This window comes from Balaenoptera ricei, chromosome 13 (genome assembly GCF_028023285.1).
Source record: "Balaenoptera ricei isolate mBalRic1 chromosome 13, mBalRic1.hap2, whole genome shotgun sequence".
Taxonomy (NCBI): Eukaryota; Metazoa; Chordata; class Mammalia; order Artiodactyla; family Balaenopteridae; genus Balaenoptera; species Balaenoptera ricei.
This window is the reverse complement of record NC_082651.1, coordinates 102942460-103086638: the sequence shown is the minus strand read 5'-3', so window position 1 is coordinate 103086638 and position 144179 is coordinate 102942460. Positions and strand designations below refer to the sequence as shown.

The window sequence follows — 144179 nt, the reverse complement described above, 5'->3', positions numbered from 1 at the left end:
ATGTATATCCACTCTTTTTTCAGATTCTTTTCCATATAGGCCATTACACATTATTGAGTAGAGTTCCCTGTGCTATACAGTAGGTTCTTATTAGTTATCTATTTTATATATAGTAGTGCCCCACGCATTGTTGATTTATTTTTAGTATGGGACCCCTAGAGATAACAGTGGCATTTTCATGAGATTTTTTTGTAACTAAAATCACACAGTTCATTTTAAATGGTGAGCCAGGATCCAAACCAAGTCCGTCAGATTCTGGAGTGCTTATTTCACACTGTTCAGATAAAGAGTCTTTGCTCCTGACAAGGAAGGAGCCAGGTGCTAATGCAGATGCTGACGGTTTCCACCAAATACAAGTCCTCTGTGTCACACGCACATGTGCGTGTGTAACCCAGAAGTCAGGATGCAGGACTCAGAATGCTTCTGTGATGGGCTTGGGGGCCACAGAGAGCTGCAGACATTTGCAGACTCTGCCCCTGGGGGGCGGGGGGCGGGGGGCAGGCAGGGCGGGTCACACTTCTGCAGCTCCCTCTCCCAGGCAGGGAGACGGTCTCTCTCCTGCAGTCTCAGAGAATGTGGGGCAGATCTCAACAGTGTAAAAATAATCATGCCAGGTTTCATTTTATACCACGGCACTGAAGTGTAACTACTCTTTGTCACACTCTGCCAACAACCTGTTAACAGATGTTTCGTTTAATAGACGTCAGTAGACGCCTAACATCCCATGGTTTGAAATGTTGGTTCCCAAACAGCTATGTTCAATTTTGTATTTGCCTGGTCTCTTCTGGTCCCTCTGGCTTGGTATTTACGTTCCACCTGCTGGAATGAGACTGTTTTCTGGCGTAAGGTTTATGTAACGAGTGAGGGCTACGTTTGCTTAAAAGCTAGAACAACGCCTTGATGAACCTGAAACAATCCTGATGTTTACACTCAGGCAAGGAGAGTTCTCCTCCGCCGTCCAGTTCAGAGGGAATATTTACTGATTGCGGATGGAGTCTCCTTCCCTCCTCACGAAAGACGGTGCCAGTGGCTGAATTCCCAGACAAGAATGATTCACGACTAGGACTTACACAGATTTGTTTCCCATTTCTACAGCTTATGGAACAGGAAGAACTCCTGGTCTCCTTCTGGTGTAACTTTTGAAGTGTTTTTGACTTTCTGTCATTGCAAAGGCATTGGCATATTCATGGGAATGTTGGTGGGATTCACTTTCTGCATTCCTTCATTTTGTGGATGTAAGAAAAATTCTGCCTGCACCCATTAACACGTGCCACCCATTCTTTAGGGCCAGCACTAGAGGGGACACCCTATCCTCTGTGCACCACTTACAGCTTCATAGTACATACCTGTGGAGACTTATCACATTTAGTTCTCATAAGACTTCTTATTCAGTTATGGTGCACAGATATAGGACTTTATAGAAATATGGAATATGTTTAGTAAAAGACTGAAAATGCCAGTGTTCAAAATAGTAGAAAATTATGGTCTCAAGAATGTAACATATGAAAATGATTTGCAGAGAACTCCCCGTCAGGGAGATGCTCATCCTGTCTGTCTCCTGTGCTGTTCCCGGTCCCAGGGCTGACCTGACTGTGCTTGTCCATGAGAGACACACCGCGAAGGTCAGTCCTCATGGTTTCGGGGGCTTATGCTCTGCCAAACATAAAGCCAGCACAGCTGTTAGGCAAACTGCTGAATGAGCCACTGGTCTGAAAGTGAAAACCCGCCCTTGCTGATGGTTGACGTACGTTTGGGGACTGTCATGCCATGGGCCACATTTGAAAGAACAGAGGCCTTCTAACGTCGATGGGAACTAAGGTATCACCTGGAAAGTTGCTGGTTTATCAGAGTCATTGCAGTTTCCTACCTAACAGATTTCTGTAATGCAACCTGGAGAACAAGATGAAATGGCTGGAGGGCATGAATTTGAGAACCAAACCGCACAAAGGGCTAATAAAGTTTGAACTGGGGAAACTGAAGCCCCATTACTTCTGCCCAGGGCCTCCTATTGACAGTTGCAGCAGTGTGCAACCCTCCCAGGACTAGAAAGTTGGAAACTGAGAGGAGCTGCAGACGCCACAGGAAAATGAGGGCGCCCGGTGAAGTTATCCCTAACCTGGCTGTTTTCTGCTCTGGTGGTTTCTTCATGCCAGCAAACTCATTTGAACAAAAGTGTATACTGGAAATCTTGGACTCTTACCACACTTGTAACAGGGTCAATTAATTCAGGAAATGACATAAAGGAGTTCTGTTTGTCAGAAAGATTTTTTATGAAGAACATCTATTCTAAGGCACAGAAGCCCACTGGGGCCATCATGACTTGGGACTTGGTGGAAATGGACTTTCTAGAAATTCTGCCATCAGAAGGTAAGAAAGTGTTCTCAATGGCTAAAACAAACGTTGACATGGTGATCAAGGTCTTACTGAATGATATCATCCCGGTTTTTAATGGATTGTATCATCCTAACCATCTAGAATCCAATAGGGGAAGCCATGTTGTTTCTATGGTAATTTAGGGCTCTCTAAAACCCTATAAATACCTGTAACCTACCATACTCCTTATCATCCCCGGACTTCTGGGCAGTTGGAATGATTAAACCACATGCTAAAGAATTCTTTGGTTAATTTATATCAAGCCAGTGGCTTATAGTGGCCCAGAACATTGCTATTGGTTCTATTAAAATAAGGTCAACTCCTTCTAGCAAGCATGCTACTTTTTCCTCTGAGTCAATGTTCGGAGATCTGTGCATTTATTGAATAGAATTTAAGCCTACTCTTAACCTGAATACACGGTGATCAGAAACCAATGAGTTAGCTTGTTTCCCTAGCTCATGATGCCATCCTGTGGCTGGACGCTGGAAGGTTAACCGAAGAAGACGGTACGGCATCGACTAGGAGAGCAGGGCTACCTACGGTTCCAATGACAGTCACCGTGCTAAGCCAGACCTACCAGGTGGTGCTGACAACTCACAGGACCATCAGAGTGAAGGCGAGACATGGCTTCACAAGTGAGGTCAGCGCCTGTGACTGTAAATACACTTTTATATAATATTATAACAATACAGAGTGACTATAGCTCCCATTAAGGACCTCAAGGTTAAACTCTCCAGACAGTAACCTCCAAGTCAGGTACTTGTAATTAGGAATAATCTATAAACACTATAACACTGGGCAGTATAGTTTTTTAGAAATATAGAACCTATATATTTATAATTAATAAAAATGAGAATAAAATATTTACAAATTATGAATTTTAAAAAATTAGAAAGCAAGATCGTCAGTGCTTTAGTGATGAGCTATACATACAATGGTACTATCTATATGATGAGAAAGGCAGCAGTATACATTCGAACTATTAAAAAGTTTATATTCTTTGCCTTATTAATTCCACTTCACAATATCTATCCAAATTAAATGATCAAATTTGCTTAAACATATTTATCTGGAGATATGCAAGACAAAAAGAAAGTGAAGAAGAAATAAAGTTATTAAAAGCCTCCCAAATAAGGAACTGGTTTAAATAAATTGTATATTTTGGTTAAATGAGATTTGACTTAGCCAATAAATGTCATTAATACTTTTGATATATGAAAAGTGTGTATAGCATAACGTTTAAACAACAAAGCAGAAGACAAAATAGACTAAAAAGCTTATCCTAGAAGAAATCCTGCCAAATACTGATAGTAATTACTTTTCAGTGCGGGGCTCTCACACCCCTTGCTCCTGCCCTGGTCAAGGGTGCTGCTGACTCTGCCCTGGGTGTTCTTGTTAAAGAGAGGTCCCTGCCCTGCCAAGTACGGGTGGCCAGGAAGCAAAGGGGTGAGCCCTCCTCCCTCTGCTTTTCCTTCTGGGTGATGGAAACATCATCAACAGACTGGATGATGCCCACTGTGGAGGGAAGGCCATTGCTTGACTGACTCCACTGACTCAAGTGTTAATCTCAGCCAGAAACACCCTCACAGACACACCCAGAAATCACGTTTAATCTGGGCACCTCTTGGCCTCAAGTTGACACATAAAATTAACCATCACAGTGTTATTGACCAGAGAAGCATTATCCAGATATTATATGAAAGCAAATGTGGAAAGCAAAACAATGCAAGTTCAATTTATATCAGGAAAAGTTACAGAAATTAACCTAACACCTACCAAAATATTCAGTGTTTTATTCTGTGGGCTGGAATTATTTCAGGCGGGTAAACTGAAGGGAAAAAAGTCCATTAGCATGACAATTAAATAACTATAAAAAACACAAACTATCAGCGATAGTGGATATAGAAATGGAAGAACTATTTAGTTAATTTTTCTATTGGCTCTAATACTGGAATGAAGTTTTAATCGAGGACAACATTCAGAATGATACATAGAAGCAAGGCTATCGCTCTAATGGGTCAAGGTCATGCGAAGCCAGAGCAAGGACAAGAGACAGGAAGGCCACCCTGAGACAAAATATAATTCAGAACACGGTTTAAGGAGAAAAGTGCCACCAGCATCGGACCGCTGTGAGGTCCTCTGAGGAGCACCCCTCCCAGGAGACCAGGGGCAGCTGCCCCCCTCCCCTGTCCTGTCCTGTGAAGGACCAGCACTTGGCAGTTATAGCGAAAGGAGCGAGACAATAGCCTGGAGGGGGAGGAATAAGGTGCTACTGGGTTTCCTCAGGTTGCCCAAGGGTCCAGGGCTCTGGTGCAGAAGACAAAACTCTGTGAACAGGAGTTTTCCACGTCCTGATATATGGGAGCTTCTGCTAGATCTAATTTGACTTCTAAAAAGGAAGAAATATGATCCTCTTGCATTTAAACATTGTGGAATAGTTAATGATTGTAAACTGGACGTTCTTGATGTTGAGATCCTGTTAACTGAACCTTCACCACTCACGAATTGATACTTTTCGCCAGAGATCAGAGACCTCACTGCAGCAACTGTAAGGTGTGACCTGACTTCAGAAATATTAAAACATGAAAAAGCATGCCAAGAAGTGGAGGAAACACAGTGGTTAAACCGGAATTTAAATATAAAATTTGTAGTCTATGAAGCTCCTTGGAGTTCCCTCAACGCATTTTGAAAGCTACTGGCTCTGATGACTTCAAAGGTATTCGGCCTCTCAGATCTCACTAATTGAATCAGATAATTTGCCTCCATGTGGGACCCCATTTCTCTGGAGGTGGAGGATTCTGATAGAACAGGACAGGACGGGGCCCTGGAATCTTCCCTTTCCCGGGACGGGGTGGCGCTGCAGGGTGGACCTCGGCCACCACACCAGGCGGCGCCACGAGACTGTCGAGGATACAGCCCAGGACACAGAGGACTAAAGCCGCCGTGCAGACCCACGTGACAACCACCGGGAGGCGGCCGTACAGACTCCTGCCAAGTTTACTTGCACACCGCACCCCAACAGAAGATAAGAGACATAAATGCCTGCTCAGCGTGTGAGGGCTGACGCTCATAGCTAGTCAGCCTTGGCAAAGAAACTCAAAAGGATGGAATACCATGTGGTATAAGAGAACCAACACTCAGTTATAAAATATAAAATCAGGTGCTAGTTTCAATTCCACCTGAAAAATTTCTGAGCCTCAGTTTACGCCTCTGTGAAAGGGTAACAGTGATAGTTACCACCACGTCCTTGTTTTCCTCTAAAAATTTCCCATTCCTCCGGCACCCACAGCTACATGTTCAACAGGAATATGGTATCAGGTCATTTTGTCTTATCCAAAAACTTCAAGAAAACCAATAAAGACATCAGAATTCCCAAATAATATATGTTTTTTTCAAAGTACAATGTCTTTATATGGAGAAAAATTTATATAGAGAAAGGAATCAATTTTGTCTCAAATAAAGATTTGGTGACACTGTTAGTATGGGATTAAAGAGTAGTTAAGTAATTTCTTCCAAGAAAATGTTGAATCAAAATTTGATCTGTACTTTCTGAGGGTGAATAATACCACAAAAACCTGGCATAATATATTTAAGACAAAGCAGAAGCTAAGTAATTAACTATTCTCTTATCACCAGTTTCAGGAAACACAATAAGTTGGTGCCTCAAGATGTTCACATTGCCTCAAGATGTTCACATTGTCCCCAAAGTTGAGTTACTGCTTATTTTCTCAATCTTTGCTATTAGTTAGAGGAGAAAGCCTTCCAGATCAAAGATGGTGGACCAAGTACTCCCTCATAATAGCCTTTCCTTCCAAGAAAGGGTTGTTATCACAGTGTCTCTATCATAGGGGGTGGAGGAGCGATCGGCAGAAGACGAGAACTGACTTGGAGCTCACACAGGGTGAAGGAAACCACAGTCCACACATGTGGGGAGGAGCTCTGGATGCTGAGATTCAAGGCATCCAGAGCAGAACTGAGACAGCTCTCTGAAAAGAGAGGGATTTATTAAAATCTGTACCTGGAATGGTGGACCCTCAGGACCTCACCCCAACCCTCCCTGCACACCCATTCTCCCTGCCACCAGGGAGAAAAACACCAGCAACCGTGCGCCCTCCTTCCGAGAGGAGAGGAGGGGTTTTCCTCTAGAGAAAGGAAAGAGTCTAGACCAAAGACACCCCTTTCTAATATCTGGGAAATTTCAACATAGTGAGCACTCCCTATCAAATTACCCCAAAGAAAGCCGCTTGCTAATGACAAACCTTACCAATGACAACGTAGATTCCGTTCACCTTTTTGAAGTGACACTGTTAAATGTGAACAGAAAATAAAGCATCACCAGACATTTAAGGGAAACGATCTCCAGGTGAAAAAGAGATGAAAATAAACAAGCAGATATGCTTATTCTTGAGAAACTAACCCCCTAGCAAAATGAGACACAAACAGCATTTTTATGTTGTCATCTACTGGCCCTGTTTAGGTTTTAGACAATGCAAATGTATCACTTTGCTATATTTTTAATTAGTAGGATAAACCACGTGAAAGTGACATTCTTAGAGGTGAAAATAGTCTAATATCAGCAATTTCACACATAATAACTTTTTTAAATAGAAAGGATAGAATTAATTCAATATCCAGGTCAGCAATCAAGGAAGAAGCAAGGAGTGGAGCATTTTATAAGTAAATAATGATAGCAAGATCTGAGCTTAAAGTTTACAAAATGACTGACATATACTGTCTTGTTTGTTCTTTAAACAAACCTGTAATTAAATTAATATACCTAAATATGGTTAACTGTTGAGAAATCCAAGACCAAATAAAATGAAGCCTCCTCTGGAACACAGCTTTAATTGGGCAAGTAAGCGGAGATGGGACCAGAAGTCAGGCGGACTGACTCCGTGGCCTCTGCTTCCATTGCCCAAAAGAAGTCGGGCAAGACGAGACCCTGGGAAGAACATGAGACAGAGGCAGAGGGAAAAGAGCGGAGGAAAGAGTGATATGTAAACGGAGGTAAAGGAAGGAAGCCTTAACTGCAGGAACATATGTCCATGGAGTCACAACTCATGTGAACCCATGTGACCAGAGAGCATCATGCTGGCAGCAGACTCTTGAACTGACCCAAGGGGAATACATTTATGACAATGATCCCAAGAAGGATAAACTTGACATATTCCAGATGTGAAGCAATTAAACCTTCACTGGGAAGGAATGATCCAGATAACTGCACAAATGTCCATGTTAAGGAATTAAAATGAATTTATACCCACATAAAAATATAAGAAAGATTGACTCTTGTCAGATGTCTGGAGGCTAAATTAGCAAATGTGCCACACACACATGCATGTGCCACACATGCACAAACATATGCACACAAACACATAGAAATATGTACAAACACACACGGGCACACATATACACGTGGGTACATGCACAAGCATGCACATCAAACACAAGGCATGCATGAGCTCACACACATATACATGCATGTGCACATGCATGCACACATATACAGACATGAATGTTATGCATACATGTGCACTCACACAAGTGCACACATGCATATGAATATACAAGTGTGTGCATGGTCATTTGTACACGATTCACACAGGAGTGCATATCACGTGTTCATGCACACACGTGGTGAGCTGTGCAAGCAAAGGACAAACAGTTACCTGGGCGGCTGGCGCAGGGTGACTGCTGTCTCTACTGGCAATCTCATCTTGTCCAGAATTGAGTCTCATTCACACACTAATGGCCGTGTGCTTGCTGAATCCAACTCAGATCCCTTTAGAACCAAAAGACGCCTCTGCGTTTCATCAGAACTGACTTCCTTTTCATTTTCTCACACAGCCTCTAGGAAAAGAGAACAGCTGCGAGAGAGAGAGAGAGAGAGAGAGAGAGAGAGAGAGGGAATGTACACAGTGTTTGGACGGATACAGTGCCTGGAGAGGAACTTTTAGTACCTCCTAGTCCCAATAAAGTATAAACAGTCAAGGGGTATTAGAGACATCACTGCAAACCAGAAAACACAGCTGAGTCATAGCTTCATGTAGTGAGCATTTTGCTGCAGCCTTAGAGGAGCAGTGAGAGGCTGAGATGTCAGACAAGATCAAAGCCCTGATGTTTCATCAAGACATAAAACATCACCTCCTCTGTCTATGCAGCGCCACTGAAGTTCACAGGAATTCCCCATCCCCTCCCCACTTGCAAACCTCTGCTCAAAGGATGGATCCCTCCACAGAGAAAGATCAGTGACTCTTGTGTAGCACCTCGAATAAACACCCGCCTTGCTTCATTCCCCACGTCCATGGCTGGGGGCATCCACGCTCTTCACATACACGCCCTAGTGCGACCAAAAATGTCAATACTACGTTGTCCTGGCTAACCTTAGCACCTCCTAGAATAAAGGGGCAAGTCACCGCTAAGAGTCAGCTCTGGCTAGCTCAGATTCTCCGAGGTGAAGTGACACTGCTTGTCTTTTTTTTTTTTTTTAACATCTTTATTGGAGTATAATTGCTTTACAATGGTGTGTTATTTTCTGCTTTATAACAAAGTGAATCAGTTATACGTATACATATGTTCCCATATCTCTTCCCTCTTGCGTCTCCTCCCACCCTCCCTATCCCACCCCTCTAGGTGGTCACAAAGCATCGAGCTGATCTCCCTGTGCTATTCGGCTGCTTCCCACTAGCTATCTATTTTACATTTGGTAGTGCATATATGTCCATGCCACTCTTGTCTTTTGTGTGATACAATGAAGCCACATCACACCCTCGGGACGGTAACGAAAGCTGTGCTCTTGCCTACCCTCTTCAGATTTTTCATTCCGCGTGAATACAGACCTCTTTGATCTTTCAAATGATCTGTTTTGGAAATGTGTAAAAATAAAACAAGTTGAAACTGTGTGACTCCCAAGAAAAAAAACATTCAATTTTAGCAAAGAGCCTTTGTAACCTAAGGCGTGTTGGGTTATTAACGAACGACGGTGACTTCAAATGCACTTGACACTCCCATCTTGAATAATAAAAACAATAGGACAAGCTCTTTGCTATTCCTCTTCTAAACTTTGTGAACATCAGCAAGTCACCTAAATCCTCAGGCTGCCTGTTTCTTCTTTTGGAGAAAAAGAGGTGCCATTGCATAGGGTTCTGGACCCTGGCGGAGTGGATCCAAGCAAAGGGCACAGGGCACACTAACTGAATATGCAGTCCTGGGGATTAGTGTCCATTATTTTTAGATACCGTAACCTTGGCTTTATTGACACCTTATATTAAACAAGTCTCACTTGCCAGATGCCACAGGATGCAGGCCGACAAGTGTGCTTTGAAAATTCCTGTGAGCTAAGACTGTCTTGGACACAAAGTGTTGAGACGGTTAAAGAGAGCACGCGTGTCCCCACACAGGGCAGCCTCCCTGGAAGCCTCGGCATGTAATCTGTGTGGCACCAGCCCTTCTTTTAGGAATGTGTTTAGATTTTATGGATTTCTGCTAGATTTTGTTATGTAAGCTTTATGTACTGAAAGGTCTTAATTACAGATTTTTAAATGTTGAGAAAAATGTTCACCAGTCTAGTTTGTAATATATATAATAAACCTGTCATATAATTTATTTTCTTTAAAAACAAGCTTCTTATACAAATTGCCTATGGAACTTTTATTTAGAATTTAAGGTCATTTGGGGGTTAGTGTCATGTAAACAAAATTCTCTAAAATGCCATGGTCTGTTTTCGGGGTGTTGCATGCCTGCAAGCCATGATCAAGGCAGGCTTAGTCAGCTCCTGCAAACACAAATCCTTCTGGGTCTGGGAGCTCAAATGCCTGGGCTATGCCAGATGAAGCCTCGATGCTTGTATTACAGAGAAAAGACCACCTTTAGCTTTGGCACTGTGACCTGGCAAAGGCCTCAGATACCTCTACTGCAGTAAAATTTGCAAAAAGCCTATCTTGCTAGAGGGCTCTGATTCAGAGAAGAAAGTTGTGGAGACTCTGGGTTTATTGCTTATTGAGTCTGGCAACAGAGCGTGTCCATCAGGAAGTAACTGGGCTTTGAGAGGAAAGTGGAAAGGCTCTGGGTTTCAGAGCTTGGACATACTTTTTTTTTTTAACATCTTTATTGGAGTATAATTGCTTCACAGTGGTGTTCACTGCAGCTCTATTTACAATAGCCAGGACATGGAAGCAACCTAAGTGTCCATCGACAGATGAATGGGTAAAGAAGATGTGGACATACTTTTTTAAACTTCAGTTTTCTTCTAGTTAAAGAAAAATAACAATATCTGTGTCTTAGGGCTGACGTGTGGGTGAAATGTGTGGCCTGGTGAAGTGCCTAGAGCAGAGTTTGAACCCGAAAGGGGAGTCGGTGCGCTGGTCTGTTCGGTGCTGGGTGCTGTATAAGGCAGAGGTGGAAGGTGCAAGAACTTCAGAGAGCGGGGCGTAGTCCCAGACGAGGGGCAGGGCGCACGCGGGGGGCAGGAAGCCAGGGCTCACCGGAGCAGGCAGTCACTCCTGACTGACCGCTGAACCTCGCGGGTCTTCACTCCTGTGCCTCTCGATGAAAGGGGACCTTCTGTGCACATTTTCAACCCGCAGCTCAGTTATTCGTAAGCATGCCTCGTTTCCCCTGCTGGCCTTAAGAGCAAGTTAAATACAGGGACTGCATCTTATTCCTTTCGCCCACTGGGCCTAGCTCAAGGTTTCCCTACACGCTTTTAGACTAAGAGGAAAAAAGGGAAGGAATAAGTGGGCACAGCCCCAAACCGAGAGCCATCATCTGTCTCAGGAGCGTGAGTGTGTTTATGGGGGTGAGTCCCGGGCAGGCCCTCGGGGTGCCCGAGTTCAGCGGGAGACACCACTGCCCAGAGCTCCGTGTCCCAGGCCCACTCTTGTTCCCCACACAGCGACATGCTGCTCTTTCAGCCACGCAGCTGGCGTGTTGATCTAGCTGAAGACGGGGTAGAGAGGCAATCAGGCAGCCTGCGTAGCTGAGTTGTATAAAACTTCCTTTGCGTATTTATAGAAAAACAAACAGGACGATATCTCTTTTAAAGAAAATGTGCAAATTATTTAATTATTTCCAAATATTCACTGCTCTTCACTGGGGAAGGGAAACTGTTAGGAGTACGATTTGTATTCCAGTTCCTCCAGGACCATGAATGTGAACTATTCTAAGGGAAATTAATACTCCAGTTAAATAATTCATCAATAGAAATATGTTTCTATTATAAATATGTGAAAGTATTATTAGTTTTTGTTGCTTTTTGTAACATAAATCACACATAATCAAACTGATTTGGGAAGATGTGTTGTGGCATTCAGCCTCAAAATAGTTATTCAACTTTTGGAAGCTCTCTAGAGATGGGTGGTCATAACTGATCAAATCTTTCTTGCGGTAGGCAGCCCTGAGGTGCCCCCGCAATGATCCTGTCTCCTGGTACCCATGCTTTTGTGCAAAGTCCTCCCGTGAGAGTGGGCTGAACTGGTGACCCACTTCTAATAAACAGAATGTGGAGGAAGTGACGGGACATGCTTCCAGCAGAGGCATCTGAAAGACTCTGAGTTCCTCCTTGCTGTTGCTCTCTTGTTCTCGCCTCTGCATGCTCTGATGCAGGCTGGCTGTCACGTTTTGTGCTGCCCTGTGCAGAGTCCCACAAGGCGAAGAGCTGAGGGCAGCCTCGGGCAAACAGCCACAAGGAGCTGAGGTCCCCAGTCCAAAAGTCCATGGAATCAAACCCTGACAACAGCCATAGAACAAGTGCGAAAGCCATGCCCGCCTCAGCCAAGCCTCCAAATGAGAGTGCAGTCCCAGCTGATGATGCGAGAGCAGGAGACCCAGCTATGTCACCCTGGATCCCTAAGGCACGGAAGTGTTCGTTGTTTCAGTCGAGTAAGTTTTGGTGTAATTTGTTTTATAGCATTAGATAAATCTATCCCTCCACCATGAATTCTCACTTTTAAGAAATATCCACCTGAGTATCTAAGGATAAAGTGGTCCACTGTCTCTAACTTACTCTCAGATGGTTCAGAAAAAATAATATGCACATATAAAAACAAATAAAGATCTATAAAATAATAAGCAAATGAAGCAAAATGTAAACAAGTGGAGAAAAAGGGTGAAGTTTTTTATAGTATTCTTACAATTATTTCAACTTATACAAAAATAAAAAATAACCCCTAAGGCCAATATAAAAGATAACTTTAGGAAGAGAATAGTTAAAACTATAAAAGTGGTGATTAACAAAGTTGTGAGAATAAACAGGAATACACAATCGAAGCCCTCATCACAAGGAAAAAAAAAAGAAAAAAAAAATTGTAACTATGCAAGGTGACAGATGGTACTCAGACTTATTGTGGTGATCATTTCACAATGTGTACAAATATTTAAGGTACTCAGAATTATTGTGGTGATCATTTCACAATGTGTACAAATATTCAATCATTACCTTGTACACCTGAAACCAATACAATGTTATATGTCAATTATATCTCAATAATAAAAATTTTTTAAATAAAATAAAAAAGAAATTATGTTTAAAAACAAAAACAAGTGAGCCTATATTTTTGATTAGTTATGAGTGCGTCATCTGCATATGGAATCCTGTAGTCAACATATCATATCATGTCCAGAGTAACAATAGCTATTAAGAAAGAAACCCGACTTGCCTAAATAAAGAAAAATTGTATAAGACAAAAGCATTGGACTGTTTAGTTTTTAAATAGTTATTAGTTTTCATTTGGAAAATCTAAAAAAGCCTTTGGGAAACATGTGGATGTTAGCTATTTCAGCTACTTCTTTGCTTAACATCTCTACTTTTATAAACAAAAATGTATTCATCTTTAAATGCATACCTATATAATTCTATAAGCAGCATGCCTCTGTGATTTTTTGGAAACATGTCATATTGGAAATACTTATTTATATTGATGTTGAACAAATGTGTACAACTTGTTAAAGAAAGAGTTGTTAATATATATCAAAAGTGTTGAAATACAGCCTTTGACTTAGTATTTTAGAAATTTCTCTGGGCAAATGAGTGCTACAAGAAAACTTTACATACAAAGATGTATACGACAGTGAAAAGTTGGAAATAATCCATATGTATAACAACAAGAAATTATTTAGCAAGTGGAGAAAAATGGAATATTATGTAATAATTAAAATTATGTTCAGGGATTTTTTTAAAAATGGAGAAATGCTAAAATCTAAAAAGCAGTTTATAAAAATAGCAATGCAATAATTTTTTAGTTCATTTCAGACTTGGAAGAAACAATCTTCTTTTCTTAATACTATTATATATTGCCAAATTGATCTGTAAAAGTATTATAGTCATGTGCATATATGCTAAAAATATACAGTAATATGTATATGATACTCCATTACCTTGTAGGAAAGAGATGATGACTTACTTGATATTTTCTTTAATAATTAATGCAGTTAAGAAGACATGTCAGCTGTGTTAAACAATTTTTTGTAAACTATAGACTTAATTTGCTGAAGTGGACACCAGGGAAAAATTTAAAGGAGAGTTTTTGTTGTCATTTTTAAAGAATATGTGCGCATGCCAAAATTGAAGAACAATTACATGGAGAGTTTATTTTTTTAGAACTATTTATAAGTGGTCTTGAGAGAGATGTTTTATATTTATATTCTTAGAGTACAGTACACATGTCAAATATAATTGGAATAATACTAACCTAGTTTTCTGAACAAATTGTATCTCCATGTTGGCTTCAAACCATTTGCTGATAAGATTTTTTTAAGTAAAAAGAAAGTATAAATTCCTCTACAATAGCAACATTTTCCCTTGGAGTCATTTGTATCCCAAAAGTTTAACCAATGGAGAACCTTCAAAAGGAGAGTTAGTAGGTATCTTTCTTTTGACCCTCTCACACGTGCTTACAAGGCATACAAAATCATCCTCACTCCAGTGTGAAATATTGCTTGGGTGAGAAAGGAAAACCTTGACAAAACAGGACTTTAGCGTCCTGGGTAACACCCAGAATAAGATTCCAATGAGGCTTCGGTATCACAATGACTCCTGGATCCTCATACAATTAAGCCAGTGATTCTCAACCAGGGGTGTTCAGGTCCCTACCCCCCCAACATGTGCCAATGTCTGATGACATGTTTGTCACAACTGGGGGGGATCAGAGTGATACTAGACACCTATATGCACAGAATATGCATCACAAAGATCATTCAGTTCAAAATGTCAGTAGTGCTGAGGTGGAGAAAGCCTCAACTAAATGAAATCTCAAAATGATACATTTTTCTTTTTTTTTAATACTTGTATTAACCCTAATATCAGGTGACAGATTCTAGGTGCATGTATCACTTGAGGGAAAAAAGTCACCACGTTTCTTTATTAACTGAAGGTAATTGTATGATTTAACAGCATGTACGCTTCAGCAGCAGCAACAGCAACAAAACAAATAATCTTGTTAAAAAATGGGCAAAGGACGTGAACAGACATTTCTCCCAGGAAGATGTACAAATGATCAATAAATACAGGAAAAGATTCTCAGCATCACTAATCGTTACAGAAATGCAAATCGAAACCACAGTGAAATACCACCTCATACCCACCAAGGATGGTTGCACTCAAAAGAGTGGACAATAGCAAGTGTTGACAAGGATGTGGAGAAACTGGAATTGATGTTGTCACCACGGAAACAGTATGGCGTTCCCTCAAATGATTAGAAATAGAACGACCTACATATTTTCCAGCAATCCCACTTCTGGGGTTATCCCCGCAAGAATTCGAACAGGATCTCACGCCCATGTCCGTTCGTTACAGGTTTATCCACAGCAGAACAGAGGTTGAAACAACGTAAGTTTCCATTGGAAGATGAATGAATAAAGAAAATGTGGTATACACACTCAATTGAATCTTATTCAACCTTAAAAAAGAAGGAAATTCTGACACATGCTGCAATATGGATGAACTTTGAGGGTCTTTTGTGACTGGCTTATCTCACTCAGCATAAAGGCAAATGCTGTGTGATTCCACTGGTATGAGGAATCTAACGTAAAAACAAAAAAACAGAAGGAATCAAAGAAACAGAAAGTAGAAAAGTGTTTGCTGAGGGCTGGGAGAGGAGAGTGGGGAGTTAGTGTTTAATGGGCACAGAGTTTCAGTGTTGCAAGACGAAGACGTTCTAGGGATGTGTGGCCCAACAATGCAAATGCTCTTAACACCACTGAACTGGACATTCAGACATGTTTATGATGCCAAATTTAATGTAATGTGATTGTACCCACAATCAGAAATAAAATCTAAAATTTTTAGAAGGCATGTGTGCTTACCCAATCATAGGACACAATTACTCAGACTGGTAGAGCTTTGTGACCCTGGGTCCAAGAACTGCCAGCTAAGCTGAGGAACCTCTGAGGTCTGTCCCACAACCCACGGCTGTGGATTTTCTGTGTTTCTGTTTTCTGTGTTACCACTTGCAATTTTCTATTTGCACCTACTTCTACCAGCCTCCCTGCAAAACCCCCAGCCACAGCCCGCCAGCTCTTCCTCACCTGCCGTAGCTCGCAGAACCACTGTTGTTCACCTGCTACAGGGCAGCGGCCCGCTCGGCAAGGTGCTCCCAGCAGCAGGTGGATGGGCTGCAAGTGGCCAGATTTATGATTGGTGAAAATATAGGAGAATTAAGTTGGAGAGAAAGTAAGTGTTGCTATAATTATGATAGAAGAAAAGTAAAGGAAATATGGCACTATTTTCTCAGTGAGAGAGCTGAGAGGGAGGGAAGAAACACTTACTGAATGCCTAGGACAGCCCAGGAAGAAACCTGGGGCTCAGAGCAGGTGAGGGACTTGCCTGGGGCTCAGAGCAGGTGAGGCACTTGCCTGAGGTCACGTCACTGCTTGTGAAGGTGAGTTCAAGCCTTTCTGAACCCTACACCTGTGCTTTCCCATTTCACCACAGCAAGAGTCTCTGGCTGCTTGAGTACCCTTAGCAATTCCTCCACTGTAACCAAATGGTCGGAAATCCGTTCAGACCAGGGAGGGTGCCCTGAAGTGACCATTTCCCCACATTCTGTTATTATTGATGTCTATTTATTCAAAGGGTCTTGGACTTCCCTCCCTGTGTCTTTTCTTTTTTCTTTGCTACGTGAATCAATGCTTCATTGCTTTTTATTGCTAAACAGCATTCCGTTGAGTGTATGTATTGCAGCTTGTTCGTCAGTGAGAAACTCCGGGTTGCTTCCAGTTTGGGGCGGTTATAGGTACAGCTGACGTTTGCATTCAGACTCTGTGGGGCCCTGAGCTTTCGCCTTTCCTGCGCGGACACGTAGGAGCCGGTCGCCGGGCCGCAGCATCGGTGTGTGTCTGACTTTGTACGCGGCTGCCACACTGTTTACCAAAGTGGCCACACTTGGCTCTCTCACCACCAGGGCATGAGAGTCCCTTTCACACTGGACAACGTCTAGACTTTTCTAGAACACACAGTGGTCTTTCTTCGTGGAGAAAGAGCTTCCTCAGTCCCTGGGACCCCCCCAGGCCTTCACGCTGCTCTACCAGCCCTCACCTGGCCTCTGCTCCCTGCTCCTTGGTAGAGCTTGGGATTGTCTACTTCACTCCTGGAAAATCAGCTGTAAAACCTTACTTGCTTGACCATTATCATAAACCAGGACCCTCTGCCTCTCCCGCCCCGCTTGCGGTCAGCTCCCGCTGTCTGAGAAGCACTGCACCGAAGCCCGCCTTCCGCCTGTGTCTGGACCAGCAGGGCTGCGCACAGAATTGTGACTCTTACCCTCCCCAGGCCTGGAGGACAAGGTCTTGCCAGCTGCCTACGGAAGCTCCTTTCACGACGTTTCCCTTCACCCAAAGCTCAGAGCCGCTATAAATAGGCCACGAGGCAAAGATCTGCTCCTCGGAGTTGCAGAAAGTCCTCCCTGGGACGTTATTTCCCTTCTGAAAACATCTGACTCCTAAAATGTTCTAGCTTTGGGGGAAGTAAAGAAAGAGAGGGTTACTTCAGAGTTGTTTTAACCTTCCAATTTTACATTGTCTTGGCCCTTCTATGGCCTATATAGACATTTTCCCATAACCAATAACTCACCATAGCCTGAAGAGAAGGTTGATTTAAAAAAAACACCAATCCTTAAAATGTATTTTTTATTACTAGCTCACAACCTGTATCTAATAGAGAGCAAACTAAATAGAAGTTAATTCTGAACCGAGACAGGCCCTGGGCACACAGGAGGGGCAGCAGACTCTGTGGGTTCCAGAGACCAGAATCAGGCCAAGCCGGTGTTACCCAGCCGGTGACAGCAGGAGCGCTCCTCCTCGGGGACCAGGACCTGGCACGTCCACGGTGGTCTCACCAGGACCCATCTGCAGACATAGATACACGCACGCCTGTGTGACTATCGCCATCGAGCCTCTGTCTTCACGACATGCACCTGTGGTGAACCAGAGCGGGCATGGGTGGAGCTTCAAAGATCATCTCATGCAGAAACAAGACTGTAAAAACTGAACAAACTCAGACTCCTTTTCTTTTTCGCTGACATTCTCCCTATCCTAACAAGTCACTTGTTAGCATTTTCCCACACACTTTTCCAGTTCTTGTTCATATGTATAATCATGTTTACCTCACTTTAATCATTGCTTAGAAAAAATAGTCTGGTATTTATTTCACTTCTAGTATATTGTGCGTACTATAATGCGCTGCTCCATATTTAGATTTTATTTGGATGCTGTACGATGCCCTATAGAGTGACTATATGTGATTCTCTTACGCTCAGTGCTACTGTTGGACATTTAGATTGCGTTATGATTCATAATACAATGAGTAACTTTTATTATAATTTCATTCTCCCTTTGAATTACTTTATTGAGATACATTTCCATATGTCCATATATTTAAATAAGTAATATTAGAGGTAGTCACAGTGTTTTCTACTGGCCAAGGCATACTTGAAGGACTTGTAATAATCTGAGCTGAGCCACCCCCGCACCTGAGTGTCTCCCTTTGTCTCTCAGGGCGTCCCCCCTCCATGCATCCCTCCCTCTTCCCGACTCTCTTGGGGAAAATACACACACAGTTTGTCTTCAGTACCAGAGTGAAGCCAGGCATCTCTCCTCTCAAAGAGTGTCCTCCCACCCCTTTTTTGGTCTTTTCTCACTGTCTGCTCTTAAACTGGCCTCTAAGCCCCTTCTAAGAAGGAGCTGGCCCCTGAAGGGGAATCTTGCAAATAATACGTAACCAAAGAATCAGCGCCGAATTGAACCAGTCAGGTGACAACTCTGAAAGTAAACCACACCAGCACCTTGTGTCCGTTGTCTAGGACATCCGGGCAGGTGGGCGTCCTTCCCTGGGGTTGCCCTGCGTGTTTGCCTGACCTGCCCTTCGGCCCGGAGCCGTGGACGCCACTCTGGGTCTGCCCCACAGAGCCCAGGGTGACCCCAGGCCTGGAGACGGGCCCCTTTAGCCTCAGACCATGCTTCTCAGTCAGCCCTGCGGGCCACCCAGAAACGACGCCGAGTCCCCACAGTGGCCACTTTATGCTTTTTCTTTTCTCCTGAACCTCCCACGTCTCATGTAGAGACTGAGCTACATGAGATCAGAGGTGGGAAAGCCCTGGTCTTCTGAGCCCAAGCCTACCAGCCCAACAATTTCTGAGCACAGGGTGCCTTTCACCCTGAGACAGTAACTGGATGAGTCTGAACACATCAAAGGCCACCTTCTCGAAGCCCCACCCTTCAGGTGTCCCCTCCGGGCCCTGCAGGCGTCATTCCTGCCCACATGCTCCCACTTCTGCGCTTTTCTCCGCCACCTTCACAGCGGACGCTTCACCTGCCTCCCCGCTGGGCCTCCCTCCACGCAGTTCCCCTCACCCTGCCCTCACCCCACTCCAGGGGGCTCTGGCTTGTACCCGCCCCTGGAAGGACTGTGGTCTAGACTGTCATTAACTTCCACACCAAACCCCCCAGGGGCTCTCCTCTGCCTCCACCTCACTTGCCATCCCAGTAGCTCTGGTCCTCTTGACAAGTACCTCTCATTTTAAGTATTTTTTTTCTCTTGTTTTTTTTTTTTTTTTTTTTTTTTTAAAGAAGGGTTTTTTTTTAATTTTAAGTTATTATTTATTTATTCTTTTGGCTGTGTTGGGTCTTCGTTTCTGTGCAAGGGCCCTCTCCAGTTGCGGCAAGCGGGGGCCACTCTTCATCGCGGTGCGCAGGCCTCTCACCATCGTGGCCTCTCTCGTTGCGGAGCACAGGCTCCAGACGCGCAGGCTCAGTAGTTGTGGCTCACGGGCCCAGCCGCTCCGCGGCATGTGGAATCCTCCCAGACCAGGGCTCGAACCCGTGTGCCCTGCATTGGCAGGCAGACTCTCAACCACTGCGCCACCAGGGAAGCCCTGGTTTTTTTTTTTTAATTTAGTTATTTACTTATTATTTATTTTTGGCTGCGTTGGGTCTTCATTGCTGTGTGCAGGCTTTCTCTAGTTGTGGTGGGCTGCAGCTACTCTTCGTTGCGGTGCGCAGGCTTCTCATTGCGGTGGCTTCTCTTGTTGCAGAGCACGGGCTCTAGGCACACAGGCTTCAGTAGTTGTGGCTCGTGGGCTCTAGAGCACAGGCTCAGTAGTTGTGGCGCACAGGCTTAGCCTCTCCGTGGCATGTGGGATCTTCCCGGACCAGGGCTCGAACCCGTGTCCCCTGCATTGGCAGGCGGATTCTTAACCACTGCACCACCAGGGAAGCCCTCTCTTGGTTTTAAATCTTCTTGCTTTTCCCAACTTCGCTGGCTACTCATAGCCCCAGTCTTTTGCTCTGCCCCTCACAGAGCTCTCCCAGGACCTGGTCTCCCTCCTCCTCTTCTGTATTCTTCTTTAGGTAAATGCATGTTCCACAGGTAGATGTTAGCCTTCTTTGGGCTTTAGGTCTGCAGACACAGGTCTGACTTGAGAGCACCCCCTTGGATGTCTAAGAGGCACATGAGAATTTACGTAGCCAAAGGAGAGCTGCAAGTCCCCCATCGAGCAAATGGACCCCATTCTTCCCTTGCTCTCACCTTCAACATCCAAGCCATTTGGAAGTTCCACAGTAATTCCTCTGTGGCCCCTTTTTGGCCACCACTCCCTGACATTAGAGCACATCTGATTGTCACTCTTCTACCAAAATATCTTGTAAAGGCCTGAAATTTTGGATCTTGGCCTATATGGCCCTAAAACCCAGGCCATCCTTAAAGCCCTTTGTCCCAAAGAGGATGTCTATTTGCTCTATCTAGTCCTGGCCTTTACATTTTAGAATTAGGGTTTGGGAGTCACAGAGGCATGTGGACTGAAGCCCCAAACTGAAGCGTTGTGCTCAGGAAGACTCTGGAGTGACTTTTTTCTCTTTGATCCTGTTTTCCCTCCACCAGGATTCAAAGAGAGCTAAGTATTTCTCCAAGGCTGATTTGCTTTTCAAGCACTCTAGTTGTCCCCTTTCAGAGGACCTGAATTTACAAAGGCCATTTCCACTTCCTGCCACGTGAGCCCTGTGAAATCCCACACTTCTGGCCACCAAGAATTAGCATTGTGCTGAGCCAACCAAGACTTGCCTGTTCTTGCAGATTACACTCCAAGGCTTGCTTTATTTGTCTATGTCGTCAGCTGTAAGTTTTCAAACGTCTCGTTTGTTTTTGTTTTTCCTGGCTCCCTGGTCCATAGGTCGCCACATCACAGACAGTGAGCCCTCTTTGCTATTCTTCGTTGTGGTTAGGAACTTAGTGTAATTCTCAACCAGCGTGGTGTCAGATCAAACAAACCTCGAGGAGGGGACTTTATGACAATGGAGGGGAGGTTCTGACCGTGAGATCTTCAAGCATCTCCAGCCTGGGCAGAAGAGTCTTGGTCTTTCTGGGGAGGAGTCGACAAGGATAAGAAGACGGGTGTGGGCAAGCCTGACGGCAGGAGGTCAGAGGTCAGCTGTTCCGCAGAGATGCAGTGAGAGGGGGCATTCCTCATTTTAATGCTCAAGGGAGGGTCCAAGTTCAGGGGCCACGGGGAGGAGCGAATCTTAGCCAAAGTTTGGTTAACAAGCCGACAGGTGTGTTTCCTGCAGCAGTGGCGACAAAGCAGTTCAGCTAACCGTTTATGGGACAAAGAACGGGAACGTGGACAAGTGGCCTTGTCGCTGGTGAACAAGGGGGTCTCATCTCAGGTGTGGGGAAGGTGTTCTTGGCAGTCGGTCCTTTCTCAGAACACAAAGGGGGGATGCCTAACCTTTGCTCTTTGCCAGGAGCCCAGGGCTGGGCAAAGTGCAGCGTCGTCAGTAGTTAGAAATAATTTTTGTCCAGGATGGATTTCATTCTGTATCCAGTGTTCAGTTTTGTGTGGAGTTCCCTATGCTACAGTGTTGTTGAATTCTTACCTCAGGTCCCTTATTACCACTCACAGCAGTATTCAGCTCACAATACTGAGAACTTCTTCCTGGGAGAAGAATTAAACTGAAAATAGAACTTCCATTCCATAGAATGTGGGAGCCTTAGTGAAATCATTGTAACTGCCTGGGAAACAGAAACTTAAGGACTTTAATCACCTTGTTTCTAGAATTATGTGGTTTGTGCCTGCATGCATATAGTATGAACTCAATCTTTTTCAACTAAATATTTTATAGCATTTTTAAAGTCCTATATTTAAGAAACCCTTCAAATATTGTTGAGAGTTAAAAACCCGGACCAAGTGGACCCAACTTAACTGCTGCAGCCACCCCAGGGCAGACCTGGGCAGTGGGCGGCAGGGAGGCCCAAGCAAGGGCTACCCCTCCGTTGTCACCCAGGCGGGGAGCAGGGGAACAGCTGCTACGTATTCACCGTTACTCCTATTCAGTAAGAGACAATTTACTTCTAGTGACTTAAACAGGAAACGTACTGATGCGGATGGCTGCCGAGGTAACTTTTAGAACCTAAGTGACACATTAATTCATCCACGTTGTAATGCACCGACCTGACTTCTACGGGGTTGACCGCGTAACCTCATGGGAAGTTCTCTCCTCAGGACTGACCCTGAAATTATAATCTCTGCGGAGGTGCTAAGAGAGAAATTCCAGCTTGTCTGGCAAAGGTACACCAGAACAAACAAGAGCAAACTAATATCCTGGTTATGTCTATTTTTACCCTTTGGAAAAAAGTTAATTTCTGCTTGAAATCTTTTTTAGCTGTTATTAAGAAAATAAAACATGATATAAAATGTTAGACAAAGAAAAATTTTACTGCACAACCTCAGCACCCTGACACACAGCCTGTGTTCACCTGTATTTTCCCTTCCAACCTCCAAACATGTATACATTTCACTTGGTCATAACGCATGTAAAATTGTGTATCCTAATTTTCTCTGAACAATATATTGTAAGCACTTTTCTGAGTTGTTATTTAGTTGTCATAATCATAATGGTAACGGCTGTGTCATATTTCAGAATTTCTCAACACTAATAAATATAATGTTCATATGGCTGTAAATAAAATAATATTGAACCACGAAGGGCCTTTGAAAGTTAAATGTTATTACCTGTACGGCCAACAATAGTTGGCTTTTCCCTGGGCTTCACGTACTTTGAAACTCATGAAATATTTAAAAATAAAATTAACTTATCTCATTTCTTGCATCCTTGGTTCCAGTCTCCATGGTGTGGGTCATCTTGCTGGGGTGAGTATATTACAGCAGAGACACTAAGCAACCCTCCCTGTCATTCTCTTTTCTCCAGCTGTGTTGTCTGCATTCCCACAGTTTAAAGTTTATCTTAAACTTTATCCTTTCCCATGTTCTTTGTTTCTTTTAGATAACGTGCATGTAATTATAAAAATAAATTCAGATCAAGGGTGCCTTTTGGAGAGATGGGTGCATCTCAGAAAAACCAAGGTCTGTAAAAGGAGGTATTCCTCCTCTGTTTTGTGCCTATTGTGTGGGAATAAAGCAATGTGACCATTTTAGAATAATTAGGGGGATAAAAGTCCAAAACACTGACTAAAAGTTAGCCTTGCTAGTCTGTTGATTATTTTTGAGTTCCTCAAACTTACACCCATATGTATTTATGGCTTTTTCTGCCTTAATTTTGTTTTCAACCTCTTTGCAAGAGCGCAAGAATGCAAGCTACAGACTTACTTCAGTTGCGTTGGGGCTTTGCCAACCTGACATGTGCTCTGTGATAGACCTGAGGAGAGAAGATGAGCGAGACACAGAGTGCGCCTCAGGAGCTCACAGGCAGGAAAACGACTGTTACCAGCAGGCTTGGGTTTTGGCTGTGGGAAACACCTGGCTTCAAGGTGTCTGGGGCAGGAAGGAGGTGATCTGAGAAGATTTCATGCAACCTGGATGACTTTCAGTTTTATTTCATAGTATGGCATCAGAAAGAGTTGTTTTACCAAACACTGCTTCTAATGCATCCTTGTGCTATTTTTCTAGACCCTGATGAGTGACAAGAGTGCTAGAACCTCCTATTTTGCACCAATACAGTAATAATTCTCACACCACTACAGAGGCACGGGGATATTTGTCTTTTTTATTCTCTGCCTTGAACGGTGTCTGGCACACAGTATTCAATAAACACATGTTGATTGAATGTATAGATGGTCGAATAGGCATTTAACATAATAGACTAGTATAGATTTCATTAGAAAGTTGTCTTATTATATATGTAGGTACAAAATTTTAACATGGGAATTGCAAGACTTACCCAACTTCCATTTATTAACCGGCAGTTAGTGCAGGTCGGTTAGTAGGCTAAGCTCCGAGGGCGCAACAACAAAGACCCGTCCTATCAGGGACATAGGGAGATGGAAACAGGCATAGAGAATACAGTGTGCATTAGAGGTAGGTTCAGTCCTCAGTAAGCATGCCTCAGAAACTGCAGTTAGAACCAGAAGGTACCCACAAAATCCTTGGGTGCAGTGATTCCTGAATTAACAGCCGTGTGTGATGCTCAAGGATCTCCTACTTTCATGTTCCTTGATGATCATGTCTACTGATGATCGTGCCAGAAAGTGGCAAGAGCTAAGTAAAGCACGCCGGCTCTACGGGTGACTGACATCCGAGCGCCCAGTTGGGTTTATGCATATTGATCAACGATGATCGCCAGTTCAAGTTGCAAACTTTACGTGACAATAGTAAAAACACTTCAGTAATGCTTATTGAGCATTTCCTAAATGCCCAGCACTCAATGAAATCACTTACATGCATTATCTCATTTCATACCTGTTTTACAGATGGGAAGCCTGAGGTTCAAAGATGGAAAGTCCTTTACATAAATCATAGAGCTTGTAGGCAGTTGAGTCCAGGTCTGGTATTTACCACTGTGCTCAGCAGTCTAATTCTAGCATATCACATTGACTTAAAATTTATGTGACTCTATATACATTACTTCAGACTCAGGACCCAGACAGGATATGGTAGAAAGGCCCCTACCTGTAGATGGTTGAGAGCCATCGGTGAGACAGCTGGTTTCCCCACAGTCTCAGGGCTGACTGGAGCCTCCATGTAAGTTTGGAACCAGCACACCCACCTGTTTTGGAGCTCTGAGTCTGCCACTTACTAGCGGTGTGATGTTGGGCAGGACACCCAATTTCTTCACCACTGATATTTGCACAATGGTACTATCTTCATTCAGCTGTGAGGATTAAATGAGAGAATGGTTTGGAAAGTACCTGGTACCTGCCAGGACTGAAATACACATGTAATATTTTTATTTGACTTAAGTGAAAGTGTGGACAATTCAACATGCTAAAGAAAAAAACATTGCTCACCTTTGTGAATATAAAATAATGACATGAGATTTTAAAATTTTGTTTTATTGTTTTTAACTAAGTTCTTTAATCACTCTTTTCTTAGTATGACACAAGTCCTATGGATTTACACTGTAACCAGTAAGGATTTGGGGGTACTTGACGGAGGGATCAGTCTATCAGATACTAAACTGGCCCCACAGAGTTTATCTGAGCGTGAACCTTAACCATACGTGGAAACCAGGTGACGTCTGGAAACCACCGGCAGAACAAGCTGGTCCAGGCGCAGTGCGCTCACAGCACGGCTCTGTCCAGGCTGAGAAAGGAAAGAGAAATCACTCAGGACTGATTTCTTTTTGTTTCAAACTAATGTCAAAGTCTGGGAAGCTTTCCCAGAAATCTCACTTCCTACGTGAGCACAGCAGCCCTAGGACCACCAGGTGACCTGCTAAGCTAAGCGAGAAGGACCCCTTGCTTCAGGCAAAGTCTCCTTCCTTGGTTTCCACTTTCCACCCTTTGCTATGCAGTCCCACAAGAGCTATGTCTGAAGACAGACAGCGCTGTTTGCTCTGCTATGATAATAAAAGCACAGTTATGAAATAATGTAAATGTACATATAAAAACATACAGAAAAGCCAAATACAATAACAACCCAGCCAAGCACAGCAATTTAGCCCTAACCCTTAAGAATGCCAAGTAGAGAGGCTCGGGCCTTAAAGGCATACTCAAGCAATGATTAAAAACGTGCAAAACTTTTAAAAAACTCTTCATGCACAAAAGTCAATTGCGATTGGATATTTTTTATTTTAACATAATTTTAGACTTACAGAAAATTTGCAAAAATACTGCATAGATTTTCCACATACATTTCACCCATCTCCTTCCAATGTTAATATCTTATCAGTTATCAAAACGATTAACTGCAGACTTTATCTGGATTTCATGTTTTTCCATCGATGCCCTTTGTTGTTCCAGGAATCTGTCTCCTTGCTCTCCTTCAACATCTAACATTTCTCAGTCTCCCCATCTTTCACACTGAGAAAGTGCTTTTGGAGAGTATGCTCAGGTACTTTGCAGACTGCTTCTCAATGTTATTATTGATGGTGTTAGCCCTGGTCACTTGGCTGAAGTACTATCTACTGGGCTTCTCCGTTGTAAGGTTACTGTTTATCCCTTTTAATCAAAGATCTTGGGGAGACACTTTGAAGATATGTATGAATCCCTTGCCCCTAATTTTGCATCCGTGAGTGGATCTGGCCTGCAAGAATGATTACTGTAGTGTTCTAATGGCTATTTTATATTTTCTTGATTCTTTTCACATTATTGATTAGAATCTTCCCTGAGGAAGAGCTGCCCTTCTTCCCCATTTACTTACTTATTCAATTATTTATATCAGTATCGACTCTGGGTGTTTGTTTACTGGGTTATAATAGAAAGTTTTCATTATTTTTTTGCTCAGATTATTCAAGCTCAGGTCACTGGGAGCTCTCCCCAGTGCATACCTGGCCCTCCCCACATCCGCAGACCCTTTCTGAGCGCTTCCTTACTTTCTGGTCCCACAGACTTCCCAGGCTCATCTTGTATTTCCCCTGCCCCCAACCCAGGAATCAGCCAATTCTTCTATTGATATTTAGATGGTATTTTAATGGTATTTCAAAGCCAGGATCTGGGTGTGGGGGGGGGAGCTGGGTGAGCTCACGACAACCAGGGTGCCATGGCTCCTGGGCTGTCTCAGGGGACAGAGCTGGAAATGCATGGTGTGGACATTCTGTGTCCATTTATCTGTACACATATTAAAAACCATGAGCTCGTGGGGATGCCTCTGATCCTAATCCCAAACCAAGGGCTCATTCTCGCCTTATTCCCTGCTGTACTTGTAACTTTTTTTCCTGAGGATGAGAAACAGGGCTTTCTTGTTTGTTCAGTCCTAGCGCTCACAGAGTTATGATTGCTACCCCACACCACTGAACACATTTACTAACTACAGTGTAGGACTAGTGCATAATTTTAAGTTTGTTTTTTTCAGTCAAAATCCTGTTAAAGTTAGGTTAGCACTTTTCCTTCCTTCCCCTTCCAGTGACTCACCTGCAACACAGTTAGTTTCATTCTGTGGTTTTTCCTCTCATTTTATGTCACTTTCATGTTCTTTGATGCAGTTTAAAATGATGCTTTATTTACATGGTGATCTCCAAAGACTGCTGTTAAATTTACTGGAAACTGCTCCCTGGAGGTGAATGCCAACATCATGGGACCTTAGATGTTCATTTGTGTTCTTGTACATAGAGAGGCATTTCCAAAAATACTATAACAGAGATTGGATTCCAGACAAGCACAAAACCTGTCCAACTCCAGACGATTCCAAGTCAGACATGCCCATCTTCTCCTGGGTGCCCCCCAGAAATGCCCGACGCTCCCACATGCTTTTACCTGTGTGGTTTCCTTCGTCAGCATCCATGCTGACGTTAGTCACTTAATCACACTCTCACATTCTGAAGGACACTGCAGGATCAAACCAGGGAGACAGTGTCAGGCTGGCCCACTTTTCTCAGGTCCCAAGAGGAGAAAACCGTATTTTGAGAAGACAGATTTCCTTCCTTTCCTTTGCCTAAGATAGATATTGGGTTGGCCAAAAGGTTCATTTGGGTTTTTCAATAACATTTTGGCCAACCCAATATCTTGCTGAAGATAGACTGTGAATTAAGAGTATGGAAATTCTTGAATTGCCATGTTTGCTTTTTAAAACTATTCCTTTGCCACCTTTGTTTATTCAACCGGGGGAATGGGCTGTGGGGAGGGGAAGAAGATGCTGACTCGTGTTTATTGTAGTTGGATTATATTAGATTTGCCCTTTTACTCTAGTTCGTAAACACATTTATATACTGAACTGTCATTTTACATATTTGTAATCCCTGCCAAATTTGCTTAATCTAAGAATGTGATAACCAAGACCTTTATAGTGAAATCCAACACGCTAGTGAAAATTTTGAGTAGAAATAGGGTCAGGAAGGGCAATTATTATTCCAATTTTCCATAACATTAACATTAGTCTGTAGTATTGCATTTGTCAGATTGTGTTTATTTTATATCCTCCCCCCAATTTACCTTAAGTGAAATTAAATCAGTAATGTGTTTCATTGACTGTACATTGCATTGTTTGTTTTGTAGACTGGAGATCAAACATGGAACCTGACTTTCACAGTGATCTATGTCATTCGTTTTCACACGTTCTCTCTAAACAATTCTACTGCAGTAACAGCATCTTTCTCGTGAAATTCTAGGTTTAAGAGGAAGCAGATATTTGCCACACTTCTTAAAAGCGGGTGCCTATATCTCCTAAGGTACTGTTTCTCAAACATCAGTGATTATATATAATTTCACAAGATTTTTTACCACATCAGAAAACCATCTTCCCTGTTACTTAACACTTTTCAAAAGGAAATCTTGTATTGGCATCTTAAATGGAAAATTGGTATCATTTGACATAAATAAAAACAGGAAATATTTATATGTAAGCCTGAGTTCAAAAAAAAGATCACTTTTTATAAATAAAAATAATTAAACATATCTTAATATAGCTATTTGGTTTTACAAAATGAAAACTTAGATATTTCCCAAGTGAGAAAAAATGGTGATTTATGAAGAGTTAGTAACATATATATTTTGAGTAGATGTCATTTACTCTAAGAAAAAGGTAAGTTTTTATTTAAGAAAATCAATGTTTTATTTAAGAAAATAAATGTTAAACCATTCTCCAAATACCAACTCATGTGTTTGAAAAAAATCACAATTATTTTACCACTACTTCTCATTAATTTCTCATTAGTTTACAACGAAAATTAAGAAAGTAACTATTTTTAAAAATGCTTTTGTTTCCAAAAGACTTCTAGAGCAATGGATTGTTCTTTTGCTGTGTTAAACTATTTCATAATGTCTTGAAAGAGAGCATAAAAGGTCTATTTTTTCACTTACTACTGCCACCTGGCTTGAGAAAATATCTGTGAAGCTCAAATTTGAAATGTTTTATATGACTTTCTTTAAAATTGAGATTGCAGTATCCTGCTCTTAACCGTAACTGACAATTTTTACCGTCATGTTAAATCTTCAGCATAACTCACATTTGACCCATTAATGAGGGAAGCTGCCAAAGAGCAAAGAAAACCCGCCCACGCTTTTAGCCTTGAGAGTCCTCCCCGCCCTGCAGCTGGAATCAGCCCAAGGGTGGAAAACAGGAGGGGGAGGGGCTCCTTCCAGCAGAGCCAGGTGTGAAGCTGTTTGTGCCGAAGCCTCATTCCTCTGGGGGCTCACCCAGCAGGTGGCAGGAGGAACCGACAGGAGTGAGACCCGTGGAGGACCCGGGCTTAGCAGAATTTTGTTTTGAGGAGCTATTGTGACTATCAAACCTGGAGGAAACATCCCCGTCTGCGTCTAAGGAGCTGGCCCCATCACCAGTATACATACGACAACGCATTCCGGAGCAGAAGAGAATTGTTTCTTCCCTTTTTGATGTAGCTTATCTAAACTGCCAGTACAAGCGATTGCTTGAAAAAGCTGGTTAAGCCAGTGTGTCAGTTAGACATTCTTCTGGTTGCAAAGAAGTGCTAATATTTATTGAGCTTTTCACGTGTTGGGCACTGTTCTAAGTGCTCCATGTGACCGTCAGTGATAAGACAACTAGGGCACAGAAGGATTAAGTAAGTTGTCTGAGGTCCCAGTCATGGAGGCTGGATCCGGAGCCTGCAGTCTTAGCTGCTGGGCTCACCCTCCTGTTACCGAAGAATCTCCTCCAGGACAGATTTTTTGCCAGTATCACTAGGGGAACATGGGCTCTGCCCACTAGATGAGCCCCATCTTCACAGGGATGACCGAAACCACCACTGTGTTTGCGGGTGCATTTCTCCCCCACCGCAAAGTAGTCATCAATTAGCTCCTAGATGACTTCAGTGGGAACTTTCAGTTGAACGTTCTTCGAATACGTGTGAAATTAAAAAATTCATTCATGACCTTTTGCATCTTCCTTATGCTGTGGGAAATAGCATTTTAAAGTGTTCCAAACATTTTTCCCTACCTCGGATCCGACTTATATTTGTCGTAGAGCTCAGGAGTGTTGGCCCTCAGGGGTAGTGTGTGTGGAGGAGGGCCCCCCGCCCCACCCCCCCAGGGAGAAGCCAGTGCTTCCAGCCCTGCCCTGCTGCTGCTCTCCTTGGAGGTTTCCAGAGTTTTCACATCCATTAGCTCATTTAATCCTCCCAAAAGCTTGTTACGTGGCTATGATAAAAATTTACCAAGACTCAGAAATTCTATTATTGATCCAATTTCACATGGAATTGAACATTCTTTCAAAATCCATGCTTTTGTTCATGCGGCCTTCAGGAGCTCTTGCCTATGAGAAAGAAAAAAGTGGTATGTCTTCTCCCAGAATATCCTCAGCCTGTAACTTCTAATTTTCTTGAAAGGTTTAAATTACATGCTATAATTATAGTGATGTTTGAATCTTGAAAACAAGGGCTAATACTGTCATAGAAAAATAGAAATTATATTTTCCTCAGCTGTTAAAATTTACTTATGAGTGGATTAAGTTATAAGATCAAATGGATTGGTTTCATGTTATTTTTAAATTAAGACTTTACTTTTTGAGCAGGTTTTGGGTTTACAGAAGAAAAGGAGCCCCTAGTATGGAGAATTCCCAAGTCCCCCTCACCTCCACCCCCAGTTTTCCCTGTTTTTAACATCTTGCATTAATGTGGTACATTTGTTACAATTTCATTTTATTTTAATGAATGGGCTGGATTTTCTTTGTAGTTCTGTAAAATTTATTTTAATTTTAAAGCCACGAAATAAATTGTTATATCCATAGTAGAAGGCATTGCCCTGTTCATTTTTATCATTACTTTTAGGGCAAATCTGATTGCAGGGGAGGTTCTAGAATGATGGATTACTTTTGTTAAAGAACTACCTTCTGTTGCTAAGTGCAAGGCTTTTTATTATGCAACATAAGGATCACTTACTCAATTTTCAATTTAGCTAAAAAAGAAAAAAATCTGTGCATGACTTTTGCATGGAAAACAGGGTGCACCATAACACAGGTGTTCTGTGAAAACGGCCAGTACTGTCCCGGGAAGGATGAGCTAATACTGAACTCGTATGAGGTGCCAAGCGCTTGGCTCTTTGCTCATGCAGGCCTCCTCGGGGCCCTGCCAAGCCAGTGTCTTCAGGAGTGAATTTCTAAGCTGTTAGAGCAGGTAACTGGCTGAGCCCGATGTCTACCCACAAAACCATGCCAAGCACTGAGGGGTCTGATCTTTACACTTCAAGCTTTTGGGAAGAGGGACCATCTCATAAATTCTCTGTGACAGTCAGATTTAAAATGCGCCCCATTCTGAGGCAGGGAGATCTGCCTTTCGGTGTCCAGCGCTCTGGGCTCAGCGGTCCTAACTGCCCCACAGCGGGCTGTGCTGTCGACGTCTTCCTGCCTGCTGTCTCTCTCTGGTCTGAGTTGGCTACTGTGTCACACGTGTTTTCAGGAAACCCCGTGGCCTCATTTTACCTTTCCTAGAAGCAGTAAGGTAAGACCACATTGGGACACAACTTCAAAAAGAAGAGGCCTGGTGATGTTGGAAACACTTGGGGGGGGGGGGTAGTTGTTCAAATTTACTGCTGTCTTTTGTAAATGCAGCCCTGACTGACAGCACACGATGTTGAGTCTCAAATCCCAGGCCACCCAATGTGACCATAAATTAACGAGGTACTTAAATAGGCAGGAAAATGAGAATACTGAAATTGAAGAGAGAGTGTACAGAAAATACTCTAGATGGCAAAAGACAAAACTCAAAAGGTGTTTAGGCCTCTAGCTTTTTTTTTTTTTAAGTATTTTTAATTCTAATTGAACCTCTTGATAAAATTTCCAAATTGTAGATAATATTGAAGAAATGCTGATGAACATCTTGGATGAGAAAAAAAAATTTATCTTTTTTACAAAAGCTGACTACTAGTGAAGTCTTAAGTGTAAAACAAATATGATATATGAATAATGGTTGGAGGATTTTGTTTAATTCCATTAAATATAGACTGTTTCTGTAGACTCAGAAGAGTGTATTTTAAGTTCCAGTTCTTTTTAACAGTCTGTGACCCTTGGCAAACGGTTTAATTTTCTTGAGTCTTCTCTTCTTTTCCTCAATTGAGAAAGGGAAATTCATTCAGTAACAGAGCATTTTGCTGGGCACTAAATACAAAGTTGAATAAGACTTGGTCTTCTCCTCAAGGACCTTTGGTGAAACGGGAGGCATGTAAACTAATGAGATGATGAGATATTTAAAGTAGGTAGATGCGAAACTAAGATATCCACAAAAATGATGAAGTGCCGAGATGTAACCTTAACAGGAAATATGCAAATATCATGTGAGAACTTTAAAACACTTCTAAAAACAACATTAGACTTGTACAAATAGAAAGACATCCATTATCCTTGCTTTGGACAAATGAACATCATAAGGATGACAATTTTCCTTACGTTATATATATATGTATATATATTATTAATATAATTTAACACAATCCCACTAAAAAAATAGTAAGTCTTTTTTCTGGAGATGGTTAAGTTGATTCTTAAGTTCACACATGAAAATAAACAAAAAAGAACAGCCAGGGAAGCCTGCAAAAAAAAAAAAAAAAATGAGAAGAATTGCTTAACTTGCTACATTTAAAAAATACCATTAAGTCTTGTAATCCAATCAGTGTGGAAAAATGAGCAGACAAGTCTTTCCTGTATTTTCAGTTTTTTCAACTCACTATGCTTTAGACCTACCTTCAGTTCAATGATTCTCTTTTTGCCATGTCTAAATTACTGTTAAATCCACTTATTGTGTTCTTGGTTTATTCTATTTTTCAATTCCAATTTTTTTCATTTCTATCCTGTAGTGTCAATTTTCTGCTGAAATTCTCCACCCTGTCTTTTAATTCCTTGAATGTATACATCATAATTTATGATAATCCCATTGCAAATGAGTGCATTCACTGTATAATTTTTATAAGTTTAAAAGTTTAAATTTTGTAAGCTTACAAGTATGCAAGACAATACCACATAGCGCTTAGGGACACATACATATGTAATAAAAGTATAAAGAAATATATGGAATTAATAAACAGCTAATTCAGGATGATGATTACCTTTGAGTTAGAAAGGGAGGGAGATTGGGAAGAGTGTTTTATTTCTTGCTGGGTGATGATAATGCGAGTCTTCATTCTTTTTCCATGCCTTAAGAATTATGTTATAAAAAAGTCAACACATGTATGTATAAAATGTAAGTCTATAAGAACACAAAGCAGGATAAAAATCTGGAGCATAAGTATCGTTTGGCTGCAGTGTGGAAGCAAGGAATCAAAACTGGAAGCTGTGACAATAGTCTAGGGCTAGAGTTAAATTCAGAATACTCTACTGTTGTAATCGTGGTGGTTAAATCACTTATAAATCTAGTGTGAAGGTTAAATAACAAAGCATTAAAATAACTATAGTTACAAGAACTTGTTGATGGACACACAGGTAAAAGAGATAAATTGTAACATTAAAAGCATAAAATGGGGGGGGGAGAGTAAAAATGCAGAGCTTTAATATGTGTGCTAAGTTGTTATCAAGCTAAAACAAACTGTTACAAATATAAGATGTTTTATGTAATCCCTCACGGTAACCACAAAGCAAAAATCTACAGTAGATACACAAAAGATGAAGAGAAAGGAATCTAAGCATACCACTACAGAAAAGTGTCAAATCACAAAGAATGAGTGCAAGAGGGGAATATAGGAACAAAGGAATCACAAAACAACCAGAAAACAATGAACAAAGTGGCAATAGTAAGTCCGTACCTATCAATTATTACTTTAAGTGTAAATAGACTAAATTCTCTAATCAAAAGATATAGACTGGCTGAATGGATTAAAAAAAAAAAAGACTCAACTATATGCTGCCTACAAGAGACTCACTTCAGCTTTAAGGACACATGCAGACTGAAAGTGAAGGGATGGAAAAAGATATTCCACATAAATGGAAACCAAAAGAAAGCAGAGGTAGCTATACTTATATCAGAAAAAATAGACTTTAAGCCAAATACTGTCATAAGAACAAAGAATGTGATTATATACTGATAAAGTGGTCAATTCAACAAGAGGCAATGACATTTGTAATTATTTATGTGCCCAACATAGGAGCACCTAAATATATAAAGCAAATATTAATAGACTAAAAGGAGAAATAGACAGCAATACAATAATAGTGGGGTACTTTGATACCCCACTTTTACCAATAGATAGATCATCCAGACAGAAAAATCAATAAAGAAACATTGTCTTTAAATAACATGTTAGACCAATAGCAGCAGAATACACGTTCTTCTCAAGTGCACATGGAACATTCTCCAGGATAGAGCCTATGTTAGGCACAAAACAGGTCTTTATAAATTTAATATTGAAATCACATCAAGCATCTTTTCTGACCACAGTGATATGAAACTAGAAATCTACTATAAGAAGAAAACTGGAAAATTCACAAATATGTGGATATTAAACAACATGCTCATATATGGCCAGCACACAGATAACATCATACTCAACGGTGAAAATGTGAAAACTTTCCCTCCAAGATCAGGATGCCCACTGTCACCACTTCTATTCAGCATAGTACTGGAAGCCTTAGCCAGAGCAATTAGGCAAGAAAAAGAAATGAAAAGCACACAAATTGGAAAGGAAGAAGTAAGGTTATCTCTGTTTGCAGATGGCATGCATACTTATATCAGAAAAAATAGACTTTAAGCCAAATACTGTCGTAAGAACAAAGAATGTCATTATATACTGATAAAGTAGAAAACCCTAAGTGTCCATCAACAGATGAATGGACAAAGAAAATGTGGTGTATATAAATAAAAGCAGAAAATCCTGGAATTTGCGACAATATGGATGGAACATGAGAGTATTATGCTAAGTGAAATAAGTCAGTAAGAGAAAGACAAATACTGTATGATCTCATATGGGAATCTAAAAAAGCCAAACTCCTAGAAACAGAGAGTTGATTGGTGGTTACCAGGGGTCAGGAGGTGGGTGAAATTAAGAGATGTTGGTCAAAGAATACAAACTTCCAGTTTCTACGAGGAATATGTTCTGGGGATCTAGTGTACAGCATGGTGACTATGGTTGATGATATTGCATTGTACAATTGAAATTTGCTAAGAGAGTAGAACTTAAGTGTTCTCACACCCACAAAAAAGTAAATATGTGAGATGATGGATGTGTTAATTAACTAAGTGGGGATCCTTTTGCAATGCATATGTATTTCAAAGCATCATGTTGTACCCTTTAAATATTTTACAACTTTGTCAATTATATATTAATAAAGCTGAAAAAAAGAGGTTAGTAGCATAGTCATGGAGGTGGGTTTTAACATCCAGACCAACCACAGACCTCTGGTTACTTTACAAAAAGAAAATAAGAAAAACAAAGTCAAGACATTAACTTAGCATTTTAAAAACATTTATTTAGGGACAATGGAACCATATCAACATAACTTTATTCTACTGCTACCAATGAACAAGCGTAACCTCGTAAAGAAGGAAAGTTAACAGATGTCATCTTTTTTTAATGCATAGCGGTTGAATTTCTTTGTCATAGTGTATTTCTTATAGATAATTTTTAAGGATTAATATTCTAGTTAATACCTACAACTCTAAGTATTACTTAATACACTATTTAAGCTGATTTATTCTTTTCTAGTCACTTTGCAAATATATAAATTAGTATTCATGGCCCTATCCTTAAGATTCTCCAGATAAAATAAAGTCATCATACACCTAGCCAAATCAAATGTTTAGTGATGTTTGAAAATGAACACAAAAGAAATATGACCATATAAATTGGAGGATATTAAACTATTAAATAGTATCTGTGATAAAAATCAGTGGAAAGTATTTAAAGATATGTAACACTCTCTTTCTCTCTCTCTCTCTCTCTCTCTATATATATATATATATATAAACAAAATCTTTTACATACTGGATAAAAGTTTATGGAATAAACAGAAGTGTTTTTAAACTTATACTAAACATTGTTTAACTGAATAGTAAATCCTACCAGTATAGTAATAATATTTTTGTAATTCTCAAAGAAGAAAATAATATAAACTTTAATTCATGGTAACATAGTTGGCTGGAAAAATGCCAGTTTGACCTCGAAGGTTTCCTTCCCACCAATCAAAATGTGAATCTGTTTTTGTTATAACTGTGATTCTGTCTCCAGCTTGAAAATTCAAATCTCCTGGCTGTTGTCCTTCAAAAGAATATAGTGCTGTCACTTCTATAGGTTGGTTCAAATTGCCTAAAACAAGAAAAAAGTATTTATTCACATTTTTATGAGAAAAACTGGAAGTATGTGTAGGTAAGATATAAATTAACAACTCAGGGCTTGGTATTCTGATGTCGGAGGCCAGCAGAACTCACAGCACATGGTCTGTGTGATTTTCATCACTTTATTAAACTTACGCTTTTCTTCTTTGTAAAGAGCAAATATTTGGTAATAACATTTCCTAAATCCACACAAGTCAAACTGCATATTGCTATGTACTTAAATAGGTGTTTGGCAAATATTTGTGGTTATAATTGTTTAAATTTTGACTAAACTATAAGATAATATTATTGTTTTTCCAATTTTAATAGAATAGTCATGGTGGCTTCAATGAATTATAGCTATTAGATAAAAGCTGATATTTATGCTCTTGATTGTATCATAAAAGATCCAATTTAAAAACCGTGCTCTGTGGTCATTGATAATGAGGATTCCAGCTCGGATGCATTTGCTGTTTCATCAGTAGACACTTCTTTTCCCCAGCCTTTTACGGCTGTTTTCATTTCTGTACTTACTTGATCCTTTCTCTCAAAAGAGAGATGAAATTCAAATTAGCACATCAAGAAGCATGTCTACATATATTTAATCAGAACTTCAACCCATATTGGGAAAAAAATACCTTGAGAATTGAGTGGGTAACATGAGTAAATAAAAGACATTAAATATTACAAACTGTATAGCATCATAAGAAATCTAAAGAAACAGATACTTTCTGGGTACTCAGCTACATGGAATTTGGTATTTCCATGTTTCATATAATTTTGTGCAATTAGATGCTTGTTAAATGCATCTCAGTACAGTTGTACTGAAAATATAAATAACCAAATTCTAAATCCAGTTACTTATTTGAGCCTATAATACTATAATAAGAAAAAATAAAGTGACCTTGGCCTATTAGTAAGAAATGAAAATAGTCAACACTCTAGTTAAACTACATTTATTGAAGCACTGAATGTGTATCTCACACAAGATGGTGCTACAGTTCTTTCAATAAAGCATGAGCCATGTAGTTGAGTTCTCCTAAAGAAATAACTTTAATAATAACTAATATAATTAATTATATTAGCGATATTACTGGTACAGTTTTTTTCTATAAAACAGAAAAGTTCTGTATATTTTTATATTTTATACTGTATTTACTTTTAACCTGTTAACTTTAAGAAATGAGATTAAAAGTATGTCATTAAAAGAATAAAATTTTGATATAGTCTGGATAAAATCAAAACCAGCTAAATGACTACTAACACATATGAATGAACAGTCATTACTATGTACTTTGAAAAGTAGCTATAATACTACATTGAGATGGGACGTGCAGAAATGCCATGCCTCATTGTGATTAGATCAGAAGAATGTAAGTTAATGTTAAAGAAAAAAATCATTCTTAAAACTATTTTCCTATATTAATTAATGAAAACCCTTGAGTAACTCCTCCTCCACCTCTTGTCTCCCAGACATTTCGGATAATAGAAAGAAGCACGTAAAAAAAGAGTGCTTGTGAATATCAGGGAATGTTCTGGAAGCCACAGCCATCTTAGCTGCCACACATGTACACATCTGTAGCACTAATTACAAAATCAAAGATGCATAGGAATGGGGATCACCATGATAACAGGTGTCATTCAGTGTGGCTATAATCAGAGCAGCTCCTGTTCCTTGAGCCGGGCACTGTCATGAGCACCCTTGTTGCTCACTCCCTAGGAGGCAGCTCCCGCATCCCCACTTCACAGAATACGAACCTGAGACTTGCAGATGTTAAGTGATTTGCCCAAGGGGGTGAGATTTGAATCTCGGAAGTCTGTCTCCAGGCAATCTTAATCACTATTGAGATTATACCCCAGGGTCCTCAGCAACCATATGAGTCTTAAATTGCATTCAATAGACTGAACTTAGATTCATCAGTGCATTTTGCTTTTGTTAGGCAGACTTTCAAAGAGAACTATTATATTTTCCTGTATCACTGAGTTATCCAGACTGTACAAATAATAAGAATATCCGATGCTGATGACCCCTGGTCATCACTGATAACTGAATTTGTTTTTAGCAGTTTTAGAAATATATTTTATGATGAATAAATTAGAGGAAGAATGATATCATGACCTAAAGAAAAGACAGAGGGGATCACAGACTTGGTTCAATCCCTGCCCCCCGACCAGGGGTTGCCATTGCCTCTGAATTGCGGTTTCCAAATAAGATAATGGGAAAGATGGGTAGAAGGGCAAAGCAGATGGTTCTGAGTTGCAGCAGAGGACAAGGCAGTGCTGCTGGGTTTGAGGAGGCCAATAGTCAGCGTTCCTCTTCCCACCCGAGTTTCGAACAGAGGTGAGGCAGAGAGGGAGGTGTCATGGCTGGTAGAGCTAGTGAAGAATATGGCTAAGACAGGCAGACAGAGGTGTGCCAAGTTCCTCACCCAACTCACCAGTCAGGCAAATCCCTCTACCTCCTGGGAGGAGTGTAGGAGAGTCGGGAGTTGAGGGGTTGTTGGGAAAGTTCATTCACATGAAAACAAAGGAGTGAGCCGGGCCTGAGTAAGGGCAGGTGCTCCCAGGAGGGACCCCCGTTCACAGGCCGCTCAGTGCCATGCCCTGCTGCTAGCTTGTTCTTCAATAAGCTCAAAATGACTTAAAGTTCCTCTTTACTGTAAATATTTGTGATAATTTCCATAAGGAGAAGTTTAATGCCCACAAAAAAATTCATTAGAAAAGGTGAGCCAAGGAGATATGTTCTTCCAGGAAGGGAGACCACCCTGGAAACCATGGACGCAAAGCCCACTGGGTTACTATAGCAGCCAGTGTTCACAGACGCCTTCCTTCTGAGTAATATATGACTTCAAGTTTTATATTCCTGCACTCAAAAAAATCTGGAGGATCTCTGAAGCAATTGACCATTTTCATCAAAATATTCAAGTTTAATTCAAATAGAGGTTATTTTTCTCTCCCAAATCAGGGCTACGCTTAACAGGAAACAGATTACAATCAGCTTTGGTGATTGGCAGCTGCTCTGAGGCTCATAATTAGCAAGTCTGCGTCCACGGGATGCTGCTATTTTACTTCTCAGCGGAGCCTGCGTCATGTAACCCATATGCAGCCGACGCATCTGGCCCAAGACATGACTCAGAAGAAGAATCTCAGCCTTTGGAAGGTCCCCTTCAAGAAGCAACCAGAAATAAGAGAACACAGCTTTGGTTTTGTTTCACATTTACTGCAGTGATGAGCTGGGTGGCTGACTTGATCCTAGCACCCACGACCCTCCAGGCTACGTGTGGCGTCTATAACTTTGGCGACCACGTCCTCTGTAGGAGTGTGAGGGTCAATGGCGAGTGAGCCGGATGAGGCTCCCAGGCAAGGCCACCAGACCAGCGGTTCTCAAAAGGCAAAGTCTGGGGCATTTGTGGTTGTCACACCTGGGGAGGGGGTACTACTGGCATCGAGTGGGCTTAGTCCATGGGGGCTGCTAAAACCCACACAGCACAGGACAGCCGCACAATAGAGAGCTGTCCACTGTGCCCAAAGTGTCACTGACAGTCATAGGGTGGGTGAGAAGCGGATGATGGAGGCTGGCCGAGGAGGTACAGACCTTCAGTTACAAAAAACCCCAGTAAACAGGGCTGTGGACGCTCCAGGCTTGCTTCACCGAGAGGCCAGATGACAAGGTGGTTTGGAGCTTCCAAAGGGTGCAAAGCAAAAGTACGTACAATCTGGAGAATTATCGTTATGCCCGTGCAAAATTGCAGCTCGTCTGTGGGCACGGGACAGGCTGTGGGGAGCCAGATGTCCCGCTCAAATGGGTTTTCAACTTGAGCCTCAGGACTGTGGGTCATGACTTTTCCCTGCAAGGCTGATAGACCAGGTGTAAGGAAGTCCTTGGTAAGAATTTAACTGTTTCACACAGTAATGTAAAGTAAGATTTAATTTTTAAATAGACTTTAAATCTTTCCTTACATTTTCTTCTTCAAAATCTCTTATACTTTCAGAAAGAACTAAAAGAAATTAATATTTATATTAACTTATTACATGCTGTTTATACCACTTAACTTGTCCTACTCTCAAATATAAAAGCAAAACCCAACCAACCACCCAACCATGGGAAGTAACATTGTGTTTGGATCACACAGCCAGTGAATGAGAGTATTGGCTGTAAGTCAGTGCCTGTGTCTCCAGAGCCCAGTTAGGGTTTTGTTTCTTATTATTAGACATTTTCCCTCATTGCTTTTTAAGAGATATTTCTAATATTTATTAGGCATCTAGACTACAGGTACAGACTTTAGAGAAATCTGAGAAAAGGAACCCTACTTCCCAGAGTCACTTTGCCAAGGCCTTCTTGGGGGGGATCCACATTGGTGGGGGCGGGGGGAACCACAGCCTCTGCTCAATTGTAGCCGATGTCCCTTATCCCTCAGGTCCCGATGGGCCCCCTTCCCCAAGCAAGTCCAGCCTGTCTGTTGACCTTATCAAGTTTAATCATTCTAACCGTGCGGAGCGTGTTTTAAATGAAGTGCTTCTCAGGATAACGTGGATAACCCATAAATCAAAGAAGCGGTGCTGAACAACTTCCCAGGTATTTTCACAACCTGCCAGATTAATTAGGAAGTTTGTGATTATAAGATGGTTATGAATCATTTTTAAAACAGAGATATTTTTACTTACCAACTCTCTCACGGTAGCTGGAAATTTCAGGATAGAGATTATATTCATTTCTGTTACCTGAAAAAAAGTAAATAGATAAATAAAAGAGGGGGAACATTTAGAAAACTTATTAGTATATAGTATATAAAATACCCAAGAATGTCAAAGCTTGTTCTGTTAAGCAAATATTTTAAATCACTCTAACTGATAGAAATACCATTATTTTATCATCTTTAAATCAAGAGGAATACCTGAATATTCCTCAGGTATTCCTATTTTCTACCTGAAAATAGACCAAACGTAAGGCAGATGGTAAATGTCTGATATCCGTATGACCAGACGCACATAAACTACAACTCATGGCCTTGCAATTACACATTCATGAAAAACACAGGCACCTCTTTTTCCAGAAAATACCTGAATAAGAAAATTTGTAATCCCCAAGCCAGTGATTTTCAGACATTCTTGCTTGCTTAACATCTAAAATAATTTTTAAACAGCAATTATTCACTTGTATGTTTTTAAATTGATACCTAAAATTGTTAACTGTAAGCTTAAGGGTGTACTTTTTAGCATATTTCAATATCAATTCACATTCATATCACTCCCTTTTTGGATAAAAGGATCTAAATAGGATAGTGATCTGAACCCATCAGCATTCATTAAAGAAAATCAACAAGATGTTTTTAATTTTTAACCTTCAAATCATATTTTCATTTCATTTGTCCCAAAGATTTTTTTAGCAATGTATTAATATTGTACTTTATGTAAGTTTCTACAACAAAAATTTGTACATAAATTTACTTTTAAAATTTTATTTTATGTAACATGATCATCTATTAAATAATTTCTTATAGATTGAGTTATCATGATCATTATTAGCACACACTGATCAAAACTTTAAATATAGTATGAATTTGTTAATTTACTAAACAGGAAAGTAAAACGTTATTTGAAATGAATCTCAATAAGTGGACAAGACTTTTAAAAATTGGTTCATATACACAGGATGACTAGTATTTCTGGAATGACATAGTTTCAACATAAAATTGTATTTCAGTGTTCTTTTTTAAAGATATAGGTGTTAAGAAAGCTGGCTGTTATAAAAACTAGAGAGGGAAAGAAAGAGATATTTTATAGGAATGTAACAGAATTTTTTATGTGCCTTCTAAGATAGAGGTAAAAAAAAACCAAAAAAATCGCATAGTGATCTATCATCAAAACAATAGCAATAATAAAATATTACTTATGAAATAATAAACTATTACTATTATAATTTTTTATTTTGGTGATAAGTAGCTATGTGATTTAAAAAATAATATATAATGATAATATTAATTACTATTCTTATTATAAATTCAGATAACAGTGCCATTAGGTCTCTCTTCAGCTTTGTTGAAAGCAAAAAAAAAAAAAAAAAAAATGTAAATCACCTAATCTACAAAGTATTTACTGCTCATCAGACTTAACTAACTATACCAACATTAACATCCATATTTCAAACTGGATCATTGTTCTTACCTTTTGGGGACAATGTACTGTAGTATGATTAAGATGGTTTGGGGTTTGCTTTTCTTATTCAAGTATGAAAACAAACTACTGTGAAAGGATAGAACACAGAGAGGGTAGCCTGCACGTCATGTTCTCACTTGGACTGGCTTTAAGAAAGAACACATGTGGAAACTGGTCATCTGTAAACTGTATCTCTTAAATTACCTATGCCCAGGTGCACTTCCGCAGTCTCTGTGTTCCCCCTAAGGATAGAGGTACACCACTTTGAAGGCCAGTGGCCTCAGAAGTTTATGAACAGAAAAATATAGAAATAAACATTGGCAAGGTGGGGAAGAGGGTACAAATATCAGAGAATCTATTTTTAACAACTGACTATAAACAAGAGATTTGGGGTTGGTGACCATATATAAGACAAAATATATGCAAATGAAGACTTTCTCAACTATTAAAATAAGCACTCTGAAATATAAATGGGAAAGTACATTCCATTCAACACAGCAAACCAAAATCACGAAGTATTTAGGAATAAATTTAACAAGAAAGGCACAGAAACTATGAAATCTTAGGAAAGACATAAAATAATATCTCAACAAATGGAAAGCATAAAACAGGAAGATTGTCATACAAATGCCAAATTTATTAGCTTATATATGTAATGTTACTGGAATTAATATCAAAAAAATCACAGAATTCATGTAAGTACATAATATTACTTCAACTAGAATTGCATATTGGGGGTCGAGGGGAGTATTGGTAAAATGATCTTAAAGTATATGAAGAGTAAGTATCCAGTAATTGCAAGAATAAAACACTGCAAGAAAATTTAGGATACCATGAATGCAATCTTGTATAGGAGGGAAAACCTTAACCATGACTAAAAAATACAAAACCTATGAAAATAGGTGACAGATATATTTTTACATAAAAATTAAAACTTTCATATAGTAAAATACATGAGAAATAAGATCAACAGACAAATGATACATGTAGAAAAAAAAACTGTCATCCAAATGACAAAGCCCTTAATATACAAAGCACTCCTACAAGTTGAAAATGCAACAAATATTCCAATAGCAAAAAATTAACCAATGAAATAAAGAGACTTTTCAGACAAGAGTAAATTCCAAATACCAGCAATAGTATGAAAAAATATTTAAATCACTAATAGGGACAAAAACAATCCAATTAACACGGAGATATAACCAACCCTCAGACTCGTAAACACTTCAAGACACTCCAACACTAGCAGTGATGAGGAATGAATATGGTGAGGAATGTTACGGTGGGGCGTGTGCATAGTAGGGAGTATAGGTATATGATGGGGGTGCACATGGTGGGGAGTGTATATGGTGGGGAGTGTATATGGTGGGGAGTGTATATGGTGGGAATTGTATATGGTGGGGTGTGTACATAGTAGGGAGTGTAGGTATATGATGGGGGTGCACACGGTGGGGAGTGTATATGGTGGGGAGTGTATATGGTGGGGTGTGTACATAGTAGGGAGTGTAGGTATATGATGGGGGTGCACATGGTGGGGAGTGTATATGGTGGGGAGTGTACATAGTAGGGAGTGTAGGTATATGATGGGGGTGCACACGGTGGGGAGTGTATATGGTGCGGAGTGTATATGGTGGGGAGTGTATATGGTGAGGAGTGTATATGGTGAGGAGTGTATATGGTGGGGAGTGTATATGGTGCGGAGTGTATATGGTGGGGAGTGTATATGGTGCGGAGTGTATATGGTGAGGAGTGTATATGGTGAGGAGTGTATATGGTGTGAAGTGTATATGGTGGGGTGTGTACATAGTAGGGAGTGTAGGTATATGATGGGGGTGCACATGGTGGGGAGTGTATATGGTGGGGAGTGTATATGGTGGGAAGTGTATATGGTGAGGAGTGTATATGGTGAGGAGTGTATATGGTGGGGAGTGTATATGGTGAGGAGTGTATATGGTGGGGAGTGTATATGGTGCGGAGTGTATATGGTGAGGAGTGTATATGGTGAGGAGTGTATATGGTGTGAAGTGTATATGGTGGGGTGTGTACATAGTAGGGAGTGTAGGTATATGATGGGAGTGTATATGGTGGGGAGTGTATATGGTGGGGAGTGTATATGGTGGGAAGTGTATATGGTGAGGAGTGTATATGGTGAGGAGTGTATATGGTGGGGAGTGTATATGGTGAGGAGTGTATATGGTGGGGAGTGTATATGGTGAGGAGTGTATATGGTGGGGAGTGTATATGGTGAGGAGTGTATATGGTGGGGAGTGTAGGTATATGATGGGGGTGCACATGGTGGGGAGTATATATGGTGGGGAGTGTATATGGTGGGGAGTGTATATGGTGGGGTGTGTACATAGTAGGGAGTGTAGGTATATGATGGGAGTGTATATGGTGGGGAGTGTATACGGTGGGGAATGGCTAATGAGACTCTGCAGTAGTAAAAACTTTTAAAAAGCAATCTACCAAATCTGTTAAAAATTTAAAAATATACCCTTTGACCTGTCATGTCCTTTCCTGGTAATTATCTTTTAAAAAGTGTCAATGTTGTAGACAACTTAACTTTAAAAGATATTAATTGTGGCATTGCTCGGCATGGGAAAAAAACTGAAAGTTAATATCTATCAGTAGGAGAGTGGCTGAATAAAATATGTACATCTACACGATGGAATATTAAATAGCCTTTAAAAAGAATTAATTAGAGTTGTATCAGTTGATTCAGGGATTTCCATGAGGTGCTGTGGAGCAAAAGGAACAAATAAAACCCACAAACAAACAAGCTACAGTAAAGCATAAATAATACGACAGCATTTTTGTGAGACAACAGCAAAATATTCTGCCCATGCGTATCTACGTGTTTGCACACGTGCCCACGTGTAGGAGTATAGAAACACGGAGAAAAATATCACTCCTGTTGTTCACATGGGTGTGCTGGGATGAGTATGGAAGAGGGTGCCGTGCAAGTTAAGACAGAGGAGAAATGGGAAAAAGAGAATGACTCCTAAAAGAAAAAGAAAAAAAATGCTTTCAAAAACCATATTTATGAACCACGTATGTACTTATATAAAATTACATATGTGAGGATATATAAAAAATTAAAAATTAAGATTTTGTTTTTTAATAAAGAACTTAGGAATAGGTCAGGTTTAAAATAAAAGGTTGAGGGCTTCCCTGGTGGCGCAGTGGCTGAGAATCCGCCTGCCAATGCAGGGGACACGGGTTCGAGCCCTGGTCTGGGAGGATCCCACATGCCGCGGAGCAACTAGGCCCGTGAGCCACAATTACTGAGCCTGCGCGTCTGGAGCCTGTGCTCCGCAACAAGAGAGGCCGCGATAGTGAGAGGCCTGCGCACCGCAATGAAGAGTGGCCCCTGCTTGCCGTAACTAGAGAAAGCCCTCGCACAGAAACGAAGACCCAACACAGCCATAAATAAATAAATAAATACATAAATTTATAAAAAAATAAAAAATAAATAAAAAAATAAAAGGTTGGAAATAGATACCAGTTTAAAATTTTCCTTTTATTGAATAAAAAATGGGTGTTCGCAACTGGGGATGATCCGCTGCGTGAGAAAAGGTGATGCGCATGTGAACAAAATAGGAATCGAGCAACAAACAAGGAAGCTGAAAACGTCAAGGGAGAGGAGAGTGTTCACAAGGACATATGGTGAATAGAGTTGAGTTTGCAGAAATGTGCACAGGCAAGAAGGTGGGCTGGCAAGGACACTGCAAAAAGTAGGGAGAGCAGCCCCTGCCGACACAGATCGACAGATCAGAAGACACGAGATCACTGTGGGAAACAGACAAGCCAAGGCTGGCTAGGGTAGGGGATCCAGTGACCAAAGATGATGGTGAGATTTTAAAATACATGCTCAGGAAGAATATGCAAGAGAAACGAATCTTCCAAGATTTTTCCATTGTTAGGTGAGAGGAGTTTCTTGAGATAAGGTAAGTAGCTTCTTAATCTACACTGACAAGGAATTGATATTGAGGACTAACAGGATTTTTATGTAAGCATGATACAGATACCTATTCTCTTAGCAAGGAAATTTTAGAAACACTATGTATTTTAAAGTATACACATGGGTCAAATTTTATGTAATCACTCAGATCTAAAATATCAATAAAAATAGATTCAGTGCTCACATCTTGCTACTGAAAATAAGAGCGTAAACAAATTAATCAGCACAACATGAAAGAAAAATAGACTATCCCATTTGGAAGAAGACAGCAGCATCCCAAGAGAATGGGATACAGAGTAAGTTGTTAGGGGGGGATGGTGGGTAATAAAGAAGAATAGGTCTAGTTCCTGAGGATCTTCCTGGAAGGGGTGAATTTAAGCTAAAGGCACAGCCAGGAATCAATATAAGGGCCATGAGTCATGTTTCAGGCCCAGTTCTCACCTGGGCATGAAAACTGGGCAAATGGATACAGAACACGGAGGGGGAGGGGCAGAACAGGCTTCGCGCCCTCGGCAGCACTTTGACACTTCCGGTCCTCCTCCCAGAACTTATCATGTACTGTTGACCCTTGAATAATATGGGCTTGGACTGCGTGGGTCCTCTTATGCGTGGGTTTTTTCCGATAAATACACTGGAAAATTTGTCTGAGATTTGCCACAATTTGAAAAAACTCACAGATGAAATGCACAACCCAGAAATATCAAAAGAATTAAGAAAATGTTAGGTGTGTCATGAATGCATGGAATTTATGTAGATACTAGTCTATTTTATCATGTGCCACCATAAAATATACCCAAATCTTTTACTAAAAGTTAAAATTTATCAAAACGTATGCACACACACACTTATAGACCCTATATGGCACTATTAGCAGTGGAGAGACATGTAAACAAATGTAAAGCTGCAGTATTAAATCGTAAGTGCACAAATGTACGTACTGCACTACTGCAATAGTTTTGTAGCCACCTCCTGTTGCTGTAGCGCCAAGGTGAGCCGAGGGTCGCACGTAATCATCCCCACACGAGGAGCAATCTCTCCAGTAAACTGTGTGTCACTGTAATAAGTCCGCTTTCATGGTTCTGGTGTATTTTTCATTGTATTTAGTATGATACCGTAAACCTTGAATAACACCATGGGACCCATACAAAGTGCCACTAGTGGTCCTGGAAGTGCTTCCAAGAAGCAGAGAAAAGTCATTACAAGCAAAAGCTGAACTGCTTGATGTACACTGTAAATCGAGGTCTGCAGCTACAGCTCCCCACTATTCCAACATAAATAAATTCAGTGTAAGAACCGTTGTAAAATTTGAAAAGGAGGGACTTCCCTGGCAATCCAGTGGTTAAGACTTCACCTTCCAATGCAGGGGTTGCAGGTTGGATCCCTGGTTGGGGAGTTAAGATCCCACATGCCTCGTGGCCAAAAAACCAAAACATAAAGCAGAAGCAATATTGTAACAAATTCAATAAAGACTTTAAAAATGGTCCACATCAAAAAAAAAAATTAAAAAGAAAGAAAAGGAAATTCCTGAAGCTGTTGCTGCAGCTACACGGACAGGCGCATAAATCTTGCATCTTTTGTGAAATACCTATTTATCTTGTATTAAAAATACAGTTTTTAATGTGGGTGCAGGATTGCTATCGACTCTAATATGATTCGAGAAAAAGCAAAGTCATTATATGACAGCTTAAAGCAAAAAGAAGGTGAAGGATCTAAAGCTGGAGAATTAAATACCAGCAAAGGCTGGCTTGATAATTTTAGTAAATTATCTGCTTAAATACTGTCAAGACAACAGGAGAAGCATCTTCTGCTGACCAAGAGGCAGCAGACAAGTTCCCAGATGCCATTAAGAAAATCACTGAGGAGGTAGGACATCTGCCTGAACAGGTTTTTAATGCAGATGAAACTACCCTATTCTGAGAAAGAAAAATGCAACCAAGGACATTTATTAGTAAGGAAGAGAAGTGAGCATCACGATTTAAGGCAGGAAGGGATACAGCAACTCTGCTCTTTTGTGCAGAGGCAGTGGAGTTTATGATCAGGACTGCCCTCATCTATAGAACTGCTAAACTCCAAGCCTAGAAGGGAAAAGATAAACGCAAGCTGCCCATCTTCTGGTTGTACAAAAAGAAGGCCTGGATCATGAGAACCCTTTTTCTGGATTGGTCCCTGAAATCAGGAAGTACCTTGCCAGTAAGGGACTGCCTTTTAAAGTTCTTTTGATATTGGACAATGCCCCTGGCCCCCCAGAACCCCGTGAGTTCAACTCCATGAGTAGACCACCAAGTTGTGTACTTGGCCTCAAACACAACGTCTCTATTTCCAGCCTCTAGATCAGGGGATCATCAAGACCTTTAAAGGCTCTCATCACACATGGTACTCTACGGAAAGAACTGTTGATGCTACGGAAGAAAACGCCTATAGAGAGAACATTAGGAAAGTCTGGAAGGCTTACGCCACTGAAGATGCTATTTCTTATAGGAAAAGTCATGACAGCCATCAAGCCTGAAACAACAAACTCCTGCTGGAGAAAACTGTTCCAGATGTCGTGCATGACTTCAGAGGATTTACAGCAGAGCCAATCGAGGAAATCATGAAATAGATTGTAGATATGGCAAAATAGATGGGGGCGGGGGGTTGCTGTGAAGGGTTTCAAGATACGAGTCTTGGAGAATTTCAAAAGCTAATAGACACCACACCGGAGGAATTAACAAAAGATACTAGATGGAGATGAGAGCTTCTGAACCAGTGCCAGATGATGAGGAAGAAGATGTAGAAGCAGTGCCACAAACAAACTGACATCAGACAATCCGGAAGAGGGTTCTGATTATTCAAGACTGCTTTTAACTTGTACGATACGGGCACTGAAACTAAAGCAAACAGTGGAAGGAGGACTGGGATCCTATAGACACATTTTTAGAGAAATGAAAAAGCAAAAATGTCAGACGGAAATTATGATGCATTTCCATCGAGTTACACTGAGTGTGCCTGCCTCCCCTGCTTCCCCCTCCCCCGCCCCTCCCCCACCTCTGCCACCCCTGAGGCCAACCTCCTCCTCCTCCTCCTCAGCCTGCTCAACGTGAGGACGAGGAGGATGAAGACCTTTACGATGATCCACCTCCACTTCATGAATAGTAAATAATCATCATGCTGTTCAGTTAATAAACTTTTCTGTGGTGTATGTGTGAATGTCCTCATGTGAAAATCTAATCATTGTATGGGACGTCTTTGTGTTATCACCATCATCGCCTAAGTGTTCATCGTGTGCAGCATCATGGGCAAGACTTGTATAGAAGCGGATAGCCCATCCTCACATAGGCATAAGGGGAGTCATATTTAATACAAAGTTAATAATGTGTTAGTTTTCTTACTGTTTTATAACTTGGCTTTCAAAGAATTACATTGCTGTACCGTATGCCCCTCTCTCCCTCTCTCTCTCTCTCATAATTGGAGAAACTATCAGACTTCATCGCATGTAAGTGGTTTTTAAAAAATGTAACAATGTTTCTAATACTGTATTATCACTATGGCTGTAATACTGTGTGCCATAAAAATTTCATAACTTTTCATTCATGAGTGTATAGGCTAGGCTACTGTGAAGCAGTCACATTGCTGCTTCTTTTTCATCAATGCATGAGTGACTATACCTGCAAATACGAATTTCTTCTTCCATTATCTTTTCATTTTTATGTCTAGTGTTAGTAATACATAAAACAGTTACAGTTTTTTGTATCATATAAGACAATATTGATGTACATACTGACAGACAATTCATCTTGGAAACAATGTAAACTTATGGTATAAATATATACAGTACAGTACAATGTATTTTCTTTTCCTTATGATTTTCTTAATAATATTTTGTCTAGCTTACTCTATATAAGAATATAGTATGTAACACATATAACATACAAAATACGTGTTAATAAACTGTTTATGTTATCAGTAAGACTTCCAGTCAGCAATGGGCTATCTGGGGGAGTCAAAAGTTATATATGGATTTTTGACTGCATGAGGGCTTGGTGTCCCTAACCTGTGCATTATTCAAGGGTCAACGGTACTTCCTTCCAGTAACTGCAGTTACTTTTCCACCTGTAATATCTCTGCTCCTAGAAGGAAAGTTCCTTAAAGGCAGGAGATAAGTTAGATTCATCACTGTGCTCTCAAAAGCCACAGCCCAAAGCCACTTGCAGAACAGTTAATTATTACATGAAACATTGCCTACTTTAATATATTGCTATTTACTGGTAACCTCTATACATGAAAAGCAGAATTCCAAGAGTGACTGTCATAAAAATGAGTGATGGAAAGAGGTGTAAAGGCCAAAAACCTGGTGCTTTACGAATTTATCCTATTTTTAAAACCACCTTATGAAACCCTGAGCTCCCAAGAATGTATGGTCAAATTAATATTCAGAAATATAAATCTATGTGTATATGAGAAAAATAGGCTTATTTTGTTTCCATTTCAAATTAGCAGGATAATAGTCTTTGGAAGAAATGACAAAAAAAGAAAAACTTTAAAGATAAATCACTTTGTCAATTGGAAAAAGCATTTTCTGAATGAGAATAGACGTTTTCACAAATTACAGGAATGAGAATTTGCCTTGTATGTTTAGAAGAGGCCGAGCATTTGTTTTTCTCTCTTTAATACTCATTAGTTCTTCTATTTGATGCAAAGTAATGACTTTAGATCTATCATTAAATGTAGCTTGATTTCTTAATAATATTTCACGATTACTTAATTATAAATATATTTGAATTGCAACACAAATATTTACTTTGAGAGCCAGAATTCAGCTGTACTTGTGCAGACGATTGCTGTGGTCTTGACAATGGTTTTGAAGGCAATTCTTTAGCCTGGGAGGAACAACAACAACAAAAAATGCACGTGATTTTAAAACTCTGTGTTTACTTAGGACCACATAAGGCTTTCCCCCCGCTCCCCCCAGTGGGTGTACACGCAAACGTTATCCTGTGCACTCGTTAACAGAGCACATGTACTGCTCTGGGCCACATCTGGTTGAACTGGACAACATGCGGGTGACGGCAGGGGGCGCGCTTCTATAACCGGAAGCTTCCCTCATCCCGGCACCTCTGACACCGCGCAGGCGGAGCAAAGCGAGGCGCTGAGCGATGGACCCGGATGGAAAGGGCCACGCGGCTCCGAAAGGTGCGGAACTCGAAGAACGAGGCGCACAAAACCCTCTGCACGTCAAGGCCCCGGGCTAGTGGCAGTTATTAGTATTATTAATTAATATTATAAAGTTCTATCCTTGCAGAAATGCAATCATGGAAAACCATGTTTCTTCCTGAAATTTGCATAGATGACTGTCAAGGTTTTATGACATTTTCACAAGAACTTTATGTTAATGAAATGACAAGGGAAGCGTAGTAGGTTATTAGAAACCTGGTATCAAGGATAGAATGTTCTATATAAAGACATTTTCTGTGGCTACTAAGAAAAATATAAAAACCAAGCATTACAGAAACCTTCTTCTGCTCCCGTGCTGCTTTTCTTGCATTGATTCGTTGTCCGTCATTTTCATACTTTTCAGTAAAAGAATCAAGAATTTCATAAAGATCTTCTGCTTCAGCAGGCCGTGGTATATCTCCAAATAAAATGTCATAAGCTCGAATGTCTTGACAATAAAATCTAATAAGAAATATATTAAGAACATTTCTTTTGCAGACAGAGATCTTTTCTAGAGTTAAATGTAGGACACACGCCTGTGTATGTGTGTATGATTTACTCACATATAGCACTTCATATATACTACTTTTCAAACACTAACTACAAGCCATAACCCATGTTAAAGCCTCTAAATTCACCTCTCCAAGCTCACCTCTAGAGGCAATCACCATAAATGGTCTGATATTTATATCCTTTTCCCAATAATATAAAAGCACATCATATATACATACAAACACTTATACATAAAAACATATATAGAACATTTATATACAAATGCATATAATAAACACATAAATATTCATATAAACACTTATACACATATAATTACAATCACATACGTATACATCTTTATAGGTTTTTACTTTTTAAGTTTCTTATAAAAATGGTGCGAACATATAGTTTCCTTAAAATGTTTATTTGTATCAAAATTATGTAAGGATTTGCCTGACACGTTTAGAAGCCCTGCAACTGATTAAGAAGTATACGTGTTTTAGTTTATCCAGGATTTAGGTGAACTTTAGTTGGAAAATCTTCCAAAGGCCTAGAATCACAAATTTCTAAAAGCATTCTTAACTTAAATTTCTCAAATTTAAAAAACATTTCTCTTGACTTTACAAGATGGAGAGTTCTGCGAACCTTACTTTCCCCCCATTCCTCCTATCTTCTGGTTGTTGAGGTCTGCACTGAACGTTTCTGCATGTGCTCTGGGATTCTGGGTAAACGGGCACCGCAGACTTGGTACCCAACTTCTCTCAAGTCTGCTGTAAGCGGCAGACGTGTGTCCACCACCAGCTGGGGCAGCCCTGTCAGGGTCACTATTAGTGGGATTCCTGCCAGGTTCTAAAATTAGTCCTCTCAGTCTTAGCTTTTTATCTTTTTCTGGGCAATTAGACATATTTTAGTGGAAATACAGAAGAGCAGTTTTGGGAAAAATCAGCCAGATGCCAGTTTAAAGTGGAAGCTCCTCGATGCCTGTTAGGGTACTTCCAAATCTTGTGTTTTTTAAATCAAAATTGGTCTCTATCTTATGGAAGAAAGATAAAGGCTGAGCCTAACAATAGGAAACCTCTCATGAGGAACCCTGCACTTCGACGTTATGGCTGCTTCCCTTCAGCCTCACGAACCAACCTCGGCTGGCTTCACGCTTTTCTTCTGCAGCTTCCTCAGCTCTCTCAGCCAGAACAGAATTAAAAAGAATTAGGGCTTTGCTCTGGATGAGGCTTTGGCTGAAGGCAATGTTGTGGCTGGTTTGATCTTCAGTCCAAACCACTAAAACGTTCTCCGTATCAGTAGTAAGGCTGTTTCGCCTTCTTATCATTTGTGTGTTCACTGGAGGAGCACTTGTAATGTCCTTCAAGAGCTTTTCCTTTGCAATCACAGCTTGGCTAACTGTTTGGCACAAGAGACCTAGCTTTCGGCCCATCTTGGCTTTGACATGCCTTCCTCACTAAGCTCAGTCATTTCTAGCTCTTGATTTAAAGTAAGAGACGTGCAACTCTTCTTTTCACTTGAACACTTGGAGGTCTTTGTAGGGTTATTAATTTCAATATTGTTGTGTCTAAGGGAATAGGGAAGCCTGAGGAGAGGGACAGAAACTTGGGGGCAGGGGGTGGTGGTGAGTGGAAACAGCCAGTCTGAGGAGCCATCAGAATATACACACAGTTACTGATTAAGTTCTCCATCCTATAGGGGTGCAGTTTCTGGTGCCCCAAACAATAACCATAGTAACATCAAAGGTCACTGATCACAGATCACCATAGCCAATGTAGTAATAATGAAAAAGTTTGCAATATTGCAGGAATTACCGAAATGTGATGCAGAGACACAAAGTGAGCAAATGTTGTTGGAAAAATGGTGCCGACACAACACTTGCCTGTACAGAGGTACTCTGTACACTCTTAAGAACGACATGAATCTACAAAGTATTATTTTCCCATCGCACGTTTTTCAAATCAATTAAAATTATTTGCCTTGCACTTACTTTCGGTTAGTTTCTTTCCTCTCAATCAAACAGCTACCTTCTAAAGATATGCCAGCGAAGAGGCCTCTTGACTTGCAGTAAGTAAAGACAGCAGCTGAGCTTCTTAGGGAGACGTCTCCTTCTAAATTCCTGCGAAACGGAAGGCTTTGCATCACAGAACTGTAAGCACCTTCACTTAAGGATGACTGTTTGGCACTGTACTTCTAACCCGAAAGAAGGATCTTGCTCTGCACTTACTTCAATCATTTTTTTTGGGGGGGGGGTAAGAAATATTGTTTATTGAATATTTAATGAGGTCACGTCCATAGGGCTTTCTTTTTTTTTTTAATTTAATTTTATTTATTTATTTTTTATATAGCAGGTTCTTATTAGTTATCTATTTTATACATATTAGTATATATATGTCAATCCCAATCTCCCAATTCATCCCACCACCAACCCCATCCCCAACTTCAATCATTTTCACATATTTTACTTCCTGCTGGCCTAAGCTAGGTGTGTTCACAGTGGTCTAGAGGACGGACAGTTCGTGGCAAGTACATAGAAGGTAAGACGGCTGTAGAACAGTGTGATGCACGTGGAGAACACACGCACAGCTGATATTTTCCCATATTGTCTTCCTTCCCTAAAACGGAAACACACCTCAAGAGTAAAAGACTGTGGTTCTTTCTGCAGTGAGTATTTGCATGGAACTTAGAAACCTTTTTAAATGATTTTACTGAGTAACTTCTATAAACAGTCTGGGTTTAAAATATTTAATTGCTCAATTAACTCAAGAATAGTTATTGATTAATAGAGAAGGAAAATACACTTTAAGTATTGTAAACATCACTCAAGGAGAACACTTCCATTTCAATGTTTCACAATTTAGTTTGAAAAAAAAACCCCTTTTTTTCCCTGATCAACGCTGCCCTTTCTCAGTTAATTAAAATTGACTCGACCTGGCTCCTTCAAAGCTTAAAGGTAAATTTTATGTTGATTCCGGTAGATACAACAGCCTGCATTTCTGAAATATTTAATTTCTTTTTGTGTGTTTTAGTTTCAGATTTTCTCATTTTATCACAATGGCTGTGTTTTGTTTATTATTTGTAAGCAGCCTCAAACCCTCTGGGACATGTGTAAATCATAAATTTCTGTCACTTTAATTCGTTTCTCTTAATGAAAAACAATATAGTTTTAAAGCCTTTACTATCCAAGAGCTGTTCAAAAGGGATTTCAGAGTACTCACCTTCCCAAGGGCCCAACTGCCACAGTCAAATTCCCTCCAAGTGTTAGGTTACCACCTTTTGCAAAAGCTTCTACTGCTCTGTCATAATTCAAAATTATTACCAAATCCGATACCTGAAATGTAGACAGCCATTTATTTTAAAATAATCATGCCTAAATATCATTTAAAATATATGTTTACTAAAACTCAACATACGATATGTAATGTAGCAAGAAAGAGCGTATGAAAGCAGAGTGGTGCTGTATTTTGAGCTGAGGGTGCAAGCAGCTAACCTTCCCGCAGGCAATCGGCGCGCAGGCCTCCGGGCCGCCACTGTGCATCGAGCACGTGGTGGGAGGTCTCCGGGCATCGATTTCTTCTCAGCAGCCTCACGGGTTAGTGAGGCTGAGTGACGTGTCCTAGTGACACCTGAACAGGTCACACACAGGTAGGTGGGAAAGGTCAAAAGGCTTCCTCAAACTAAACACTTCACCAAAGCCAAGCCGGAGAACGAGAACGAGGAGCAGGTCGGAATGTCCGGGGGCCCGAGTCTAGTCCCCACCAGCGCCCCTGCAGGTCAAGCGACCCCCAAGCAGGAGCCGCCCCAAAAGTGCAGCACACCAGGAGGAAGATTAGTTAACCAGCAGTTATGCCTATTACCAGGGTTAACCCTCCAAGTAAAAGCAAAGCTGGAGCGAGTCTCCACGCTCTGGGCGGGTCGCTGGGGACAAGGCGTGTTCTTCAGACTCGCCTCCGCTGGGGCGGGACCCCCGGTGAGGCCGGGCAGGGTGCCCAGGCCACGGCCCCTCACCCCACGAGCCCAGGGGAGAGGCGCCGGCTGGGGAGGCCAGACTTTCAAGCCCAGCTCCCCTTTGCAGTACCGGGCCATCTGGGGCATTTTGGCTCCATTTGGCCTTTTCATGGTTAAAGGCCAGGGCAGGACCTGCTCCCTGAACCACGGGGAGGTCAAGCACGTGTGTCAAGTGCCGGAGAACAGAAGGCCTGAGGGCCTGGCGCTGGGAATCTGGGCTCAGAATGGAAACCATTTGGGTGTTAATTCCACTGCTGCCCCTGGCATATTGCATGACCTTGGGCAAATGATTGAGCGGCTCAAAGCCCCAATCTCCTCTGTAAAATGGGTATAATAGTAATCATTTATAAGTATATATAATCGTATAGGTATATGTATATACATGTATGTATGCATATACACAAATCTAGGGTTGTTTGAAAGATGAGTTGAAATCATTTGTAAACCCTGGCATATTTACCACATCTCAATAAAATATGCAAAGGCCAAGCAGATGTTTAAAAGATGACTTCATTTATATCGTTCTTTAAATGTTTTGAATCTTTGTTTTCAGCTGACAGAAGAATCCGATTATTACCAAACGTGATTGCACTTGGAAGGGCCTAGTGGAATTCCTGATACAGTTTAATTTGAATTCCTTCATGAAAAAACACACTCAAGTTCCGTAGGACAGACCAAACACGCCAGCTAATTGATGCATGCCAGACATATCACTGTGACTCATGTCAACTGTTAATTCCATTTTATACATGGACAATTTCTGAGGATCATAGTGTTGAATGATACAGAATTATTTAGCGTTTCTCATGCAAAGCTAAGCAATTTTGCCAGATTATATAACCAAATCTTATATACTTTTTAAGATAACATATATGAAATTACTTTGCGTAATGCTTAGTGTATACACACTCAGATAGTATAAGTCTCTAGCCATGACCTTGTGGATACTCTAGTTGTTATGTCTCCTTCTACTTGGTACGTCTTAGGATAGTTAAGTAAGGCACAACTATATGAGTCAATAAAGAAAATAAATTAATCCTTTAACTTTATGTCTAGTCTCAATTCAGTTCTCCTGAAATAAGAGTAAGATAATCCTGTGTTCTTTTGTGACATGACTAATCAGAGAACCAGGTCCAAAGCACCACAGTTTGAAGAGCAGCAGTACGGCCAATGGCTCTTGATTTATTTCCACAGCTTAGAATAAAAAGCAAAACAGATTTCCTGAAAGAAAACTGGAGCAATGGAGCCATAAACAGTTAAGACAGACATTTAAGAATTTGATAGAGGCTTCTTAATAAGTTTGCATTAAGATACAATTAACTGTAAATAAAATGCGAGTTTTACAATTAAACTCAATTCTTTAAAAAGAATTTTAAAAAATACAACTATCATGCAGGAAAAGCTGGGGGGGGGAAATGTTCTCAGGAACCAGAGGGCTTCTCGTCCCCTGACACCCTGTCCCCAACACGGCACTGCCCCATCTCCCTCTCAAGTGTTTACCCACCTAGAACCCAAGCCACCGAGTCCCCGATGCTGTGGTCCTGTAATGAAGCGATAGCTTTCAAGCCCCAAATCCAGACAACCTGGCGAGAAAGCCCAGGGCTCCCTCCGGTGGTTCTAGTGAGACCGTCCCCCAGCCCCATCCCTACCCTCCATAGAAGGGTCTTCTTTCCCATCTCTCAAGCCATTCTGCTCGGGAGTCTGTCTCACTCCCCAGAAAGCCTCATCGTGTGGGCAGTAAGCTTTCACACTCTCGGTACGTGGCGTCATCAGCCTCAACGTCCAACCCACATCTGAGGGGTTCCCATCGCCTTCCACTCCTCACACCAACAGATCCTCCCCTTGCACAGCAATCTTAGGGGACTTGGAAACTGAACTCTGATCTCTAACAGTAGTCTCTCAACTTAAGCCTAGATGCCTTCCTCATCATTAAAGTAAAAGAGTTCATCCAAATTCTCCTGGAAAAAGCGGAGTCATTTTTCTCACATTACAATCTTGGGTGAAAGCGAGGTTGATCTGACTTGATGGCCCAGTGTGGATTCTGGATTTTGGTAAACAACGAACAATTGGATAATCCAAGGTATCAGGGTTTTCAGACCTTTGGGCTCTGCTATAATTGTCCTGGAAAGAAAATATTAATGGTGTTTAAACCAAGTCTTAGCATTATCTTTCCTTACTCCACTGACTTTTAAATCTTTCATTTGTTGTTGTTGTGTTTGGTGGGTGTGTGTGAGTTACACAACCTTGGGAATTCTCAGCAGTTCTCATGAGTGGACCAGTGCCATAATCTATATTTAACTAATGCCCAAGCTCCTGAAGGCCAACAGATTCTGTCAAAAAACGACACGTCCCTAACTTCACATACCTTCAGAACCTTAACCTGGTCGAGATTCCAAAGCGGAGCTAAATCTAGACTTCCTGATAGTCAAGTCCGCTTTCCACGTGTAATGAAGGGGTCACCACCTGGGGGAGGCAGCACGGGGGCGGAAGCTCGCAGGGGGTCCTGGGCTCAGGAGAGGGGTCTGGTCCCACCATGGGGGGCGCTGCAGTCTCCTCCAGCCCTGCTACCACACGCCACACCCACGTGCTGCCAGGTGGCGAGAGCAGCCGACCCCAAACGCCAGCCCCCTTGCCTCTCTCGTAAGACCTGCCTTCTCTTCCCGTCATCAGACCAGGGCGACTCTACCTGGAACCATGGCCTTGCTTGGACCCTTCCCCTTCTCTGTCCTGCTTCCCTCAGCCCCTTAGAGTTTCCCCCCCCAACCCAGAACATTTGCTCAGTAAGTCACGTGCACCATGAGCCCCGTCTCAGGCTCTGTGTCCAGTGAAACCAGTTAGAGACAACCACACACCACCTCTGCAAGCTGCTTAGCACCTCTGTGCGTTGAAAATAATCACATGCGCCCTGCCTACCTCATCCGTGCCCTGAAATCCACGGCGTGTCACACGGGTGGACGTTACAGTTCGGACCAGACGGGGCACTAGAAGCGAGGAGACTCACGCAAGCAGCCACGGAAGCCAGAGGCCCCCCGAATGGCCAGCCTGTCACCCTCCGGCTGGAGGCGTCACGTAACGCAGTTACCTGACGGCAATGACGGCAGCGACGGCCACTCAGCGTGGCTACGGCACGGAAGGGATTCCACGAGAGTACATGTGAGGGTTTTATGTGAATGTTAGCCATTATTGCTAATTATTCCATTCCAAAACAGAATGGCAGATAATTAAAGTATTCAACAAACATCTAATAGTTTGAACCGATGATACAGTGCTTTAAAGAAACAGATTTATTTTGGGTGTCTACTTGTGCTTGATACTTGGCCAGTCTGAGGACACAGGTTTGAAGGACTCAAAATCTAGGTAAGGGCCAGGCAAGAAAGTCTCCAGACTGGCGCATGTGCCGAGCGCTCCATCCCGCTAGGAGCAAGCGGGCGGCGGAAGAAGAACGCCAGAGAGGAGCCCAGGCAGCCTGGGGGGCTGCAGACTCGAGGGCGTGGGTCCCCCTGCCTGCGTCGGTCACGGCCTGCTGCACTTCATTGGAACTGGAGCTGGGGCGACAAGAGCATCCAGCCGTGGGAGCTCCGCGGGCGCATGGCCGCTGACCCCCAAGCTCCCTCGCTCATCCTGGGCCAGAGCTGCACCCAGAAGGTAACTGCGTGTTTCTGGCCAGGTCTGAGATGCTTCCTGGGGAACCAGCACGGCCTCTCATTAGCACTGAAAAGTGACTGACAGCTCTAACCTTACGGCTACACTCAGGGAAGCAAAGCCAGGTCATGTTCAAGAGGCACAAACTCCTAGGACAGTCTTCTAATCTCTACTTGAAGTGGATATTTTTAAAAGTTAACACTTACCTTCCATGTACAGTATTTAAATGGAATTCCAGAATTAATTTCTATACAGCCACGAGGGTAAGTTGCATTCAAAGTTTCCACAAATGGCAAATATAAGTAAATGCTCTTTGAGATGGAGCCCCAAAGCCTGGGGTCAGAGGGCAGTGATGAGGGACACCTGGGTACAGTGCCAGGAGGTGTGAGCAGGGGTGCACAACAGATGCTGAAATACGCTTTCCACACGAGTGCAATGTTTCTGAAGGCTATGATTTGGTTGAATATACAACCAAAAGGCAGTCATGATAGCAAAACTAAAACATGTTCCTCTTTTTATATCACAGATTTATGCAGCAGCAAGTAAAGGTCAAATAAAAATGAAAATCAGTAGTGGAAATACTTCCTCCTAATAAGGCCAAGGGCATTTAAAACTATGGCAACAGAGCAAATTCATAAAAGGATAGTTCAGGAAGAAACTGACTGAAATTTGAGAAGAAAATGATTTGGGAATATTAGGAGATTTGATTTACCAATCACTTAGCAATAAAGCAGCAGCTGAAAGACTGATATCATGCAGATGCTCCCTGTGGGAGTGACCTCTGTGTGCTGGTATGATTTCGAGTCCATTTGATTAGAAATGGGCTAGAAACCATAATCATTAGCAGCAAAGTTGTAAAATGAAACAATACAAAGTCAATCTTTACTTAAAAAATTGGAAGTAGTTTGAACATTAGGGGTACCAGACTGGATTTTGCCACAAATGTTGATACATGGCATTGAGCTGTTTGCACCCATGACTCTGCAATCAGAAGCCATAAACTGCCAATTGTAGTTTGTCAGATCTGAGAATATGTGTTCTACTGATGTGCTGAAGACGGAAGCAGATGAGATGGTGAATGAAAGAAACTCTACCCTCAATGAAGGAAAAGGAGAAAAATGATAAACATTATATAGCTTCAGGTAGAGATTCAAGAAAATAAAAGGGAACAATTTCCATAGGTGGTCAAACAAGAACAGTAGGAGATCACTCAACTTTCACGTATCAGTTGCTTTTAGAGAATAGGGCAATTGTACGTACACACATCACCCACTCACCTCTATTCCTAGTTCAAATCCTCCACCAAGCCCAGCTATCCCGATGGCCGAAGGTGCAGACCATTCTAATAAAAACAAACAAACATTACTCTAAAACTCCTTGGCACATAAATATGGGGAGGAAAAATGCTAAAATGTGAATTAATAGTGTTTCTTCTTAAAATAAGGAGATTTTGGCATTTTTGCTTATGTTTTTAAATGTTCTTTAATAAATATATATAATTTTTTAAGTTAAAAAGGTTTGAAAGGTGTTAGGTATTCATTATGAGCCGCACAGACTCACAAGTCTATGTTTTCTAATCTTTCCCTACAAACATGCATAATACCAAACTATTGAATTCTCACCAATTAAATATACAGAGCATTTGATAATTTCAACCATCAGTATTCATAATGTTTTACAAAATATTTGAGCTGGAATTCTAGTCTTTTGTTAGTATTTTATCATAGATATAAGAGAGCAAATGGATTCAAAAGAGTTCATTATAATCACTTCTAAGGGTAACATAATACTAAACTGTTTCTATTGTAAATTCTGGAGGGCAAAAACTGTTTTGACACCCTCTGTGCCTAGTAGAAGCACAAGAAATAGGTTATAAATTCAAGATTATTAAAATTCTATCAAGATACATATCCTTACATTTGGAAACTAAGTACAATAATTCCATTTGCCATGATATGGTACATTTCAGGATTATTGTGTGCCTATTTTTCCTGATCTAGACACAATTGTGTTAAACAAGTCTAGAAAAAAATAATTGGGGGGTGTGGGTGGGATAGTCTAGATGAAGTACTTTCTGAAAATGCTCAGTAGCTCCCTAAGCCTAATTTTTCTTGCTATCATGTATTCTAGATGACAGGCTAGTGCTTGAATATACCCAGAACTAATCTATCTGGGCTTAGAGGGGTTTTGATTACAGAAATTAATGTCTCATAATCTCGAAGTTATTTTCCACTTCCTATGTTAGGGACTGGCCCTGATTAAAAACTGCCCACCTGGCCAGGGTCTGGGGATTTGCTGTGCCCCACTGGGTGGCTTTTATATTACCCTCTGCAGAGCGACCAGCAGCTACTTGGGAAGATGGGAGAGAGAAACTTAGGTATCTAACCCAGTAGGAAGGTCCACCTGAGGTTCTGATAGGAGCCCCAGGTGTCGACGGCTCCTCCCCCTTTTCTGACAGTCACCGGTCCATGACCATTTGGGGCCTGCAGGGCTGGGGGCTCCTTGCAGACTCGGAGCCCATCTCACGGTGGACTCGATTTGAGTGTGCCTACTTGTCTGGTTGTACTGCTGGGAATCTGCCCATGAAAATTTGGGTAATGCTTCTTTTCTTGAGAAGAAGAGAATGATGTCATTTTTTGTTCCGTAGCCAAGCCCAGAGCTATGAAATCTGAACCACAACCTCAGGGGCGAACGAACTCTCATTTGCTGTGGGGACGCCTCACAGGGGACAACAAATCCCACTGACTCAAGTTCTGGGGCTGTGCACCCCCCAAATGCCAGGTGTCTCTCCTGTCAGTGGATGGCCCACGTTCTCCCTCAAAATAAAATTAAATTATCTACACTAAAAAGAGCTATTAACAGAAAAATGTGCTCAATTATATAACTGAACAGCAAATGTTAAATTCATATAAAAGCCTTTTAGTTGGTTATGACACACCTACACACATTTTAAATATTATGTATGTTGGTTCTTGGGATTCAAGCAAACATATTTTGATGTCATGTCTGAAAAATCAAGTATTAGATTTCGCCTCAGAAAGTAAAACCAAATTATACTGATCTTGATATGATTCTGCCCTGGGGATGTTCTTTAAAATGTTTCGATTTTTAAGATACCGCACAGGAACAATGGGGTAAAAAAGCTTCCATGAAACAAAAGAAAGCAAGTGTAAGGTGAAGCCGAGGAATAAGAATGCATATTTAACAACAGAAATACAATGTCAGTGTTTACTATACGCTCCATGGAAGGACAACGAAGTGTGTAAAGACGGGGGCCCCATCTTCTGATATTCTGAGTCTCACGGGTGGGTCGGTTGACCACAGAGAAAACCGAGGGAGCGGCCCGAGGAAGGTGGTCCAGGCGGCACCGGAAAACCTGTCTCTCTCCCTACAAAACCTGTTCACAGTGGAAACAGAACAAAAAAGGGACGAGGATTCTCTGCCCCTCCCAGTGAAGGGATGCTAGCTTACTTCCATCTGGAAGGCGCGCCAGCACGATCCCACTGCCCCCTCTCGCGGTGACCAGAAACCCAGCTTTTATCGCAGACAGGACCGCCAGGCCCTTGGCTTTGGCAATGACGTGTGCTGCAAAAGATGAAGACAGGTGAGCACCAGGCAGGTGACAGCTCAGCAGGCCCGTGCGTGCAGGTTTGCTTCCCGGGACCAGGGCCTCTGTGGCCTCAGCAGCGCAGGGAACTGCGAGGAAACAGCCCCAGGACAGAGGAGCCTGAAGCCTTTGGTGGCCCTAAGCCGACAGGGCGGGTGCTCAGAATCCTGCAGTGGACACAAGAAATGAGACACTGGGAAGAGACTGTACTGATATCTAGTAGCAGGACAAATAATTTGGAGATTTCAATTAATTTACAACATAATTTATAATTTTACAAGTTATAAAAGTATTTTCAAAGAAATTAAGATCTACACAGTATTAAGGAGAAACTTCAAAAGGGACTGACATGCAGTGTGCAGCAGAAGGTCTGAACTTAGAGCCACATTGTTGAGTTCAGCTTCTATTAATATGAAAATCTGGATTCAAAACCAGGAAAATTAAATGATTTTGCCACTTTAAAAAGTTTTTTGACTTTATAAAGTGATCTGATCAGTATTCGAATAACACATAACTACCAGGGCACTGAAAATATAATTCAATTTACAAAATATTGGTTTATTCACATTTCAGGGAAGTTCGTTACATAAAAGGAAGGTTATTAACATAGGTACCCACTAAACTCAGTGCCTTACTAGTCTGTGGATTTATTTACATAATAGTACATCTTTCAAATAACAAAGGAAGCCTAAACATTGGAAATTATTCTTGGATCCCAATGTTACTTTTAAGGTAGTTTAATTTATCATCATTTTAGTCAAATATTCTGTCAAGGAAGTCAAACCAGACAGTGTACTCACATACACAAAAAAGGCTTTGTAGGTGTCCCTAGGAAACACTAAATTTCTAATACACTTATGCACACCATTTCAAAATTTAAATTAATAAACAGACTCTCAGAGACGATTCAACCGAGAGCACGAGTAGGGTAACACACACACCATTCCTGGAGCTCTTGGTACTTAAGGCTTAGAAGTAAGGCTCTCTTCTCTCCGATGGTCATCAACTAAGTGTGCCTTAGTTCGTGTTCTAAAGGGTGTGACACATGGTAATGATGTTGACAGCTTCATTATACATCAGGTAGGTTTGTTTATACAACACTTGTTGGCAGAATATCCTCACATGCCATTCTCAGTGCTTTTACAGTGAGTAGTGCCTCTATTCAGGAACATTAGGTATAACAGAAGTATATTTTTAAAATGAACATAGTTCAAATGTCAGGTGTGTTTTTATATCTTATCCACCCAGATTCAGGGACATTAAAATACCAATAATCCCTAAATAATTGTCCAATTAGCTCTTCATTTGTAATGTAGATGCACTGATTGCAGATTTACTCTCTAAATTGAGTTTCACTTACGTCTCAGAGCCCCTCACACCAGAGGACTGTGAACTCACAGCCTAAGAAAGGCTAAGGGTCTGGGCATTTTGTTTTAAAATATTTTTTAGATTTTATCTCTTATCACATAGTACACCTCCTTAGCTTTAATGTACGCGTAATGGGCCCTCCCTCCTCATCCCAAGGAAAGATGAGGCTTGGTCATCTGGCAGCTGCGGCCTCTCTGGCTTCCATCAGACACACAGCCCGCAGCCCTGCGGGACTTCGCTCTTCTTCAGGCTGCTGTGTAAACGGGTTTTCATTTTCTGAGCTACACCCAGTGAAAGGGAGTCGGGTGGCCTTTGACTGGAAGCAGAATAAAGGCAAGGCAGAATTTTGCTGGACAAAATCCACGAGAAATAATCCGTACCCAAATGTTTTTATGGTAGGAAACACAGCTTATCTAGCCTGACACGTATGTAGATGCTGCTGTATATTGAGAAATGTCTTCTGCCTCCTGCTTCAGAATAGAGCTATAGAAAATCGAGTTCTTCTGGTTGAATTTTCTTCAAGTGTTACACAGTGCTTCTCTAACTTGTACGTGCATGTAACTCACTGGAGATCTTGTGATAAATGCAGATTCTGATTCATCAGGCCGAAGAGGAGCCTGAGGTCCTGCATTTCTAACAAGCTCCCAGGTGATGCCCAGATGTGCTCATCTGCCTTCGAGTAGCAAGGCTCTATGAAGTGCTGTTTTCTTAAGATGGGAGGAGTGGCTGGGCCAAAATAACAGCACTTAATATTATTACTATAACAACAACAAATTAGAAATTCTTACAACCCTTAAAGGTCTGTTAAATAACTTCAGAAAATCTGGCTTAAGAAATTAAACTGGTTTCTCTAATGCAGGATGAGAGTTATGCACTAAGAGGGAAATTAGCCCGCAGCTGCCTACGCTCGTCTGCATATGAGTGTCTTTGCATCAGACAGATATTCTCTGAAACACCTTTTAGAAATAACTGGTAGTAGTAATGAACAGACAGTGGTTCCCAAAAGCTTGCCTCTGGACCAGGTCTTGTGTGGTCAGCCTGACTACAGGAGAATCACATTAGAGATGTGATAAAGTCTGCACTCCTGGCCACGCTGCTCCCAGGGTCTGATTCAGCAGGTCGGCGGGGGGAGTTTAGGAACTGCACTTTAATGACCCAGGGAATACAGATGTGTAGCTGTGTTGGGAATCATTGATTAGTCTTCTTAAACCACTATAAAGTATAACTATCTTACCTAGAAAGAAAAAACACAAAATTAAAATTTATTTATGAGATTAGCTAGTGAGTTTGCAAGATGAGTTTGCGAAAGTCCTCAGAAATTGAGGACAAGGACCTGTGAGTTTGAGGAAAGTGGAAGTGGAAAAGGACACAGGGTACTTAGGGCCATGGGCCCTGCAAAGGCGAGGAGGAGAGGGAGTCTTACAAGGCGGGTGGGAGAGGGAGGCCACCCAGGACCCCAGCCGGGAAGACGGGCTCAGAGGAGAAAGGTGCTCTGAGGACCTGTGTGAAGTCAAGGGTTGAGAAGGTAATTTAAGAAACAGAGCAGGTGTAGAAGTGACAAGTATGTATTTTATTTACCTACCAGGAATGATCTTATCAGGTCCATTTCTGGAAGTTATTTCTGTGAATTCTCTTAGAATTTTAGCAGCCTTTTTTGCTTCAGATTTCAAATTGGAAGGTATAGGGTTATTCACTGAAAGATTAAAAAAATGATTTTAATGAAGAGATCTACTAAATAGAAGTTAGAAATTTGTTGTAATTTCACTTTTCTCATACAAAATTAAGCATTATCAAATTGTATCCTACCAAAGGAAATAAACTGAAAATCCTTATTTATTGATCATTTCATCTCTATTTTCCTAGTAAATGAAATTCACTGGGATTGGGAAACCCTAAACTCTCAAAATCTCAGAACTTATAAAATCATGGAATTCTAAAGGATCTTAAAATCTGGTCCAGTCTCCCAATTATATATCTTTTCCCTGTAATTCTTAACTCACCACAATATTAACAAAAAATATTAAAATGTTAAGAATGAACAAAAGATGTATTTTACTACTGTCTATAACAGATAATATAAAATTTAATATATTTGACTATTGTGTTGAAAATGTTTGACCTGTCTGCACAGATTTTCCTTATCAGTGAAATTCTAGTAGACTCAGGAATTGAGTGATTACTTCCATTAATGGACATTTGCATTTGTATAGCATTCTATGTTTTCAGCATTGGTTGGGTATTCATAAACTCAGAGGAAGGTTTATGCATCCTAGCAATGCTCACATAATCTTTCCAGCTCTGAAGTATGTGGGATGGATCATTCCTTTATCACAGGACAAGGAACCAGAAGAGTCAAAGAAATCAAGAGGCTTCCATATAAATCCTGCTGTTCCGACCATCAGATGAATTTTTCATTTCAAAGATTGTATTTTCAGCCCTGAAAGTCCCATTGGTTGTTTTTCATTCTTTCCATTTCTATCCTCATTGTGTTTTTGTTGTTCTTTCAATCCTTGAGCATATTTTAAAAAGTGTTTTTATATCCTTGTCTGATGATTGCGTCATCTCTGCCCTTTCTGGGTCTGTTTCTTGACTGACTTTTCTCCTAGTTATGGGTTATGTTTCACTGTTTCTGCCCATCCTAGTGAACTTTGGTGGCTGCCAGAACTGTGGGCGCTGCCATGTCGTGGATCTAGATCTTGTCGTCGTCTCTAAACAGCGCTGCTGCGTTTGTGCTGGCGCCCGGGAGTCACTTGCAGATCAGCTCAGTCATTCCAAGGCTTGCTTTTATGTTCGGCTTGGAGTGTGTAGTCTTCGGTGCCAGGCCTGCAGTTACCATGTGACTCTGGGCTCTCTCCTGAACGTCCTCGGGTGTGACACTCTCTCCACTCGGCTGGTTGGAACTACTGCTCCCAACGCTGCATAAGCTCTGAGGACTGTTTGCCTCACAGCTTCCTGAGAGTCGTTCTTGGCCCTGCCTTGAAAGCGTCCCCTTCACACAATGCTTCCTACTCAGCCAAGGACTCAAGGGTCCCTCTGCAGATTTCTTGAGCCCCTTCCATCTCTGATTCACTCTCCTCTGGGAATCTGCTCTGTAAACTCCAGTTGCTCAGCCTCTCCAAACTCAATGTGTCTCTCCCATTCAGAAGGAACCCATGCCACGGTGGGCTTCCCTCCCTGTGCTGCAGCTTGGAAAGTACTCCAGGCAGAAACACGGGCAATTGTGGACTCTGCCTCAATTTCCCCTCTCCTCTGGGATCCTAGACCCACTCGCCTGTTGTCCAACATGAAAACAGATGCCCCATATATTGTCCCGTTTCTGGTTGTTTACGGCAAGTGGCAATTCCAGTACCAGTTTCTTTGTCATGAAGCTCTCAGTGTACTTTTGCTTTTTATGATGAGTAATATTGAGCATCTTTCCATTTCTGTCAAATCTTTTCTTATTTCTTGTCCATTTATGGAGAGTATTTCTCTGTTCCTTATTGATTTGTACATTAAGGGAATTAACCTTTTTTTCTAGAATATGAGTTACAAACATTGATTTCCTCTTTGCCATTTGTCTTTTCAATTTTCTTATGATGGTTTTTCTACTTTTTAAAAAATGAAATCAAATTCATATTCTCTTTTACATCAGAAAGGATGACAAGTTTTTATTTGAATTTAATCTGAATACTAGAGAATTTTCTTGGTTTACATCTTGTTTTGCATATTTTCTCTTCATGTTCTTTGCCTATTTTTCTGGTGCCATACTCTTTTTTTTTTTTTTTTTTCTTTCTTTTTTAAAAGACTATCTGGAGCATCTACTAGAGTACTTGCCCCAGAGAAAGTATCTTTTTTTTTTTTTTTTCTTTTTTAATTCACGTTCTTTTATTTATTTATTTATGACTGTGTTGAGTCTTCGTTTCTGTGCGAGGGCTTTCTCTAGTTGCGGCAAGTGGGGACCACTCTTCATCGCGGTGCGCGGGCCTCTCACCATCGCGGCCTCTCTTGTTGCGGAGCACAGGCTCCAGACGCGCAGGCTCAGTAATTGTGGCTCACGGGCCCAGTTGCTCCGTGGCATGTGGGATCTTCCCAGACCAGGGCTCGAACCCGTGTCCCCTGCATTGGCAGGCAGATTCTCAACCACTGCGCCACCAGGGAAGCCCGCCATACTCTTTTTGTCTATAATTTTAATCATGTCGCAAGTTTGTATCTCAGCTTCTTGTTTTTATACTTTTATGTATAGTTTTTCAGTATTTGTTTTTATTTATATGGCAATATCTCTCTGGGCTTTCTACCATTATCATCTTTCTATTATTGTGACTAAAGGCCTTTAAGAAAAAAATTATACAAGTATTATTCTAAATTTTCTTCCAGAGCTTTTATTTTACACTAAATACTTGACCCTCCTCAAACTTGCATTGGTATAGGATATGAAGTAAGAACCCAATATTTTAAAAATATACAACACAATTTATTGAATAATCCACAGCACTTAATTAAAAATGCTACCTTCATGACAAAAGCAAGAAAGGAATATTCATATATATATATACTCATATATTTAAAAATAAATGACAGGAGGGAGGGAGACGCAAGAGTGAAGAGATATGGGAACATATGTATATGTATAACTGATTCACTTTGTTATAAAGCAGAAACTAACACACCATTGTAAAGCAATTATACTCCAATAAAGATGTTAAAAAAAAAATATATATATATATATATGACAGAGATGACATGGTAGAGTAATAAATTATTCTGGGACTTTAGGTCATTCAAAGGAAAACAAAATAAAATTAGATTACAATATCACATCATACACACACACAAAAATTCAATGTAATTGAATGCCTAAATATTAAAAGCAAAACTTAGTACTTTTAGAATAAAAAGAATAGGGAATATCTTTATGATGTGAGGATGGAGGAATGCTACAAACAAGGCACAATAACGGGAAACTACAGATACATTCAACTACATTAAAGTTTAAAAAGTTGTATCAACATACATTTAAAAAATAAAAATATAAGCCACAGATTGGAAGATATTTGTCATAAACATAAGTGACAAGAGATTTAGAATCCAGAATATATAAAGATCTTTTATTTTTTAATATAGAAATTTTAAATTTATTTACATTTATTATGATTGATATGATTTATGGTTAATTGATTTATTATAGTTATGAATAAATTGGAATTTTTCAATTTGTATTTCTATCATATCTTTAGTATCTTCTACTTTTCTTTTGTTATTTAAAATTTAGAATTCATCAAGTTGAATTCTTAAATCCTTCTTTAGTTCTGGACATTTTGCTTCTTCCATTTCTTTTTTTTTTAAATTTTTATTGGAGTATAGTTGATTTACAATGTTGTGTTAGTTTCCGGTGTACAGCAAAGTGAATCAGCTATACATATACATATATCTACTCTTTTTTAGAGTCTTTTCCCATATAGGCCATTATAGAGTATTGAGTAGAGTTCCCTGTACTATACAGTAGATGCTTATTAGTTATCTATCTTATATACAGTAGTGTGTATATGTCAATCCCAATCTCCCAGTTTATCCCTCCCCCCAACCCCTGGTAACCATAAATTTGTTTTCTATATCTGTAACTTTTTCTGTTTTATAGATAAGTTCATTTGTACCCTTTTCTTAGATTCCACATATAAGTGATATCATATATTTGTCTTTCTTTGTCTGACTTACTTCACTCAGTATGACAATCTCTAAGTCCATCCATGTTGCTGCAAATGGCATGATTTCATTCTTTTTTATGGCTGAGTAATAGTCCATTGTATATATGTACCACACCCAGAATATCAATAAAAATATGAAATCACTATAGAAAATGGGGCAAAGTGTTCAATTAGTTAATCCACAGAAGAGGAAACCTCCATGGCCAATAAATATATGAAAAGTTGATCAAACTCCCTAGAAGCCAGGGACACGCAAAGCCAGACCATAATGCATTACCGTTTCTTGTCCTTTAGGTTGACGGAAATTAAAAAAGCCTGCCAATGAGCATGGGTAGGTTGTGCGGGGCACATAGGGAAGCCTCTGTCCCATTGGTGGGGACGTGAGTAAGTGCAGCTGCTGTGGGAGCTGTTCTGAGGACAGCTGGAGATGACCCACCAATACTACTCCTGGACGTGCTCAGAGGCACTGGCTTCCCGGCTGAATGGCGGCCCCCAAATTCACATCTACCTGGACCCTGTGAAACGGACCTTATTTGGAAACAGGGTCTTTGCAGACGTAATTAAGTTAATCATTCTCGACCACCCAGGTGGCCCCTAAGTCCTTAATTAGACAGAAAGGGGAAGATGCAGAGAGGAGGGGAAGGCAACGTGGCCACAGAGGCAGAGGCTGGACCGTGCGGCCACAAGCCCGGGAGCACTGGGGCCCCAGGAGTTGGGAGGGAGAAGGCAGGACTCTTGGAGGGGTGCGTCCCTCCAAGCGCGTGACAGCCCACGGGCCGCCTCCACGCGGGACAGGGCGTGTCTGTTGTAAGCCGACCGTCTGCGGTAACTTGTTGCGGCAGCCCAGCCACCGAGGCAGGGCCTTTAACAGCACAAAGAAATAAATACATTCAAACAGGAGACAAACGACCCTCAAAAGGAGGACGGATATATCTAGTTTGGTGTAGTATTAAAATTGTATTCTATACAGAACTTCAGATAAACTAGATCTACTGTATCAACATGGCAAAATGTGAATAATATTGACAGCAAAAACAAGTTGCATAAAGATATATAGGGTATCACACATTTACGTAAACATTTACATAAATGTTATACAAATATTTATATATAAAAATAAAGTAAAATGATATTTGATTTGGGGGGTGGGGTGGCCCTGGGGAAGGCTTATATAGGAAGCTTATTGGAAACTGTACTTTTTTCCCTTAGGCTGTGTATAGTAAGTCATGGATGTAAAAATTGCTATTCTCAATAGTCTTTTGTATGTCTGAAATATTACAGAACAAAGATTGTTCAGCATAAATTGAATCCTGTACTATTAAATATTTAATATATTAGTGGAAACGTATGACTCCAGCTGTAAAAAAATATGTACATTATGAATAATTACTCCATAAGTTGTCTTTTGTTTAAAATCTGACCTCTCACAGCCAACAACATGTCTTGCGTGAAGAGGTGTAGAAAAGTGAAAAATGTACCCTTATGTTTTACACAAACAAGAGAGCACACACAGCCTCCCCTCCCCCACGCATGTGCGAGCGTGTGGGCACACACACACACACACGCACACACATAATTCAAAGGACAGGGACTTGGTGAGTGGCTATACGGTAAATATTCAGTTGTTATTATATGCATTTGTATATCATTGACAATTCTGAAATTTGAATTTTTGGGAACTAACATAAAGTTGCTCTTCATCTTCTCCATCATGTATTTGTTTAAAATCACACTGTCCCATTTTGATGATGGTACTGAGATACTGAAAGGTTGATACTCTTGGTTCTCTACTTTCACTTGCAATGGTGAATATGAAACACAAAGATGAACACAGAAAAATTCTCAGAAGCACATAATTTTTAAATAGGGAAGGAATCTTAAGACATCCATTTAAAATTACGTCAATTTACTAGTGGTCTTTAAACTTTTCCTATTATCAATGCTTTGGTTATACAGCCTGGATTTAGAAGGTCTTAGAAAAAAATACAACCTAGAAAAATTCCAAGTGAGCATATTTATGTAGATATTTGGGCCTTTAAAGTACATTTTATGGAAGTAGCTGTTAGTCATGACTTGACTAATATCAGTAGCAGGCTAATGACATACATTTGTTTTTGGTATTCCACAGTGATCAAGAAAAAGTGTACATGGTAGGGGGCATTTCCAAGTTTCCGATATGGTATTGACACAATTGACAGCTTCTGAAAACCACAACCGGTGTGAACAGACTCGATGGGAGCCCGCCTCTTCTCTGCTGGGTCGCTACAAAGGAGGCACCGAGCTGGCGATCAGCAAGGCAACCGGAGCGCGACTAGAAAACCGACTAACGTGCACCGTCCATTTGTAACGCACGTGCTTTGATTCCTGGCGTAGGACTAGATGAGGCCTTTGTTTTCTTAATTTTTGTTGGGATCTAAGATGATGTAACCTTACTCTTTATGGAATGAACAAGTCGCATGCAGGGGGTCTGCTGTGTTAGCTAGTTTCCCACACACCGTGTGCTTCCCGCGTCAGCACAGCGCTGGCCCCGGGAGCGGCTGCCCAGAGACAGTAATGGGTGTCGCTTCGACGCCAAGATAGTGGGAAGGAGCGTTTTCTGCACCCCCCTTCCTGTCACTGGCTGCCTGAAGGGGTCTCCAGGGTACAGCCGCAGTGGGAGGGGTGGAGACCCCTGGATCAGAACACGGGGGAAGGTGCCCACCACAGCTCTTCCCGTGCTAAGAAATCGAGATGTGGGGGCTCGTTGCTGCAGCTGACATAACCCTACTTACTATGTTTAAAAATTACTTCTCATCTCTCCATGGTATTTGCTGCAGAAGAAAGATGGAGACATATCTGTAATTTTTATTTTCTAACTTAGGACTAGACTTGTTTTATATACATCCTAATCACTTAATTAGTTTGGGGGGGTAGATAAATGGGTAAAAACACATAAAATATAACATACCATATGTTAATATCTTTCTCTTTGATTACATAGCATTCCTAATAGACTACTTGCAGGTCCTTCTAAAAAAGCAAGGCAGTAGTTTTACCTTTTTATTAAATGTTAAAATGGATAAAAAGATAGATCTTTGCTGTACCAAGTGCTCCTATTAGCACGTGCCTGAAAACAGCTTCATGTTACAGGGCCCTTCCTGTGCCTTCCTCACTGCGCCCGAGTTACGCCTCTGGCCGTAACCCCCTGGTCACCTGGAGAAGGTGTAGCAGGCAGAGCCCAACGGCAGGTGGGATGCACACGGCGGGTCAAAGAGGGGATATTAACTGTGGTAGTTATTCACTCTGTGTGGCGCCCTCGGCTGAGGGACAGTCCTGGGGGGAAATGTGAGGAGGTGCAGCCCTCCCTGGAGAAGCTGTCGCTCAGCCCGAGGACGGCGGGCAGCTGGGCTCCCCGTGGGTGCGGCAGGGGCCCGAGTCCTCAGAGCAGTGGGGCCTCTGGCTTCCGAGCGCAGGGGGCTGTGGAGAGGACTCTGAGAGGCCTTCCCGGGCCTCTGGCCAAACGGGCTCGCCAGATGGCCTCTTGCCGCTCGCTGAGCCCTGCCTGCCCCATCCCGAGGGAGCTCGGCGTCAGCCCCTGACAGCAGCCCCACCGCTCCGCCCAGAGCGCGGACCGAAGGGGCGTCGGAGCTCAGAGGCCCCGAGGACTCGGCACAACCAGCCACTACCTGTTCTCCCATGGGAACGGCTGGTTGAAAAAAAGGAATCAAAGGAAGAATAGTTTGTGTGAGAACACACTTTCAAAGATGAAATAGGTAACATCCCATCATAGATCAGCATTGATTGCTGAACATTGGTGATCTATCGTGATAAGGGGCGCTAAATAGTGAACGCAAGTTGAAAACGTTCTCCCATAAAGAGAATCACATTCTACCCATCAGTAGACTTGGATTACAAAAGAAGTTCTCAAATATTATTATAATTCAGTTTTCATCAATAAAAATTTGTGGAAGATTGTTTTCTCTCTTGTGTAAGTGTCAATACACAGCCTCAGTTTTCCTCGTGGCCCCCAAAGCCTGATATACGGGCTGTCTGGCCCTAGAGGAAAAAAAATGCCAACCTCTGACCTCTTAAAATTCCACTCATTCTTCAAAATCAACTTTAAACACCGCTTCTACTTGAAACCATGAGTAACTTGAATCTTAGACCAGACCTGAGATTTGGCAAGAGCCCCCCACCCCGGGGCCAGCCCTTCCTGGGGCAGCTGAGCAGAGCTTTACCACCTGGGCCGCACAAAACAACGGATGACCCGAGGAGCAAGGAAGACACCTGCCCCCATGTCTTGTGGCAGAGGTCCCAGAGGACCCAGCAGTGCCAAGGTTGCTAACACTGCCTTTGTCTGTCTTGCCAACTGAAAATTGTCACTTGCCATCTGACTCTACAAAGATTAGGTCACTGCAGTCGCTGACCTTTAACACACCCTGAAAGGAGCTCAGGGCGGAGTTCAGGAATGAGGCCCTCTGTGCTCTGGAAAGAACTGGCAGAACAGGCCTTCAGATACTTAGATATTTTCAGGAGAAGATTTTAAGAGCACAGTTTCTCGCATTTTCTCATATCTAGAAAAGCACTAAAATCATCGATAGAGACGTGCTCCTTGTGACTGGCAGCAAACTTCTGCCAAAATGTGTGCTTGATTACATGTACCCCCTTCACCGAAATCACGTGTATACGGGCCTCTCCACCCCATCTCTTCAGAGCAGTTCCTCAGCACTATCTGAGAGGCTATCTCCGGGGCTACAGTCCTCATTTTGCCCCAAATAAAACTTAACTCACAACTCTCACATTGTGCATTTTTTTTCCCATCGACAGCCTCCAAGAAGGAGCCAAGAAGTGGAGGCCAGCCCTTTCAGGGTCCTCTCAGCTTCCCCAAGGCTCCACCTTTCCTATTCACACTCACACCTCAGGTCCTGTGACTTGAAGCACCATTTATATCTGATAATCCTCCAAGCTTGATCTATTCTTTAACCTTTCCCTAAATGCCAGACTCACCGTATCAATTACTGATTGGACCTTGAAATCAAGTATCCAAGTAAGCATCTCAAATTAATCACAGTTAGACTTAACTGTGATGCCCTAACCTCCTCTCCAACCTGCTCCCCGAGTTTCCTCTCCAGGTAGGTTTCATCCATCAGGGAGCTCACACTCAGCACCTGGGCCAACTGTGACTTCCGTATCTCTCTCATTCCCAGTGCCAATCCACCAGCACACCCTACTGGACCTTCACACCCTACAGACCTTCAACATGCTCCGAATCTGATTACATCTCCCCCCCTCCCCTGCCACCAGTCCCGCCCAGGGAATATCCGTTCCGGTGGTGTCTGTTCAGCAGCTTCCTCTGTGGTTTCTGTTTCCAGTCCTGAACACCTACGGTCATTTCTCCAAAGAAATGCGCTAAGTAATATCTCATTGATAACACGCCTCAAAGTTTTTCCACCATATTTAGTCTACACCATGGCTTTTATCTACCCTGTCTGTCTGTCTATCTGTCTATCTATCTATCTAATCTAATCGTTCTAACCTAATCTCCCTCTCTAGAATGTAAGTGCCATGAGGTTAAGCACATTGACTATTTTATTAACTGTAATGTCTCCAACACACACCAAAATAACATACAGTAAGTGCCCAATAAATATTTGTTAAATGAATAAAGCATTTGTTGCTTTTAGGAATTAAAGATCAAAACCCTGTGAGGAAAGGCTCATTTACATAGAAAATCCAGTGGGTTTAGAAGAATGTGTGCTGAGTAAGAGCAAAGGTTCCCTGACTCTCAGACTCTGCAACATTTCCTAGATCTTAAGAGAGAGGAGGGTGAGAGGGAAGTGTGGTACAAGTTGATGGCATAGTACCTTAAAATAGTCCTTTCTAGGTTGTCACAGGAAAGGGAGGACAAAACTAAACCAAACCAAACCAAACCACAAGCTAAGGAGATCTGAGTGTAAGGAGACCAACAAGCACACTGGTCTAAAAAGCCTCACGCAGCCCCACTGCCGAGTGGCGCTCACCCCACTAGGAGCCCTTCAGCCCAGAAGGCATGGGAGAGCCAGCTCTCTGCTTGCAGGAAACTCTGCTGTTGTTCCATCAGAGCCGGGATGTCAGGGCCTTGTGAGTGCAGCAGGGGCCAGCTTCAGAACTAATGATAACTGAAGACCCAGAAGCAAATCTGAGTGGGCAGAGACGGCACACACCTGATGCTTCTTCTTAACACCCGCTCTGAGACGTGACTGAAAACGAGGACTCAACAGAATGCTTACATTTCCGGCACTCGAGTTTGCGATTTGATACTCATACCCACACAGCTGTCCAGCACTCAGCTGCAATCCTCACAGGCCAGAACCAGTGCTTTTTACAAAGCTTTGTGCCCCTGCAGAGCCCTCTTCGTATATCCAGATGCTCAGTACATCTCACTGACTTGAATTAATAAACTTCAGTGGAAACTGGTTCCTTTTCCTACTGAACATCTATGCCTCTGGTTTCGGAACCAGCACAGTGTGTCTGTTTCCACTGATGCCGCACCTGAAGGGGACCCATTTGCAGAACTAGACCAAGTGTCCTCCTTGTGCTACAGCAGAGCTTTGTAACCAAGGCTGATCCACATCAGCATCTGACCAAGGGCTTGTGTGGGAGCTGCCGGAACTGCCTCTTTCACAGGCACTTCTGTTTGGACTTGCTGCAAGGTTTTGTCACCACTGGGGAGAGCCTGAGAGCAAAGCCAGGCAGAGGAGCGCTTGACTACAGTTGGAGAAAGAACCTGGGCTCTGCCGGCACTGCTTGAGCCCAGGGCTGGGCCACAGCTGGTGCCACAAGCAGCTCTGGACTCTTCAGTCACATGGACCAGTAAAATACTTTTCTGCTAAAGCCAATTTGGATCAGATTTTCTGGCACGTGCAACTAAAGCTTAGTAAATGATACATAAACCTTACCCCCAAAAGACTTTCTACTTTGAACTCCATCAACCAAGCAGAATTAAACCAGTTAAATAAGCAAATTCCACAGTTGAGAGTTGCTATTGCAAACATCCTGTGTAGGGAAGGTCAGAGCCTCTTTTATAAACATGGGAAGGAAAGCTACTGGACTGGGGAATTCACATGCAGCCCGGATGCCTGCAGACCACAAAGCTCAATCACTAAGCCTGAGTGCTAGACACAGCCCTGTGTCACTGCGAGCCGGGTGTCACAAGGCTGGTCATGGTGAGGACACCTTCACGTTCAGCTGAATTCCAGAAGAACCTGGCTAATTTGTTTGAATAGTACAGATCCTATTACATTTCTAATAAGAGCATATTGCCAGGTAATAGTTGTATAATGGTGAATTTTTCTGTCAGAGCCAACAAATAATAACAACGATTTAGAGACAAGCCTCAATTCCTGTCCTCAGCATCAAGTGATGGCTCATCCACTTTTCCTCTGCTGTGCCATTAGGCAGAGGGGCACGGTCTGGTCAGAATGTTGATATCATTATATTGCTGAAGTTGTGAAGATAAGGTCACTATTAAGTCATGGTTTGCATCTCAACATTCATAAAATTCTTAAGTCTCTTGAATTCCAAGGCAAAGGAAATCATCTATAAATATTTGAGTTTCCTCTTAAGAGAAGGATGGATGCCAAACCTCAAGCCAAGAAAACAGATGTAAAATTTTCTTTAAAAAGTAACTGAAATATTTGAAAATTTCCATACTAAGACTTTGTTTTTTAATTAAGAGGATTTTTTTTTTTAATACTGAGGAGAAAATTTTTACTTTGGAAACCTCAAAAGCTTGAAATGAGCTTAAGATGTAGAAATAATTCCCATATTGGTCATAGGGCAATAAACTCAGGGCTGGGGTGACCGGGCGCCACAGTGACATTAGAATACTATTTGGAGTAAACTGGCACCTGGGGTGAGAAAACTGACTAGCTTCCAGTCTAGCCCTCCAGTCTAGAATGAAAGCAGGGAGAGGAAAGGCCCCCTCCCAATACCTCATCATTTTAAGACTTCAAGGGCTTCCCAAACTTTCCCTCTGTCAACAAGCATCTAATATACTATTTTCCTTAATGGAGTCTCAATTATGAGAGGGCTACCTATAGGAAATTCTTTAATTAATTTTTATTGTGGCTATAAACCTTAGCTAAAATAAAAGAAACTTTATGTACCTATGTAATCTTTTGAAAGCCTTTGAAATATTGAGTTTAGCTTTACTAGGACGTTATCATCTCGGACACTACCACCTGATAACTATGGCCATTGTTTCTTTTTTTTTTTTTTAACATCTTTATTGGAGTATAATTGCTTTACAATGGTGTGTTAGTTTCTGCTGTATAACAAAGTGAATCAGCTATACGTATAGATACATCCCCATATCCCCTCCCTCTGTCTCCCTCCCACCCTCCCTATCCCACCCCTCTAGGCAGACACCACTGTTTCTTAAACTAATTCTTATCTCTCTGTGGCCTGGGTTTAACTGCTTCCTTTGTCTTAAGGAGACAAAGTCTGTCAGTTCTAGAAATCAAAACTGGTCTCTCTGGTCAGGTCATTAACCTTTTAATCCAAACTTCATACTAAACTGATGATTTGAGCCCCAAACATTACCGTGGCCTGTGCCTCTTTTCTTGTTCCCCTGACCACAGGATTCAGACAGGGGACAGAGAGTATGGAGTGACAAGAACCGTAACTTCCAGCATAAGGAGACCCTTGACTTACACCACTTCACCTTTTCTCAAACTGAAGAGTGAGCCTGGCTCAGAGCAGAACTACACATGCCACTTTAGTCTGATCAGTGACTGTGAAAAATGAACTCCCCCCGAAGAAAATAAAAATTCAGTGTGTTTAGGTCTTAAACTGCACAGGATGATGTCTTATCATGACACACTTGCACATAAGGCAACTTGTAGAAAGACGTCTGTGACCACCGGTCACTCAGCGACACGGCAGCAACATCCCCTTGACTTGTCAGCGTTCTCTTTCCAAACACCATATCCTTCTTTCTAAACAGTGAGAAAGCCCCTGAGAAAATTTCCTAAATGGAATAAAAGCATCAAATCACTCTTGATGAGCACAGATTTCTTTTAAATATTTTTTTTAATCTTACAAAAGATGAGGGATAGTATTAACTCATTTTAAAGAAACTTTGTTTAAATAGAACACTTGTAAACCAGATAACCAGTTCTCCTTAGTTTATGCATGATAAACAGGATGGAAGTAACAACTGATTTTAACCTCCAGCTGGCCACTGCGCAGGTATTCCAATAGCAGGTGACACAAAGAACTAAACAGCACCATGGAGACTTGTTATTTCTCTGAAGTGCGTGTGTGCAGAGTTTCTGACTAACGCATTATTAATTCAGGCATCTCCCACACCTCAATAAAGACTCTCCCAAGGACAGAAATGCAGTACACGCCTGTTCCGTATACAAAAGAAAACCTGAAAACCTCCACCCCTTTGGTAGAACATTCTGGGGCCATCAGATTCCTACTCTCTGTGGGCAGGGGTCCCCTGTCTGTGTCATTCTCTGCAACTCAGCCTCAGCAGCAGCAGTGGTGACACAGAACTATTTGTTGAGATGAAGTGAAAATGACACACTTCCAGCTAGCAGGGTAAATCTCATTACCTTATGGTCATCTACCTGTTCAGAGCAGTTTCCTATTTCATTACACAAGGAAAAACCACCACAGTAAAGTAAAGAGGTCCAAGGTCCAGCGCTCACAGCACCAGGGAGGCGGCCACTCTGCCCCAAGAGGTTCCCCGGAACTGCGGGTGATCACAGGCAGGGCCAGGTGAGGTGTGGAGGGCCTGGCACTTACACCTGGGGAGCCCGGAAACAACGGCAGCCTTCTGACTCGTGCTGCGCGAACCAGGCGCAGACTGAGCCCAAACCGTCCAACAAAGGTCCAGAATGTCCCCCACTAAAACAGTCGGGAACGAAAAAAGATAGTGACTAATAACTTGGCTTTTCAAATATTAGATATTTACAAACGAAGTGAATGATAATCGCTAAAATGAAAAACGAGAAGAGCCATTCTATGAACTGAATCAACTGGGGCTAAACCTGAATCACTTTATGGAGTGATCCAACTGGATATGGATCCAATCATTTGTGGAGAGTCCAGGGAGCCGGTTCCTCTTAACTTCTGACAGTTGTGGGATAACTGAGTGTTAATAGATGCGCAACAGCAAAAAAAATCCCAAAGACATCGTTTCTACCTCTTTCACCGAACATTTACCCTCCCCAGCAAAACTTTTTTAAAGCGTAAGGGGTGGTCCCGATTCCAGGTGAGGTTCAGCGGCGTCACCGACACCCGTACTCACTTGCGACCCCGAGCCTGGTCCGTTCCGGCGCCCCTGGAGCTGCGGACACCTACCCAGGAAGAGGAGGGGCCCTGCCCGCTCGGCTCCGCCTCCCAGGGCAGGGACCGGTCTAGCGAGGTGCACACCTGAGACAGGTGAGGGAGCAGGTAAACACCCGCGTTTCCAGGGCAAAGCACCTAGTTTACACATATTCGCAGGACAAAAACAGCAGCTAAGGGAGGTGTGCGCTCGCCCTCACCGGTCCCAGGGCGGCTGCTGAAGCAGCCCATCTTCGACGACTGGGCAGCCCAGCGGCCGTCCTGCCGCAGAGCGGACCTTGCGCAGCGGTTCCGACCCGGGCACCGGGGGCGGGGGTCTCGGGGGTACCAGGAGGTGCCCGTGCGGACCCCGCCCAGCCCCTGATCGCGGGCCTCACCTTCGGCCGCGCGGCCCAGGTGACGGGCGCTCACCTGAACCCCAGGACTGACTCCCTACTCTCCGAGGACACTCGGGGACCCATCAGGCCCCGTCTCTCTGGCTGCAGTCTGTGGCCCCCAAGACCCCGGGGCTCGGGGCTACGCCCTCTCCCGCCCTCGGGTGGTCACTCCGCAGAGCCGCGTGACCCCAGCTCTCCCCCATTGGGCCCCTCCCCTTCCAGGTGGCTCTTGGTCCCGCCCCATCCCTCCCCTCCCCGCGCCCCACCCCCTGCCCTCGGGGTGGCTCTCGGCTCCGCCTCCCGCGGGCGGCTCTGGGGCCAGACTGCGCAAGCGCGAGACTGCACTCTCGCTCCGGGTGGGGCCGGGGCAGGACTAAGTGGGCGCGCGCAGCGGGCCCCTCGCGGTGCGCATGCGCCGCGCCAGAAAAGTTCCGACGTGATTAGTGGGCGCCTCTATGAGCGCGGGAAGATGGCCGAACAGGTGACCAAGTCAGTGCTGTTCGTGTGTCTGGGTGAGACAGCGCCGATCTAGCCCCACTTTGACTTTCCTGGAGGGCTGGGGAGGGCTTCGTGCGCTCTGGGCCGCGCCGCTGGACCAGGAACGGTGATGCGGAGGAGGCCGGAGAGGGGAGACCCGAGGGTGGCATGGGGCGCCGCGCTCTCCGTCAGCGTGGCGCAGTTGCCCGGGCAGCCCTGCAGGCGGGGTGTCCTTGACGGGCCCGGTTCTCTCTCCAGGCGGGGTCCCCTGTTCAGTCCTGTCTCCGAGTCGGATCCCCTGTCACCTGCCGAAGTCCTCTATGCATGCCTGGACCTCTAGCTTCTGTACAGTCCTTTCTCCAAGCCCGGTTCCCTTCTCACCTGCAGCACCTGTACTCCAAGCCAGGGTTCCTGGCATTGCACTTGCCTAGAATCCCTTTTTCCCCTTCATCAGGTAGACTCGAGGCCACTGGACTGATCTGTCCTTTAAGGGCCTCCTGATGCGCCGAATCCCATGACAACACTGGTTTGCTGGCTTGTTTCCTTGGCCCGTGCTCACAAATGGATCTGACCTAAAGGCAGGGGAAGTGCAAAGGTTTAGGATTTCTTGATTGTAAAAGCCAAACCAGGGAGACCTGATTCCCGAGTTCGCTATGTAACAGCCCCATGTGCCAGTATTCCTCTACATGAAAATGAAGGTATTTTTTATTTTTAATTCTTTAGGTACCTTCCAGCTCAGAATTATTTTCATTTTTAGGATTTCAACAGTTAGCCTCCCTTACTTAAAATAGAGCTCACTTTCCCTTTAGCTTTCAGGATTTTTCCTTTGATAGGGCACCTCAGTGCTTCCACCCCATCTCCTTAATTCCCCAGAGAGGAAGGCTTACATGGTCAATAGCCCAGTGACTTAAAACCTTCCGATGAGTCTGCATTTCCTGCATTTCCTTCCTCTCCTCTTTAGGTGCACCCTTAAAGAAGACCACAGAAGTGTGCTCAGCGTTTCCCACTTTATCCCCTTTACCGTTTCCTACCCACACACCCTCTGGACTGCCTGTTCCCCAGTACTTCAGATGCTCAGTGTGCCTTCCATTGTGTGCTTCTTTCTGGGAACCCATTTTGCATTTTGCCTGGAAAGCCTTTCTAAAATGTCAGACCCAAGTATTCCCTTCGTTACTTTTTCCAGACCCTCTAGGTAGAGGTAGTTGTTCCCATGACCCTTTATAGACACCTTTCCTCACACAAATTTTATTATAATTACTTGATAGCCTCCTGAGATTATAGCTAGACTTAGCCCTCTTGAAGGCAATAACTGTGGCTTATTTCTCTTTGTATTTCCAGCTTTAGGACAAAATATGATGCACACTAGGTATTTGCAGAATTGAATTTCTATTAGGGGAAAAGTAAAAGGCCTCCTTGTTTCACTTTGACAGTAGGCATCATTTGATTTTTAAGCTCTCCACTGAAGGCTGACTGATGGCTTCAGCACATTTATTTAAAGGGCAGTTCAGCCCAGGTTGGGCATCTAACAGGATTCCATTGCCTTGTTTATTTCACTTAGTATTGTTGATTAGGCTGACATAATGCAGTATGGTGGTTCTTAATGGGAGATGTCTGCTTGTAAGTATTTATCTTCAGCACTTTTTTTTTTTTTTTTTTTTCAAAGCAACTGCCATGGTACCAGGCACTGTTCTGAGTGCTAGGGATATAGTGGTGAGGAAAACAGACAAAAATCCCTGCCTCTCTAGAGCTCACATTCCGTCATCAACAATCAAGTATTTGGTTAGGACAGTAAGGCAGGAAGAAAGGGGGAGAGGAAGGCGAGTGCAGCTGTAAGTAGGCTGTTCCGGGGAGGCCTTACCGAGAAGGTGACATTTGAGCAAAGACGTGAAGGAGGTGAGGAAGCAAGCGTAGGGTATTTTGGAAAAGCACCCTGGACCCAGAGGAAGGCAGGTGAAAGGTTTTGAAGTGAGGGTGCTGGCCACGTTCAAGAAACGGCCGGGAAGCTGAAGTTCTGGGCCTGGTGACCTAGTACCTTCTCAGTCAGACACTCGTCTGTACCTGAGGACTCAGAGATAATGGGAGTGTCTTCTCAGTTCCCAGTGGATACATAAGTAGTACTGTTCTTGGTGCACAGGGGAGAAGTTACTTCCTCACATACAGTGAGTGTTCTGGGGCAGGAGTCTGCAAACTCTTTGTGTAAAGAGCCAGAGAAATATTTTGTGCTTTGTAGGTCATACCAGAGCTGTAGTGCAAAAGCAGCCCTAGCCAGTACATAAATGATTATGCTTGGCTGTAATTGTGTATGGACACTGGGATTTGAATTCTATGTAATATTCTCAAGGTATTCTACTTCTGAGTTTTTTTCAACGGTTGAAAAATGTAAAAAATTATTTTTAGCATTGAGAACTATATACAAAGCTGGTGGGTCCTGAGCCCTAGTTTTCAGACCCACATTTAGGTTCTGTGGTGGACAGATCTGGTAAGGCCGTGTGAGGACTTGGGCTCACTGAGCAAGTTAAGCCATTGGAGGATTTTGAGCAGAGGTGGGAGGTTTAAAAAGAAGCCTTCAGCTGTTGTGTCGAGATTGGACTGAGAAGGGGTGAGGGCCACAGGAGGGAGACCCACAGTCAGAGAGAGTTTGTGTGTTGGACCAGAGCTTTGCTGGTGGAGGGGGTGAGACGTGGAGTTCTGGGGGGATTTGAGGTTGCTGTTTGCCATTTCACTTGGCAGCCTGTATGCAGGACACTAACAACAGTGCACTTCTGAAAGATACAAGTTTTATTCCTTCAAAGCGTTTATTTGGACCTTTTTCAGACTGAAGTGCAAGGAAGTGTCAGATGTATACCATTGGTAAGGGTAATAGCAGAAAAGAACGGAACTCCTTATTTTGGCAAGATTATTAAGTGTTTAATGTTTTAAAGGTCTAAAGAATGTGTGCTGTTAATTGTGTCCCAGCCAGCACAGTGGGAGATGAGAGAGAACATAGTGGTGTCAGATTACCTTTTTCCTACAGTTAACCAGTATTTAAATACTCTTCATCCTTTAAAGACCAGCCCTAATTGTTCTTTCTTTTTTTCTCATAAGAAACTTTCTTATTCTTTATGCTTTTTAGAATCTTTTCCTGTGCTCCTGTAGTATATTGCTTGCCTATCAGCATTTGTTTTCTTGTTTTTATTATAGCTAATTCCGTATCTCCCATAAATACATTGCTTGGCACGTGGTAGAAATATTTTAAGGGAAGATTTTCTGTCCTTTATCTTTCTTCCCCTGTGTAGTAAGGAATTTGACCCCATTTCATGAGAGGTCTTGCCTCTATCCTGGCTGCTGGGAGGTAACCTTCAAACCCCTTGGAATTCCCTTGGAGTGATAGGAGAGTTTTGTGATTCAGGGATGGCCCTACACAGCTTTTGCTGAGGAGGTAACTCGGGGCGGAGGCTGCTAGCCACATGTGGGAGGGGAAGGGGCTGGACACTGAGTTCAGCCACAGGCCAGTAATTCAATCAGTTAGGCTTATGTATGAAACGCCAATAAATCCTTGGCACCGGAGCTCTGGGAGGCGTCCTGGATTGGCAGTACTCTGAGTACTGTCACACATGGGTGACGGGAATGTGACACGTCCCCGAGGACCAGAAAGTTTCCTATTTGGAACTCTTCCAGAATCTTTGCTGTGCTCTCTGACTTCGGCTGGTTCTGCTCTGTATCTTTTTGTGATAATAAAACTATAATCATAAGTATAGCATTTTCCTGAATTCTGCAATCCTTCTGGAGAAATATTGAACCTGTAAGGTTCAGCTGGTTTGAAGTGGCCAGCTGGTTTGAAGTGAGGGTGGCTCTGGGGATCTGTGAACTTGCAGCTGATGTAAGTTCTGGGCAGACTGGACAGCCTGGAGGACCATCCCTGCCCCAGCTGGCTGACTTCTGGGTCCACAGCACTCAAGCAAGGGCTCCGCACGGGTCCTGCGGTAGAAGTCTGTGTGGAACTACTCTTAGGCCTGAACACATTTGCTTGTGTATTTTATGAAACAATATTCGTCTGTATTATGTGCAGTATGCTTGAAAATACATATTTTAAACTCTATTCTGTTGTATTTCATTCTAAAATAGACTGGTTGCCACCCACTTCGTTGATTTCCCGACTCGCTTCTGGGTCAGTGATAGCAACCTGAAAAACGATGGTTTTGGTCATAACTGTTCTGATTTCTGAGGTCTTTGTCATTTGTACTTTGAGTACTTGGACAGTTGGTGTGAAATCATTGAGCGAGGTTGGCTCAGCTGTTCCCCTTCCCCCAGGTTCTGCCAGGGGTTGGCAGGACGGTCACCTCAGAGAAGAGTACCTTGCTTCCCTCAAACCAGACGCTCACTCTGCCCCCTCCTTTTTTTTAAGGTAACATCTGTCGATCACCCATCGCAGAAGCAGTTTTCAGGAAACTTGTAACTGATCAAAACATTTCAGATACTGTAAGTACTGTTCACTACCTTAAAGAGGCCAACCTGAATGGCTTTGGGGCAGAAAATTGTGAAAAAAATTCTTTTTTTCTCCTGCAGTGGAGGATAGACAGTGCAGCAACGTCCACGTATGAACTAGGAAACCCTCCTGATTATCGGGGGCAGGCTTGCATGAAGAAGCATGGTATCCCCATGAGTCACGTTGCCCGGCAGGTACCGTACTTGACCTTGAAGGTGCACTTGTGTGTTTTGTGTTGCAGTGGGTCATTGACAGTGGCGCTGTTTCTGACTGGAACGTGGGCCGGTCACCAGATCCAAGAGCTGTGAGCTGCCTAAGAGATCATGGCATTAACACAGCCCATAAAGCAAGACAGGTAGAAGAGACCTTGTTTAATTTCTAATACGTTGATCCCGTAACCTGAGAGGTTGTGAGAGGCTTAACCAGACTTATGTACAATGAGTGTGTTTATTTGAGTGTGTTTATTTAGGGTCGGCCTAACCAGCCAGAATACACCCATTCTGGTTCCACGGTTCTGAAAGGTTTGCATGGTCTTGGAATTGACTTATTAAAATGCATGGTCGAGAGAGCCCTGGCTAAGAGCTGGAAGACCTGAGCTGTCATCTCTTTTTTTTTCTATCTGTGAGGTCTTTAAACATTTAAGCCATAGTGACTTAGTCTGCTTCCATTACTAGGTTGTTGCTAGAATAAATTTCTGTTATAAATACAGAAACGTATTGCCAGCTGTGAAGCGCCTTAGAAGTACAGGGTAATGCTGATATTATTATGGAGGCATGTCCTGTGCACCAGCAGTAGTCCTTCTGGGTTTTGGTTCTGGAATGCGGCCCAGCAGAACGTCCTGCGAGGAGGATGGTGTGCCTTATCTGCTCTCCAGGGTGGAAGCCACCAGCTGCATGTGGCTCTTGCACTTTTGAGATATGGCCAGTGTGATGGAGGCTGAATTTTAAATTGTAACTCATTTAAATAGCCACTTGGTCTGGTGGGCACGTTATTGGGCTACAGGGTTCTAGACTCCCGTGGAACCGCGGGAGGTGGGGTGCTGAGGTTTTCGTGGCAGCATTCGTGGCGAGACGTCGGGGTCCGTAGGTGGCCTGTCCAGTCCCTCCCAGTCTAGGAGCTGCTGTGGGTGCTGGTGCTGCACCTTCTATAACCCCAGGGACCAGCTGCCACAGAAACACGCTTCATTTCTGACTAGCGTGTTGTCCTAAAGGGACTGCTGTTTTTATCAATATGATTATTTTGTGGCGATTCAGTTGGATTTTTTAAAAACCTCGCTAAAATCTGCTAACTTCCTTTTGTATCCATCCTAACAGAACGTAGGCTCTACAGGCCAAGAAAGGTCATGGCTTGGTGTCAGATGAGCTTTTGAGGCCTTTAAAGTGAGAAGCCAAATATTTTGAAAGTCAGTTGTCAAATATATTGCATGTTTGTAAGTATGGATGGCAGTGTGAGAACTATAATTTAGTATTAGTGCTTGGATCAGAACTTTTTGTAAGACTGGATAAAGATTCCTTAGTCATTGGTATACTAAATTTTGTCTCTATTTAAAACTTTGCAGATTGCTTTGTCATATAACATCGTATTTTAAATTTTGGCCGTTCTCAATTTTTATCAATTACAGAGAGGAATGGTTGGTAAACACATTTTGCAGATCAAGAAACAGTTCTGGAGAGAAAATAAATGACTTACTGAAGGTTACGCAGCTGCAAAGTGGTAGAACTTGGATTTAATTACAGGTTTATTTGTTGAGGTGTGAGCCAGAAAATTCACAAAACAAAATTTCTATAGAAACACTTTTAATATGTTAATAATGTCTCAGAAATTAGTAATACACACATTATTTTTGACTTAGATAACTGAGACCTGTGAACTAGTTTCTGGCTACACCAGTTGACTCTGCATGTTAACAATTTACTATTTAAGTTAACTATTTTAAGGACCCTTTCTTAAGTGGAATTTTCATTGGAGATTAAACATTTTTTATATCATTTGTCCATTCTAATCTCTTCAGGGTTTTGCATACCTTGCCAATTTCTACTTTCTGTTTTTTAAATAATGTAGATTTATTTTGAGTAGACCTTCAGAATTATGAGCAAGCATACTTCCATGTTTTCTATTTTTAAGATCAGATTATTTTTCATACGCTAAGTTTATAATAAAAGTGGGTACAAATGAAATATTTTAAATACACATGCCTTAAAAAAACAAAGCTAGAAAGTTACTGCTTATGAAATTATTACCAGTTTTAGAAGTAGTATTTCCACATGATATATTTTCTTTTTCTTTTTCCTGTTGCTTTTAAGAAAATTTTCTCAACAATGATTTTTTTAAAAATTTGAAAGTCCTAGTAGGATATGTCAGTATCACGTCAGATCTTTGTTATTTTTTAGCATTTTCTAATGTCTACAGATTTCATCTTTAGTGAGTATCACAATTTGTATGAGAACTATTCTAACATTTCTATTAAACCTGGGTTTTATAGACAAAATACATTTAGGTTACTTTTTTCTTTTTAGTGTGTGTAATCATTTCCCTGGGGTATGTGAACTCTCACATCCGGTTAGTTCTGTGGGGATGTTTACTTTATCATACATTCTTTCCCTTTTCAGTAAACTTTATTTGACACATACACAGATGTCAGGGAGCTCAGTGCATCTTACGGCACGACCAGCTCTACTCCCTCTACTCCAGAGGTCACCACTCAAAATGCCGTCTACCTTTTTAACTTTATGGCAGTGGAATCCTATAGTGTGTATACTTCTGTCAGCATTTTCCTTTGTGAGATTCTCCATATTGTTGCTCATAGCAAAGCTTCAGTCATCTTCATTTGTGGACTCAGTATCATTTTACAGTTAGGCTACAGTTTATTTATCAGTTCCACTCTTGATGAACACTCGGGTTGTTTCTAGTTCGGGGCTGAGTTCCACTGAATATTTTTGTATGTGTGCAGTTCTGTTGGATACACACCCCGCATCACACACTGTGTCGGGTGGATACACACCTGGCATCACACACTGTGTCAGGGTCGAGCAGCCTCATAAAACAAGTTAGCTAATGTTTTTTTTCTCTTCTGTTAAAAAACTTTTGTCAAACAATGATGGTGTTTCTACTTTAACTGTTTGGAAGGATTCATCTAATCCATTGTCTTTTTGTTGTTTCCTGCAGTTGCTGTCATTTTCTTCTGCTGTCTTTAGTTTTTCTTCGGTGTGTAGTTACCAGCAGTTTTATGTGGTCAAATTCACTTCCTGAATTTGTGTCTTGATGGTTTTCATCAGTGCTGGAAGATTCTGGGCTGTTATCTTTGTATATTTTTCTTGCCCTCATTCTTCTGAAATTCAGCCTAAATGTATTTTGAACATAAATTTCTTGTGCTTTTTCTACTTTCTCCATCATTTTCACTCTGTTTTTCAGTCTGAGATTTTCCTACTGACCTGTTTTGTGATGTACAAATCTTTCTATGTTTTCAAACAGTCCATAAGCCTCTGTTTATTGAATATTTAGTGTCTGTTACTTTCTTTAATTCTTTAAGTGTTATTTGATTTTTTAAATTGATTCCAGCTCTCTGGTGAAATTCTGCATCTTGCCCTATATTTTCTTGAACAATTCCGATCACAGTTATTTTAAATAAAGTCTAGTAGCTAATACCTGGCTCATCTGTGAATCTGCTTTTCTTTTCTTTTCCTCTTTGTTGTATTGCTTGGTAGGCTTGCTAGTTTGGATTAAATGCTGAGCATGATGTATAAACAATGTAGAAGCTTTGGGTGAAGGTCCTTTGCCCCCAGATGGCTCCGCTTGGGTAGGGCAGGGATTGGTTTGGAGCTGACTGGTTGCTGGACCTGCCTCGCGGGGCTCGGGCTGTGCTGGACGGGCCCCTCTCGGGTGAACTTCCGGGAGCCCCGCCTGCTGGGGAGGTGTTCGGCACACAGGGCTGCTCCTGTTTGGCAGCTTCTGAGGTAGTTCTTCTTCCTTCCTCGCTGAGTCTGCTGCGTGCGGCCTTCCACTTGTTCTCTTGGCTTCTTTCTCTGAATGGTTTAGGAACTTGGCAGATGCTCTGAGGAGAACACGTGTGGGCGCCAGCTTCACCTCCAGCATCTCCAGCCGGTGAGGTTGCCCACTGGCCCTTTGGTGCTTCTGCCTCCCATCAGCGGCCTTCTGCCCAGGCTTCTCGTGACCTGGGAGGCCGGATGGTTCGACCCACGCGATGCTGAGCACCCCTTTCGTCCCCCATCGTGACAATCACGATGTCCTCAGACATTGCTAACAGCCCCTCCTGCGAGAGTCTAAAGCACAGTCCCCAAAGTGGGTTGCAGGGACCCCTAGGCCCCTGAGGTCAAAATGTGTGAGTCAGGGATCCATTCAAAGGGTCAGACTAACCATAACCAGTGAGCTTGGACAGAGTAGGAAGAGTTTGCTCGTATGTTTTCATGTTCTGCATTGCAAATAACCTGTAAGAAACCACTGCTAATGAGCTTTGGTGTTGCATCAGAGAATATCCACAGTTACACGATGGCTGGTAAAATACTGCTTTTAAGCTACGTACTTGTGTGCGGCTGGGTTTGCATATTTCAGCAGATCAAATGGAGAAGCGCACAGGAGAAGCGTCTGCCTTGAGTAAGCAGACATTAAAGAGATTTGCAAAACTGTAAAGCAGCGCCACTCTCCTCCCCAAGTTTCCGTGTGGAGAGTAGAGCTGCTTTTCATTTATAAAAATGTTATAGTAACAGGTAATGCATTTTTATTATTTTTAAGTGAATAATAAGTGTTATAAAAATTTCCCTTTTAATAGCTTTGGTGAATATTGGTACAATAGATATAACCCTAAGTAACAAGTTGTTTAGAGGGAAGGCCTAAATAATTTTTAAGAGTTAAAAATTTCTGCATCCAGGAAGTTTGAGATCTCTCTTCTGAGCTCTAGCCAGGGCCCAGAGTCAGCAAGTCCTCTTGAGGGCGGGAGCAAGATGCCAGCTGCCCTTTGTGGCCGGTCAGCCCTCTCAGGCAGCCAGGCTTATCTGTAGCAGCAGAGGGCCCGCCAATTTGCATACCTGGTCCTGTGCACGCGGTTGAGATTTTGGCCTTTCTGAGCCTGGCTGTCATGGGAGCACGTTAATGATTGTGCAGAAGTGTTTAGTTTTGATGGGCGTTTTCTACTTTTTTTCTGGCAATAAGGTTGTTTTGCCACAAGCTATTTCATTTATAGCTGCAAGCGGAAATCCTTTACCATGCATTCTTTATAAGATGTTAATTATAGCTGTTCCTCTTCTTCCACAGTCATTTTAACATCTAAACATCATGTAGCTACATGTAGCTGTCAGTTACTAAGTCTTTCTTAGGATCTGCAATTGCAGTCATTCCAAAATTAAAAACAATGTTTAATATTTAATCCCAGGACATTTCTCAGACAACTAATTTGGGGAAATAACTTGTAATGTTTGCTCTAATAGATTTAAAAATAAGCTAGTACCTTGGGAATGTTAGCAAAATTTGGTCCCGGTACTTTATTAATGTGCTACACTAAAAAATAATGCAAGTGCATACTAAGAGCCAAAATTTATTATTTTTAACAGAATAGTGAGTATATTTATGGTTCTTTCGCAACACTGATTATAGTAGAGTGTCACTACTCTGTTTAACCAGGAATTCAAAATCTTTGTAGTTTCATTGTACCACTATATTTTAGAGGATTTTTTTAGTGATGAAGATGAGTATTGAAAGCATTCTTAGAAATTATTTCCATCCTTGATTACGGCATGTTTCCCTTCCTTCCTTCCTTCCTTCCTTCCTACCTGCCTACCATTTTTTTAATTGAAGTATAGTTAATTTACAATGCTGTGTTAGTTTCAGGTGTACAGCAGAGTGATTCAGTTATATATATATATATATATATTCTTTTTCCGATTCTTTTCCCTTATAGGTTATTAAAATTGAATATAGTTGTTCCTTTCTTATTCTGTCATTATTTATACTACTAAAAAATCATGAGTTTTTTGTTTATATTTTAGTGAGCTTATGTTTATGAATTATGTCAGAAAACAGTACAAAGTTTAGGTTAGAATTAGTAAAAATACTGAGTGGCACTCTCTTCTGTGTCATGTCCAAGTTATGGATATTTAGTCAGAATAGAGAAGATCCAGAGATTCAGTTACTCATGTGTTTCTTTCTAGTGAGCCTGACCACCCTACTTAAAATGTTGTCTTCCTCTCTGCCCTCTTTTCTGCTTTATTTTTCTGTGAGGCATTGTCACTCCTGAGAGCTGCCCACCCTGCATAGGAGGGAAGCCCCACGAGGACAGCCGTCAGTGCTGCAGTTGATACATGTCACTGGGGCTGAGGATGAGTACTTGTAGAATGAAAACTAGGGCTCAGATACAGAACATTTTAATAAGTTAACTGAATTATACTTTGTTTCTAAGAAGTTGAAGATGAAGTATAAACTTTGCATCCACATATTATACTACTTAATGATTATTCTAGGGAACTGTATAAAATAAAATTTATTTGCAATACAATTTTAGGAAATCAGGTTAACTGTTTTAACTTTAAAGTACCTTAATTGATTTATAACTTAATTAGTGAGTAGCAGATTCAAGTATAGCCTTTTTTTTTTTTTTTTTTAAGGTTCTGTTTTGGATCCTCTAGGCTTGATTGGTCTAAACGTAAACATTATGTTTTCACTTCTCATTTACTTTTAGGTTACCAAAGAAGATTTTGCCACTTTTGATTATATGCTATGTATGGATGAAAGCAACCTGAGGTAATCGTATTTATTTATTTATTTATTTATTTATTTATTTATTTATGGCTGTGTTGGGTCTTCGTTTCTGTGCGAGGGCTTTCTCTAGTTGCGGCAAGCGGGGGCCACTCTTCATCGCGGTGCGTGGGCCTCTCACTATCGCGGCCTCTCTTGTTGCGGAGCACAGGCTCCAGACGCGCAGGCTCAGTAATTGTGGCTCACGGGCCTAGGTGCTCCGTGGCATGTGGGATCTTCCCAGACCAGGGCTCGAACCCGTGTCCCCTGCATTGGCAGGCAGATTCTCAACCACTGCGCCACCAGGGAAGCCCGGTAATCGTATTTTTAAAGGGTATTTCTCTTCAACTCAGTTTAGTAATAGGCTAAGCAGTTTGTTGTCCAAAATGACTTTTCTAGTACCTTAAACTTTTAATATATAGTGATGGTCACAACATGTAGAAGTACTTATTTAGAATAGTAAGAAATCCAGAGAATAATTTAGAATTGAAGTCTCATACATCTGTTTATACTGAGACACACCCTTTGATAAGGAAAAGTCTGATATATAAGGTGATGCTTTGTTTTGCAGGAGAATGAGTTTGTTATTGCTATAATGATTCAGGGCCAGCATGGTGTTTTATTGTGTTTCTCATCTTATTCCCCCTTACAGCTGCCCCACACCAACCCCCAATAAAAGACTAACAAAAAAGAAGACTTTTTAGTTCATTTAAATTGTTGATTGCCTTAATCAATTTAAAAAACAAAAACTGTCAGATTAAGGTATTAGATAAAAATGGCTACGCATGGTGCGTATCATGTGCTGTGCACGCCAAAGCGCGTCCTCTGAAGGTTTGCACTGTTGCTCCGTCTTATCAGAGAGGAATTCGAGGCACAGAGAGGTTACGTTACTTGCCCAAGTTCACAGATTCAGCGGTGGGTGTGTTGGAATTTTAGCCTAGGCTCTGTGAGGCACGAGTCACACTCACCACCGTGCCCTATCGCCTCACATGTGCGTTTGACCTCAGGGGACATGGATCTGGGCAACAAGGAACTTGGTGTGGCATTTCTTCAGCCAGGCATTGGTAACCAATGATGAGAGCATTTTCCTGGGCCTCTCCTCGTGAAGTCTGAGGTGGGCTTACATGTATTACGGGCGTCATGTATTAAAATTAAACCTAACAAACAGTATGATACAATGTGACCATGCAAAGATAAATGAATACGATATATTTTACAAATACAGAGGCAGACTCGGGCTAAGTGACCAAAGGGAACATATGAGCAGACCGTGCGCCAGTTGCAAGACGGGCACCGTGCTGCCTGGCACACAGTAGGTCTTGCCGAGTGAGATGCCTCAGCAGTCCGCCTGCAGGGCCCTTGGTGTCTGCCCTCACCGGGAGGACCGAGCTGAGCCCTCGGTGTGAGCACAGAACCACACTGCCTTGCTTCACTGCTAACCCGTAAAGGTTGCACGTGTTTGATTAACAGAAACTCTTTCCTTTAGTCACTGTTGTAGGTGGACAGGTACGATGCAACAGGCTTACCTAGGTTTTCATTAATCACGAACTGTGTTAAAATGCATAGATTTTCTGTTTTTGTTTTTCGCTTGTGAGTTTTGTTTTGTCCTCATTTTTCTCACAGAATAGCTCATGAGTAGCCTCAGCAGTGTCCTGTTAGAGAACTCCGTGTGGCACCCTGTCTGTTAATGAAATGTCCAGACGTGGTTGGCACTTGGTGGTGCAGCCCGAGCCACCCCTGCGCCCACCTGCCCTTCACATTTCAGCCGCAGTGGCTTCCTGGGGAGGGTCTGTGCTCCGAGGCGTCGCGGGTTTCCCGTTAGACTCTGTTGTCCCCCATAGAGATTTGGTAACCTAATGCGGGAACAGTGCACACGAAGCTCAGTGAGAAAGCGGAGGTGGGAGCGGAGCCCCCCTAGGCAGTGGAGTGGGTGCAAGGACCACCGTCAGGACACCTTAGCGTGGAACCTCCCGCCCTCTGGGACTTGGTTCTCAAGGCTTTTTGCGTTCCATTCTGTCACCTTCTCAGGAGAATGCTGATTACTGTCTGACTCGAAGCTGTACGTTTAGTGTAAATCCCCTGCTGTTGCGAGCTCCCTTGCCTGAGAGACAGAGCCCCATGACCGCAGCCCCACGGAGGGCCGTACAGAGCTGCCGAGTGTTTGATTTCCCCTTTAAATCAGGTCACTTTTGCTGGATTTTGACATGGAGGCTTCATAAAACCCTAGCAGATGTCCCAGTTTACCTTGAAACCATAGATCTGAAAACGAAGTTCATGTTTCAACTTTACAGAGATTTGAATAGGAAAAGTAATCAAGTTAGAAACTGCAGAGCGAAAATCGAACTGCTTGGGAGCTACGACCCACAGAAACAGTTCATCATTGAAGACCCTTATTATGTAAGTACGGCTTACAGGCTTCCATCCTGCGGTTCAGGGCAGGGGTAACGCAAGGATCAGCCTGTCTGTGGGCCCTAACGTCCGGAGTCGGAGGCAGCCTCCCGAAGGGCCTCTTCCTTACGCAGGCTTCGTTCCTCTTCCTTTTCCCTGTCTTTTCAGGGAAATGACGCTGACTTTGAGGCCGTCTACCAGCAGTGTGTGCGGTGCTGCAGAGCCTTCCTGGAGAAGGTTCGCTGACCCGGGCCCAGTCCTGCTGCGGCCCAGGCTCCTCCCCGCGGGCCCGCGTTCTCAGGTGTCACAGTGTCGCCATTCCCTAGCCAGGGCCGCAGCCCTTTCTTCAGTTGACTCACTGTTTCTTACCTTAAAAAATAATTGTAGATGGAAATCAGTTGTTGCGTTTGGTGGAAGAACAAATAAAAAATTTTGATTCAGACAGTTTATGGGGTAAATGTTCTTAGACTAGTTGAACCTCCCACTTTGCCCCAGTTACAAAAATAGTGGAACAAACAAAATAGTAGAGCAGCAAAATAGAACATAATGAAGTAAAACATTACTGTAGGGCCCGTCAGCATCTGAGCCCATCGGCGCTTCCAAGATCTGCACTACCTCTTCCCTCTGTGTGGACGGGGCCCCTGCCCTGCACTACCTCTTGATGCCAGGGCCCGGTGTCCCGTGATGCTGGCGAGAAGCGTTCACACTTGTGCATTTACAGGACAGGAAGGCGGCAGATTTGTGTGACTCATCTTCAGCACCTTCACTCCTTAGTTTGTGTCTGTCTAGTTGATTTCATTAGGAAGTTAGCTTACGTGTTCCCCTTTGAACCACTTTGCCTCTGGACACGTAATTATGTCTGGGAAGAAGGACACTTGTGTGCTGGTTTACCTTAGGGTCAGTTTGGGGACCACGTCTGCTTTTACATGCATGTGATTAACCTGAATGTCAAATATAGGTCAGCTTAGGTGGGAAAAAAATAGTAGGTGGGAAAAAAATAGTAAGTGGGAAAAAGTCCTTTTTTGTTGGAATGCTTAAGTATTGATAAGTATTCTTTTATCAGTGCTTAGTTTATAGGCAAATATAGGTAATTTCTGTGCACTTGGAGATAACTGATCTAAAATTCATATGAATATATGTCAGAAAAGATTGTTTTCAAATAAACTGGGGAAATTACAAAACTACAACTAAGTACAAGTGTGGTGTCTGCCTGTTTTTTTACTGACAGGTGGAGAAGAATCAGAAAGCATTGCCTCCACTGTCCCTTTTGGATGATGTGTGATGTGTGCCTGTCTGCTCAGTGCCGGGCAATACCCTGAGGAGCCTAAGTGCCTAAGTAAGCACGTTGCTTCCACTTGAGTAATCGGTTCATGGCAGAAGCTGGCAGCCCTGCAGCCACAGTGGCCTTGCCTCTGCCCCCGTCTTCAGTGGAGCGTGGGTTCTCCTCCCTGGGGCCAGCACCCCAAAGCAGACCCCTGTGGATGGCTAGATGAGGGACAGCTTTTCTCCACTCCCGATCTTCACCCCAGGTCATCGTCGATGACCCGAAATCCTGGGAGGACTCTGAGGCCCAGATCAGTGCGAGTGACGGTCGCTCAGAAGCAGGGAGAGTTCAGAGGAACGGCCTCTAGTATCACAGGCGTCCCAGATGGGGGACCTTCAGTCCTGAACTCACTCGGGCCTGAGGGATGAGCAAGGCAGCTTTCCCACCAGGCCACCGCGGGCGGCAGACTCAGGGACACTGGGGAGGCCACGGCAAGAAGACTGGCCAGGCGTGTGTGTGGCGGCCTGCGGGATTGCTCCAGGAGGGCTTATCCTGAAACGTGGGAGGTTGGGTGGATTGAGAATTTGATAATGGTAGCTCTAAAAAGTAAAGAATTGAGGGAAAAAGTCTACCTGCAACTAGCAAACAGGAAAGTAAAGCACTTCAAAAATTACACCCTAGTGCCCTAATCGTTCCGTAATTGCTTAATGCTCTCAAAGTAAGGAAATTTCTTACTCTTTTCTGTTCCTTTATGTTGATCAATAAATCTCTATAGTTTGTTTTCTTTAATATTTACATATATGTCTTAAATACAGATCCTCAGACAAATCCTAGGATTCCTAAGTTGACTTTGTCTTTAGGCTGTATCCACACTAGGGGTCGTATGAACAGAAAACCTCACTGCTGAATTCACTTGTCTTAAAAAATTAGATCCAGTCAGATTTGTTCAAAATATATCTACCTGTAAAAATCTGGAGCTTCTTGGAAGTCTTAAGGTCCCTCTTAGTTTAGCGTTTCCATTACAAAGTCATACAGGAAATACAGAGTTTAGTGTTTCCATACAAAGTCATACAGGAAATACGGATGCAACCTTATTTGAAATATTCGCTACCAAATCACATACGTTAAGAAATATATCGCCAATATATAGTGCCACTCTCTTTAAAAAATGCTGATGTCCTTTACAAGAATTCATAGCTTTCTCGTTTTATTTATTCATGCCTTTTATATTCTGTGATATCCTGCCAGGATTTCAGTCTTTTCAAAAGATCTGTAAATCATGAATTCCCAACGATGAACTTGTTCAGAAGTAAAGAGTCGCTTTGAAGACTTCATTATAACAAACACTTCATTTATTACTTGCGTTTTATTTACAGTATTTACATATTGCACAGTATCTGGATACTATTTTACATTTATTATACAAAGGACAAATGAAATTAGCCTGAACATGTACACAGATTTACACTCCAATGTCTCCACAACTGAAGTTCTTTTCTCTCTCTCTCTCTCTTTTTTTTTTTTTAAATTTTTCATGCAATTCCAAATGATACTCTGGGAATTTAATTGTAAAAGTAATAAAATATTAAATAATACCATATGCTATATGAAAATATAGTTTTAGATTCTGCTGATTCTGCTTATGCTTCTAAAGAAATATTTGTGATGTCACCTAATCAGGAAAATGAGATATCTCTCTGCCATTTCACAGCATGACACATCAAATGTGGAGCATTCTCCGGTTTTCTAAAATGACCAGTGGCAAGCGTTACTGTCAGGCACACCCATTTACTGACTCTGTGTCCACAGACGGTGTCAGCACACAAAACTCAAGGTAAAGGAATTATGGAAGAGTCTGTCTGCAAAAATAAAGCTCTGTTCACGGGGTGTGTCCAGAAGGCAGTGGGTTCTGTCCTTTGGTCTCCAAGGCACTTCTCGTGGTTCCTGGGCCGTTGCTCCTGCACGGTGCTCTCTGCTCACTGCGAAACAAACACGTTTGGTTTCAAAGAATGATTCACAGTTGCTTAGTGATTCTGGAAGACCTATACATTAAACTACGTGCAACGTAATGTGTGCCTAGATATGAGGAATTACAGTGTGCGTGTTGCCCTGTGTTCCAAAATGTGTGTCTGCTTTATTCTGGAAAGTAACTCAGTCCTCAGTCATCACGGGCCTGCGGTGCTAAAGGGATGAAAATCATCACAGATGAAGAGAACGCTCGTTAGGATCTGAAGAACAGCGCTCAGTGTCGACGCGTCTGCCGTCAAGTCCTCAGTAGTTCCGTCCACGCTGATTTGGGGCAATCCTGGGCTGCTCAGGTGAGGCTGCATTTTGTAGAATGAGCTGGATACTTGTTACTCAAAACTCCGTTTCTCTGAAAATATTCCAGGGCTCAGACTTCTAACTTACTCGAGCGGCAAGTCCAGGTAATGAAGGGGTGTGTTTGGGAGGCTGTCTTGCTGTGTGGGAGGATGGCTGGGAAGCTACAGCTTCTCTTTGGCTCAGAGGAGATCAGGTCATGAGTTTCAGCAAGAAGGAGCGAAGGGCTCGGGCTCGGGCTCTGCTCTGAGACCACAAGTGTGGCGGGTCCCTGTGCTCGGACCCCTCTAAAGACTTACTTCTTTCACACTTAGCCTTTAAGAAGTTGAGGTTATGGTCTGGAGTAGGAAGAGGAATCTTACTCTGCAGCTTTGTCCTGACATCTTCACGTGTTAGGGCAGCAGAAGAAAGGTATGTGGACACAGCTTAAGCCACGTAAGGAAAACCTACTGCTAACGCAGGGTGTGTGCTCTGCCCTCTGGGATGGCAGGGTACCCAGAAACCCTTGACTGCATCGTCACCAACCAGTGAAGAGTTTGCTACTGCGGTTTAGAACTTCTGGACTTGGAAGAAGTTAATCTTTCAAAATGTTATAAAATTATTTTAGCAGAAATATCTGTATTTTAAACTACCCATTTCTTGGCCAAAGTGAACACGGTTACTGACAGTGGTGACCAGTGTGATGTGGGTCTCCGTGTTGTGTTGGGAAAGCCCTGGTGTGCCCGTCCTGAGACGGTGCAGAGGTAGGCCCATGCTCGGGAGCAGTTCCACGCAGGCGTAGGCTCCTGGGTACCATTACTCTCGACTTTTCGCTCCGGGGAGCTGTCTCTGCAGGAGAGCAGTCTTTGGGGACCCGCTGTGGGGAAGCACGGGGTTAGCGCGCGGGCACAGAGACAGGAAGCCTGTGGCCTGAGCGGTTCTTCTGGTGGATGTGGACGCTGGGCATCTGGTCTCCCCACTTGTAAGTAGATGGCAGTTGTTTTCCAAGGATGTGCCTGGTTCATCTTTGGAAATAGTGATGCTTTAACTATAAAGAAATGCTTAATAAAGACAACATTCTCATCTCCCCGGGCAGGTACTTTGGGAGACTTGCAAGAATCCATTCCTTGCTTTAAAAATAAGAAGTTTTCTGTTGGCCACGTGGGCAGTGGAAGAGAAACTGGACAGCATTCAGATGAGAAGTGAAGGTGGAGGAATTTCTCAGCTTTGGCATTAAAAACTGTGCTTTCACTTCCCCCACATAGAAAGTGTTATACAAGTTTCAGTGAGCTTGTGGAAAATGTGGGATGATACCCTCCACTAGCCACTTGTTTCACTGAACCCCCATTTGCTAGTGGGACTTCTGATGGGAAGAAGCCGCGCTAAGGACGCAGCTCAGGGCAGCACCCACTGCCCGGCTGACCCCGAGCATCTGTGCAGACGTTGTTCAGCACAGCCTTCACCATGGTGGGCACCCCTCCTCCACTTACAGGAGACGAAGGGACAGCCATCTGAGTGCGAGGTAGACCCAGCATCTGGCCGTGCCTCGCACCCAAGACACACAGCTAGTGTCCAGCTGTGAAGTTATGGTTTGTGGCTGAAATCGATGGCGTTTGTCTCAGGAAAATAAAACCTTTCAGCCCATCCCTTGACTCTTGCTGACAGTTAGGGTTTATGTGTTACATGTCAGCCCTCAAGAGGCCAAGGTAAAAAGTTTAGCTCATAAACTCAATGTGTATTTATATTTTTACCATCAGAGGCTTTGAAAAAATAACTTTTTGATAGAAACATTTAAAGAGGATACCTATTCTTAGCTATTCTTTATAAGCGTATTGGTATAATGGTAGAATTCAATGCAAACATTTGCCAGATACGTCGCTAAAATTTACATGGATACGGTTGGTCATATACTTATTTATGAATGTTTGAGTGAAAGCCTAGAAGTGGGTGGGCAGATACACACCATGTCACGCACTGAAGTCAGTAGCCAGTGGGCTGTGTGCAGGTTAATGTGAGCTCGGCCAGCGTGTCCTCCTGTGACAGGTCTCAGTGGCTTCCTGGGGTGTTGTGTGCTTACCGCTGGCCAGTATCTAGAGCTATTTTGAGTGTTCTGTCAGCCTTACTCAGAGTAAGCCTACTTTACCTAAGGAATGACTGTCTCTGAATTCCCATGAAGTTTTCATGTCCCAAATGCATCCAGTCTTTGGTGTGTGGGCCACAGCGACAGGGCTGTCAGCTTACCTTATCCCTCCATGCACGTCGGACTGACAGCCAGCCGGGTAAGAAGCCGGGCGCATCTCTTATAGTCTACAAGGGAAATAAATCACACACCCTCGTCAGCTACCTCAACAACTTAAATGAATAGCATTCATTTTAAACAAGCATAGCAACTGCTAAAGCCATTCATTCCTTTAAATATTCTGAATTCCTTGAAAACAATACATAGACTGTCATCTGCAATCGTGGCTCGAAGTTGTTGACTTAATAATCTATGGTGCCTCGGGGCCTTTAGCATCACGTGACAGAAGTTAAATGGTGTAACTGGGAGGCTGTGGGAAGTGGGGACGCAGAGTCTCCCACGCGGCTGCTCTCTGCCTGTTTTCTTCTCGCAGTAGCTGCTGGGCTCATTAAAACAGCTTTCGTTTTGCTTCCTAGAGTACGGTCTTCCCGTGCCCTGCGTTACTTAACTTTTAGGTCACGTGCAGGCCGAGTCCCCTCTTGAGTTAATCATAACACAAAGCCTTCCGCACAGAAATTCTAAAGGCAGTGGGTCAACAGCCAAGTACCAGAGCAAAAAAAACCTGGCTGGACGATGGAGGGAAGCGAGAGCTGACTTCTGAGCGCAGACTGGTTTTCCTAGGCGTCTCATATGGTTTCCTGTTTCATTAGTCTCACAGGTGCTGCCTCACAGGAGACAGCAATCACGCCCATAAAGGGATTCCTCAATATGAAGTTCACTTCTCAAGAGTCACAAAATCCTCCTTAAAGATGGAAGAATTCATACTCTTAGCTGAAATTCTGAGTGAATGAGTAGATTGACAGCAATAAATATGCACAGCATGTTAGGCAAGCACCTAAAAGTCTTCTAAAAACGCACCCGCTAAATATCTAGAGGACATAATAATTTGGGCTCAAAGGAAAACATCAGCCGACAGCTGGAAGCAAGGTCATCAGGATTCCTGGCTCTTCTGCTCTTCTTCAGATGCGCCATGTTTTTTAGGATGTGGTTTTCCTAAAGAGACCACATTTGGAAGCAGCGGACTGTAGGAGCTCAAAGGAGATACTGGCGTTTGCCATACACCCTGAGATCCTGAGGGCGACCGCGACCCCGCTGGGCCACATGTTCTCCACCCTGATGTCCACCTGGGGTCCCCTTAAGGCGCAGACTTTGCTCAGCAGGTGCGGTGGACTCAGAAGTCCTGCTCTTCCCAGGAGCTCACCCCAGGACCACACCTTGAGTGAGAAGGTCTGTGGCTCCTTCTGTCTAACCGGCCAGGATTCCGGGAACTGGCATATGCAGCCTTGAGCAGCACAGAAGGGGCCAGGTTGTCTCTGCAGCTCTTTATGGGCTGAGAGAGGTGGGACCCAACGAGCAGCCACTTGTTCAGGGCACAGATCTGCTTCCAGGCCCAGGGGCATTTCTGACCGGTCCTGGTCCCACCGCCTCACCTTATGGGTGACTAGGAGCTTGGTGGCGGCCCACTCAGCAAAGGAGGCGGCAATGTGGGTGGCACCTGTGGCGTCTGCGATGGGGCACACGCAGCCTAAGTGCCTTGTCTGTCTCCTTGCCCGTGAATGAAAGGAGTCAAGCAATGACCCTAAGGGTCACTTTCAAATTTAGAATCTATGATCCTGTTATTGTAAAACAAGATTTAATATAAAAATATATACACGTTGAAACAAAATGAGAAGGTTCTCTGACCCCTAGAAGCAGGTTAGTAATTCTCAAACAGAAGGTGATTCCATTTCAGAGGAAGGAAAGAGGGAGGTGAGGTGTCCCAGGTCCACGTGGCCTCGATGAGAGGGTGAGACTGGAGCATGGGGCTGCTGGGACACGGGTGCCGCCCGTTGACTTGTGCCACTGTCCCTGTGACAGCTTCGACCGGGGCCACCTCAGCTCCCTCCTGAAGGCGCTGCCCGTCTTCCTGCCATGTCTGGGGACGTGCGAGACGAGGAGCCCCATGACGTGATGCTGCGGCCTGCACAGAGCGGCTTCCCCTTCATGGAAAGGAGCTTGTTGTTTTGAGCAGGACGGGCAGGTCTGGTCCGCTGCCCCTTGGGACAGTCCTGAAAGCAGCTCCTAAGATACCTGGCTTATTTGTACAACTGCCCTCCTGTGAGCCTTCAATGGAAGGAAAGTTGTGGTCCCTACACACACAAAAAATTGGTGTAGGGCTCTAGCAGATGTCACTCTAGCGAATAAGTTACTTGTCATCATTGTATGTTTTGTGAGGAGCACAGGGAACCACTTTTGGGGGAATGAAGTACATTTGGTTGTGGACAAACCAGGAAGTTACAGCAGAGAGCCAGACAGAAGAGGGCACCTGCATTAGTGATGAAGCCAAGCAGAAGAGCAGGATTTTGAAATAGCAGCAAAATTCCTGGGTGATGGGGTTACAACTACTGGTGGAAACAAAAAGTCTCTGGCCAGGGTGGTGGGGACGGCCCAGGGCCAACCATAGTTACCTTACACCCCTGCAGTAGTCATTTTAGCAACTCATTTGAAACATTTGTTCCACTGTCAGAGTTGAGTGGATACAAGGACAGGCATCAGACCAGAATTCGAGAACGTGCATGGAAGAGTCCAGCCCCTTCCAAGAGCCGATTCATTCCAGTGACTGTAAACCATGTTCCGTTTGGCACTAGCTGCTGCTGCCTGTACTTATCTTCTTAAGTGGTCTACTCACCCCAGCCCCTGACTGCATAGTCAACAGGGAGTAAATATTAGCAAACCCGGGTTACAGAAGGCAGGGGCCTGTTCACCTAGGTGGAGGGGCCTGAAGTCGCGTCTACCCTGTACTGGCATTTCTAAAGCGAGTTGGATGCGGTCACTTACAGGCGGGGATGGTGCAGTCTCGGGTGTTGTGGTAAAGTCTGTGGAAGTGTTTGCTGCACTTTGGGCTGAAATAAAGAGGACCTGGAACGTGGAAGAAGAAACAGATTGTGAGGGCTGCGGGATGCCAGGAGCTGGGGAGCAGCGAAGTAATGCGTGGAAAGCTTACCTGTAAGATGTTTCAGAAACTTGTCTTTCATCCTTAGATCTCGAGGAACAATTTCTGTTTGAGGGAAAGTAAATTAATTATTAAATTGCCGGAAAGAAGCATGTTTTCATGTGATCCGAAGTGAATGTTTAAAGTTACTGGAAATTCTGCCCTGAACACAGCAGCCCCGTGATTGCAGTACGTGACAATGTGAAGACGGGTGATAGGGCACATTTTCCTCAAATCGTATTAACTGCTCTCCAAGCTCCGGTATTAATGCCCAGTCTCCACCACTAGGATAGAGGCAGGGACTGTAAAGTTATAGGAAGAGAAAGGGGTGTGTATGTGTGACAGTTATCTTCCAGTGAATAAACCACTCGTAGACACTTTCATCTTGAAGAGCTTGGGAATCATATTCCACAACCTCTCAGAGTTTAGGAAGAAAACCTGATCTCATACTTCAAACAAAATATTTGCTATAGGTATATATTCTTGTAGGTATATATTTAGAAAAAGGGTTAGTTGCTGTCAAAACCACTTCTTATGAAGGCTGGTGTGAATGCGTGGAAACAGACATTAACCTGGTTGGATGAGATAAAGGTACAGTTCCCAGGGGAAGACTGTACCGGCCCAGCGCCTAGGTAGTGCTGGTAACTAACCTGACTGACGTTCTTTCTGATTTCAGACTTGTTTCTGCTTTTTTTTTTTTTTTACAGTCATCTGGATTCATTTTCACTCACCTGTTCTGCACTAGTAATGCGATGGCACGTGGTCACACTACCACCAATTCTCCTCATCTGAAGAGGGAACATTTCCATAAGAATCTTACTTGCAAGGTTCAGACATCTCCTAAATGTCAGTCTTCATTTACAACTAACTTTAGTCAGTCTATATAAAACTGACCTTATCATATTTGACCTAATTGTGTCATGAAAGCATTAAAAGCTTGCATGCTTTCCTTGGTAATTTCCCAAGGGGCAGCCGCTCTGGGAAGGCTCTGCCATGGGGAGGGGGGGGCGGGGAATGGGAATTTGTGTCTCAGTTGAAACTGCTTTGCTGAAAATATTTCCATTTCCAAAATAACAGACGACAGTTCTATGCTGAAATTACTGACCTAGGTGGCCACTCACACGTCTGAGAAGTGGAGGCGGGATAGTTATGCTATCTGCCAGGCATCATTCATGGAATTCCTACTTCCTTCTCTAAAAAGAATATTTCCCAGTTTTTTTAACAGTCAAAATGTATTTATATTTTAAAAATACGTATGTGTTCTCAAAGACAATTCTATTTGCAAGCAAGTACTAGCTCTTCCAGCGTCTCCCGAGACAGGACAGGCGGACGCGCCGCCAACGCCGCACACACCCGAGAGGCCCTGGGCAGCGGCCCGCTCCGTCTGCACAGCCACGCGGGCGGGGACACTCACCCACTCTCTGCTCCTCCGGGTAAGCCCCGTAGTCCGAGACCGCCCTGCGGCCCAGGCTGTAGTCCTGCCGGCCCGAGAGCTGCAGCCTCTTGGACTCTCCCGAGTGGTACTTCCTGAGCTCCTGGACGATCTCCACGATGAGCTGCAGCAGCGTCTGCCTGTCTGCCGCCTCCCGCGTCTCCGCGAGCCCCCGGCCGGGCCCCGCCGCCCCCAGCACGAGCAGCAGCCCCAGGAGGAGGGGGCGCCCGGGTCCGCGCATCCTGCGCTCGGCCAGGCGGGGCGGATCCGACGCGCGCCCGGAGCTCGGCTCGCTGCAGGGACAGGGGTGCGGGGAGACCCGGACAGCCAGTCGGCGGGGCGAGCGGGGAGGCCGGCAGAGGCCACTCCCCTCGGGCCGCGCGCCCCGGCCCTGCGGACCCAGAGGCCGCCCGCCCGCCCACCCAGGGGAGGGCCGCCCCGCGCCGCCCCGGGCCTCGAGGGCGGGCAGGGGCCCGGCGGCGGGAGGCCGGGCCGCGGTCTCCACGAGGACGCGCCCTCCCCGAGGTGCCACGCGCTGATGCTGAGAGCAGCCTTGGGTGCGCCCGCCCTCCGCGCGCGGGCGACACGGGCCCTGGCCGCCCTGCGCCCGCGTCCCGCCCCCGCCGCCGGCCTCCGAACTTTCCGGGAAATGGCGCATCGGCCGGCGCCCCGCGGCTCAGCGCGGCGCCACAACTTTCCGTCCCCTTTAGACGCCGAGCGGGGCGGCGGCGGCCGCTCGGAGGGTCGGGCCCACACCCATCTCCCTCGGGGAGCGGCCGCGCTCAAGTTTCCAGCAGCGCCTTTGTGTGGCGGTCGCCCCCTCCTCCCGCTGTCCCCGATCCCCCCCGAGGAGCTCCCGCGCCGGGACCCTCGCCCCGGCCGCCCGCTGGGCCAGGCTCTGGAAAACCCTTGGCCCCCGGGGACGGGGCCCGGCCCACACCTGCCCGGCGCCGCCCTCGGGGCCACCTGCGCGCAGGAGCCCGGCCGCGTTACCTGTCCCCGCGCCCCGCAGCCGCGGGCGTCCTCTGGCGTCTGCCCCGGCGTCCGTCCGCGCGCCCCGCTCGCTACTCCATGCCCGGCGGCGCCCGGGCCGGCGGAGCGCACTGGACGCGCGGGGAAGCGGACGCCGTGCCTCGGCAGCTCCGAGCTGGGAGCCCGCGGTTGCCTGCAGTGCGCGCCGGCAGAGTCCGGCCTCGGACCTCGGGGCGCTTCTTATCCCCGCGGCCGCCGACGTCAGGCGGGTCCCCGAGGGCCCGGCGCGGGGCTTTAATTAGAAGCCGCTGAAGTGTTCGTATCCCCGCGCGGATCTTCGTCAGACACCCCCCCGCCCCCCCGCCAACAACTCCTCCCATGTCTCCCTATCCCGTCTGTCTCCCCCTCTCCCCACCCCCTCCATCGCCCCCTCCGCGTCTCCCCCGTCTCCTCCTCCATCTCCCCCATTTCCCCCCTCTCCCCATCCCCCTCCAGCTCCCCTCCTCCCGCCTCCTCGCCTCTCCCATCCCCCCTCCTGCATCCCCGCATCTCCCCCATTTCCTCTCTCCTCCATCTCTACCCGCCCTGTCGGTCTCCCTTACCCTCTTCGCCCTCCCCTTCCCCACCTCCCCCATTTCCCCCTCTCCTGCCTCTTCCCCCTTCATGCCACCTCCCTCCTCCTCCCCTTTGTCCCTCCCCTTCACCCCCCCTTCTCTCCTTCAGTCTATTTCCCTCCGTTCCTGTCACTTGTGACAGGATGAGAAGAAACGCCTTTACCAGGAACTCGGATCTGTTTTTGTCTAAATGTAGATCTTGGGCTATTAAAAAAGGAGCTGCCTGATTGCCTCGACATTTAATAAGTCAACTGGAGTCTGTGCGTTTTGGGGGGATCTGCCGGCGAGGCTGGGGACCACTCTGGGGCCGAGGTCCCAGGCGGGCAGCCCGGAGGGCAGGGGCTGGGTTAGGGCTGGGCACCTCGGGGCACAGCTGCCGGGCAGGACACCGGCAGCACCCCTCCCCCGCCACCACCCCCCCCCCGCCAGCCCGCGGACCCACGCACGAGGACAGCGCTCTGGACCGTCAGCGCCCACCCGCTCCCCGGTTCCTCTCGCTCCCTTTCCCCGGAAACGCCCGCGGGAGCGCTCCCGGGTCACCTCCCTCCAGGCCCGACTCTTTCAGAAAGTTTTGGTTCTTTGGATGTAGGCAGGCACATTTGTGAGAGTTCAGCAATTTATCTCCTTTAATTTTTTTTTTTCTTGTAAAATGTATTATCAATCAATTGCGCACTTTCCCATTTTATTGGCGCTTTCTGGGCAGGAGCTGGACATCCTCCAAGTCGGCGATCTGGCTGAGAAAGGTGTTCTCAGTTCAATACCCGAAAGGGAGCGTGGGGACCAGAATTAAAAGCCTCAGCCATTAGCCGGGCAGCGCACAGCGGGTGGATGGGATGGCCGGCGAGGATGCTGCGGGCGCGGCCCGGGCGGCCTCGACGCCCCCGGCAGGGCCCGCGCCGCGCCTCTGCTTCTCCCTCCCTTCCCTCGGTCTGTTTCCTCAGGAAGACGAGAGAGTTTGGCAGAGTCAGGTGGGGTAAACAGAACAGAGAGGAAAGATACTGAGCTGTGAGCATCTAAGTCCAGCCCCTTCCGCACACGCACCTTTTAAGGGTATGTGTTTAACAGAGATGGTTTGATTTCTCAGTGAGGTCCCCCCCCCCTCCCCAAGCAATATGAGTAAAATGTGAATGTTTCTGTCAAGATATACTCTAGAAACAGTAAAAATTCATATCAAACTGCTCTGAAGCAGATAAAATGAGGTATTTTTCCTTTTTCCCTTTCCCCTTTCTGTGTGTAAATGGAAGTTTAAGCTCCTCTTGGGAGAGCACCGCCTAGCGACGTCTTTCTCCGCCAGCACTCACCAGCATCCCGCAGGCAGCCCGGGTACTGTCTGCGCCGGACTCCTTTCCGGCATAATGGAAGCATGTGACGCTGCTATTGTCAAATATTTCGGTGTGAATCTGTTTTTGGAAAAACATCTTGCTGCAGTGAAAAAAGAAAAGAAATTAGCCCAATCACATATTATTTTAAATTTACAAATAATCTTTCTTTCTAAATAGTATCTTACCATATCAAAAGCTAGATACTTTTTCTAAAAAATACCAGTAAGAACTATCTTCCACTGCCCCACCAACCAAAGAAGTCTTGTTAGTAATCACTATTATCCTTTTTCTTATTTTGCAGTTTTTAACGGGACAGACAAATGGATTCCTTGAAAGACTCCTTCTACCACCCAATTATAGATATGCCAACGCTTCAGCCCAGCTTATTAGATATTTAGATGTATAAACAACAGCGACAAAACTGGTACTTGGTCAGTCTTTAGATTCATGAGATCTGGCATTTGAGGATCAGACAGTTCATGTGTTAGTTCATCCGTTTTTGCAAAGCTCTGTGCTGAAATGACTGTAGGTGCCCTCAGTTTGAGACTTTTTTACAGACTTTTTCAACTTAATAAAAGAGTGCACTGATTTAGAATCTCTACTGAGCTTTTCCATTTGTGGTATTGTCAGAATGAACTTTTTGGAGCTCTCCGATAACCAGAAATATGTGCATCGTGCAGATTGCTAACACACCTGATTGGCTAAGTTAAGTTGTGCTGGTGAAGGCAGAGCGGACTGTAAACCGGTTCACATGGAAATGTGAAGTCGTAGCTGCAAATCGCTTAGACTCTCCGCTATCTTTTGTGCAAAATGGTGGTTGGACTGGATGATTTCTGAAGTCTAAAGCTATATAATTCTATGATTGTTACCAACAAAGTTTAAAAACAGCATAATGCACGTTTCCTACAAAAAGCTGAAGGTAATTCACTGAAATAATCACTGAGTTTCACATCTGTTTTCAGGCAAGAGGAAGTGATATATTCATATTAAGTAATTTAATTCCCTCCTTTAGAAAGTGAACAACTTTCTACTATGAAGTGCCCAAAAAAGATAAATGAGAAAATTACACAACAAACTATATTCTAGCATTACTGGTAAAAAATAACTAATGTTTTATTTTTCTAGATTTGATTTAGTATTTTGAGAAAACTGTGTTGCATCATAGAAAGAAAACTAACCAAAGAGGGAAGAGCTGTGTTTAACTTAGTTTTACTGTAGATCTATGTTGTCAGATGAAAAAGTGTTTGTTTTTTTTTAATTTATAAACACTGTAAAATTCCAATGTTTCAACTACAATCAGTTTTCTCTTTCCCCCCCCAAAAGGAATATATTTTATTTGAGATGACTATTAACTGACTTTAAAGACTTCTAAAGTAGATATATATTAATGAACTATAAGTTTTAAAATGGTAAAGCAATTATACTCCAATAAAGATGTTTAAAAAAATTAAAAAAATAAAACGAATTGTTACATTTGTTCAACCATTATGTTGATCATTTAATAATCTAACTAAACTCTTACTAGAGAGAAAACAATTACCTTTCATAAAGGATAACGTTATGTGCTATAAAGAAATATTGCTTAATGTTTAACTTTTATCAGCTCTGTTATTTTCACTATTAATATGAGGTTAGTACGCTAGGAATGTCCCAGAAACTGTATAAAGCATTTAGGAAGACAAGCTTTCTAACAGGACTGACCTTCTCAGTATAAATGTATCAATAACACATGTAACCCTTTATAAGTAACAACGCTAGCTAGTAGTGTATTCTGGATTAGTGAAATACAGCTTTTACCTAGTTCTTTCCCTCAGATATGAGAGGGAGTATGCTATTCTAAGGATATGTAGCTCATCCACCCCCTTTTCACTCCTCGATACACGCTTTTGGATTTGCAGAACCACGTTGCACGCTGGTCCAGAAACGATAGAGGCCGAAGGCTGTGCACAGGCTGGGGACACGCTGAGCATGACCTGACTCTCGCTCAGATTTTTGCCCCAGGGCCAAGCTGAAGAGGACTCCGCAGAGGCAAAAGGCTTAAAGGGAGCGTGGATCTTACCTTGTTCCTTGGAACTGGTTCAGTTATAAAATCCAACTGGGGAAGATGTCTTGAGGCTTGGTGACACTTATCTGTCCTTTGAGGCTCCAGTCTGGCACCTTTGATGGCAACAGTGAGAGTAAATTGAAATGTACACACCCCGCATCAACACATAAAAAAAAGACCCTCCTATTTGGTAAAAAGCCCATCTCAAATTTATAAACAGTCAGATTTGCCCATGGGAATATCATACTAAGTGTAGTCATGCTGAGGAGCAATACGACATACCCACATCAATATATTTTCTGGATTTTTTTTTTTTTTTTCTGCAGGAGATCAAATATCCTGATCAAAGGAGACACATGTACTGATTGGGGTCATGTAGGCTCTTCCAAATGTGCCAAAAAGGTGCCATATTCCAAAGATATTCCCAAACCAAGTAGTGCTTTTTAGGGTAAGATAACCCCTCTAACAAACAGTCCATACATTTTAGAGGCTTAATGCAATAAAACTTTATTGCTCTCAAGTCCTGCTCTAATATGTGGCGGGGAGTGGTCTCTTCCTGCTGTCACTCAGGCTCTGTCTTTCCTGGGATCCGAAGTCCCCACTGGGTTCTCTGCATCTGGCCCGGGAGAAGTGGTGGAGCACACCGGGAGCCGGGACACGGCACCCCTGCCCAGTTCCCGTGGTCAGCACCCCGCCAAACACCCAGCTTGTCCTCTTGCAAGGGGTGGGTTCAGATCAGTGTGAGGAGGAAGGGCAGGCTCTCTTCAGAAAACTAATACATGTTATGCTTTCTTTCCCTTAAGCAATTCAGGAAGAAACAACTCCTAACCCCTGGCCAAGGGTCTGGGGCCCTGGCCCCCCTTGTGGACGGCGGGACGGGGGGAGTGTGTGCCGGCAACCAGCTCTGTGCAGCCAAGTGCCAGGCTCGGGGCAGACAGGCAGGACTGCGACGCCCGCTGGCCTCCCTGAAGGGAGCCCCAGTCTCAAGATCTGTGCTTCGGCCATGCGGAGCTGTTCACAAATTCTTGCCCCCTGGACCTTCACCCAAACTGCTCTTTTTGTCCAGAACCACATCCTTCTACTCCTTGCTTTCACTGAATAACTCATCCTTACTCCCAACTCAGACACCAGATCCTCTGGGAACACCCTGCCCCCACCTCCCTGAGGCTTGCATCCTTGCTTCTTCCTATCACGGCACCAACCTCACTCGCTCCATTTAGTTTCCGAGATATCCTGCATTACTTTTCTGTATCTTCCATTAGACGATCATATTTTTGCAGCCAGGAGCTATTTTATATCGCCAGTGCTTAGTATCATGCAGGGAACATTGTGCACGCAAAGTAAAATTTTTGAAAAGACAAATAAAGATATTATTTTATGTATTTTTTCTGACAGATGCTCATAAAACATCACTTAAATACTTAGGCACCTATTCTATGAAAACCAGTGTTGTAGAATTACAAAGACGACTTGAACATGGACCATCTCTTTAGAAAGTATCTGATCATACGGTAAAGTCATGACCAACATACTGTTAATAAGAAAAGATGATATCCAGTTGAAGCTGTCTCATAAGACTTTGTAGGCAAAGTGATATTTGAAACGCTCTTGAATGATGGGGGGTGGTCTTGTTGGGGTGAGAGATGTGCATATGCAAGTCCAAGGTGGGAGCACAGAGCCATGGGAGTCTGGACCGTAAGAAAGTAGGTGAGAGCAGCTCTGCTGACCAAAGAGCCAAGGAGGGTGGAGGAGAACATGGGCTCAGGTCTGATTTCCACTCCCCAGTGTGTGAACCTGGGTGAGATTCCCCTTTGAACCCCATTTCTTCATGTCTAAAAGGGACATGACAAGAATCTGTTACTGCAGGAGTTTTGTGAGGATTAAAACAAGATAATGTATGTTAACCTTTTAGTACAGTGTCTAAAATTTTTTTTAAAAACTGATAAAAAATGTCTAAGTCTTTCCTAGCGTGTACTGTCCTAAAAGTCTTTTTTTCTATATTTCATCATTTCTTACAATATGCCGTGAAAGAGAGCATCATCGAAATCCTACAGAGTGTCTGGGGCAGCAGCATTTTGTGACTTGTTCACAGCTGCATGGAAAATCTATAGTTAGAAAGTGGACTGAAATATCCTGAAGTATTAACTGTCCATGTGACCAGCCAGCACTCAGACCACTGGGTGAGGGCTACTGCTGAATCCGAGGCAGCACACAATCCGCTCCTAAGTGAAGGTGATAGACATGTACGTTTGGCTAAGGATACGAATTGTTAAGAATGATCTATTTTTTGCTCACCTGACCCTTACTTATAATCATGGGGACATTTGAACATGGCAGTACTGCTTTCTCTAATATTTTTACCACTTTTATAATGCAATCCATTAGACAAAGAGGATTTGGTATACTCAGTACCCATCACATACAGGCTGATTCCTGGTCCTGATAGAACTCAGTTTCAGTGACATCAAACAGAAACAGTTCTATACTTCTGCCAGGGAAGGGTGAGTTCATGCAGAGAAACTTGAACTCACACATTCAGCTGCGGCTGTTGTGAGTCGGTAGATGCGCAGGACGCACAGGTGAGGATTTCTGCCTCTAAGACTCGGTGTTTGTTGGGGCGACGAGCATGTCAGTTAGTGAGACCAGGGCGGATGGAGTGCATGTGTCGGGCTGGAGCCAGGTGGTCTATGGAGGGAGGGGGATAAGGAGGGAGAGGGTATCTCAGTGTAAAAGATCATCACGTATATGGAACATCTGAGGAGTTCCTCTCTGGAGCAGAGCGTAAGGGAGAAACGAGAAGAGAAGAGGCCATTCTGAGTTCTGTGGACTCTCTCCTGTGATCTGTAATAAGTGACCATGGGTGCTCAGATTTGTATTTTACGTAGATAGCTCTGGAGGTGGATGTGGAGAATGGGCCCAGAGGGTTTGCCAGCGGCAGATGGACCAGTGAGGGGGCCTAAAATTCACTGCCTCACTCCCCCCTCCCTCCAGGCAGCTGCCGTCCTTCCACGGAGCCGTGGACCTTCTGTGTGCGTCAAGCGCTGCACCAGGTCCCTGCCCAGTGACGTTCTCACGCCAGCTAATAGAGGACTGAATAAAAACTAGCAAGTTACAAAGAATGCAGAAGAAGGGAAGAAAGAATTGCTGAGAGAGTGATGGGATGACAAGGGGTAGAGGGGAACCTACATTTCACTAGGTGGCTGGAGAAGTCTTCTCCGAAGAGGTGTCATTTGAACTGAAATCTAAAGAACGGAAGCAGCCATTTTGCAGTAATAGTGAAAAAACGAAGAAGCCCAGAGAGAGGGCATGGAGATGAGGTTGGAGAGGAGAGAAAGTTGCCACTGCCTGAGAGAACTGTCTCTTTTTCTTGAATGTTTCACCCTGAGATCAGCATTCCCAGTGAGGCAAGGTTCCATGTGTGCATTTAAAAATACAGTGAAAAGAGCAAACGTAAACTTTAACTTCCATAAGGTAATTCATCCGTCCATTCAGCAAATACTGGTCTTGCGCCCACCACGTGCCGACATAGTTCTCGGCAGATTTAGGAATACCGACCACAGCGTGCAAAGTAAGTTCTCATTACTTGGCTTAAGAGGTAATGTTAGGTGGGAGGGAGGGAGACGCAGAGGGAAGAGATATGGGAACATATGTATATGTATAGCTGATTCACTTTGTTATACAGCAGAAACTAACACACCATTGTAAAGCAATTATACTCCAATAAAGATGTTAAAAAAAAAAAAGAGGTAATGTTAGATTACTTAGAAAAAATAGGCAAAATAAAACAAATGCAAAACAAAAGTTTAAATCAAAGCCTTCTCCTGCCTTTACCCTCCTCTGTGTGGGGCAGAGGATACGGCCGCACACCTGACCACTTTGTGCTGCTGGGCCTGTGGACGCAGCTCACCTCCGAGGCGAGCCTGTGGCCGAGGACCTGTGCGCAGGTGGACGGCACTGGGTGTGGCCCGGTCCACCTGTGCGCCAGGTGCAGAGCTTTGCACCGAGAGCACAAAACTGGAACCCCTGAGAAGGACTCCAGATCCTTCCGGCTCCGCGTTCTGGGGAACCGTTGGGAAGGCTCGGAGATGCCAAACTCAGGTTGTCCTCTGACATCCTGATTTTGCTGTGTCATCCCTGAGGTTGTTTATAAATGTTGGAGTGATTCCTCACAGATGCCTTTGGACACGTTTATGTCTGTAGTTTATGCCGCATTTTGTGGCAGTGAGTTCCATAAGTTTGCTTTTCATTAAAATACTTTCTTTAGTTTGACATAAGCGTGATTCCGAGACGCCCAAACGTGCCTGTCTTTGTCCTCTTCTGCTGGAATCTAGCGCGAGGCACCGCGGGGCGGCTTTGGAGTCACAGGACATCAGGCAGGCAGCGGAGCTGCTCTCACTCTGGCACAGTCGCTGAGGCCAAGGCTAGTCCCTTAAATTCTTGGCTCTTAATCCGTCATCTGCAAATCTTTTTAGACAAAGGATACGGACGTGTCTGTAACTAAGCAGGAGGCCGTATTGGGTTTTCACACGATTCGTGATTCGGTTGCCTTTGACCAAATACTCACCTGGCCTCTGTCCTTTCTGAATCCTACTTTTGTCCTTATATGACAATGTTTTTTGTTGTCTGTCTGAGAACCTGTCATAGTGGAGTGGCCACGACAACTTTGTCAAAGCATCGTCACTGCACCTGCCACCCTCCTGCTGACTATGGTGTCGGACCGAGTTTAGCTGTCACCTCTGCCCCCTAAGTGCGCGGGTCCCCCTCTCTCAGGACCCAGGCTCTGCTGCTGAGTAGCTAAAATTGATGATTTGCATCAGGCACACTTCGGCTTACTTTCCCTCTGTATCTGTTCAAATAGAAATTCACTATTTTTTCTTCACAGTTTTGAGTGGATATTGGTGGATATTTCTTGAACGGCTTAGTACTTTACAATCCATCGTACTCATGTCACTGGCGGACTTCACGTTTACTCTTCCATTGCTGGCAGCACATGGATTCAGAATTTTTGTAACCCGTGTGCTGGTCCCACTTAGCCTACACTCGCATATCCAGAAAAGATCCATTTTATTCCTATCTTTTTTCCTCTATCTATAAACGAATGACCACAGTCATGTAATTATTATGCCCTATTATGGATCCTTTTCAGAGGCTTTAAAGACCTGAAGAGGCTGAGATCTCCTGGTTTCGTTCTCACCTCCTCGACGCCGAGTCCTTACCTGGCGTGATACCCCTTCCCCGTTGTCCTGCCTCTTCTTTACTCCTGGGCATTACTGAAAAGCTGCATGTTTCAGGTATGAGTCCTGCTAATGTATCATATGGTTTTATTTCATAGGTAACCATTCTGCATATTTACAAAAACACACATTAAAAATGAGCAAAGTAGGAACAATGAGCCTATTCTAACAGTGTTACGGCAGAAATGTGAACAATATCTTGTACAATGGGGTTTAAGTCAATGGCAATGGGGGATTGTTTTCTCCCCACACGGTGGGAGCATTTGAGTCTGAGAAAAGACAGCACCTTTAAATGTGGCACTTCGTTTTAATATCGTATTGCATTTATTTTATAAAGTAGTAGCTGGACATAAATAGCAGAAAGTAAATCCAGTTTGCATTATTCAGAATCTTGGTTACCAGACTTTCTTCAGGCAGGCCCTGACTAAATGTCATCAATAACCGTGGCATTAATGAGGATGTAACCAGTCTCATGGAGATCTGTGTCGGAACAACCTGGAATTGATTGGTGTAATTTTAAAAGCAATCCTAGTTGAAGTGATAGCAATAAACAGTTTTCAAGGGACTTTTTTTGCTGAAATTAATTGAGGTCCTATTTAAAGTGGTTGATGGTGCTTCTTACTTCCTGACTGTGCTCTTAGTCAAATCTTTTTTTTTTTTTTTTTTTTTTTTAAGGAACCATTTTGAGGTATGTCAGAGCACACGGTTCTTTTTTTTTTTTTTAATTTTATTTATTTATGGCTGTGTCGGGTCTTCGTTTCTGTGCTAGGGCTTTCTCTAGTTGTGGCAAGCGGGGGCCACTCTTCATCGCGGTGCGCGGGCCTCTCACTATCGCGGCCTCTCTTGTTTCGGAGCACAGGCTCCAGACGCGCAGGCTCAGTAGTTGTGGCTCACGGGCCTAGTTGCTCCGCGGCACGTGGGATCTTCCCAGACCAGGGCTCGAACCCGTATTCCCTGCATTGGCAGGCAGATTCTCAACCACTGCGCCACCAGGGAAGCCCTCTTAGTCAAATCTTGATGAAATTTCTAATGATGAAGTTCACGTACATACCACAGTAGGAAGAAATTCCATTTTCGTTGTCAGCACGTTGAAATTAGAGTGGTAGAAAATGGTAGAAACAAATTTATATCAATTCCAAAGTTGTAGCTTTCATTGGGCCCAGCTTCGTTTCTGATATAATTTGTATGTACAAGAAGTAAAAGAGCTCTTTACATTTTTGACTTTTATTTGAACCCTTATGATTAGCAGGTTTGTGAAAGAATAGTCCCATATGCAGGGGTTTGGTAATTATAATTCCCTCCGTCTTTTAAAATGCACTCAATTTTGAGAAACTGACATATAGTATGGCAATATCCACTCTACAAAAAGCAAGAACATTCAGATGAAAAATGAAAAATGGAATCAATCATTCAGATGCTTTCAAATGTTTGGCATCTGTAGAAATTCCATCTGAGTAACTAGCTAATTTTTTTAGGAAGTATTTTTGCAGAGCTGACCCTGAGAATATGCTTGTAATTGCTTATGTATATCCCTGAGAACATGGGTGAAACTTAAGTTGAACTGAATCCTAAACGTGCTAAGGGTGTTTGTTATTTAAAGAATCTGGTTAATTTATTTTTAAAGAAATATGTACTTCATAAGGAAAATTGCTATTCATTATTATTTTTTGTAAATTTAAATTTATGTCACTATGTAGAAATAGATTTTTAAAACAATCTTGGATGCTTTAGGATTATTTTGATTATTTCTTTATATTTTTACAATAGTTATTTTAATCCTAATATTTAAATAATGATAAGCTACGGAAGAACATTGTGATATTTGCAGATATACAAAGACGTCATGTGTACTGCTGTGGAATTCTGCATTTCTAAGCCTCACTACCTCCAAGCGGACTCTGGCTAAACTTGAGTTTGGGGAGCGAGGGCTAGGGGCTTTGGAAGAATACGTAGAAGTGCAATGCGGCTCCTTTGTGTTACTCAAGAAAGATTCATCTTTATTATTGTCATTCTTCTTATATTCATCATCACGTCCTAGAAAATCTTCTTCGAAGGTCAAGGAGAGACCACTTGCACATTATGCCACTTTCTCTACGTATACACTGTCCTTTCCAAAAATTGTTGACTTATCATGGTCAGATCAAGTAAACAACCTCAAACAGAATAAAACAACCCGCGCCCTGAGGCCCTGAGTCCTTTCCTCTCCACAGGAGATGTTCAGTTCCTGAAGCCGTTCCTGCAGCTGGTGGTGGCCCCCAGGTGCAGGTGGTACCAGTCCCCGGCCAGCCCGGCATCCTCTCGATGCAGACGCCCCACCCCCACTGGAGAATCTGAGTCTGCATTTCAGTGAGACCCCAGGGGATTCCACACACCTTAAAAGTTAGAAGCATTAATTTACATTATTTTAAACACGTTAGACGATTTAAAATTATGTCCTTTGACGTCTGAGTGTGGTCTGCATCCTCCCAGCTCTCTCCCTGGTGTCCAAGACAAACGGAATTATTTCTCTGTGTTTTGCTTTTCCACTTGTTCCACTGGAAATTTCCAAATACATACGCTTTAACCTTACACTTATTATCTATAATACACCTGACCTTCTACTCTACAAGCATTTTCTTTCTTTCAATCACCTCAGCATCTGGGACTATGATTTTTACTTTCAAGGTTGATAAGTCACACGTTCTGTTCAAACCACCATTAAGTCTGTCATGCTTTGGCTGCAGTTGACCTAAAAGTTGAGAATGAATGATTTAGCAATGATTTTTGTAACAATAACGGGAAACTCAAAGGTGGCTTAAAATATACATGTACAATGCATATACACATATACATGCATATGTATGTACATTACACACGTACACGAAGTCAGGGTGGGAGCTTCGGGGGTTGGTCAGTGGCTCTAGGATGTCAGGTCCAGCGCCTCTGTCATCTGTTTGGACATTTCGCTGTGGTCTCACGTTAGCTGCCTCGGACTGAGGGTTTCGCCTCCCCGTCCTCGGGTGGAGAGCCTTCCCGAGCCAGTGTCCACAGCGTGTTGATGACCGAGGGTTTATCGTGTGATTCAGTTTTGTTCCTGCTTCCTCAGCACCAGAGCACGTGGGGTATGTCGGCAGGGCAGCTAGTTTTATCTTTTAGGTTAATGGGTTGTTGGACTGGAGGAGCCACATCTTGTCCTCACATCATCTGCGATCCTGGATTTTGAACTGAAGGCAGCATGCAGGTGAGAAATGTGTAGGGTCCTGCAGAAGACTGTGTCCAGGGGCTGGTTGGCCAAAGGGGGCACTCTGCTAGGGCATGGTTCACAGATGCGCTCATCTGTCATTAGAATTAGTAGGGGAAATTTAATGATATGATGATTTACAAGGTTAGGGACAGGCCAAGGGGAAACCACAAAGGCTACTGCAGTACTTCGGGGCTTCCCGCCTCCCAGACCCAGAAGGATGAGGGTCAGAACAATGCGGAGGATCTGGTTTCAGGAGAGAGACAAATGACCTTGGGGCGACTTTACAGGGTGGGAGCAAGGGGATGACAGCCCAAGCACATTCTCTCCCTCCCTCAGATGGGCTTCCTGCCGGCCGAGCCTTGCTGGGAGCTGGAAGGAAGGGACCACAAGGGTGGTTTAAGTCAGCCACGTTGGAGCAGACACGGAGGAAAACGCAGAGAGCCCACGGGAAGGTCAGAGGAAGACACAGCTGCCCGATGCGTGTTTTCCTTGGTCCCCTTGCTAATTGAAGCCCCTTGTGAGGGGGTGGCGGCTCCTTGGTTTGCTACACATGTTGTTTCTTATCCCCCAAGCCAGGGCCAAGCGGAAGCCATTAAGACAAGAGCCAAGCCCAGGACGCACGAGGCAGAAAGCCGGTGGGACGCTGGTGATATTGCAGGTTTGCTGTTTGCGAGCTAGATCGTCTACCTACGTCTGCTTGTTTTCTGCAAAAAATAATTCTCTGTGTGGTCAAGCCACTGCAGATTGGGTGTGCTGGTCCATGTAACCAGACTCGACCTAATGCATGCTACTTTGTCAGTGAAACAACCTATCCCCCAATCAATTGCTGTGATTCAAGGTTGCTACTGTAAATGTTAACCTGGGTCATTCCCTTTACAAATTACAACTTCCCCATATCTCCTCTTTCATCAAGAACTGAGGCGTCCCCATTTTAGAGACAGTACCATTTTGTGCTTACCATGTCTTTGTGTGAAAATCTCCATTTGTTTTCCTTGTTGTTGAGTTACTTCATATTCTCGTGTCATATTGCATTGGAACTAGCACCAGTATTTCAAGAGCTCCAGGGAGCCCCACGAGAGGCCAGGAAGTCTGAGCTTCTGGTAGTAGGACCCTTAATCTAGAACAACTCTCCTTCATTTTTAAATTGAGCTTCTGCTTAATATTACACTTTTGAAAAACTTAAAGAATTTCACTGCTTATTAAAAATTGAAAATTACTAATCTATTCCCATGCTCTCACCTTTGTAGGAGAGTATTCAGAAAAGTTAAGTGTCTTAAGATCACACAGCTTATTAAGTGGCAGATTCAAGGCCAGAATCAAGGCTTTGGATGTTTGCTCCAGTTTGCTCCCACTAGGCCTCCTAGTTTCTTACGCTAACCTTTTTAAGGTAACTATGTAAACAAGATGAAAATACGGGCTTATTTTGTAAAAAGAACAAGAGTCGGGTATCTGAGTGGATATCCGTGTCCGTGGGGACCAACTGGGTAAAAGGTGGATGGGGGCGGGGCTGTGCCTCTCACAGAAGCAGGCAGGAGGAGGAGATAAAGCTGCTGTCTGTGAGCTGGGGCTTCGGCGTCTGAGCGTCTCTGAGGTTAGGAGGCCGACGTGGAACAAATCCCCCATGGTCTCCAGGGCCTGCTTGGACCCCTGGACACTGACATTAGGTGAAGTGAAAGAGTTTTCAAGCCAAGGTTGTCTGGGAAATCTCAGTGGCAATTGATGGTCAACAAAATTCATCTGTCTTACATGTATTTAGTATTTTCTGTTAGTTTATTTCTTAATGTAATTTATGTAAATACATTGGTCCTGTATGGCCCAGTTTTTCTGAGACAGGGTGATATGCATCAGTGAGAGTGAGTGCAGTGAATTATCAAGATCAATTTATTCCACAAGTGTATCGACTATGATGTTACCTGTTTTAATGCAGGTACCCCAATACCCTTAGACTCCCTTTGTTGCTATGGTAACCACTGTGTTAATTTATCCTCCATGCTAAATGGAGCTTTAATTAGCATTCCATTTCAGTTTTTCTGCTGACCAAGGGACTTCAACCTGGAGGTTTTATAGCCAGCTATTCCTTTTCTTACTAACATTTTTTCTCACCTGAATCTTTTTTTTAACAGTATAAACAGTTATTTATTGTGCTGTGTCAATTGTTAACCTTCACTAATATATATCTAAAAGTACAGTATGATACTGTATTTCTCTTTGAATTTTGTTAAATAACACCAGTAACATGAAAATACATTTTCATTGTAAAAGAAATAAACAATTTATATTAATGTAGAATAAATCAGGTCTCTCCCCCTCACCCCACTCATCTCCTAAGTAGTTTGGAGAGTCCCTGAGAGTCTGTTTCTACACATCTCATATAAATGGAGAGACAAATCAGCACCTACTCTCTTTCTCTCTCTCTCCTGCCCTCTCTCTGTCTCTGAATCTTTTATACATTTAAAAATAAAACACAAATCATTTATTTTGCCCAAGGGTTTCTCGTGAACATTTCTTGCTTATCCAGCGATCAGTATTTTTCCTTGGCAGGTAGTGACTGGAATCTGATTGGAAATCCCTGTTGAAGAACATTGACCATTTAATTCAAGAGCACGTCTTCAATGCACAAGATTTCCTCCACCAGAGGCTAAAACATCTCCTTAAATGACTCCATAAAAATTTCAGAATAATAAAGTGGAAACACATCAATTGCTTTCACTAATAATTGATGATATAATTTTGTGGGTTCAACACAGTAAATTGAATGCCTTGGAATCAACATTGCATTGAAACATGACAATGTTGAATGATCCAAGAATGAGGCATTGTTTTATTCCCCAATTTTATTTCAGATAGCCAATTGTTACAGAAAGCACTTTATTTTTGGCAGAAATGTTGCCTTCCTCCCCCAAATAATGAGAGAATGGAAAGATTTCTTTAAAGTGGATTAGCGGCAGCCCTAGTCCAGCGTGAAAATCTTGAGCCTGTAATTTAAATTCTCAACCTAGACAATGAGTTGAATGACTATGTAAGGGTTACATATTTTAGATGATGACTCCCACGTTCTGACATATTTTAGATGACGACTCCCACGTTCTGAAGTGACTTGCCTTCCAGCATTCAAAGCACTTTGTTTAGTCTCTGTGCTATGCAACTTTGCATACTTTAACACCATTCTCATAGTTATTAATGACCTGATGTTATTACAACTATGAAAGAAAATATGCCTCCTAAAACTTATTTTTAAAATTTCTTTACATTTTTATCTATGTTCTAGCCACTCCAAAGTGTTCAGCTGTGTTTCCTTCAATACCATGAAGAGAATAACCTGTGATGTTGGTAAACAGACACCTTTTGCCATAATTTAGCAACAAGTGGTTACTGTGATTTATTGGGCTGATTGTTTTCTTAGATTGGCCCAATGCACATGTAAGACCGTGGCTGGTGGCTGTATTTGGGCTGATGCATGTCAGACCATGAATTTGCATGACCACACCTCTTTTAAGAAAGCAGTGATTGCCGTGGCCGCTTTGAGTGCATTTCAGTTGTAGGCAGTGCTTCATGGCCTCTGGGAAGTGAGGAGAATTTCAGCGGGTGTTTCAGCTCTTGGGGACCTTTGCTACTTGAGGTTGTGAGGCATCTTGAATACCTTATTAAGTGGCAGATTCAAGGCCAGAATCAAGGCTTTTGATGTTTGCTCCCATTTGCTCCACATGTTTGCTCTGTCTCAGGTGTCCCAGGTGCAGCCTGCAGGTGTGTGACCTCAGCTCTCAGTGAGACCCAGTGACCCACCTGGGAGGGGCGGGGGAGAAGTCCCTGGCACCTGGCCGGCCCCCCACGTGGCCAGTGGCAGGAGCACCTTTCAGAGGAGCCCCTGCGATGGCTCCATCTGAAGCTGGAAGCCTGGCTCTGGCTCTTGGAGATATTTCTACCATCTTACACCGTTTTAAAATTTACTTTGCTGCTTAAACTATCTATATCCGGCTCTCTTGCTTGTAAATAGGAACAAAGAATTTTTTTTTTTTTTTAGGTTAAACAGTTAACAAGCATTTATAGAGTAGCTTCTGCACAGAACACTGGAGCATATTTTGCAGAATGTGGTCTGTAGCCACCAGCATCAGATGAAATAGGAGAGCTTTAAAGACCAGGTTTTTGGGGGTGCCCAGAACTGCTGACCAAGCGTCTGGGTGAAGCCCAGAGCCCTGTATTCCTTGAACAAGATGCCAGGTGATTCCTATGTAAACTAAGAATGCCACGAAAGAGAGTAAGATATTGTTCCCATCAACAGTGAATTCAGATTCAGTAAGGAGGACCCATCCATATCCGCCTCCACATGCATACCACATTACATCTATTTATATGCGTCTCTCCCCGCCCCCTATATAAACACATATAGACATAGTCTGTTTTAAAGATCCCCCAACTTATCTGATGTTGGTGGTTTACAGAGTACATTTTGCAAAATATGCTCTAATGTTCTGTGTAGAAGCTACTCTATAAATACATGTTGACTGTTTCATGCAAATAAAGTACTTTTCTTTGTTCTGGGTTGTTAAACAAGAGAGCAGACCCTCTGCAGGTGACCTTCTAGGGCCAGCACCATAGCTGCTGACACTTGATGGGTGCATCCTACGTGCCAGTAGCTGCATGAGCTGGAAACACACATTCATTCATTCAACAAACATCTGCGCCCTTTACGTGTCAAGCACTGTTGTGGATGCTGGAAATGCAGCAGTGAGTAAATGGAGAAAATTCTGTTCTCGTGGAACTTCATTCTGGTGAGGGGGTTGACGATCAGCAGACAAATAGAATAAAGCATACGGTGTGTCAGATGATGGAACAAAGCCGGCAGAGAAGAAGGGGAAGTGCGGGGTGTGTGCATTTTGAAGCACGGTCGGGGGTTCCCTTCTGGCTTCATGAGGTCAGCATTACGATCGATCGATCGTCCCTGCTTACAGACCCAGAAACCCAGTCCTAGAGCCTTAATGATGCTCCCCCATGTCTCATTAAGGGGTAAGTGGCAGAACTGGAATTTAATACTGTAAGTCTAACAAGAAAGTGAGAATTTAAAAATATTGAATAGAAAAGATATAAGATGAATTTGTCAAGGAAGAGAATGAAGGTGACATCATAAATGTTGACGCTTGTATTCACAACGGCATCTTAAAATGAGCCCAGTTTTTATACAAAGCAGATTCCCCTGGGAGCCCATGTTCTGCTGTTGGGTGTAAATGCTTCACAGGTGCTATTTGGACTCAAGGGAGGGGCTGCATCACTCTTGTGCCCAGAGGACAATACAGATCTTTTGTGCTTGTGAAGCATCTGGAATTTGGTTCAGATGGAGAAAAGGGACCGTGGGGCTGGGTGGGCTGCAGCAAACATTTAGGCTGTGTTCAGTCTAAGCCCTTGGCCCCTAGTTGGCTTTTTAGCATTTGTTCATCTTAGGAGAGTTTGAAAGTAGCATTCAGTGCAGTTCAAAAATGCATGACAATCCTCCACTCAAGCTAGTCCAAAGAAAACAGAAAGATTGCAAAGTATAGCCAGAGGCCCGGATCAGGAAGACAACAGACATGTTTTGTTCTTTTGCTCTCCCCTCACCTCCTCTGTCACCTGGTTCAGGACACCAAGCCTCTGGCGGTTATTTCACCGGGTTGAACCTGTTTCTCTCTGGAATTCTCTTGAAACAACTGCCGTCTTCCGGGAAGGGTGTCCAGAGACATGGTTGCCATATGGGAAGGGCAAGCTGTATATATTTACAGCTTTTATGGTATGTTTCTGTTCCCCAAACTGGAAACACACTGGGGGCTCACCTGCAGCCCACGGCCCAGCCCTGCCCGGAGCAGACCACCCACTGCTGAGGGCCTGGCCCTGGGCCACCCTTGTCCTCCCACTGGCCTGGCTGCGCCTCCCAGCCCCGGACACCTGAGGCTGCTACCCGCCAGGACTGCTTACCTGAGTCGTGCCCGAGATGTTGCTTTGGTTTCAGTTTTTAGCTTTTATTCCTAAGTGCATTTGTTTAACATTTACTTGAATTTTCCCCTTGGGCTTTATGAAAAGAATGTCTTTGAATTGAAAACAGGAGAAAGAAGGAAAATAATTATTTTTTGCATGTAAAACTGAGGTCACCCAATGCCTTCAAAAGTGAACCTTATAAGTTTCTGCACTAAGTAGCTACTGAAAGTATGGTCCATACGTGGCAGAATGCGGTGGCCGGTGCCACTGCAGTTCTACATCCTAAGAAGGTAAAGACCTGGCTTCCTTACGTCGGTATCATCCCTCTGGGATGTGCGGTGTGGGTTAGAACCCTCAGAGCATCTTTTGTTTATCCGTCCTTTAGTTCAGCAGTGCACGTGGATCTCTAAGTGTCCATGGGCTGGGGCTGCAGGTGAAAGCATGCATCAGAAAAGCCTCCAGTTCTCCTAGATCGTAACTGTGTTAAGAGGAACAATGTATCTGTTTTGCTTCCTTTAGACTCTACTAAACATTTAGCTGAATATTTGAAACCTAGTAGACACTCCTTAAATGTTTCTGAATGATTATGGATCAATGGAACAGAATAGAGAGCCCAGAATTAAACCCACACGCCTACAGTCACCTAATCTTCAACAAAGGAGGCAAGAATATACAATGGGAAAAAAGACAGTCTCTTCAGCAAGTGGTGCTGGGAAAGTTGGCCAGCCACATGTAAATCAATAAAGTTAGAACACACCCTCACACCATACACAAAAATAAACTCAAAATGGCTTAAAGAATTAAACATAAGTCATGACACCATAAAACTCCTAGAAGAGAACATAGGCAAAACATTCTCTGACATAAATCGTACCAAAGTTTCCTTAGATCACTCTCCAAGGCAATAGAAATAAAAGCAAAAATAAACAAGTGGGACCTAATCAAACTTACAAGCTTTTTTTTTAAACATCTTTATTGGAGTATAATTGCTTTACAATGTTGTGTTAGTTTCTGCTGTATAACAATGTGAATCAGCTATATGTATACATATACCCCCATATCCCCTCCCTCTTGAGCCTCCCTCCCACCCCTCTAGGGGGACACAAAGCACCAAGCTGATCTCCCCATGCGATATAGCTGCTATCCACTAGCTATCTATTTTACATTTGGTAGTGTATATATGTCCATGCCACTCTCACTTTGTCCCAGCTTACCCTCCCCCCCACCATGTCCTAAAGTCCATTCTCTATGTCTGAATCTTTATTCCTGTCCTGCCCCTAGGTTTATCAGAACCTTTTTTTTTTTTTTAGATTCCATGTATGTATGTTAGCATGTCGTATTTGTTTTTCTCTTTCTGACTTACTTCACTCTGTATAACAGACTCTATATGTCCATTCACCTCACTACAGGTAACTCAATTTTGTCTATTTTCATGGCTGAGTAATATTCCATTGTATATATGTGCCACATCTTCTTTATCCATCCATCTGTCAATGGACATTTAGGTTGCTTCCATGTCCTGGCTATTTTAAATAGTGCTGCAATGAACATTGTGATACATGACTCTTTCTGAATTATGGTTTTCTCAGGGTGTATGTCCAGTAGTGGGATTGCTGGGTCATATGGTAGTTCTATTTTCAGTTTTTTAAGGACCCTCCATACTGTTCTCCATAGTGACTATATCAATTTACATTCCCACCAACAGTGCAAGAGGGTTCCCTTTTCTCCACACCCTCTCCAGGATTTATTTTTTATAGATTTTTTGATCATGGCCATTCTGACCGGTGTGAGGTGATACCTCACTGTAGTTTTGATTTGCATTTCTCTAATGATTAGTGATGTTGAGCATCCTTTCATGTGTTTGTTGGCAACCTGTATATCTTCTTTGGAGAAATGTCTATTTAGATCTGATGCCCATTTTTGGATTGGGTTGTTTGTTTTTTTTGATATTGAGCTGCATGAGCTGCTTGTATATTTTGGAGGTTAATCCTTCGTCAGTTGCTTCATTTGCAAATATTTTCTCCCATTCTGAGGGTTGTCTTTTCATCTTGTTTATGGTTTCCTTTGCTGTGCAAAAACTTTTAAGTTTCATTAGGTCCCACTTGTTTATTTTTGTTTTTATTTCCATTTCTCTAGGAGGTGGGTCAAAAAAGATCTTGCTGTGATTTATGTCAAAGAGTATTCTTCCTATGTTTTCCTCTAAGAGTTTTAGTGTCTGGCCTTACATTTAGGTCTTTAACCCATTTTGAGTTTATTTTTGTGTATGGTGTTAGGAAGTGCTCTAATTTCATTCTTTTACATGTAGCTGTCCAGTTTTCCCAGCACCACTTATTGAAGAGGCTGCCTTTTCTCCATTGTATATTCTTGCCTCCTTTATCAAAGATAAGGTGACCATATGTGCATTGGTTTAATCTCTGGGCTTTCTATCCTGTTCCATTGATCTATATTTCTGTTTTTGTGCCAGTACCATACTGTCTTGATTACTGTAGCTGTGTAGTATATTCTGAAGTCAGGGAGCCTGATTCCTCCAGCTCGGTTTTTCTTTCTCCAGATTGCTTTGGCTATTCGGGGTCTTTTGTGTTTCCATACAAATTGTGAATTTTTTTGTTCTGGTTCTGTGAAAAATGCCATTGGTAGTTTGGAAGGGATTGCATTGAATCTGTAGATTGCTTTGGGTAGTATAGTCATTTTCACAATGTTGATTCTTCCAATCCAAGAACATGGTATATCTCTCCATCTGTTGGTACCATCTTTAATTTCTTTCATCAGTGTCTTATAGTTTTCTGCATACAGGTCTTTTGTCTCCTTAAATAGGTTTATTCCTAGGTATTTTATTCTTTTTGTTGCAATGGTAAATGGGAGTGTTTCCATAATTTCTCTTTGAGATTTTTCATCATTAGTGTATAGGAATGCAAGAGATTTCTGTGAATTACTTTTGTATCCTGCTACTTTACCAAATTCATTGATTAGCTCTAGTAGTTTTCTGGTAGCATCTTTAGGATTCTCTATGTATAGTATCATGTCATCTGCAAACAGTGATGGCTTTACTTCTTCTTTTCTGATTTGGATTCCTTTTATTTCTTTTTCTTCTCTGATTGTTGTGGCTAAAACTACCAAAACTATGTTTAATAATAGTGGTGAGAGTGGACAACATTGTCTTGTTCCTGATCTTAGAGGAAATGGTTTCAGTTTGTCACCATTGAGAATGATGTTGGCTGTGGGTTTGTCATATATGGCCTTTATTATGTTGAGGTAGGTTCCCTCTATGCCTACTATCTGGAGAGTTTTTAGCATAAATGGGTGTTGAATTTTGTCAAAAGCTTTTTCTGCATCTATTGAGATGATCATATGGTTTTTATTCTTCAATTTGTTAATATGGTGTATCACATTGATTGATTTGCATATATTGAAGACCCCTTGCATTCCTGGGATAAACCCCACTTGATCCTGGTGTATGATCCTTTTAATGTGCTGTTGGATTCTGTTTGCTAGTATTTTGTTGAGGATTTTTGCATCTATGTTCATCAGTGATATTGGCCTGTAGTTTTCTTTTTTGGGGACATCTTTTTCTGGTTTTGGTATCAGGGTGATGGTGGCCTCGTAGAATGAGTTTGGGAGTGTTCCTCCCTCTGCTATATTTTGGAAGAGTTTGAGAAGCATAGGTGTTAGCTCTTCTCTAAATGTTTGATAGAATTCACCTGTGAGGCCATCTGGTCCTGGGCTTTTGTTTGTTGGAAGATTTTTAATCACAGTTTAAATTTCAGTGCTTGTGATTGGTCTGTTTATATTTTGTATTTCTTCCTGGTTCAGTCTCAGAAGGTTGTTCTTTTCTAAGAATTTGTCCATATTTTCCAGGTTGTCCATTTTATTGGCATGTAGTTCTTGTAGTAATCTCTCATGATTCTTTGTATTTCTGCAGTGTCAGTTGTTACTTCTCCTTTTTCGTTTCTAATTCTGTTGGTTTGTGTCTTCTCCCTTTTTTTCTTGATGAGACTGGCTAGTGGTTTATCAATTTTGTTTATCTTCTCAAAGAACCAACTTTTAGTTTTATTGATCTTTGCTATTGTTTCCTTCATTTCTTTTTCATTTATTTCTGATCTGATCTTTATGATTTCTTTCCTTCTGCTAACTTTGGGGTTTTTTTGTTCTTCTTTCTCTAATTGCTTTAGGAGTAAGGTTAGGTTGTTTATTTGAGATTTTTCTTGTTTCTTCAGGTAGGATTGTATTGCTATAAACCCTCCTCTTAGAACTGCTTTTGCTGCATCCCATAGGTTTTGGGTCATTGTGTTTTCATTGTCATTTGTTTCTAGGTACTTTTTAATTTCCTCTTTGATTTCTTCAGTGATCTCTTGGTTATTTAGTAGCATATTGTTTAGCCTCCATGTGTTTGTATTTTTTACAGTTTTTTTCCTCTAAGTGATATCTAGTCTCATAGTGTTGTGGTCGGAAAAGATACTTGATATGATTTCAATTTTCTTAAATTTACCAAGGCTTGATTTGTGACCCAAGATATGATGTATCCTGAAGAATGTTCAATGAGCACTTGAGAAGAAAGTGTATTTTGTTGTTTTTGTATGGAACGTCCTATAAATATCAATTAAGTCCATCTTGTTTAATGTGTCATATAAAGCTTGTGTTTCCTTATTTATTTTCATTTTGGATGATCTTTCCATTGGTGAAAGTGAGGTGTTAAAGTACCCTACTATGATTGTGTTACTGTCAATTTCCCCTTTTATGGCTGTTAGCATTTGCCTTATGTATTGAGGTGCTCCTATGTTGGGTGCATAAATATTTACAATTGTTATATCTTCTTCTTGGATTGATCCCTTGATCATTATGTAGTGTCCTTCTTTGTCTCTTGTAATAGTCTTTATTTTAAAGTCTAATTTGTCTGATATAATTGCTACTCCAGCTTTCTTTTGATTTCCATTTGCATGGAGTATCTTTTTCCATCCCATCACTTTCAGTCTGTATGTGTCCCTAGGTCTGACGTGGGTCTCTTGTAGACAGCATATATACGGGTCTTGTTTTTTATCCATTCAGCCAGTCTATGTCTTTTGGTTGGAGCATTTAATCCATTTACACTTAAGGTAATTATCGATATGTATATTCCTATTGCCATTTTCTTAATTGTTTTGGGGATTTTTTTGTAGTTCTTTTCCTTCTCTTGTGTTTCCTGCCTGGAGAAGTTCCTTTAGCATTTGTTGTAAAGCTGGTTTAGTGGTGCTGAATTCTCTTAACTTTTGCTTGTTTGTAAAGGTTTTAATTTCTCCATCAAATCTGAATGAGATCCTTGCTGGTTAGAGTAATCTTCATTGTAGGTTTTTCCCTTTCATCACTTTAAATATGTACTGCCACTCCCTTCTGGCTTGCAGAGTTTCTGCTGAAAGATCAGCTGTTAACCTCATGGGGATTCCCTTGTATGTTATTTGTTGCTTTCCCCTTGCTGCTTTTAATATTTTTTCTTTGTATTTAATTTCTGATAGCTTGATTAATATGTGTCTTGGCATGTTTCTCCTTGGATTTAACCTGTATGGGGCTCTCTGCACTTCTTGGACTTGATTGACTATTTCCTTTCCCATGTCAGGGAAATTTTTGGCTATAATCTCTTCAGATATTTTCTCAGAACCTTTCTTTTTCTCTTCTTCTTCTGGTACCCCTATAATTCGAATGTTGGTGCATTTAATGTTGTCCCAGATGTCTATGAGACTGTCCTCAATTCTTTTCATTCTTTTTTCTTTATTCTGCTCTGTGGTAGTTATTTCCACTATTTTATCTTCCAGGTCACTTATCCGTTCTTCTGCCTCAGTTATTCTGCTATTGATTCCTTCTAGAGAATTTTTAATTTCATTTATTCTGTTGTTCATCATTGTTTGTTTGCTCTTTAGTTCTTCTTGGTCCTTGTTAAACATTTCTTGTATTTTCTCCATTCTATTTCCAAGATTTTGGATCATCTTTCCTATCATTACTCTGAATTCTTTTTCAGGTAGACTGCCTATTTCCTCTTCATTTGTTTGTTCTGGTGGGTTTTTACCTTGCTCCTTCATCTGCTGTGTGTTTCTCTGTCTTCCCATTTTGCTTAACTTACTGTGTTTGGGGTCTCCTTTTTGCAGGCTGCAGGTTCATAGTTCCCATTGTTTTTGGTGTCTGCCCCCAGTGGGTAAGGTTGGTTCAGTGGCTTGTGTAGGCTTCCTGGTGGAAAGGACTGGAGCCTGTGTTCTGGTGGATGAGGCTGGATCTTGTCTTTCTGGTGGGCAGGGCTGTGTCCAGTGGTGTGTTTTAGGGTGTCTGTGAACTTAGTATGATTTTAGGCAGCCTCTCCACTAGTTGTGGGGTTGTGTTCCTGTCTTGCTATTTGTTTGGCTTGGGGCATCCAGCACTGGATGTTGCTGGCCGTTGGGTGGAGCTGGGTCTTAGCATTGAGATGGAGATCTCTGGGACAGCTCTCACTGATCGACATTACTGGGGTCTGGAGGTCTCTGGTGGTCCAATGTCCTGAACTCAGCTCTCCCATCTCAGAGGCTCAGGCCTGACACCAGGCCAGAGCACCAAGACCCTGTCAGCCACATGGCTCAGAAAAAAAGGGAGAAAAAAAGAAAGAGAAAAAATAAAATAAAATAAAATAATTAAAATAAAACAATAAAAATTATTAAAATAAAAAAATAAGAAAGTAATTAAAAAAAGAAAAGAAGAGAGCAACCAAACCAATAAACAAATCCACCAATGATAACAAATACTAAAAACTATACTAAGATAAACATAAAAATCAGAAACAAATCAGTGGTAGACAGCAGACCCCAAGTCTACAGTTGCTCCCAACATCCACCGCCTCAATTTTGGGTTGATCCGTTGTCTATTCAGGTATTCCACAGATGCAGGGTACATCAAGTTGATTGTGGAGATTTAATCCGCTGCTCCCGAGGCTGCTGGGAGAGATTTCCCCTTCTCTTCTTTGTTCGCACAGCTCCTGGGGTTCAGCTTTGGATTTGGCCCCGCCTCTGCGTGTAGGTCGCCTGAGGGCATCTGTTCTTTGCTCAGACAGGACGGGGTTAAAGCAGAGGCTGATTAAGGGGCTCTGGCTCACTCAGGCTGGGGGGAGGGAAGGGTATGGAATGCAGGGCAAGCCAGCAGCGGCAGAGGCTGACATCACGTTGCAACAGCCTGAGGTGTGCAATGTGTTCTCCCCAGGAAGTTATCCCTGGATCATGGGACCCTGGCAGTGGTGGGCTGCACAGGTTCCTGGAGGGGAGGTGTGGATAGTGACCTGTGCTTGCACACAGGATTCTTGGTGGCTGCAGCATCAGCCTTAGCGTTTCATGCCCATCTCTGGGGTCTGCGATGACAGCTGTGGCTCACGCCCATCTCGTTTAGGCAATGCTCTGCCTTCTGTGGGCAGACAGGGAAGGAATCCCCTCTCCTTGCGCACCCCAAAACAATGATCTCTTGCCTCTCCAGCAGGTCCAAACTTTTTCCTGAACTCCCTCCCTGCTAGCTGTGGTGCACTAGCCCCCTTCAGGCTGTGTTCATGCAGCCAACCCCAGTCCTCTCCCTGGGATCTGACCTCTGAAGCCCGAGTCTCAGCTCCCAGCTCCCACCTGCCCCAGCGGGTGAGCAGACAAGCCTCTCAGGCTGGTGGGCTCTGGTCAGCAGCGATCCTCTATGCGGGAATCTCTCCGCTTTGCCCTCTGCACCCCTGTTGCTGTGCTCTCCTCCATGGCTCCAAAGCTTACCCCTGCCCACCCACCATCTCTGCCAGTGAAGGGGCTTCCTAGTGTGTGGAAACATTTCTTCCTTCACAGCTCCCTCCCAGAGGTGCAGGTCCCATCCCTATTCTTTTGTCTCTGTTTTTTCTTTTTTCTTTTGCCCTACCCAGGTACGTGGGGAGTTTCTTGCCTTTTGGGAAGTCTGAGGTCTTCTGCCAGCATTCAGTAGGTGTTCCGTAAGAGTTGTTCCACATGTAGATGTATTTTTGATGTATTTGTGGGGAGAAAGGTGTTCTCCACATCTTACTACTCCGCCATGTTGAAGGTCCCTCCAAACTTACAAGCTTTTGAACAACAAGAGAAACCATAAAACGAAAAGACAACCTACAGGCTGGGAGAAATTATCTGCAAATGATGTGACTGACAAGGGCTTAATTTCCAAAATATACAGATAGCTCATACAAGTCAATAACAAAAAAGCAAACAATCCAATCGAAAAATGGGTAGAAGACCTAAATAGACATTTCTCCAAAGAAGACATACAGATGGTCAACAGGCACATGAAAAGATGCTCAGTATCACTAAATATTAGAGAAATGCAAATGAAAACTATAGTGAGATATCACCACATACCAGTCAGAATGGCCATAATTAAAAAACCTACAAATAACAAATGCTGGAAGGGTGTGGAGAAAAGGGAGTCCTCCTACATTGTTGGTGGGAATCTAAGTTGGTGCAGCCACTATGGAAAACAGTATGGTGTTTCCTCAAAAAACTAAAAATAAAGTTGCCATATGATCCAGTAATCCCACTCCTGGGCATATATCTGGACAAAGCTATAATTCAAAAAGATACATGCCCCCATTGTTCATAGCAGCACTATTTACAATAACCAAGACATGGAAACAACCTAAATGTCCATCGACAGATGAATGGATAAAGAAGATGTGGTACATATACACAATGGAATATTACTCAGCCATAAAAAAAGAATGAAATAATGCCATTTGCAGCAACATGTATGGACCTAGACATGCTCATACTAAGTGAAGTCAGAAAGACAATTTTTGTATGATATCACTTACATGGGGAATCTAAAGTATGACACAAATGAACTTATCTATAAAACAGAAGCAGACTCACAGAGAACAGGCTTATGGTTGCCAAGGGGGAGGGAAGGTGGGGGAGGGATGGACTGGGAATTTGGGATTAGCAGATGCAAACTATTATATATAGAATGGATAAACAACAAGGTCCTACCGTGTAGCACAGGGAACTATATTCAATATCCTGTGATTAACCATAATGGAAAAGAATATGAAAAGAATGTGTACATATATGTATAACTGAATCACTTTGCTGTACAGCAGAAATTAACACAACATTGTAAATCAACTATACTTCAAAAAGATAAATTTTAAAAAAAGAAAAAAATGTTTCTGAATGATTGACTCAATGCCTTTACTCAGTTTAATGACGAAGAATGGAAATTTTTAGACTTTTAATTCTTTCCAAATCAAAGCCACTTGCGTAGGTGATATTGAAGACACTCTCCTAAAATACATAGCTATTTAAATTGGTTTATAATGGTTGTCACAGGAAAAATATTCAAAAAGGCCTAATTAATCAAAATAGCAGTTAATAATCCAAGAGGAAGCATCTCTTTGATTGGTACTACCAGCAAGTGTTCACCAAAATGGTCCTACATGTCCCCAATTTTTATATTATATATTTTTATATCATATATTATATATATCATATATACCACACAATGTTTCCTGCATCAATACTGAATAAATGCCTAATATCTAAATCATAGCACAAGCTGTAATGTCATCATGTGGAGTTCACATGGATTTTTGACTCATTGCTGAGCAGATATTTATAGAGTGGGAAAGGCAGGTGCTCTGGTGTGATTCTTTCTACCATCCACCCTGGTCCGAAGCATCATAGGAAACTTAAATCTACGTTGGCTGAGGGGGCCTGGGTATTCCCAAATCACCCGTCACCATCAGCCTGGCGGAAATGATTGAGAAAATATTCTTTCAGTCCCTGAACAGTGACCAATGAGCTTGTTGGTCTGCGCTGAGTTGGGTAGGAGTGTCGTCGGGGGTGGAGTTCCAGGCAGTGGAGGGAGGGACCAAGAGCAGTGTCCTGGGGGCTGGCTGCCAGGTCCATGCTTGGACAGGGCTCTGGGCCCAGCTGCAACTAATTAGCTTAAGACCCTGGACTTCGGCCTCTGTGCCCTCAAATGAGAAAAAAGAAGACAAACTTAGGAGATCTCTTAGAACCATTCACACTCTGTGCAAATTCAGTGGTCTAGCTTCATGATTCACCATTCATCCAAGTAAATGGTATTTTTCACTTTTCAACTAAATTACTTTCTGTTGTATAGTCAGAGCTGTCAACCCACACGAGAGTTAAGTTGGAGGCTTTAGTTTAATTAACACGTTTACTGTGATGGAATAAAAATCAGAGCCTGTCGCTCCCAGCCCCGTGAGTGGCAGGGATTTTGTACCGTGATCTGTGATCGGGGGGAGCCCAAAGGCTCTGCTGGGAGGTCCTTGAGTCTCTTTCCTGCCTGGCTTGGGGCCCTGGGGCCGGCGTAGGGGGTGGACGGGGGTGGGGGGAGCGGTCAGGCAGGCAGCAGCTGGTGGCCCCGGGGCCTCCAGTGTGTCAACTGCTGAGCAAAGTCTTGACTCAGGAGGTCACCCCCATCAGGCTCCCCCGCCCCAGCTTCTCAGCACCTCCTCTGCGAGTCCCCAACACGCTCGCTTATAATGAGAGGCTTGATCGTTTCATGAGTCAGAGATGATGGCAAATTGCACCAGATTGGCACCTAAGCCTATGTTCGTTTCAGGAGAACTTGTCTCTGTCACTTTGGCAAAAAGTTAACCCTATGTTTGCAAAAAAAATGTTTTTTTGGCTTCTGATCCTCTAAGATTCAGATTTCCTACTGCCTTGCAACTTATCAGCTTTGTTTTATAAGAGATAAAACTTCGAGTTTAGTAACACATAAATTTGAAAGCTAAGTCATGGTCATAGTAGTGATAATATGAGGAAAAGTAGATTAAGAAACCTAATTTTGTATTGTTTTCACAATAGAACAACAACCAGATGCCCGTAGAACACGGTGTCAGCCAAAAAAAGGAGCCCATCTCAAGGAGCAGAAATAATAAGATACTGACCTCCACCTCACCCACCTTCTAAAAAATAACCCCTAACGGTATAACACCAGGACAGGATTACTCACTTTACATGCCCTAGTGTAAACCATCCTGAGTGCACGTGGCCTGGCGGGAAGGGCGGTCGTGTCTGGCACCTTATATGTCCTTGTTTAATACCGGGCAAGCATTCTGTTCCTGATATGAGACATCTGCTGGATGTGTCAGGCACGTGGAGCAGGGCACCGAGGGCTAATGGGAGGTTTCTTTCACTGGCACCAAAATGTAATGATAAAGCCCTTGGCTACCCAAATTCAAAATTCAAAAAGAAATTTGAGTTTTTCATCAAGAAGATATCCTTGGCTTCCATTCCTCTCACTTGCTCATTTTCTTTCTTCCTCTGGTACCAAATAAAGGCAAAATTCCACCACCAGCTTTGCGTGGCAGGCCACTGGCCACTCCTGGCATCTGGCCAAATTATTTATGCACCACCGGTACTCAAATTTTTCATCTCCCCCATGGTGGCTTAGCAAGTGACAGAAAGAGCAGGGAGATATAAACAGCTTGCACTGTGTTTGCAGGGAGGTTGGAGAGGGGCCAGTCCCCGCCCCCTGCCTGACACAGCATTGCTTGACTTGACCTCCCATAATTCAGGCTCTTCAGACTCACTCTACTTTTGGACACATGCAATCAATACAGCACGTGCTAATTATGAAAGGGCGATTAAATTTGGGATTTCGTTTTAGATTGGACTCGGGTTGTTCACCAAGGGCACCGAGCAGCAGGGCTGACTTCTAATCAAAGGCAGGCGCGGGCTCCATCTTCAGAAGTTCTCACCACAGAGAACAGCGCCTTTGAACTTTGGGAAGTAGGACCCAGGTGGGGAATCCTGACTCGTGTGGTTGGGAGGGGGGCAGGATTGGAGGGTGCACAGACTTGGGTGGCTCTTTCTCCTTTCCCACTTGCAATTACGTAAAATCAAAGCAGAAAATGATCTTTCCATGTCCTGTTTCTCTGCGCACATCTGCTTATTTGGTGGCCTAGAGGGTCTGCACGTATGTTCAGGATAAGCACGTCCTCCAACTTCACTGAGTGAAATGACCCCCGTTCTGCTCACCCTGGACACTTTTCAAGGTGAGGTTTCACGGGGGGTTGTGCCTCGGCCTCGGGACCCAAGCTTGCCCGCCTGACCCACCTGCAGGTTAACGTGCGGATCCCATCTGCCTGTTTATAGGCTCCAACTAGTGGATGCTGATCGCTTGGGACTAGTTTTGGACACACCTTTCTCAGAAGTGAACCTGGTGTGAAAATTGCCATGTTTGAAATGCCAGAATCTGCCAGCTTTCCCTCTTTCCTTCCCATGTGGTTCGACCAGCACTTGACAGTGAATATAGTTGAACTTTTAGGAAGAAGCAGCTGAGCTGAGATCCAGTCACCACAGACATCACACCTGGGACTGTCTCGAGCGATGATGTCCTTCTGCTAAACTGGTCAATTAGGAAACGCCACACGCCACTGAGAAGGGTCAGAGCAGGACTGAAGCCAGAGGCAGAGGGGAGTTTGGAGAGCAATCGCTTCAAAAGCATTTTCTTCACTCTATTGAGGAAATGTGTGGGCGTGAGCTCTGAGCCTCTGCGACACAGCCTGACCTGCTCGCCTTTGCTCTGGGCAGGTGCACCCCAGGGGACAGCTTCTAGAGCCCAAGTCCTTGGGCACACCTGGGATGACCATGGCTGAAGCTCTAGGTGGGAAATATCATGGGTTGTAGAACGCACACATTTGGTAGAACATTTTCTTATATTTATATACAATATTTAAACAGATAAGGTAAAAGAAGTTTTGTAAAGGTTTCATTCAAGTAATCCATGCAAATCCTCATACCGTTCACAAGGGAGAGTGCCTCCATTTCAGTGTGGACCCTGACACTCTTCAGTGGGTGATCACAGAGGGGCAGCTGGAAGAGGCTTAGCTCAGCCATCACCAAACATCCCAGGCAGGTAGGTCTCTGTCCTCCACACGCCTGAACTGGAAACGTGCATGTGTGTCCTGACCCGAGGAAAGGGCAGCTGCGACGTGCTGGGTCATTTCTCACTCATCCCTGAGGCGTCTGGCCAGACATCGAGGGGCTCCTGGTCCAGGTCACAGGTGCGGAGTGGATGTCCCCAGGGGGCGGGAGGGGTGCAGAAGTCAGGCTGTGTGACCTGGGGCGGGTTTTACATTCCCAGCTTCCTCGTCTACGAGGCAGGGGTGATGCCGCATCACGTGGGCTGCTGTGTGGACACAGGTCTGTTGTGTGGAGGACAATTAGTGGTGATTTTTCCTGTTTTCCAACATATCTTGCAGGGTGATCCTCTCAGTCAGGCCAAGAACGATCATAAAAGAAATTTCAAGGTATATTGAGCATCTAAAATACCATTTGTTTTTAGTTATTTAAATAGATTTATTTTGGGTCTGAAATGATAAGACCAGCAGGAAAGCTGCCCCTTTCGGAGGCTGTTGGAAGCTTGGCCGCTGTGGACACCATCTCAGAGGCTGACCAAGTCCACGCGGTCTGGGTCCTGACACGGCCTGTGAGGGGAGAGGAGCTTCGAATATGAGGTGTGATTTCCAGGCCCCACGAAGCAAAGAGAAAGAAACCATGCTGCAGTTTTGGGGAGGCGGCGGGGGTGGACGCTGCAGGTGGAGGCCTGCCTCCAAGCCCCGTGGAGGGTCATCAGTCCCAGGAAGGCTGTGGGACCGGGGGCGCCAGCTTGACGCATTTTCTGGAGAGAACTCTTCTTTCCCCTGATCCGAGCGGGGGCAGGGGGCACCTGTCACCCACCTGCCATGACTCCACCTGCCATTACCCCTGTGTTCCGCTCCCTCCCTGGGGTCTGCCTGTGCTTCTCTCAGCTCTGAAGCTGCGCTGAGTTGTCTGGGTTGAAGGGCAGCCAGACCTTGTCTGGAGGGTGCCGAGCTGTGGTCCCTCAGGCTGCCCTGGGCCGTAAGCAGCAACCTCTGTGAACAGAAGCCCTTAGAGCTACAGGGAAACCTGAAAATCTTCCAATCTCTTCCTTTTGAACCAGGGTTTTTTGAGTCATAGGGTTAAGTGGAGTTTTTGGTGGGGGGGGGGGTTTGGGGGTGCAGACTGTGGCCTGAATCCAGAGCCCTTGCCCCGTGGGGTGGCTCTTCCCTGGGGCGGTAGGCTGGCTGTTTGTGCAGCCTCGGATCAGAAAGGTAGTGCCGGTTTGAAAAGCTAGTTTATTTCAGAAATATGTAGAACTTTATGTGAAGGATAAAGTGTTTCTGTTTCTATCCTCTGCATTTCCATGGCACCCATTTGTCTATTATATCAACTGCTTTCCCCTAAACCTTAAAAGGAACCGGAGAAAAAGTAGGGTGTTCAGAGAAGTGAGCACAAGAGACCAGAAAACAGCGGTAAAGTGACGGCTTAGCCTAGAGGGGTGCACGCCCTGCGGAAGCTGTTTTGCTTTCTTTGTCCCTGGGGTTTGCTGGCTGACCGTGGGGTCTCCTGTTCTCCAGGAGTTTGGCAGCTTGGCCCCTTGTTCCTGGTACAAGACGGGAAATGGTGTAAACTGACTCTGCATCTAAGGGATGTGGTGACCACCTGTGGTGCTTGTACGCTGTCTCCCGACCTCCCAGGGCTACATTAATAATTAGAATCCATGAAGGTAAATATGGAAACCAACCTCTGGTTGCCAGCTCTGGCTTAAGACCTAGAGTTCCTTCCTTATGCCTGACGGCCATCATGAGTAGATGGACGGAGGGAGGGCTCCTGTAGAGCCAGGCCGGCTGGGAAAGATTCCTCCCAGGCCTCTATCAGCTCCTCCTCTTCATTCTTGCAACACACAACTCAAGTCTCCAGATGTTCCAAGTTTCATGGTTTGTAGGTCCAGGACCTAGAAGCCAGAAATCTTATTTCCCACACATGTGGGCTGCCGCCTGCTGAACCTGGAACTCCTCTAACTATGGCAGGTCCAAGACAACAATTCTGTGACTCAAAAGAGGCATGAAGGTGGCTTGAGTTACCCATCTTTGCCACATCTACCCTGATGTTGTTTTAGGCGGTCCTGTGAACACACTGTTGAACTGGTAAGTTTTGAACTCTCATGACTAAAAAGGCAAACCATATCTGTTTGTTTTTGTTCAATTTTCCAAGTTTTATATAATGTTCCCATAAATAAAACATTGTGCTTTGAGAATGTGAGGGCATGAAAACAAATGTAGTTTAGCCAACAGCAGTACCTAATATTTTAGTCTCCTGCGTTGTTTCTTAGGAATCCTGAATTTTATATTAGAAAATGATTCTCAGGGTCCAAAATGTTACTAAACTGAAATTTTCATTTCTTTTTTATTTATACATGAAGTGTTAAAAGTATTTGTGTACAAAATCTTGTTCCATACCATCATCAGTAAGAGCACGGGCACTCCTACAAGTATTGATAACATATGAGCACAGCTTAGTGCCCTCTCACAGGTCCTGGCAGTTTGTGTTCTTGTTTTGTTTGATTCAACTGTTTGATGAAAGTGAGCTTGCAAGTTAATGTGTTTTTCATCAATGACACATATTGAAGACAGTGTGCCTGTGAGATGCATATACAAGCTTGCTATATTTAGAATATTTGTGAGTTAATGACCAATGATGTTTTTAATGGGTCCCATCCTTTCCCTGAGACATTTCATTCTCTGCTAGAGCAACCTCAGGATAACCATATATAAATACACAGCTGACCCTTGAACTGCGTGGGTCCACTTATGCTTGGATATTTCTCAGCAGTAACACTACAGGACTACACAGTCCATGGTTGGCTGAACCCTCGGATGTGGAGGAACCGTGGATACAGTGGCCAAATATAAATTATACTCAAGTTAACCCCCTCGTTGTTCAAGGGTCAACTGTAGAGATTTTCCATGTATTTTGATTTTTAGCACCATTAAGTTTTCACAGAGACGTTATAGTCCCCACCTATATACTGACTCGATAACAGCATTCAAAAATAGACATGGGTGAGATTTTCTGGCTGCCCAAAGAAAGTACTCTAACTGATGGAATATTGAAGATCTATTTTTGAAAGAAGCGGAAAAAGTCAAGAATAGGCAAATATATTAAAGAAAAAAGTCAGCCTCCTAAAGATTAAAATAGAAGTTTAGGTGGATAATTTGGGATCATCTAAGGAAACATTACTTGAAGATGAGCAGAGATCTTAGAAGTTGAACATACTCAAATGAAATCATCTACAGAATGAAATTTAGCAAAAGTGTTTTTGTTTGTTTTTTTGTTTTGTTTTCAACCAGAAGTGGACTTAACAGATTTTCTACAGATATATAACATGGGAAAAGTGTCAGGCAAAGAAACATTTGGACTAACTTAGAGATGAGACAGTTATGGGAAAGTGTAGTTAGAACAGTCAATTAATTAAACAGTAGTCAGTGAGGTAGTGTATCAGCTAGTTTTTGGCTGTGTAATCAAAATTTAGCAGTTAAAACAATAGCCGTTTATTTAGTTCACAATTCTGTGGGTTAGCTGATGTTCTTCAGGCTTGAGGTAGTTCAATTGGTCTCTGAAGGGCTCTCTCATTCATCTGTGAAGAGTTGGCAGGGGCTAGCGCATTTTCAGCTGAGATTCTTAGGTTCTTCTCCATCTGTTTTTACATTTTTCAGGCTAGCTTAGCCTCATTAAGTATGACTGTTTTGCAATTTTGTTAAATGTAAATGGGTCAAATATTCCAATTAAAATACAGAGATTATCTAACTAGACTAAATAGAAAAAAAGACATATCCTGCCTACAAGAGACTGTAAATATAAAAAATAGGTTGAAAGTAAAAGGATTGAAAAAGATATATCTGCAATCAGTGTAAGAAGGCTGATATGGCTACCTTAGTACCAGACAGTGTAGACTTAAAGACAGAAACTATTATCAGAGGTACAGAGGAACATTTTACAAATACAAAATGGTCAATTTTCTAAATATAAACCTCAAAGTACTTTCTTTTTATAAGAAAACTGAGAATGAAAGGAAGACAGAGAAATCCAAAATCACAGGATTTTTAACACCCCTTTCTTGGTAATTCATAGAATGACTAGACAAAAAATGAGAATATGAAAATTTTAAACAATTATCAACTACCTTGACCTATTTTACTTTTATAGAACACTCCACACAACAACTAGAGCATACACGTACTTTCCAAGTGCAGCTGGAACACTCCCAGGTAGACCACATGTTGGGCCATAAAATAAGTCTTAGTAACTTTTGAGAGCCTGAAACCTTACAGTTTTTGTTCTCTGATCAAAACAGAATCAAATGAAAGATGAATTACAAAAAAAAAAAAAAAAAAAGTTCTACAAAAGCCCCCAAGTACTCAGAATCTAAACAGCACACTTCTAAATAACTCATTGATAAGGGATGAAAACACTAGAAAAATTAGAAAATTTTTGAACTTTATGAAAATAAATACAGTAATAACAGCATTTAGAGGGAAATTTCCAGTTTTAATGCTGATATTAGAAAAGACCAATTGTTTAAATTTGTTCTACGTATCCACATAAGAAACTAGAAAAAGTAATGTAAATTAAATTGGTAAATTGAAACCAAATAAGTAGATGAACTGAAATAAGTAAAACAGAGAAAAGCAAACAATAAAGACAAAAATATTATAAGTTGTTTCTTTGAAAAGAATAGTAAATTGATAACTCTAGTGAGATGAATGAAAACACAAATTATCAGAAATAAAAGAGGGAAAATCACTGCAATTTCTACATAATTTAGAAAGATTATAAGAGAATAGTATAAACAAAGTTATTCCAATAAATGTGATAACTTAGATGAAATGAACAAAGTCTTTGACAGAGATAGCTTACCAAAATAGACACAAAAATAAATTGAAAATCTGAATAGCTATGCATTAATAAAATGTTTGAATGTTTGTATTCAAGTTTATCAAAAAACCTTAACACAAAGATAACGTTGAGCCCAGATGGTGAATTCTGGAATGATGGAAGAAATAATGGAAATTTACACTAACTCTTACAGAATGTAAGTGAAGGAGGTATATACCCAATACTTGTGTGTGTGGTTTTATGAGTCCGTACCGCCCTGACACCAAAATATGACAAAGACATAAATATATGTATGTACGTACATGTGTATATAGATACATATATGCACACACACGAGTATTCTTCGTGAACATAATCATAAAAATATTCAACAAAATATTGGAAATAAAAAGATAATATAACATTACCAAGTGGGATATATCCCAGGAGTGCAAGATTGATTTAACACTTGAAAAACATCAATTTACCAACATATTATCAAAATAAAGGGGAAAAATCATATCATTTCAAGAAATGCAGAAAAAATATTTGACAAAATTAAACACTCATTCAAGATAGCAAATGCAAACAAAGAATAAAAAGGAATTTCCTCAAACTGACAAAGGGCATCTATGAAAAACCTGCATATCGCTGAATGGTGAAATGTTGAAGGTTTTTCCACCCAGATCAGGAACAAGACGAGGATGACCTTTCTGACCACTTCAATTCAGCTCTGCACAGGAGTACCTGGCCGATGCATTCAAGCAAGAAAAAGGGATAAAAAGGCTTTCTTTTAAGTTTTGCTTGGAGTGTGTAGTCTTTTGCTTGGAGTGTGTGTTGTCATGAAGCTCTCATACAAATTGGAGCAGAAAAAATAAAACTTTTAAATTTACATGTGGCACAATTGTTTATGCAGAAGATTCTAAGGAATTTACAAATAACTGCTAGAAACAATAAGTGAACTTAGCAAAGCCATAAGACACAAAATAAATATAAAAATTAATTGCATTGCTATATACTAGCATAGATCAAGTGAAAAATAAAATAAAACTTTATTCATAATAGAATCAAAAAAAGAATATAAAATATTCAAGAGCGTATTTCATAAAAAGGGCAAGAATTGTGCAGTGAAATTAAAGATCTAAGTAAATGGAGAGAAGCACTACTTTCATTAATGTAGAGGCTCTTGTTAAGAATTCAAATACCCACAAATTAATCCAACACAACTTCAACCAAAATACCAAAAGGCTGTTTTTCTAAAAATTTATAAGTTAATTCTAACATTTATATGGAAACGTTAAGGACCTGGAATAGCTCATATATTTCTGATAAGAAAGAATCAAGAAGGGACCCATCCTTCCTAATTCCAAGACTCACTCTAAAGACAGGCTGGGGTTGGCACATACACACTGGCAATTTCACCAGTGCAACAAGCAGCTCAGAAATAAACCCTATGTAGACTGTAAGAAATTCTCAAGAAATTAAATGGAGAAAGGTGTTTTTTAACATGGTGCTGGGACAACAGAATAAACATGTGGAAAAAACAACCTCTATCCCTGCCTCTCATACACATATAAATACGTTACAGTTCACACATCAAATACAAGCTAAAACTATAAAGCTTC

The 144179-nt window shown here is 42.8% G+C and overlaps 3 protein-coding genes across 7 annotated transcripts; 1 reads left to right on the top strand and 2 right to left on the bottom strand.

Annotated features, from left to right (window-relative positions):
• Positions 1-35573: 35573 nt before the first annotated feature.
• SH3YL1 (SH3 and SYLF domain containing 1) lies at positions 35574-81429 on the bottom strand. Of its 2 annotated transcripts, XM_059942344.1 has the most exons (11): positions 81272-81429; positions 80823-80947; positions 66445-66555; positions 63359-63472; positions 61165-61229; positions 55456-55568; positions 54228-54356; positions 52039-52207; positions 51333-51411; positions 41104-41160; positions 35574-36430 (listed from the first exon to the last, which is right to left on the bottom strand). In XM_059942344.1, coding segments are annotated over exons 2-11 (1029 nt in total). In that variant the 5' UTR covers positions 80824-80947; positions 81272-81429; the 3' UTR covers positions 35574-36239. The 2 variants fall into 2 exon arrangements, with proteins under 2 accessions (XP_059798327.1, XP_059798328.1); XM_059942345.1 differs by lacking the exon at positions 81272-81429 and having other exon boundaries at positions 52045-52207; positions 80823-81231.
• Positions 81430-81578: 149 nt separating this feature from the next.
• ACP1 (acid phosphatase 1) lies at positions 81579-95755 on the top strand. 3 transcript variants are annotated; one of them, XM_059942341.1, is made up of 6 exons: positions 81579-81749; positions 86099-86172; positions 86260-86373; positions 92868-92929; positions 95215-95320; positions 95480-95755. In XM_059942341.1, the coding sequence occupies exons 1-6, from the start codon at positions 81707-81709 to the stop codon at positions 95555-95557; spliced, it is 477 nt and encodes a 158-aa protein (XP_059798324.1). In that variant the 5' UTR covers positions 81579-81706; the 3' UTR covers positions 95558-95755. The 3 variants fall into 3 exon arrangements, with proteins under 3 accessions (XP_059798324.1, XP_059798322.1, XP_059798323.1); XM_059942339.1 differs by lacking the exon at positions 86260-86373 and adding an exon at positions 86421-86534 and having other exon boundaries at positions 81623-81749; XM_059942340.1 differs by lacking the exons at positions 95215-95320; positions 95480-95755 and having other exon boundaries at positions 81623-81749; positions 86260-86534.
• A 2175-nt stretch (positions 95756-97930) lies between these two features.
• Positions 97931-106559, bottom strand: ALKAL2 (ALK and LTK ligand 2). 2 transcript variants are annotated; one of them, XM_059942342.1, is made up of 6 exons: positions 106509-106559; positions 105498-105808; positions 104096-104149; positions 103930-104010; positions 101115-101180; positions 97931-98554 (listed from the first exon to the last, which is right to left on the bottom strand). In XM_059942342.1, the coding sequence occupies exons 2-5, from the start codon at positions 105754-105756 to the stop codon at positions 101116-101118; spliced, it is 459 nt and encodes a 152-aa protein (XP_059798325.1). In that variant the 5' UTR covers positions 105757-105808; positions 106509-106559; the 3' UTR covers positions 97931-98554; position 101115. The 2 variants fall into 2 exon arrangements, with proteins under 2 accessions (XP_059798325.1, XP_059798326.1); XM_059942343.1 differs by lacking the exons at positions 97931-98554; positions 106509-106559 and adding an exon at positions 99531-99921 and having other exon boundaries at positions 105498-105922.
• Between the last annotated feature and the right edge of the window lie 37620 nt (positions 106560-144179).

Excerpts from the sequence above, each read along its gene's own strand:
- SH3YL1 (XM_059942344.1), bottom strand. Across the intron at positions 61,230-63,358 it reads GGCGCGCCTTCCAGATGGAA|AATGGTCTGCACCTTCGGCC; the intron begins GTAAGCTAGCAT and ends TGTTTTTATTAG. Across the intron at positions 41,161-51,332 it reads GCTGAATTCTGGCTCTCAAA|GTAACAGAAATGAATATAAT; the intron begins GTAAATATTTGT and ends ACTTTTTTTCAG.
- ACP1 (XM_059942341.1), top strand. The coding sequence starts at position 81,707 with ATGGCCGAACAGGTGACCAAGTCAGTGCTGTTCGTGTGTCTGG. Across the intron at positions 81,750-86,098 it reads AGTGCTGTTCGTGTGTCTGG|GTAACATCTGTCGATCACCC; the intron begins GTGAGACAGCGC and ends CTTTTTTTTAAG. Across the intron at positions 95,321-95,479 it reads TCATTGAAGACCCTTATTAT|GGAAATGACGCTGACTTTGA; the intron begins GTAAGTACGGCT and ends CTGTCTTTTCAG.
- ALKAL2 (XM_059942342.1), bottom strand. The coding sequence starts at position 105,756 with ATGCGCGGACCCGGGCGCCCCCTCCTCCTGGGGCTGCTGCTCGTGCTG. Across the intron at positions 104,150-105,497 it reads CCCGGAGGAGCAGAGAGTGG|AAATTGTTCCTCGAGATCTA; the intron begins GTGAGTGTCCCC and ends TCCCTCAAACAG. Across the intron at positions 104,011-104,095 it reads GTTTCTGAAACATCTTACAG|GTCCTCTTTATTTCAGCCCA; the intron begins GTAAGCTTTCCA and ends TCCACGTTCCAG.